Source organism: Crassostrea angulata, chromosome 9, assembly GCF_025612915.1.
Source record: "Crassostrea angulata isolate pt1a10 chromosome 9, ASM2561291v2, whole genome shotgun sequence".
Taxonomy (NCBI): Eukaryota; Metazoa; Mollusca; class Bivalvia; order Ostreida; family Ostreidae; genus Magallana; species Magallana angulata.
Genome location: NC_069119.1, coordinates 28,281,964 through 28,426,142, shown reverse-complemented (window position 1 = coordinate 28,426,142; position 144,179 = coordinate 28,281,964). Strand labels below are relative to the sequence as shown.

Here is a 144,179-nt window from a genome sequence, read left to right as displayed (position 1 = left end):
TTATGTATAATACAATATTTACCAATACTTAATAGGACCTTGCGCTGCAACGTGCCAGGGGAGGGAGTCTTGTTACGTTGTACACAACTGCACCCATTATAAGCAGTGTTATGCATTAATGGAGGAGACTGCAGATGTACATTGATGCTTTGTCCCTTTAGAACCTTTTGGAACGCAGAAATAAACACATGTGACAAGGTTTCACTCGTAGACTGTGCGTCAGGTAGGAAGTATTATTTTGAAACACATCTAACTCATTAGCGCAGATCTAGCTATCTCAAGGACTTTTAGCTCACCTGAACCGACAGTTCAAGCGAGCTTTTCTGATTATTTTTTGTCTGGCATCCGTCCGTCTGCCTGTCTGTAAACTTTTCACATTTTTGGCTTCCTCCCTAGATCCACTGAGCAAGTTTTAATCAAATTTAAAACATAAGAACTCTGTTTGATGGGAAATAACAATCCTAAAAATTAAAGACTAATTTGATCTTAAAGAGAGGATAATATTTATAGTGAGAAAAAGGGGAGGGGTGGGTCTTTAGAATTATCTTTCTCTAGAACAGCCAGAAAAAATGTTGTTAAATTTGGCACAGAGCATCTCTATGAAAAAGAGAATGTAAGTCTTAAAAATCAATTAATTTTAACTAATATTAACTAATATTAACTAATTTACTTCCAGAGATGATAATCTCGAATCTCTAAGAAAAGGGGCGGCGAGTTTAAATTAAAACTTGCTTCTTTACTAGAAGCCCTTGGCCAAATTCAAACATATCTTAGCAGAAAGTGCATTAAATTAGAAGCCATATTCCCTGATCTTATGTAGAATCTAAAGTGTTCTAATCAGAATTTTTTTTTAAAAATTGCTTTGTTAGCACATTTAGAAAAGCATCTCTGCTACTCTGCATTATTTTCTTAAAAAGCAACAGTGTTTTGTATTTACACCACTCGGCAATTTTGTCTTAACAACGCAAATAAAACATTTGCAAGATTTACCATCAATTTTAATTTTGTTGTAAACTTGAATATGATATTTCAAACTTTCAAAACAATTGATTTTGTTAAATAGCAGTAGAAAAATATGGTTAGTGGAGAGTCTAATATTGTGTAAATAATGACATGCATAGAATGATATGCTGCTCAAACTGATTTTAATCATCTTTCTTAAAGTCATTAATAAAAAGGTGATTTTTTTAAAATAAATTTTTCGCACCAGTTTATCATTTTCATGTTTAGGTTTAAATACAATGGTAAACAGGAATTTGCGAAAAGCGTATATATAGGTCATTTTAAAATCTGACGGGTGCTTTATCTTGGAAAAAGTGGTAAATTGTTAATTAAATCAGAATCTCAAGTAATAACGTATGCAAGTTGTTAATTTTAGCATCAAACAACATGTCAGAATTTAATTTAAAAAAACCAAAAAAAAAACCAAAAAAACAAAACATGGAACACTTAACTGCGAGCTTGCTGGTTTTTTTTTAGCAGAGTAGGCAAATCTTTTCATTAGAAAGCCCTGCAGGTTTACGTAATTTTTGTTATCCGAGTTTCGTATAATTGGTAATTGGAATGGTTAAAAAAAAAACGGTCGGATGTGTGTGCAGCTGCTAAAAGGGTACCTTAGTTTTCAAGATAGGAAGTTTTTTGTTTTCCGATCCATTGCACTTGCAAGTATATCAAAGAATGATACATTGCTAGGAATTGAATAAGTTCTTATAAAATCAAAATTATTTAAATCAGAAAGAATGGAATTTTGTCAAAAGCACTTCCTGTCCAATTTTTCATAAAGGATCACATCAAGGGTCCATCAGTTCCATTCTGTAGGCCTTAAATCAGGTCCCATCATGCTGCTTGTTTTCTTGCATGACCACTAGACAAAGTGTGATATTGTTTGTCCGGTCTGAGTATCATAAAGCTGCTAAAACAAACACAAATCAAAAAGGACGATGTCCAAGCCCGCGGACAAGAAAACTTAGACGATCCCACTTTCGTTCATAATCTTACTTTTCTGGAATATAAACTTTTTTGTAAAAGTATATGCAAAAGTGGAAAATGTTTTATTTAGAGGCAAAATACATAATTAGATCTGCACCTGTTTTAAATGTCAAAACTGGTGGACTTATCATAAATTTGTGTAACTATTGTTAATTGGTAGATAATTGACCCTCTTTCTGAAATATTGTAGAAAAATTCAATTGAAGAAATGACCATTATTAATTGTGGAAAACTAGTAACTGCTTAATTTAAAAAAAAATCCTCGCTAGAATATTTGGCCAAGTTCAGACACTTTTTCGTAAAGCATCACCCAATTATGCAAAGCAAAATACTTCACTGTGATTTTGATATTGATTTTGATAAGCTGTTTGCAATATGTCAATCTGCCATTGTTTTCCAGGTGAGCGTTGTAACAGTTAGGTCTCCAGTTAAAACAAATACTAATAAAAATCGACGAAATCATCGGTAGAGCGGTCGCAAACGTTTTTTATTTAAAAAATTCAGATGCTAAAAAACAAGCCACTCGCTTCACTAATACATTGTTATGATTCATAAATAATAATAAGATTGCGCTATGTTTTACTACATAGGCTTTAGTCACATTTTTAAATTCATTTGGAAGTATCGAAAAGAAACATACATGCAGGAACTCTGATAAATTTACATATATAGTACATTTTGCCATTGAAGCCGTGAAACATGATAAGATTATGTGTGTCGGTTTCAGATCCTTGTTTGCATATGGAGAAAGGATCAACGTATTCGAGCCATTTTAATTGCCGAACATACTATAAATGTGACATGAACCACAAGTCGCAACCAATATGCTGTGATAAAGGATATGCATATGATGACCAAACAGCAAAGTGCACACCGAATCCTGATTGTGGTTTGGAGTGTGTAGAAAGAGAAGGGACCCAAACTACTCAAGTTCCCAAAACCACCCAAACATTTACTGAACGTACGAATGTTCTCTTCATTTATACAATAATACAATAATATTAATTTCGTTGTTTTTTGTTTTTTTTTTATTTTTTTTTTCGGTGGGGGGGGGGGGGGGCAGGTACATTTGTATGCATGTAACTAACACTTTAAAAAATTATATCAATCTGAAAGTGCCAATTTTATCACGCAATCTGATTTTAAATGTTTCTATGTTAAATTATTTTTATCTAAGAAACTCAAAATCTAAAAAAGTTAAGCTTCACTTGAAAGCCACTTTTCACCATGTTTGAAAATTATTTGATTTTCTTTATACACACATCCATTTTATTATGTTGTAGCTTGCTATCTTCATCCTATTGATGGACGACCTACTGAATACTTAAATGCAATATCAAGTATAGTACAAAAATGCCCCATTGGGACAGTTTTCCGAGCTGAGTTCTGTGTTTGTGGTCAAGACACGTCATTTTCTAAACAAGGTTTAACATTATATATTTCTTTCAAAAATCAAAATTTCGTTTTGATTTAAATGTAGCTATGAAAACATAATACAGTTCTGTAATTTTTATTATTATAATAAGTTTAAAAAAAACTATGTGTAATAAGATATTAAACTGTATTTACAGTAACCAATGAAGTCTGTTAACTGTTTGATGTGTCCGTTTTTAGAATGCCTAAACACGAAAGTGCGCATGCTATTATAAATGTTTGTTTGTCTTTCAGAGTGCATTCCTCTTGTGAATGTAGATTTTAAAGGAGACCATATCATTAACCTGTCCCAACAAATCTACATACAAGTAAACAATGTCATCAAAGTTTTATTTGAAACATCTGACTCCTCGTACGGTTTTTTCAACGGTCGATTCTCAAGTATTCAAATACCAAGACTTGATTCAGTGGCTCTTCCCAGGCTTCAGATTGAGTTAAGGTTCTTGATGTCCCCTGCGACAACGTCATCAACTTCTAAATACCAAGTGTTGGCATCAAACTGTCACTCAAAAGCTAAACCTTGGGATCTTTTGGATGATACACAAGATCTTACACCGTCGTTGGCCATAATAGCTGATACTGTTAACCAACAGTTGCTCTTTTTAGCTTACAGTGACGATTTGAACGTGAAACCTGTTAAGATCTATTTACCATACGAGGTAAGTGTTTTTCGAAAACGTTACCGAGGGATTCTCATCATTTCTAAATCAGAATTAAAAAGCAACCAAACCTGATATTATATTGCTTTTATCATTTACTGTATTTAAAAAAACAAAACATCGTTTACTTGTCAATATAAATCTATGTATTCAGCTTTAATAATAATAACATGATATTTTCTTCAAAACTCTTTGATCCCAAAACACTGAATTAAACTTCTTGTGAAAATCAATCTATGGAATGACATTTATTTTTACAAATCAAAATCAATCAACTTTAAAAATATTTTACCATGTCTTTAAAGGCAGATATTCCAAACAGTGTAGAACTTGTAATCAATGGAACCAGTCTGATGGGGCGTGTTTTCTCCGAGAAGGCAAACAATAAAAATTTTTCACTTTTTTCAGGTAATTGGTAAAGGAAAAGTAGAAAAACATTTTAATTTTTTAAAATTTTGTATTCATTTTCAGAAATTTAGTTTAATGCTAAACAAACTACTGACCAGATTTACTTGACACAGTCATTTAAACCGTCAGGACTCTTCATCTTTCTAAAAATAGATTTACAAAATTTTGATTTTTAAAACGGTGTCTCTTGATACGTTTTTGTATGCCAAAAAGTGTAAGTATCTTGGCGATGAAATTTAGTGATAAAGTTCTACTCGACTATTACAAAAATTTTTTTTATGTCTTACATTTGTTTGGTTAAACGAGCAAATTTTCATGTCATGTCATTAAAACAAAGAAGGTAGTAGTAATATGCAAAGTAGCATATGTGTGTAACAAACATTATGTCATTTTCATGAAAACATTAAATATTGAATAAATGATGTCAAATACTAAAATATGATTGGCTTATACCAAGTCTATAATCCGTTCTATTATCCTCAGCGCTGAGCAAAAGTTTTCTTTAAAATAAAGACATTCAGTATAATGAACTAAATAGTGCCTGGTTTTGAGGGAACATGTAATTGTTCAAAGTGACAACCTACAAAAACCATAGTCATCTTCTGAGTCGGTTGACAATGATTATCTTGGGGTGTCAATTTCAACTGTTACCCTCCCAAACAGGCGCTATTTATATAATACTGTGAAAGTGAGTACCATTTCTGTCATTATTGGGTAAAAATTAACAAAAAGTTAATTGAGATATTAACAGTTTTCTTCATTAGGACGTATTGCTGCTTCATCTGGTCCGCTTATGGTAGGAATGTGTTCGGACAAAGATGCATTTTATGGATACATAGATAGGGTTTGTACATATTTAAGTTTATTTCGGAGAAAACTCCCCATGTATATCAGTACAATTATAAGTGCATATACATGTAAGTATGATCGATTTAAAAAAAAAATATTGACAACAGCCTATATCTTCTTTTCAAATTGCAAAATTGTTGTAGCATCTATCTAGAATTAAACCGAATTGAATTAAAAAAATTTGCTAAAGGCCCAGTATTTTTTGATAAATGATTGAAGTTACTTCATAAAATGAAAACATTAGTTTTCATTGAGAGGCTTCTTTATTCAAAACATCGTTCTTTATTGTAGCTCGAATCTAAAAATGTTTTATTTTTCCAAATCTTTTATATTGCAGGTAAAAATATTCGACTGTGTGAACTCAGCATGACCTTCGGTTATGTAAACATTACACGTCTTGCAAATAATTCAGCAGCCGTGCACAGCAAAACCTATGATAAATAAAAAATGAGCTTTTCTTAATCAGTTGGATTGTAGTTATATTTCTTTAGAAGTTTGTAAACTTAAGTCTTCATGACCTTTACTTACATGTATGACCTGTGACCTGTCTACGCTGTAATTGCACACATTTAATGTATGTCCTTACGTTACATGTTCGTATGAGAAAGATGAAACTGATGTAAAAATATAATTCAGAGAAGTATTATACACAGATCTAGAGGTCTATTTACCTCTATCTTTTTCGAAATATTTCGTTTAAAGTCACTGCAATTCCTATATCAAAAGAAACCATGTGGTTTAATAATAAGGCAAGAGAATTATGGTTTGAAAAAGTAAAGCATGACGGAAGTATGGACGGAGTTATCACCATAAGGTGTCTGCAATACCTGTCGTATTAAGTCACCGTGGTAAAACTTTTAGGAAAAACGATTTTGTAGAGTAACAACGGTTTGACTGATGACTGATCATTTATTTAATGTCAATTTCAATAGTTCTCATAATAAGTCTCAGTGAAGAGAAATGTCTCAAATTTAGCCGCAATTTTATTATGTTGCTATTTCGAGGAAATAAACAATAACACATATAAGAATTATTATCGCTGATAGTATTAATGAAAAAAGGGGAAAATAGAGAAAGAAAATATTATTTTTTCAAGTCAACTGTACAAAAACAAAAAAGTAAATTCCTCCATCCCGTTACTAGAAAATCTCAAATAAAAAAAACATTTTTTACTTATCAAGTATTCAAAAAACTTTTATCAGATTCATGAGTTCATATTATTGTTTTTGTTGTGTGTCAATAATGTTTTTAAAAGTTAAAAGTTCTAATGATCCCTGTTGGTAATCATAAAGTATTGCTAAAAAAAAACAAAGGATTTTTTAAGAATTGTATAGAGAAACAAGAGGCCCAGGGGCCACATCGCTCACCTGAGCAACAATTGCCTTAATTCTGATCAAATTAGCATTACAGTATCAAAATATCTTGACAACTAAGTACAGTAGATCTTGTTAAAAAAAAATTGAAAATCTGCCAATTTTTATCCACCTCTTTTTTTGGTAAATACCAAGCCCCTTTTGTTGTTGTACCTGTAAGAAGATTTTTCTCTATTCCAATATACCCCCCCCCCCCCTATTTCGTGGCCCCACTTTTCTCTAGGGAATCATGGTTTCATCAAACTTAAATCTGCATAACCTGTGCCCTCACACTTAGTACTGTGTTTTGGACCGAAACCTTTCCCAGAATATTTTTTAAAGATTTTCTCTATATATTCCTATGTAAAAATTCAAACCGCCATCAAGGCCACGACCTACATCTAGGGACTGTGATTTTGAAAACTTGAATTTACACTACCCGAGGATGCCTCTACACAAGATTAAGCTTTTCTGGCCAAATAGTCTTAAAAAGAAGATTTTTAAAGATCTCTATATATAACTATGTAAAAATTCATCCCCCATTGTGGCATCACCCTACCCCTGGACTATAATTTAAACAAACTTGAATCAATAGGATCTGGGGATGCTTCCACTCAAATCTGAGCTTTCCTGGCCTAATAGTTTTGAGAAGAAAATTTTTAAAGCTTTTCTCTCTATATATACAAATTTATGCCCCATTGTGGCCCCACCCTACCAATTTGAGCTTTCTTGGCCAAATAGTTTTTAAAAGAAATGAATTTTATGATTTTCTGTATATATTACTGTCTAAAAATGTATCCCTCAATTTTGGCCCCACCCTACCCCCGGGGACCATGATTTGAACAAACTTGAATTTACCCTATCTGAGGATGCTTCCACTCAAATTTGAGCTTTCCTGGCCTAATAGTTTTTGAGAAGATTTTTAATGATTTTCTCTATATATTCCTATGTAACACTTGATCCCCTAATTGTGGCCCCACCCTACCACTGGGGACCGTGATTTGAACGAACTTCAATCTACACTATATGAGGATGCTTCCACTCAAGTTTGAGCTTTCCTGGCCTAATAGTTTCTGAGAAGAAGATTTTTAAAGATTTTCTCTATATATTCCTATGTAACACTTGATCCCCAATTGTGGCCCCACCCTACCCCTGGGGACCATGATTTGAACAAACTTGAGTCTACACTACCTAAAGATGCTTCCATTTTAAATTGAGCTTTTCTTGCATAATAGTTTTTTTAGAAGAAGATTTTTAAAGATTTTCTCTATATATTCCTATGTAAAACTTGATCACCCAATTGTTGCCCCACCCTACCCCCGGGGACCATGATTAGAACAAACCTGAATCTACACTACCTGGAGATGCCCTTATTTTAATTTGATCTTTTCTGGCCTAATAGTTTTTAAGAAGAAGATTTTTAAAGATTTTCTTTATATATTCCTATGTAAAACATGATCCCCAAATTGTGGCCCAACCCTACCCTCGGGGACCATGATTTGAATAAACTTGAATCTACACTATCTGAGGATGCTTCCACTTAAATTTGAGCTTTCCTGGCTAAATAGTTTTTGAGATGAAGATTTTAAAAGATTCTCTTATCTCTATTCCTATGTAAAACTTGATCCCCCCATTGTAGCCCCATCCTACCCCCAGGGACTATGATTTGAACAAACTTGAATCTACACTACCTGAGGATGCTTCCATTTTAAAATGAGCTTGTCTGGCCTAATAGTTTTTGAAAAGAATATTTTTAAAGATTTTCTCTATATATTCCTATGTAACACTTGATCCCCCTATTGTGGCCCCACCCTACCCCCAGGGACTATGATTTGAACTAACTTGAATCTACACTACCTGAGGATGCTTCCATTTTAAAATGAGCTTGTCTGGCCTAATAGTTTTTGAGAAGATGATTTTTAAAGATTTTCTCTTTATATTCCTATGTAAAATTTGATCCCCTAATTGTTGCCCCACCCTACCCCCGATGACCATGATTTGAATAAAAACTTGAGTCTACACTATCTGAGGATGCTCCCATTTTAATTTGAGCTTTTCTGGCCTGGTAGTTTTTGAGAAGAAGATTTTTAAAGATTTTCTCTATATATTTCTATGTAAAACTTGATCCCCCTATTGTGGCTTCTCCCTACCCTCGGGGACCATGATTTGAATAAACTTGAATCTACACTACCTGAAGATTCCTCCACACAAGTTTAAGCTTTTCAGGCCAAATAGTTTTTGAGAAGAAGATTTTTGAAAAATACCAACAAATTTTCAATAATTCTCAATTATCTCCTTTTTAAAGAGGGCGTGGCCCTTATATTGAACAAACTTGAATCCCCTTCACCTAGTGGTGCTTTTACAAATTCGGTTGAAATCTGCCCAGTGGTTCTTGAGAAGAAGATGAAAATGTGAAAAGTTTACAACAACGACGACGACGACACCGACAACGACAGACAACGGACAAATTGTGATCAGGAAAGCTTTATTGAGTTTTTGGCTCAGGTGAGCTAAAATGGAAAGTTATGGAGTATAATTTGTTAAATATTTCTTTCCTTTTTTTGAACGCCTTAATTAAATATATTTCAATAAATTTTCTTTGACCTTTCTTTTCACTGTTCATCGTGATATTGGAACGTTCAAGTTCATATTGTTTACATTTAAGTATATAAAAAAAACTTCTAAATTTAAACGTCTTTCTTTGCACGAGTAATAGTCATTCCTTTAATATATAGATTATAGAGGGACCAAATCAGTTGTAACATTGCAAATTAGCAATTTAAAGCAAAAAGTACTGCAATTTTAATGTCAGGAATTGCAATTCTGAAATTGTAATCTAATTTAATATTTAAATGTCTAACAAGGGTTATATCATCAACGTCTATTCAGAGCCCCTGAACAAAAACAACATTATCATGTTCCTGCAGAAATTCATTTTTTCTGTGAAGGGATCTCTCTTTGGATGGAATCCAATGAAAAGTTACCTGCAGAATTTATATTAAAGGAGGTTAAGTAGGAAAAACATATTTAAACAAATACAACTTGTATTGCTATCATAATTATTATTTTTTTTATTTTCTTGTCAATTTTAAACACAAATTCATATTTGAGCAATTACTCAGATCCCTGCTCTGGTGATAACAGCTTAAAAGTATTTCACAATTATCCTCACGATATGACATGCATATATTGGCTATTTTGCAACAAAACACCTTCATTATGTATCAAATAGCCAAATTAAAGCAAAATTGGATTAATGAGTGATATTAGTATATATATAACCTTTAAACGTTATTCAAAAAGTAGTTCTCAGCAATCTGACGGGAAATGGAGTTAATGAAATACGGTTCCCTCTTAGTGTTCGTCTCAGCATGTTTTGGCTGCGATCCTTCACCAAAGGTTCAACAAGATGATTTTTGTTACGCAAACTTTGGTACGTTCATAGACTATATTTCTTTTCTTTTTTTATTGTTAAAGTTTGAATCATCATAATTTACTATAGGAAATCATTTAAACGTCGCTGTATAGCATTTAGATAGCAGATGATAACATTCGAATCTAATAGGTCATTTAAATGTTCTTTGCCATATACGGCATGTTTTACAACTTATTCCAAATTTTTTTTTATAGCTACTAATTTTTTTTAATGAGATTAAATGGACAAAATTATTTTTCAACAACTCACATTTAATTTTGTGTGCATTCGGAAAAGTGTTAACAGTTATAAATATCCAAAAGAAACAGTTGCGAAGGAATAATAGCATCACATTTACCGATCAAGAACTATTTACACGTATGCTTTGAGATGTTTGAAACTCTCCTTTATTTTGGAATGTGTTTTCAATCTAGAGTATCCAGCCCATGGACATATTCTAGTAAACATCGACTTTTCATTTGCATTTTCTGTAGTTTTTGAAGCAAAAATAACATCCCGTAATATTGGTGAGCTCAATATTGAGTATGGGTTTGACGTACAGGCCATCTATAAGGTAAGAAATATAATTGGTATAATCAATTTGTAAGAAAGAACTAAATAAAAACCATTCTTTTAATGGCTGGTCTAAACTCAACACTTACATTAAAGTTCTTTTGTTGCCGATTTACATTTGTATTTTACTTGTATTTTACATTATTGGTAAAAATATTTCTGAAAAATGATAATTAAACTATTTCTTAATCTTTAAAAAAATGCCTCCTAAATATTATACAAGTCATATTTACTAAACTTGATTATTTCAAATGGAAAATCTGTAAATTTGTCCGTAATAATTAAAATGTAATTCATTTGCAATATGCCAATCACATGTATGTGTGCAGTAAATAAAATATGAATGATAAATTAAGAATTATATTCTGGATTAATTTTACCTACATTCAGTCTTTGCTTATCTTACTTACATTCAGTCTTTGATTATCTGTTGAGATTGCTTAAAAAACGTTTGCTCACATTTGATCAATTAGCTACTTGCTATAAAGTACAAACGTACAGTCGCATAAGAATACACTTTACTCGAATATCGACGTGTTCATGTGTATCACAATCAATTATCGTTTAATTTATTTTGTGTTTGTTAGAAAATACAAAGTAAACTTTTCATAAATAAAAGTTTGATCAGCGTACATCGTAGCTTCGTAACTGTACTCAATAAAAAGAGCCCTAATTTTGATAATGCTTGTTACATACATGTTAAAATGGTCATTTAACAGGGGACAGCAGATAACATTCCATCGACACTTGTCGGCGATGGATATTTCATGTCCTGCGGACCACAGGAGCTCAAAGTGAACACATTCTACCTAATATTTGGTAAAATTAATACTTTTTTGCGATTTGCAAGTCTCATTCCATTACATCATCCTCGAAATTCTTAACATTGATGACCATCACGAATTGTGCTTTCTAAATGATTTGATTTTAGTGTAAGGCATTTGTGCATATAGAAAAGTGTGGAATGATATGTATAACCAACACATTTAGAAAATACAATTTAGCTTACATTTTCATTTTAGCAAAACATCAAAGTGATGGTGCATTTCAAATTGTCAACTATTATAACATGGCCAATGTTAAAAACACTGATATTGAGCGCATAACGACAAAATATGACTGCGGTTGCATTGTAAGTATACTATTTCGATTAGCTTAATATATGAAATCGATTAATGATTAGTTGATTGATTCGACTGTAATAATACTGGTAATGTTGCGGAAGACGATTATTTTTTAAATGATTTAATGAGACACTAAATGAAATGATTAAGGAATATGTGTCTTTTGTTATAAGAATTGTCCAACTTTTTTTTAATGTTTTTTGAAGCTCTTTTGTTTGAGAATTATTCTGTTATGTCGAATATTGTTTTCTTATGTTTTGTTTGTTTTTTTTTAATTAATTTTGTTTTTTATTTTGATTTGCTTGATATTGTTGCTGGTAGAGGAAGGGGAGTAAAATTAACCCTTGAATAAAACTTTTAACTCATTAAATGATATTTTGCACTACCTTGTAATTTTCAAAAATTGTGATTGTGAAAAGGTGCCTCAAAAAGAAATATTTTTTAAATCACAATTTTTTGTGTCGCTGATTTTCTGCAGATAAACATCGATGATTCTTTATACGGATATGTGCCAGGTGCGCCAAAATTCAAGCCATCAAAGGAAGCGTGTATTGCCCCAGCAAACTATTGTCCAAGAAGTGGGTTCTGTCGAAAGAATTCTGATGGGGCCTGCACATGGGGGAACCATGGTGAATGTTACTAAGGCGAGAAACTCCCAACAAGTCTTTGATCAGCAATAAAATATAACGAAAATCAAATCTGAGTTTTTTGTTTTTGTTTTTTTTTTCTAGTTTGTTTTTATCAATAAGGGGTTAGGGTTTTGGATTTCGTAAGTTTTCGGACAGAACAAAGAATATTTTTTTAAAGTCTTGGTAGAACTTGTAAATGCCATCTTTGATGAAAAAGCAAGTCTTTAGAATACTTTGAAAGAGATAAATAAAGTAGGTTAAATCAGTATGAAAAATATGAAACTGGGAAAAGTTAAAGTAATTTGTTTGTCATTATATATCCTCATTAGATAAGTTAGTTCATTCCTTTAAAAACTATGTGTAGATAGAGGTGAATACAGGTCAATGTTCAAACGGTGAATTTTGGTGTTATTTAAAATATAAAGTTATGGTAGAATCTTCGAAAAAATCCATATCCCTTAACAACACGAAACAGTGTTGTCGAAGATCAAGGTATTTTGGTTACATTTAAGGATAAGAGGATTATGCTCAAGACAAGTTCATGTTGTATCGGACAGACGAACTTGTCACAACAAATCACCCGCATAGCGGGACTGGATAAAAATATAAGGAACATTTAGATTATATTAAAATCAAATCATGTACTGTCTTTTGAAACAACATTAACATTTCACATGTTTTCTATATGAGTATACATGCAAGAAGGAGCTATCTAATCATTTTCACTTTTAAAAGGGCATGTTCATGATTTGGTCAAAAATTATTTTTCCGATTTTATATATTTACAATGCTTTAAAGGGCATTTTAATAGGCAACCGAAATTTGAGTGTCAGTTTTTGAGTTATGAGCGAGTTACAGAGTTTGAAATTCTTAGCTATGTAAACAAAGCATTTGTTCACGTTTTGAACGTTGAAATAAAAAATTTCAGTTTTAAACCTAAAACTAATGTGTTAAACGTTAGGCACTGTTTATCAATGCCTAAAATAAATAAAAAGATAGACAAATAAGCTGGAAAAAGGTTTTTGCTGGTATATTGAAGCTATGTAAACAAAAACAGGGCACGAGCCTGTGTACATTACAAAAAATTGTGAGCCTTGTATCTTGCTTATAACTTAATGACTTACTCTCACATTTAATTGATCATTCGAAATGCACATCTAAAGAATTTTAATAATAAAAACTTAAAATAGAATTTAATCAAAATCGTGACCATTTCCCTTTAAAGCTGAGTCAAATAATTGGGTTTTATGTTCATTTGTCTCTCAAGTACCAGTTAATTTGTCTATCCTGCATTTGTTTATTCTGTATCTCTTTCGTCATATGTTATACTGCCATTTACGGATGATGTTTAAATATATTATTCGTCACAAAAAACCCTGCAATCAATGTTTGATAATATTACTTTATTTGTAAATAATATCATTTTATCTGTTTCTTTCATTTCACTTTATAGTCAGGATACAAATTATCTAGTAGTTAAAAGGAATATATCATCATATAATTAATATAATTATATATTAAAAAAAATATAATTCACTAACCCACCTTTGTCTAATTGATTGTTACAAGTTACCGTATATCTTCATATTTTCGTGTTAATCAAAATTGTAGTGTTTTTTCGTTGTTTGTTTGGGAATAGAAATAATCAACAAATGTTTTCTTTGTCTTATGAATTGCCATCCACAGATAAGAGATACCATTTTTGCATTAACAAATGAAATGTAAATAAAAACGTCATTGCTAGTAGGCCATTTCGTTCATTTGACCAATATCTACATTAAAAACTTGTTCTGATTCTTAATAAATTTTTCCTGCGTTTTTAGCTTGAGCAATATCTTTCACAATGAATTGAAGTTGAGATTCTGAAACCAACCGGATATATAAGGATGAAGTAGTTGTGCTATCTGCTTGTAAAGCCAATAATGTCATATTACGGGGGGGGGGGGGGGGGGCTGTATGGTAGCTGTAACAAACAAATAGAGCGTCCATGCTAAATTGTTTTATTGTAATCGAAAAATCGAATGGCAATCGAATAAGTGAAAACTGTTGTAAATAGCTGTAGAACCTGACATTTTTTTTTTTATAACGGTTGGATTTGATATGTTTTGTTGAAATCTAAAAATTACACATTATGTTTACTGCATGTTTACTGAATGTTTATCATTAGCAAACAAACTCATACTGTAAACGTACTACATTTGGCTTTGTATTCTATCCAGCGCTTTTGGCGGAATGCGAATTCCGCTAAATCAGGTACATCGCTAAATGCCATGCATGTCCGATAAGAAGTCAAGAATACGCTAATTCAAATCTACGCCAACTTGTTCAAAAAACTAATTTCCGCAAAATATCGTACACGCCAGATATAATAAGTTTACAGTAATATACCATATCTGAATGACTGGAACGAGCATTTTGCTGAAATAACAAAGAAAGAGTTATTGCTCGTGATATGTAACCATGTCGTCCTTATCAAAACATATTTACATTTTCCAGTGTCTTTGTCTGTGATAAAACTAGATATCGATTTTGTACTATATAGCCCATAACTTCAAATGGCACAAAATTGAGGCGGCAGCGGGGTTTCCTCATTGATATTTAAATATTAAATCGTAAAATGACATAAGATTATATAAATATAAGTAATTAGGAATCATTCTCTGAATACTATGAGGTGATTATCTCGGTCGGGGCGTGATCAAATTTATTATAAAGCTCTTCGGGCTTTATTGGATTTGATAACGCCTCGACAAAAAATATCACCTCATAATACTCAAAGAATGAGTCCTTATTCCGCAAGTAAATAATTTTGTTTATGTTATATAGTTTCGTAGGTCTAACGATTGTATATCTTGACTGGGTCTTTCGAATTTTCGTTATCTACTACTGTTACATAAATAAAATACTGTAGATTCCTTATTTTACGCGAGTACTTAATTCCGCGATTCAACGGTTTCCATCGAATCGCGATTGATAACATAAAATTGCGAATGCCGAAATTTTACCATAGCTTCATGTAGTTTACATATGTTCGAAAATTAAAAGCGATATTTTAAAATTCGCCAGACAGGCTTCTATCAATTTTACGCGGATATTAATTCCTCGCGTTTAATTAAGAATTTACAGTAGCACGTTGTTATATATATACGGTGTTGCTTGATTTCCCAAACATTTTAATTGCTAAGTTTACAGGTGCAATAAAAAACAACATGTTTTATTACTCTCATTTTAGGAAACGTGTTTTGCCAAAAAATCTGGATATACGATATTCATGTTCTGTTCGTCATACTGGTCAATATTTGCCCAACAGAAAGCCTGCGTGTACTAACCTGAAACTGGCCCTAAAGGTTTTTACAAAAAGGTCAAAAATTGAATTAATAATACATTAACACAACAATTTAAAATTAAGTGTTAGTAATTGAGTAAATTAAATCAATTTAGGCCTTTATCAACAGATGGTCATCAAGTAATTATGAAGAACATGGGACATGTTGCCAATTTTGCAAAAACATGGGCAATCGTTCAGCAAATTTATTTCAAAATTGAAGCAAATTAGGATTTATCATCGAAATTGATATCGCTATATATTTCCGTCCAACTCTCTTTAATAGTTCATTCTCACCAATAGACCGAAGATGATTTTATTCAATTACGCTGTGTTCTTTGTGTTCATCGCAACATGTTTTGGGTGCACTCGTTTTCCAATAGTTGTACAGGTCGACTTCTGTAAATCTGATTTTGGTATGTATATGCATTTCATTGCTGTTCCTTTCTTTTCTTTTTTTTTGTAATTTTGTACAGCGTACTTTCCTATAAGTTTTTAACATTATTTCACCATATTAAGAAAAATATATTGTGCACTTGTTTATTTTACATCTTATTTCACATTTATTTTACATCTTGCATTAATTATTACTTCCTATCTTAGCATACTACATTGAGAGGTTTTTTTGTACTTTTCCCTGCAGTTTTTGAAGCAAATATAACATCAAGTAAAATCAGCGCTGACATTATGAATTATGAGTATGAATTTGACGTAAAGACTGTCTTCAAGGTACGAAAAGATACTGTAATTTTCTTATTTTACGCGAGTACTTAATTCTGCGATTCCGCTGTTTTGCATCAGATCGAGAGAATAGTTAAAGGCTAACACTTTTTTGTTATAATGTCCTATAGGTGAAAACAGTCTGAAAAAGCGAGATTTTAAAATCTGCGAGGGTAGCTTCTTGCGATTTTACGCGTTATTTAATTCCTTGCGTTTAATTAGGAACCTTTGGAATGTTTTCATTTTCAAGAGTCTTTGTCAGTAATTGCACTACACATTTATTCTATAATGCAAAGTATACTTCATTTCACCAATGGTATTTAATCGTGCAATGTACAGTTAAACGTCGTTATCTCGAACGCTGATATATCGAATACAATGGATGTGTAGAAGTGATTTGCAAGTCCCAGTCACTTAATTTTTTATGTGTTGCTAAACATTACATAAATTTGTGTCAAAATGAATCAGTCTTTGAATTTTATCGGGTAATCAAATGCGGTCGACCGTGATTAAAAATCTTTACATAAAAACCCTTGCACTTTTATTGATTTGATCACCCTTGCCGGTATTTAAATTACATCCTGTAACTGAAATAATTATTCTTATAATTTTTATTTACATTTTCCAGTGTCTTTGCCTGTGATAACATTACATATCGATTTTGTACAGTAACCCATAATACAAATGACGCCAAACGAGGCGCCAGCGGGGTTTGCTAATTAACATTTAGATATATAATCGTACGATGGCTATAAATTATATAAATATAAGTAATAAGGAATCATTCTTTGAATATTATGAGATGATAATTTCGGTCGGGGTGTGATCAAATCTATCATAAAGCCCTTCGGGCTTTATTGGATTTGATCACGCCCCGACCAAAATTATCACCCCATAATACTCAAAGAATGATTCCTTATTACTTATTTAGAACGACAATTAAATCACATTTTCATCTTTTAAACGCACAAAATTTTAACTGAAAGTTATTCTTTGTTATATGTAAATGTTTTATGTACAGGGGACGGCCAAAAATATTCCATCGACTCTTATCGGGGATGGATATTTCATGAACTGTGGCCCGGAAAAAGTACGTCTGAATACGGCCTATGTAATTTTCGGTAAGAATTCAATTGTTTTCTTTTAATGATTACTGCTTTTTCATATTTTATGGCAATTATATATGATTTTCAATAAAAAATATCATAACTTCATAGCTTGACTAAGGAGAATGCAAATTTATTTTTTAGATAAAATTCAATGCTAAATGCAAACTATTTAAAAAAATGCACTAAATCGGTTTGTCCTAATCAATTTCACTGAAATCTTCTTTATTTGAAATTGAAAGCCAGAGTTAATACCTCCAGACCTTTTCTTCAGTAGCAATGTATATCATTCTATTTTTAGTAAACCAAAAAAAAAAAAAGAAGATCATTCTAGGACAATTTTCTGAGTATTCTTTATTGAAATGATAGATCAAGTATATGCTCCTATAAATGAAATCTTGCCGAGTTAGTTTTTAAAAAATAATTGTGCACAGACGTTTTAAGTTATATTACTATAAATACCAGTTAACACAAGCAACAGGCGTATCTTTGAATACAATTCATTATTTGTTTCTCTCTTTCTCTGGTTTCAACCTTTTAAAATTTTTTGGACTCGCACATAATATTTAATTTATATATGTCTTATTTAATGGTTTTTTTAAAGTAACGTTTGGGTTTTTATTTTTCATAATCTATATCAGTTTTGAACTTTTTTTTAGAGTCAATTTAATTCAAACGCATTTTAAAGTTTAGATTTAAGTTAAAGGATTTAATTTCCGAGTTGGACAGAAAACGTTCCATAAGAAATATTTAATATCACATACTTAATGTCGCAAGCGTGTGTTTGTAAACAAGATATCAAGGCAAAATAGTGTTTTGTTCTGGGGTTAAGGATATAAAAAAAGATGACAGTAAAATAGGAAAGACCTTCTTTTAAAAAACCACTTTACCGGGTTTTTTTTTTTGGAAAGTTTCCAAGTTCAAACGGGTTATTTTGAGAAGCCACTACATTGTTTCTATTATTTCCTCAATCTTTAAGTAAGTGATTGGAACGATATCGCCTTTGGCAATATTGACTTAAATATTAAAAAATGCTTAACTTATAATGTAAAAAAGAAGTTAAGTTTAAAAATTACTTAATATAATTTCTATCATAAAACACATAGACTATCTCTTTAACGCAAGGTGTTTTATTTTAATCATGTCTTTAGGCTAACAAAAGCTCTTCTGTTCTGTAATATTTACATTTTTACATTTTCCATCGGCTTTGCCCGTGATAACATTGCATATCAATTTTGTACTAAATAACATATAACATTAAAATACGTATACTTGAGGCGCCAGCGAGGTTTGCTTATTTATATTTAAATATTTAATCGCACAATGAATTAAAATTGTGTAAAAATAAGGAATCATTTTCTGAATATCATGAGGTGGAATTTCGGTCGGAGCATGGTCAGGTCAATCATAAAGCCTTTCGGGCTTTATTGGATTTGATCTCGCCCCGACCACAATTACCACCTCATAATACTTAAAGAATGATTCCTTATTCCTTAATTACATTTTCAGCAAAACGTGGGGATGACGGGGCGCTTCGCTTTCTATTTTACATAAATATGCGCTACGTAAAGAGCACTGATTTTGAGCGAATGACGACAAAATACGACTGTGATTGCAAAGTGAGTATATTTTTTTGTTTTCAATTACAAAATTTTTATGAACTTGTTATTTGATATAATCATGTTTGTTTGACTAAAACTATTTAAGTATGATAAAAAGAACTCTAGGTATGAGACCATATTTACATGGTAATAACAAATCACATAATGATTTTAAGGTTCAGTCGTTTGAAGTATTAACATTTATGCAGGCAAAATGAACTGGATTATGAATTTGTTTTGTACTTTATCACAATAGGAAATTGACAACTAAAACTCAGAGTAAACGATTTTCTTGAAAGCTTTATAAATGAATAAAAGATATATAATTTGATTGACAAATTATATTATCATGCTGCTTTATTGTCATTTGCCTTAATAAAATTATCGTACGGATTTTATTTTAAAAAAATTATCATGATTTTTTGTTATCATTAAGTATATCCCTGATGTAAAATGAATTTATAACAGAGGGAGACTGGTACTTTGTTCACGAATGCCGTTGGTAGGGACAGAGTGACAGTGATCATGAAAAAACAACAACCCACAACCCCCACCCCCGCATGCATTATTTTATTCTACTATAATGTACCTATATATTTATTTGTAACATTTTAAACCTCGATTCATTTCATTTCCTCTGTATCAATAAGTAATTTTGATAAATACGTTTGGTTTTGAACATTTATGCAATTATTATGCCATATAGATAAGCAGTTTATACGTACAAGTACCATGAAAATATTAAATCATAAAAATACAAGTACAATGTATTATTATTATTATCCTCCCAAAAACATCCCTCGATTTGGTTCAGTCAATTATACACTGATCTTTATATTTAAAATATCTTTTACTAAAAAGGTGTTGCCAATATAATGTTGTAATGAAAATAAATACTATTTTTAGACCAACAGTTCATACCTGTACACGAATAAAAAAGCAACTTACATTGAAAATTGCAAACAATTGTTTCTAGTGCGCAGGCATGCAGTTACTCTCCAAAATCCTGAAAATCCTAATCCGGGGGGGGGGGGGGATGTATACTTTTCATTTCAATTTCACTGTTTATTTTCTTTTTTTCAATTCAATTTTTACAAGGTCACAGAAAAGTGTGGGGGGGGGGAGGGGCAACTCCATGTTAATTCAATTTTGTGTATGTAAATTAAAGAAAAATCTTTGCTGTGCAATATAGTGGGGGGGGGGGGGGGGGAGGAGGAGGCTGATGCTTCGTGCCTGTTCAGAAATGCTCGTTTACTAAAACAAATTTAAACTTTGATTTTCAAATATATTTGTTTTTAAAGTGTACCAAATTACAAATACTTTAAAAAAGCGAGAGCAATTTATAGAAAACTCATGAATTTTATTTTTTTTTTCAGATTAACATTGTTGACTATTCTGACGTCAGTGTGCAAAGTGTGACGACATCCAAGCCATCAACTAGCGCGTGCGTCACCCCGCAAGGGTTTTGTTCAAGAAGTGGGTTTTGTCAAAAGAATTCCGAGGGTGTATGTACATGGGGTAACCACGGTGAATGCTACTAGAGTGTTTCCTTCTCTACAAATCCCTATTTTGTAATTAAATGTACATGTATTATGAATATGAATTCTGAGATTGCATTTTTTTAGTTGTTTTTTAATGATATGTTCACATGTAACGGAAACATTGTTTTCCGTACGTAAAACAATATTTAAAGTAGAGACATTGTGAAAAAATACAGGTTTTAAAGTCTTTGTTTGGTATATGCAATTGGCAGTGGGATGAAGGAAAGAACAAAAATAATTTAATTAAAGTTTTTCTAATAAAAGTAGGGTACAGAATATTTGTTAGAGCAGAATAAATGTAAATTAAGTTTCTGTTCTTCTACTTAAAATATTTTTACATGCATCAAAATAATTCAGACGGACATATAACTTAAAAACTAAAACCTTCATTTTTTTATGTATAATTTACAATTTAACATAACTTAAAGGTTTATAAACAACAAAGCAGTATTTTAAACAATACATGTATGAGTTCATACTTTATATTTTTATTTGCTGCAAACTAAATTTACCGAGTTTGGACCTATTGTGTTACCGACATGTTTAATTTTCTTTAATTTTTATGAACTCTGGCGTATGAATACATACATGTACAACTGCAAAAAATATCTAAATTGTTCGTACTATTTAACATCTGACTTTTTCAAGGTATTCATAAATAAGTTTCGTAAAAAAACAACGCTTCAAGATACATTACATCGAATTTATCGATTATTTTCAAGAACTAAATCTTGTCAGCGGTGATGATTTGTGCTTAGGTCCCAACACTGTTTCACTTTCGGTTTGCCAGAGTAACTGCATAGGAGAGTTGATTAAAATCAACTCCCCCAAAAAACGCACATGTAATACTGGTTGCCTATTTGTTTTATCATAAGTTTATATTTTAATGAATTTGATTAACCTTAAATTTAGTAATGTCCATTTATTTTAATATTTTTAATTTTTTTTAGGATGGAGGGGGGTAAGAACAGTTACACGTGGTCTTTAATTCAACTTTGATTAGAAATAATTGTGTTATAAATGATGATTAAGCTTTCGCAAATAAGTGTAACATCTGCTTATTTTATTAATGTTGTCTCGATTTGCAAGGTTGTAATCGTTCATCAATTTTTCTAGAAGTTGAATCAAAACAGTTTTATCTAAAACAACAGCACAAATATATAAATGCACTTTCACAATTTTTCAAGCAATCGGTTTGCATCACATAGAGAGACAATGGACTCGATGAAATTTGTTTATATGTTACTGTTTGCCTCCGCATGTTCCGGCTGCACATATATTCCGCGAAGTGAGCAAATGGACTTCTGTAATGCAGATTTTGGTATGTACATAGATGTTTACTAGAATTAATGATAATTTTTTTTTTCGTGTCATTTATATATTGTTCTCCTTTTAATTTACCAGATCCTTCTTAACATTACTGCCTTTGAAAAAAGATTGTTACATTTCTTTGTTACCAAAAATTAAAAAAAAAATGGGTGCTTAAATTATTATAAATTGTGTGTTTCTCTGATTTTTTTTTTTTGTGGTTAACAGAAGGCGGTAGTGGTTTACTTTTAATTTCCTGAACGGTTTTATTTTCTTTTTGTGTATAGCGTTTGAAGCAGAAATTACGTCAAATGATACTGGAATAATCAGTATAAAGTATGGGTTTGACGTTGTTACTGTATACAAGGTAAGACACTATTTAACTAATCGTTACTTAGTTGTTGTCCATTTTTTGTGTTTGACAAGTGTATAAAATACTTTTTAAACCCCCCCCCTCCCCAAAAAAATCCACCTTGTTTTAAACAATTCCCCTGTCAAAATACATGTTTATAAAAAATACGTGTGCTAAACTGTTAACAACGGTACCACTTATGAACAAGTATTTTTAAAAATTAAATTTATCTAAAACTCAAATTCAGTGTATTACAATAGACCGCAAAATTCAAGACTATTTTTACTTTTGAAACGAAAATCGAGTTGGAAAAAATAAAAGAAATAAAATTCCGTTTGTAGGGAATATATACGTCAATATAAAACAATTCTAAGCGAAACTCTTTTTACTTGTCATTTTGTTGATTAATGCATAGCATGTCTTCAAACTTTGTACAAATGTAGTAATGTCAAGTAATTAATATAACGGCATCCTTCTAATTCTAAACAAGTATAACATAGACTATAGACTGGGCATCGAAAATAAGTCGTCGCAAAATGGTCTACACCAGTGGTGTCGGAAGCAAATTAAAAGGGGGATGGGGGGCTAAACCTTATAAAAAATCTTAACAACTAAAAAAACCCAAAAGAATTATGAGAAAAGTAATATATAACTTTGCAAAAAAGTGTGTGTGTGGGGGGGGGGGGGGGGGGGGGAGGATAAGCCACCTCTACCCGACATTATATACAACATTTATTTAATAGGGTGCTGCCGAGAACATTCCTTCTACTCTTCTCGGACATGGTACTCTATTCTCCTGTGGACCTCAGATGTTAGATCTGAACACTAAGTATTTAATCTTCGGTAGGTCAGTTATAATTGACAATAATTTAATTCTGGTTCTAACGCGCTTTCTGATTGGCTAAAAAATTATATTATATCGTATAAAGGATGTTGCCTACGTCATAGTAAGACTTACGTCAAAAACGTATCAAACGCCTGACGTTACGTTTGAATTTTGTACAATTTTACGTTATTTTAAAGGTCAAATGACGTTTTTATCTACATTGAAGAGTAGAAAAATTAAATTATAAGCAATGAATTCAATATTTATTAGTTTTATACGATATAAAATGGTTTGAAACAGTTTACGCTTTTTTATTTTTTTATTTTTTATTATTTTATTTTTTAAGCGTTAACTGCGCCAAACCATTTTATATCGTATAAAACAAATAAATATTGAATTCATTCCTTAAGTGAAGATTTAATTTTAGGTTAAATTTCAACACGTTGTAACATGAATAAGTTAAATTTGTTCTACAGGTTTTTTTAACATGCACCTGTAAAATTGTCATCAATATGTATGTAGGTTTATAATCCCTGGTTTTTAGTGACTTACCTTAAAATTTCCTTATTTTGAAAAAGAAATCAAATTTACTATTAAGGAAAATCAAAGTTGTCAGTGCTACTACAAAATTTCGCTTGCATGCGTTTGTAAGTAAAGAAGCATCCACTACTATAAATGTTGTGTACTAACGTTCTAATAATACAAATTTTTGTTGCCCTTGCAGCCACAATCAATGGTGAAAATATTCAGATCACAACATACAGAAAAATGGCTGACGTGAAACCATCAGATATTGAACGAATAACAACAAATTATGATTGTACCTGCACCGTAAGTAAATCATTTATGGGTATAAAAGTATGTGTCAAAAAGGATTTAAAGAGCAAGATAAAATTTGACAATACACGGATAAAATTTTTTTTTTTTCGAGATATGTATTTGAAATATTCATCTCGAATCGTCATTACTGGACGCCCCTGTAAAGAATTCAATTTTCCGAAATCAAAAAGTAATGATACTTGGAAAATAATGCAAGAAATTTCTTTTTTAAAAGTTGATTTTTTAGAGGTTGATGCAATCACCTGTATTAGAAGTGGTTAATAAATCAGTAACTAGCTAGTGTTTTGTTTCAAAAGAAGTTTGTTAATTTACTACATGAAAAAAATACATGTCTTCAAACCATATATTACAAAAATGCTTCTAAAATGAGTGAACAAGAGGCCCATGGGCCACATCGCTCACCTGAACAGCAGTTCCTTGTAACATTACATTTCGTAGCATATGCTTTTTCTATTTTAAACATTGAACCCCTTTCTGGGGACCCAGTTATGGTCCGAGGTTTATGGTTGGCTTGAACAACATAAATAGTAACATAGGAATGAAAATGTGTAGCACTGCGGTGGGACCGCACGTACACAACCTGAAAAACTGAACGTAGAAGAGTTCCACTTCAAGAGGAATAACTCTCAGACTGTACAGAACATCAAGAAAGATAACTCTTGGTTCCACTTCATTAGAGTTTATACAATTTGAGGATCCTTGCATAGTAATCTCACAAACTAGCATTATAGTTCTCGAGAAAAACTTTTTAAAAACATTTTCAATATATCTTTCTATGTTAAACTTTGAACCCCTCTTGGGGCCACAGTATTAGTCCAGTGCTAAAGTTTTAATTATTTGGAATCTACATTATTTAAGGATGCTTGCAAAGTTATCTCACAAGCTGAAGCATTATAGTTCCCTAGAAAAAGATTTTTCAACATTTTCCCTCTATATTTCTTTGCTAAATTTTGAACACCTCTTGAGGCCCCAGTATTAGATTGAGGTCACGGCTTTATAATTTCGAATCTACACTATTTGAGTGTGCTTACGTAGTTATCTGACAAATTGATGCATTGTAGTTCTCGAAAAGAAGATTTTTAAACATTTTCCATATATACCGGTACTTCTACATTTAACTTTAAACCCATCGTGCGTCCCTAGTAGTAGTCCAGGGGTCACTATTTTAAAACTGTCGAACCTTCATTATCCAAGGTTGTATGCATGATAGTAATCTCACAAATTGAAGCATTGTAGTTCTCGAGAAGAAGATTATTCAAATGTTACCTTTATATTTCTATAATAAACTTTGACCCCATCTTGGGGCCCCAGTATTGGTCCGGGGGTCACGATTTTACCAATTAGGAATCTACATAAGCGAAGGATGCATGCATAGCAATTCCACAAACTAAAACATTGTAGTTCTTGAGAAGAAAATTTGTAAACTTTTCCTTTATGTTTTTTAAAATGTTTAAATTTTGAACCCCTCTTGGTGCCCATCAGTTGTCCGGGAGTTACAATTTTTTGAATCTACATTATTTAAGGATGTACATGTATGCATACTAATATCCCAAATAGTTGGACTATAGTTCTTGAGAAGAAGATTTTAAAACACTTTCTTATATATGTTAAAATCTAAATCCCTACTGGGGCCCCACTTTTTGTTCGGGGGTCACGATTTTTACAATCTTCACTATATATACAAGCTTTTGTGTAAATATTGGCATTTCTGGTGCAGTGGTTCTTGAGAAGAAGATTTTTTAAACATTTTCCTATGTATTTCTATGTTGAACTTTGAACCCCGCCTGGGGACCCAGTTTTGGTCCGAGGGTCACACTTTTTACAATTTAGAATCTTCACTATATATACAAGCTTTTGTGTAAATATTGGCATTTCTGGTGCAGTGGTTCTTGAGAAGAAGATTTTTAAAAATATTTTCCATATGTAGTTCTATGTTAAACTTTGAACCCCGCCTGGGGCCCCAGTTTTGGTCCGAGAGTCACGATTTCTACAATTTAGAATCTTCACTATATATACAAGCTTTTGTGTAAATATTGGCATTTCTGGTGCAGTGGTTCTTGAGGTGAAGATTTTTTAAACATTTTCCTATGTATTTCTATGTTAAACTTTGAACCTCGCCTGGGGCCCCAGTTTTGGTCCGAGGGTCACGATTTTTACAATTTAGAATCTTCACTATATATACAAGCTTTTGTGTAAATATTGGCATTTCTGGTGCAGTGGTTCTTGAGAAGAAGATTTTTAAAGACATGCACCCTATACTTACTGTTTTGCAATTATCTCCCTTTTGAAAAGGGCTGTGTCCTTTATTTTGACAATTTATAATCCCCTTTCCATAAGGATGCTTTGTACCAAATTTGGTTAAATTTGGCCCAGTGGTTTTTGAGAAGAAGTTGAAAATGTGAAAAGTTTACAGACGGACGGACAGACAGACGGACGGACGGACGGACGACGGACAACGGTTGATCAGAAAAGCTCACTTGAACCTTCGGTTAAGGTGAGCTAAAAATGAAATATTTACAGCTTTTATAATTCACAAAAAAACGATCATCACCGTGAAAAAATTAAAAACCAAATCTTAAAAAATTAAGCAATGAACCTAATATTGCGAGTAGGACTTTCCTGTGGAATTCCTCGTCAAGTAAACAGTAACAATTAAACGGCTTTGAACCAGCAATATCTGTGTATTTGTCCAGCAAAAAAAAAATCATAAAAATCAACACAATTAAGTAGTTTCACTTCTTTGATTTAGAATGGTATGGTACATTGTATATACACTGTAAGGATTATTGGCAACACTAAAAGCAAACACTTAACACTAAAAAGTTGAATTGCCTATGCTGCCAATAACTTTTGCATAAATTTTGATACGTTTTTGTTGTGAGCTCGGAAGTTCAATTATATTCGGTTGAAATACTGTTCAATCTAGGAAAAATGTCTCTAACAAACGATTCGTAACAAGCCAGAAAAGAGTAAATGAGTAATTATATGACAAGAAAGAGTGAAAGCTAAAACATTGACGAAAAAATGAAATTATGTTATTTGATTAAATCACCTTTTGTTGTAGTTCAAAATTTGCCATTTTTTCTTCAATAGTTTTTCTCGTTTTAGATCAATATTAACTACGCAGCATTCCATGGGGCGCAAAGTCAGCAACTTCCGGAACCGTCAAAAAACGAGTGTAACGCTCCTGAAGATTTTTGCTCCAGAAGTGGGTATTGTCAAAAGAATTCGGACGGCGTTTGTACTTGGGGAGACACAGGCGATTGTTATTGAAGAAAATGTTTATAGAAGTTAACATTTCTCGATCGCTTATAGAATGACAACTGCAAGAAAAATTTATTTTGGCATTTTTTCCCGAGAAAAATAAAACAAATAAGTAAATCAATCATTTTGCATTAAACACATCAAGCGTCTATATTAATATGTTTTGCAGCAGGTTGCAATAAAGAAGAAGATACTATTTTTGTGTCGTGATATTGTTCAATATCTCTTCACCGAAATCAGGTATCGAGATTTATCATCTATTTACAGATATTAAATATTAAATCTTCACCAATATCAGATATCGATTCTTTACCGATATCAGATACATGTTTTGAGATAAATAGCTTTAAAAAAGAATGAAAAAAAAAAAATATACAATGTACTAGTATTTAGCATTAGAACCAGCGATGTTCTGTAAATGAGCCAAACGTTGCTATAGGTTACGTTTTAGAAACAGTAGTTTTTCATTTTTTTTTGTTTATCAATTCAACAGGTGAATTTTGGTGATCATCGAGCTTTTGTTTTATTTTTTCAAAAGCTTATTCCAGGTCAATTTAGAGGTTAGATTAGTTTTAAGTTTATCTCTTTTCCCTCCGGACTAATGGGACATGATGGTGTTAATGGGGTTTTTCTACAATCATGTTTATATCAATTTTCAACAGGTAGTGTATTAAAAGTTTAGCGCTTACGCTTGTATCACTTAGCTACTAATAAAGATCTTTGTAAAGAGTGCAACATAGTACCAGGACAATGGATATTACTTAATGCGTACTGTAGGGCTTGCCATTACTTGGAAGTGCGTTTCTAATTTTATTTGATAGTTAAGTGAGGCCATGAAATCAGTGCAAAAACACTAACGCAATTTACATGTCTTTAAGGCAATCATTTTGGTGACAATTTCTCTCTAAATCTATGACTATAAAAGATCAATTCAGTTATTCATTGGATCACTGACCCTGTTTACGAAATACTGATATTTATTATCAGAGAGTAGCTGCACAAATTAAAACTTCATTAGTTTTATAGATGATTCTCATTAATACATGTCATTTGTCATCAACAAGCTTGTACCTACCTCGCGCATAGCCTTAGGTAAACAAAGTCATTGAAAAATCTAAACCCAACCAATTGAAATCTGTCAATGACAGGCATTGCAGCAGGTGTAACAACGAAACAGTAACATATGTCAGATGTACCAGTGTTCAACGTAACATCTCTCAAGGTTTGATTGGTACTGCTAAAATCATCAAAACGAGAAAAATAGCAGGTTTTATTTTCCTATAGACACAATGTTATTCTTCTGATGAAATTTTGCATTAAGAAATGAGTTTCCTAACTCAAAATTTGGAAAGACAAGTATTCATTGATGTAACTTATTATATAGACAGTCACGTTGTGTACTAGCGTTCAACGTGGATGGATCTAGAAAGACTAGATAATAAAATTCAAGCACGCAACTTTTTATGTGAGATGGTCTTACTGTTTACATTTCTATTGCATAATAGCTGAACCCGTCTAAGTGTGTATTGTACATAATCAAGCAATACTGTACAAGTACAATATTTTGCATAATTTTGTCTTTATTTAAAACGGAATTTTTTGTCTAGAAAACGGAAATTAGATTTTTAAAAAAAACCCACTATTATGAATGTACATTCGAAAGAAGTCTTGCTTTAACAAAAAACATATTATGGATGAAATCATATCAATGGAATTTGTTTTACCTTGAACTTTGACTAACACATTTTGTCTAATATAGTTGCATTGCACACACTATATCCATTTAGTAATATACAGTTGTTGATTTGGGTCGAGGGCAATAGTTGATCTGTCGGACCGGCTCGCAAACTGTTGCCGAAGGCCGCGGGCAACAGTTTGCGAGCCGGTCTGACAGATTAACTGTTGCCCGAGACACAGACAACAACTGTTTTGTTATACCCCTTCTAATCAATAACACGTTTACGCGGAATAAGGCGTCACCTATCAACAGTCTTTTTTAACAGTCGATTTTAACAGTTTTAATCTAACAGTTCCAGACAAACAGTCAAAATACTGGACTTGTTTTCGTATAGAGTTATATATAATAACTGTTTTACAGGGGTATAACAATTATATTTGAGTGAATAAAGTGAGAGAAAAATAGGATCATATATATTAAAATATATCATATTATATATCATATATTATAATATATCAAGCACTAAATTGATGAAGTCTTAGCCAGACAGTCTAACAAAGAATTAAATAGGGTGAAATCAAGGATTTTTTACAGATGTCTGAATTGATCTTGGCATTCGACATTATTTCAAGGTCATTCAAACTCTGACCTGCAGATAACGGTTTTTTGTAAAGTCTAAGCAAGACTGGGCGTAATAAAGAAATTATGTTTATCCTTAAGCAGTCCTATTGGGATATACATGTACATGTATTGGTAAAGACAAACAAAGTACTGAAGTACTGACGGGAGTTGATTTTATCGATTATCATTTATTTTAAATGCAGCGATATGTGATTTTGCATGGCAAGTAGTAATCGATAAATTTCTGAGAAATGGTATGGACCAAGGCAAGATTGAACTCTAGTCTTGTTCATCCAAATGCTCGGCTGTCTCCGTTTATCTCCGACAAGCAAGAGGGACTCTATGTTTTGTCGCATATTAACTGAGACAGCCGAGCGTCTGGTTGAACGAGACTACATTGAACTCTAGCGGAGGAATACATACGACTTCAAAAAATATCTAAACTGTTTGTGCCATTTAAAATCTCACAAGGTTTAGATAAGTTTTCCTGAAAAACAATGTTTCAGAATACATTGCATCGAATTTATCGATTATTTTGAAGAACAAAGGGTTGTCAGCGGTATTGATTTGTGCTTAGTTCCAAACACTGTTTCACTTTCGTTTTGCTCGGGTAAGTGCATAGGAGAGTTGATTAAAATCAACTCCCAAAATCCAGACTGTAGTTCAGCACCAATTAAAATGGAAATGCGATAAACCAAGTAACGTTTAGGTATTTTGTTTATAATTTTATTTTGATGATTTTTTTTTACCATGACTGGAACAAGTCATTTTCTTTTTAAAATATGAATATGCTAATAGAAGTTTAGTTGGTAAGCCATTACGGATTTAATATACCAGTAAGAACGTCATCATTATGCTCAAGTCTTAATTTTTTTTTTATTTGAACTATTGGACCCAATATAAACTAAATTAATGAGAAGAACTATAACAATCTGTTCTTGATTATAGTGATAGCAATTACGATTACTAGTAACTTATGCCGCGCTTTTGGTCCAATGTAGCTTAATAACAGTCCCCTAGTTCGCCCCATGTACATTGCCCCTCATCATTTCGCTGGCAGTAGGAATTTCTAGAGCACCATTTCTCTGGAACGTTGCACTCGTTTTCTGAAGCAGCAGGGAGGTCCGGAAAAGATTCTTCGGGACGGAAGATTTTGTCGTAATTGAATTTTACCTACAAATCAAACGAATAACTCTTACTGCTAATACTATAGTAGAGTCTGATTACACAGTTATAAATGCTTCTGTTATTTAAACTTGTACTACTGTTTAAAAAGACGTTGATAAATGCCATTCAGAAATCTACAACTGTTACATATACCCATTGCCTTGTTAGCATAATGCATATTAATTTTTACAGGTATATGCAAAAAGAAAGATTACATTGAGCACTCATGTATCTATACATTTTAAAATACCGACATCTAATTATCATTTCTCAGCCGATATAATATTTATGTATCCTTTATAAAGAGATTCTGAAACTGTTCGGTGATTTTCAATATAAGAAACATTATGTCTTTATCCCATCTATATTTTCAAAATCAATTAAATGTGTTGTTTTCTCCCTTATTCCTATATTTTTCTAAGTCCTACTGGCATGCGACCAGTTCTCGCCGAGTACCATTTCTCGCCAGTACATTGTGACGTCATTTTATCAACACATAAAATTATATACGAAAAATGACGTCACCATGTACTGGCGAGAAATGGTACTCGGCGAGAACTGGTCGCACGCCAGTATAGCTAAAAATCAAACATTAATACACGTATAATAACAATTGTACCTAAGGTATTCAAATTACAGCGGCATTATACGTTTTGTAATGTTTGATTCGTTACTTACCTCGCAACTGCAATCGTATTTCGTCGTCATTCTCACGATATCGTCATCGCTTACGTCACTGATTTTTCTGTAAGATGCTAGCTTAATTTTCCCGTCGGTTTCTTTTGCTGATTCGTGTAAAAAGAAATCATTTTAGTTGTTAGATATCTACCTACATTGAGACAAATACTTTTTCTTAAACATTATGACACAGGATTACAACTGAATGTTTCGTTAATTTCGAATCCACCTGGGGTTTTTATAATATTTACTGAATTAGATTTATAAAAATATAAAAATTTTAATCTTTAAATAAAAAGGAAATTCCATATTTTTCGCCTTTTTATATATTCATGATGCACTATGCTATTTAATTGTAATCAATTAAATGTTTGCTGATTTAAAAAAAAGTATTTAGTATAAAGTAAATAGGCAACACTTTAAAATAAAATTAAAAAAAATGTAGATGTAAATATTTAGTGTAGTAAAATAAGAATGTTTACCGTAAATCAGGTAAGTTTCGCCTTCATCCAAGACATCGGGTCCACAGGAGTTGGAGGGGCCTTCTCCAAAGATAGTATCTGTAGCCAGCTTCTCTTTCACATCCCCCTGTTGATCATAATAAAAGTCATTTATTCTAAAAAAAAAATGACCATATGTTTTAATTATATATACTGTTAATTACTAAATAAACGCGAGAAATTAATATCCGCGTAAAATTGCGAGAAACATCCTTCGCGGATTTTAAAATCTCGCCATTATTTTCTGAGAGTTGAAAACTGTAAGATATAAGGAGAAAAGTTCAACGTTTGCGATTTTATATTCTCGCGATTTGATACAAACCGGCGGGATCGCGGAATTAAATACGAGCGTAAAATAAGGAATTTACAGTATCTACTTTAATTACCTGGTTACTTTTATTCATTACATCTATTTCCTTGAAATAAAATAAACGGTATATTTATAGGATACTGAATGATATCCAGCGCAAGCGCGGGAATTGATTTTTGATTCATTTTACAGTAATTACGTATCCGATAAAATTCAATTATAGTTTACGTCATATCAGACGTAATGACATACTAAATGTATAAGCAGTTCCTCTGGAGCATGCATTTTTTTAGTTTATTGGCAATATATCTTAATTCAAAAGTATAAATTTGGTTTTGATGTTCAATTTGATATACTGTTAATTGTGTGTAAATGGTTTGTAAATAGGCAGCACCGATTGGAATGGCATATACAGGGAGGGCTTTAAACTTAGCAAGCTCGCGCTTAAAGAGGCCTAGGATGATTGGTCAACAAATATCCATCAAATCTTCGTTAAAGTTTAAGATTTGAATTCTTCAGCTATAAACAATCATTTAGGAAAGAAAAAAGCATATTCCTTTATGATAACTATATTAAGCTCTCTTTTTAAAGGAGGTCAGTAAAGTCTTAAAACGGCCACGACCATCGAGTCGTCTTGATAAGAATACACTAAACGCTTGAATAGCCCGACTAGCGTAAAGTCATGTCAAAGATGAATCACGTTATTTTTTTAACAAATTGCATTCAACACACTAGTAGTTTCATTATACACGTATATTTACATTTTCAACTGTCATTGTCTGTGATAACATTATGAAGCAATTTTGGAGTTATATCCAAGACACGATGTAGTATCGATATCCAATTTTGATAATATTTTTTTTAAATATTTATCTCATACAATTTTGAACCCTACACCCCGATAACTTCATAAAACATGAGTGACACAAAATGGGCGTGTCTTACATCATAATCGAGACACGGTATTGGTTGCGTCGCATAGTAATACATAGCATGTGCTACATAAATATAGTGGCTTTAAAATAAAGTTGTTTTAAAGTGTACAATTTGGAAATAATATAAATATAAGTAATAAGGAATCATTCTTTGAATATTTATGAGGTGATAATTTCGGTCGGAGCGTGGTCAAATCTATCATAAAGCCCTTTGGGCTTTATTGGATTTTACCACGTACTGACCAAAATTATCACCTCATAATACTCAAAGAATGATTCTTTTTTCCTTAAATAATACTTACTTTATAAACGGTGTGGATGTATATCTCGTATTCGTAGAGCCTGTTGTCCACCAGTCCTTTAGAAGCTTTCACCTCTGCTTCGAATGCTTGAAATGGAAACACAAAAGTCTTTTAAGAATCCCAGAGAACAATGATAAAATGACGAGTTTCAACTGTAATCATTTCAGGAGAAGCAAGTGCATGTGTATTTTAAAAAAAAATTATCAGCTTTATACTGGGTTTTATTGCTTAATAAGGTTGAATATATTTCAGCAAAAATGATTTTGCTAAGCCTTTTATATTTAGCTTAGCCGCATGTATTTTAAACTGATGGCGCTAACCAAGTTGAACAAAAGCTTACTTCTTTTTCGAAAAAAAAAGTGGGAAAAACATGGTTTATTGTAGCTCAGCACTCAACGGATATATCCCGTATACTGTATCAAAAATTACTAACAAAAATGATTTAAAAACAATAAATAATTTTAGTAAGTAAGTATTCAACAAGAAAATATATACCGTAATCAGCATAGCAATAGTCCTCTTGGTCGATTTTGGGAATCCATGTACAGCCGAGCGCTAATGCCACCAGCGTCAGGAACAAGTAAGCTTGTGTGGTCTTCATTCTCTATGCTATTGTTGGACCTTCACTGTGATTCACTGTGCCGATGGACATCGGTCTAGGTCCTTATATACCATGTACATCAACAGCTGTTATCGAGTGAGACTGGCTACGCATCATTTTAATTATGTATCATAATGTAATTAAATTTTTTAGCTATTCGATGAGCTTTATATACTTTACAACGATCGACAAACAAATAATACATTTGTTGATACTTCTCGTTGACATGGACTTCAGCGCGAAGGGGGTTAATGATGTGGGAGGAAGCACCGAACGCCAGGAGAAACCCCACACGTACAAGCGGATGTCCATTATACAGCTACTGTGCATCACGGGGATCGAACTCAGGTCGCGGCGTCGAGAAACATTGTCCACTTCATGCTAAACCAGGTCTCCGTGTAGCTATTCTGCTTTCATTCTTTGGTTAGTCAGGATGGCGATCTCATAAAGAATGCTGGATCGTCCACAAGATTAACCATTAGATGTAATTTTTAATTATTTGATTATTTAGAAAACAATTTTTCCTTTCAAACAAGACTCATATATATTTTATTAACTGGTATTATGGGGATTAGAATTGGAAAAAAAAGTTATGTTATTAGCTGAAAAGGTTTCTAGAAGCATAAATGTAAACTCAGTATTGAATATAGAATAAAATATAGATTCATAAATATAAACGAAAGAGGGAAAGTTTGTAAAATAACAAATTAATTAAAAACCATACGTGTGACAATTACATACTTGTATTAAATTTTGGAAATCAACAAAAAAGATAAAGCATATTCAAAATGACTTTGGCAGAAAAATGATAATGATTCTTCTGATTGGTAGACTTTAGAACATTCTAAATAAACAAATGAATTCACTAGCAAACTTACGTGTGTGTGTGTGTTTTCAGTGTTTTTAGCGATGAAACTTTCAGTTAATAGGTGCAATGTTATTGTGTATTTAAAAGTGTATATCAAACACAAGAATTTAATTAATTGTCAGAGGAGATTTGTAATAAATGGGATTGTATGCATTGAATAGATAATAATCATTGACGTTTATGCCAGTCATTAATAAGGCAGCACCTGATTAGGCGCCGCAGGGTGTTATTGACCGTGTTTGTACCTTGATCTGCAATAATAATAAAACTTTTAATTAAACAATAGTGGGCTCACCGCAACAGGTGTAAGTATTGTCAAACATCAGTGTTTGAGGCTTATTACCGATATGTACATATAATCCCTTTAGTTATTGAATATTTCAATTCGTTGCACCTCAGCATGCCGAAAAGTAAAAGTACACTGCATGCTGCATGGAAAGCATAGTTATACATTGTAAGTCATGCCGTGTCGTGCCATTTCAACTATAACTATCCGTTTTGTTGGATAAGTTCATGATATATTTTCATTTCATATATGAAACTGAATTCTCAGTAAAGGTAAACTAAAGCCGAACTCGTAGAAATCATTGTCCGCGCCATATTTTTCTTTCCTTCTCGCCGCAATCCGTACATCCCCTATATAATAACTCACACACATCTAAACAGTTTTTTTCCCAGTATTTCTTTGTTCAGATGTTAAATGAAGTGTCAATTCTCTTCCTTCCCGAAAAAATGCTACCAATATATGGCAGCTTTCCCCGGGAAAATGGCTACACATGTAGTAGATTTTCCCCATGGCTTTATAATAGGTCTTTCCCCCATTGAAATTAATGAAGCCAACAGAGAGGCTCCGAAAGCTCTCGTTCCTTATTGTGATCGGCTTCGGCCGATCACTGTTGTGTCCATATGAGGCATCCGACAAATGCTTCCACGTGCGCACACATTCCGCTTGCATAAGTAGACACTAAGTTCTTATAAAAACTTGAAGTTTGGTTTAGTATTCATATATAACATTTCACTCAGTTTTATGCAAACATACATAAAATACAGTTAGATCTGTTAATTCAAGAATGCACATTTTGTCTCACGCGTAAGAATTTCGATCAAAAGATTCATTCAGTAATGCAGTTGACTTCGATGAACTAACCTCAATCATAAGAAGATGCTCCATGAACTGACCTCGATCTATTGATGTTGCATTATAAATAAAATAATAAATAATATTATGTTGCATAATAGTAGCTAGGAAGACGGCTTGATTTATAAACAAGGTTACGTTATAATGCGACCTCAATAGCAAGTTATGATGACATTCAATGTTTTTCAGCCATATTAAATTATTGTAATACAGCTCTTTCGTGTTAATGCTCTTTGAAGAGCCCTACTCAGTATTCTGAAGAAGAAGAAGAAGATACATTAACATTTAATAATTACGTTAAAAATATAAAACTAGACAAGGAGTTTACGAACGGCTTTCCCCAAATTTATTTCAAGATTAAATTTGTTGACGGTTTATAATGATGAAATTATGGTGTACAGATTTAAAATATTCTATATTTTGTAAAAATACAGTACTTTTTAAATTATTTTACATCAAACTGATCATGTTGATTACTTCTAGCTATCAATATATTATCATTATTGCCGATCATTCCTTTAAAAGGAATACTTGTCTTCTTTTCCATTGCGGTCAAGTTTATGACGGACAATTCGTGGCAATATGTAAATTACATTCATTTTTCATAATAATTGGATATTTATATCTTTTCAACTCTTATTAAAATTAAAATCGCCTACATTTGACTTTATGTGTTGTCTATGTTGTGATGATTACGAAATTTATTACCCTTTGTATCTCCGATGGGCCAAACATGTGCAGTAAATAAAACTGCACCAATTGAAATTTCCGAAATCTTCCTCTCTACTTCTGGGTTATTATCTAGCAGGCAATTAGGTTCAATGGTAGAATGAGAAACTGTGGCCCTGATAGGGTGGGTAAGGGTTGTCATGAAAACTCATTCAAATTAACTTTTAAAATAGATACATATAAGAAGGGTTTAATGTCAAGCGGATTGATATTTCTTTGCCAAACAGATTATTTAAGAAACCCAGACTAGGTTATTATAATACAATGTTAACAGTTTGTAGGCAAATGCAATTAGCTTTTTACAATTAACCAGAATTAAGTACTATTCTTTGCTAAAAATACGCATGCAATGTCAGAATCATTAGTAGGAAGTCTGGAAAAATGTGAAATGGGACCCCTTATGTTTGTAACCATTCACTAAATGCTAGATAAAGCTTTATTCCTCTTTCCATTTTGCAACGTGATTTGAAAAGATACCTTTTTGTAAATTATGTTAAGCGAACAGAAAATACATTGTATAAAATGGTGAAAAATACTGGTCTGCACGTTTCCTATAGCCTGTACAGGCGGTTCATATAATGGAAGTTATTACTTAAATTTAACTTAGTCAAAAGTATAAACTTAAATAATGACTTCTTATACTGTAGGTAAGTAATATGAACTAATTTGCCAGTGTAAATATATTTATCGGACTGTTTTGTGCCTGTTTAGGGACTTATTCGAAATACCCGGAAGTAAGGTTCCAGCAATCAACTAAAGTGGGGGTGTCATAAGTACTTCAGCGATACAAATATTTTGTGACACTAGTACTGATATGATTTTTGACACGATCGCCTTTCTGTTGATACCAAACAGCCAATCATGTAATTATATTTTGAATCCAAGTTGTAATCAAAGTACCGAAGAACTGACGGGAGTTGATTTTATAGATGTTTATATATTTTAAAATCAATGATATGTTATTTTGCAAGACAAGTACATGTAGTTTCGAATCTGTATTTGAATTACGCACATTTTTATAATGTGAATTTTTGGACTTTTTCGACACAAGAATGTTGATAAAAACCCATATGAATCATGTTAAATAATATTTAAAGATAGAATAACTTTAATCAAACTATGTATCAGTGATAGAAATATTTCTGGAGAATTTATGGATCCAAGCAATATTGAACTCTTGTCTCGTTCAACCAAACGCTCGGCTTTCGCCGTTAATCTCCGACAAGCAAGAGCGACTCTCTGCTTGTCGGAGATTTACGGAGACAGTCGAGCGTCGAGTTGAACGAGACTATAATGAACTCTGGTGTAAGAATACATAAAACTACAAAAAATATCTAAATTGTTCGTACAATTTTAAATCTGACTATTTTCAAGGTATTATAAATTTGTTTCCTTGAAAAAAAAATGCTTTAGCATACATTATTCGAATTTATCAATTATTCTCAAGAACTAATTCTTGTCAGCGGCGATGATTTGTGCTTTGATCCAAACACTGTTTCACTTTCGGTTTGTCAGAGTAACTGCATAGGAGAGTTGATTAAAATCAATCCCCAAAAAGTGATTCGAAATTACACCCCAAATGAATGTACTTTATAATATAGTTACTGACCAGCAAAACCAGAACAGGTGCGGATTTAGAGGGTACATGTATATCGCGGGTTATTTCGTACTTAGATCGTAAATATGTAACAAAGAGATTCTATGTGATGCATAAACCAGTTGATACATAAACCAGTTGATGCATCTGTGCATAATTTCTTATATAATTTGTAAATTATTTTTTCTAAGCCGTTTCCAGGCACTATTCTTCTTTTAAGTTTTTCACCTGTTCAAATCTTAAACCTAGGAATGTTGCGCGGTAAATGATTAAATATTCAATGTCAGTGCTTAAATCACATTTTTAGCACATATTGACAATAATTATAAGTAGTTGGCAGTATAATCAGATAGCATTTGGCAGCTTACAGTTGCATGTCTTATATGTATTCCCAAACTGTATACGTATTGCACTGTATGAAAATAATAAGTTTAATTAATGACAACATTTTGTTATACACACGAACAAACTTAAACTTAATTCATAATTTAAAAAATTAGATTTCTTATTTCATGATAGTTTTCTAATAAAATAGAATTTCTCTCCAGACATCAATCGCCTGATTTAAACCAAACTCATTAATATCAAGATTAGGCCCTGTCTATCACTTTGTGTATCAACCGCCATCGTCGATCGCCACTCATTCCGTATTCTGAAGAATAATGCCCATGATAATAAAATTGTTAAATAGATAATTTGTTTCACAATAAAAAAAAATCTGTTGCACGGACGCGACGGCGAGCTGAATACAATTAGCTGTTGTCCCAAAATGGGGGCAAGTTGTCTTCGGTTGAACTGGGGGCGACTTGTCTTGGGGACGAGTTGTCCTGATTCCTTCTTGATTAATCTGAGTTGCCGAGGGTGTCATCCACCCAATATAATTTCAGTGACATTGATACAGTCACACGGTAAGTTAAAATATTTCATAACGGTACAAAATTAGAAGTATACCGTAGTAACGTAATATTGGATTTAGTTTCAGAATATTATAACTCAATGGACAAGTTTAGGCCTATTTGTCAGTTCTTAATACTGAACCGAAAGTAGTGGCCATTTTTTAACATAAAGATATATCTGCATTTTGCATTCACACAATATTTTTTTTAAATACAAATAAACTGCTTTCTTATAACTAAATGACAGGGTTCACAGACAAACGAGGCACACGCTGTTTTATATGTTCATAAGTCCATATTTGATTTGTTAATGGAAACTTTTATGCGCGGTGCATGGTGGGGGGGGGGGGGGGAGGGGGGGGGCGCATTGATAGGGTCACATGGTAAGTTAAGATATTTCATTACAGTATACAGAGTTTGGCATATTCCATAAGATAATATTGGACCCAGCTCCAAAATACTATATGCCATGCAGCAGCCAATGAACAATGGACATTGCTAGTTCTTATTACTGAAACGAAAGTAGTGGTCATTTGACCTGCATTCTCTTCCAGCGGCTCATGCATTACTGCAATATTTTATTCACAAATAAACTGTTTACTTTTAACCAAATAATCTGTGTCACAAACAAAGGAGACGCACGATGTTTTTATTGTGTTCATAAGTCCTAACGTGCGAGTACCCATTATTGCCGAGCACCCATTATTGCCGATTGTAATGAAAACAGCAAGATTACCGCTATCTATTCGTTGTTTTTAGCTAAAAACCAAAATAAACAAATAATAAAATTTTTAAGACACAATAAGAGTTGGTAAGGAAAAAATCTTACTTCAAAATCTCGGAACTCACTTTAACAAAGGTAAGCCTATGGAAACGTATCACATTTGTATCCGTGCGATGACACATGCCACTGATTGTTTGACTTGTAATCCAATTTGCGGACAGGGCATTTTTTGTTTGCGTCTAATTTCGAAGAATATTTACCTCCGGGTTATGATATTTGTCAAAAATAAGCAAGATAATATTTCTACTACACAATATTTAAGAAAGAAAACCGAGCGTCTGCTTGCCTGTAAGATGCCATTTTGTTTCCAACCTGAAGCGGATCAAAGATTTATCCACACGCACCTGAGGTGTAAATCAGAGGCGTTGCTATTAACTTTCACACTTATTATTTTTTTTACTGGACACACTAAAACTTATTTTTGAAAAGTTTTTTAATAAATAAACAATGCATTTATTTAATTTTTAATCATTTGTCCAGAGACATTTGAAGCACATGTTCCTCCGTTTGTGTGAATGTGGCCGCAGGGACATCGAAAAGAATATTGCTTGTAATATGAATGAATTGCGTTTATGATATAATTTTTTATGTTATATTCTTACATTTTATCTTATATTGTTAGATTTTTTTAAAATTTTGACCTTTTTATTGATTAATTACTGAAAAATAAAGAAAGATATGAGCGCCAATAATTGGTACTCGAACTTCCTGTAAATCGAAGGTCATGGACAGGGTTTAATTTTAGCCAGACGTAAGTCGATATTGATAAATAAAAAATAAAAAATATTCCTCAAATTAGATAAATGAACATTGCAAAGATTTGCCTAGAAATTTTTACATAACAGCTTACATGAAGAGTGTAATAGAGAAAAGGTGTATTTTTCGGCAATAATGGGTAGTGGCACGTTAATTTGAATTGCAAAAAGATGCTATAATGCGCGGATCTTAAGGGGTGGAGTAGGAATGGGGGGGGGGGGGGGCTGGAAAGGGTAGCGGGATGTTTTGCTCCTCTTATCAATTCGCGCAAAGACCATTCATCCCTATATAAACACCCTTCGCCCTGACACATTTTGCGCCAGATTTAATCCGTATTATTTTACATTGTCAATTTATTGCAATGTTTTATTATATAAGGTTAATATTGACTTTATTAAAACAATTTAAAAAAAAAATTACCATATCTATTGTTGCAAATTAACCGATAGATTAATTAATTGAGATTAATTGAGACACTCTCAATGTCAAGTTAAAGAGACACGCTGCAATTATTCCTCGAAACCACCCCCCCCCCCCCCCCCCCACTTAAAAAATGTTTGGATCCACGCATGTTTATGTACCTTGCTAATGTAAAGTATTCAGTTTCTGTTGAGCACTAGAGATACCAAGCTAAAGAAAAAGTAGGTTATGCAAATTAAATGCTTCAGTCCCAAATTCATGAAATTGTGACTTAGATGTCAAAATGCATATCTACTGTTTTATGGTTAGACATGTGTTTATACTTGCCTTTTTCACCTTTATTTTGATGGGGATGGGGGACTCCTTTATAATTTTTGATAGCAAAATAAATGGTACGTACAGATTCCTATAACTTTCTTTACAAATGTCCTTTTTTTTGGTTTCAGATGGCATTATATGAATCCCAAATACCACCTGATGCCCAGCACTATTTGGTGTGTGGCACTGAAGACTGTGAGAAATCTTGCCAGTTTTACTGCAATGATTGTCACCAACAAATGTGTGAACAATGCAGAAATGAACATCAGAAGAATAAAAAAACTGAGAACCACGAAGTGGTCCATTATAAACAACGAAAACGGCAACTTCCTGTGGAGAAATGCAAGATTCATTCCACAAAAGACATTGATCTTCTCTGTGAGGAATGCCAAATTCCCCTTTGTTACAAATGCGCAACTACAAAAGAACATCGCGGTCACGTGTTTACTGATCTAGAAATGGTCTTTGCTGAAAAGGTTACACTATGTCACGAAGAAATTGCAAAAATTCGAAATCATTTGGAGCCTACTTCTCAAAATTTGAAAAAGGAAATTGCTGCAGATGTCAAAGAAATAAAGAAGATTATGGAGGATTTAAGAAAAGCCATGAAAGCTGAAGCTGAGTCTTTGAAAAATTTGGTTGACACAGTCACATCAGATAACATAAAACAAACCAACAAAATAGAACAGTCAATATTAAAAACATTAAATGGACAAAACCAAGAAATTGATGCCTATATGAATTATCTCAATGATTTAGTCAAAACATTTTATGGCTACCTATCTCCTTCAAACATAGAACAATTAACATTTGCTCTCAAGTCAGAAGACCTGATCATACGACCCATACCAAAAACATCCAAACCGGTCCCACCCGTATTTACTGCTGGTCAATACAGCAAGGAAGATGTCGCCAAACTACTGGGTAAAATCACTGTTCCCAATACTGAACCAGAGAACAGGAAGATAAAAACCATTGAGACTGCCTCTATACAATTGAAACATGCAGTTAAACAGAGGAAATATGGCGTTAAACAAACACTGTCTCTGTCTTCCTCTGTCACCAAGGTCAGGGAGTACAAAGTACCAGGTGTTGATCGGGTATATCATATATCACTGGGTAAATCAGACAGACTCTGGGTCAGTGATGATAGTGGTAACCTTATCCAAACAGATGTACAGGGTAATCAGCTACAGAAGATACAAACCAATGGTTTATTTGAAGGCTACCACACAGTCACACAGGAGGGAGATCTAATCTATACAGACAGGGACAACAGATTCATCATCAAGATAACACCAGATAATACAATCACCAAATTCATTAACACAAACAACAAGATACCACTCAGCATACACTCCTCCCACATCAACGGGGACATACTGGTGGGGATGATGAATAATGGAGAGGGTAACGTCACCAGGTACAACAAGACAGGGACAGAACTACAGGACATACAGAGGGACAACAAAGAAGAGGTGCTGTATATCTTTCCACTTTACATCACAGAAAACATCAATGGTGATATCTTGGTATCAGATTTTCGCAAAAATGCTGTAGTTGTGGTGAATAAATTGGGACAACACAGGTTCTCCTACACAGGTCAAGTGCCGGTGTTTAATCCCTATGGAATATGTTCTGATGTTCTTGGTCACATCTTGGTGTGTGGTTTTTACAGTGACACGGTTGATCTTCTGGATCAGGACGGTCAGTTCTTGTCTCTACTACTCACAAAACAACAAGGGTTACAGTATCCCAGTAGTCTGTGCGTGGATGATGAGAACAATCTCATTTTGGGACAAAGAAACACCAACACAGTGACAGTGTACAAGTATCTACAGTGAACATTACATATTCAATAACAACAACTTTGTGATAGTGTTCAACTATTATAATAGGTATCTACAGTGTTTATTGAAATGCACATATACAGAATTCACTAAACATGTGAATGGAGGGTCTTTTAAATAATTTTAATAATATACATGTATTAACACTATTTGTTTCTAGTATATACACACCCCATGAAATTAAAATCTGTTATTTATGATATTAGAATATGGTGTGTTTTGTCGCTATGATATGCTTGCACAATTCCAGTAATTAGGACAATGTTTTTGGAAAGACCGAGTTAGTATCTATCGAAGCAAGCTATTTCAAACGACAAAGCGTTGCACATTCATTTAACAGATTGTTTTGGCGTCATGTTATCGGGCCATTAATGCCCGATTTTTATCGAACTAGCAGTTCCCTGTAAATATGGTTTTCCAAGTCAAGCTTTCACGAAAACAAGCAAGATAAAAAAGATAATGACTATATGCATTGTAAACTGCAGACACAGCATACACGGATATGCAACGGTCAACCTCTTTTAAACTTTGTACACTTTCAAATACAATAGAATGACGTGACAATGGTTTTCATGCGCTTTGGTCCGTCAGAATTTTTCGGTGTCGGTAAATGTCGAGCCCTAATGCAATTCAAAGCATTGCACATGGCGTTCTTACATTCTCCCAAAAATCAAAGTAAAACTTTTATAATGAAGACAACACGTTAAATAATGGGAAATGATCCTTAATGGCATTACTGTAATATGAAAAAAACTGATCTAACGCTACTATTTGGTATTGAATCACTGCTAAATTACATGTAATCCAGTGTTGGTAATTTAATTAAAATCTTGCTATATTTAACCAATGCTCCTTCTATACGAAAATGGCAATGAACGATTTTGCATTACAGCAGACTCGGATAGCGCGAGATATTCCGACCGACTACCGAATGGAGAATAGAAATAAATGTTAACATTCCCTTATTATAAATCCTCAAAATAAATCTGTTCCTGTTCCTGTGAATTTTTCTGAGTGACGATGACGATATCTTGGCAATTTTCCCGTTCATCAATTTCAATTGCACCTCTTTCACATGGATATATGTGCGTTTTATTATAAATTGGCCAAATGTGCTACATAAATAGGTTTGGGAAGAATGTCGTATAGCCCTAAGTTCTATTACACAAACACAATTCCACTACGTATACATTATATTTAGAGCTATACACTAAAGACGGGATGATTCTTGGTGGGGAGAGATTTGATAACGGCATATATTACGAGAAAAGCTCAACAATTTAAAAAAAGTATTCGTCACTAGATGGCATGCCTTGAGATATTGCCCTCCATGTTGGAAAAAGTAGCACGCATGGTTGACCGCAATTGTACTACAGACACAACTCAACACAGATTCGATAAAATAGTTGGATTACATAATGAATAAATAAATAAAGACATACATGATATACAAAATAAACTTCAGGATGATCTGATGGGTTTGTTTTGTTGCCTTTGAAGCCTCTTCAATACAAGTCAAACCTTAAACGAGGTTGGCATATATGTACGTCATATATACAGTGTATGTGTACTTACGAGCCTATATTATTTATTTTGAACCTTTGAAACATGAAATTATTATCCCACTCTTCTGATAAGGTCTATTTATATCTATACCTTTTACACCTTATTGCTGAAATTTAAGAACTCAACTTTTTTCCGCTATAATATTTATTCGCGGATATGAATTTTCCCGTTTTATTAAGAAGCTATGATATTTTATTTTTCATTACACAAATGAAAATATTCCCTTACCTTCCTTCTATTGCTGCAAAGTTTATTTTCATAGTAGCATGCGCAAATGATCTCTCTCTCTCTCTCTCTCTCTCTCTCTCTCTCTCTCTCTCTCTCTCTCTCTCTCTGTTAATAAGAAGCGTCTTATGATTATTTGAATTCCTTAATTTGATGTTATGTCGGTACTTTTCATTGAAGTAACGTTAAAAACGTGACCGAGTCGATGAGAACGTGCGCAGTGTTCATCAATTTAACTGGTTTTTAACAAGAAACATGATTGTTTTTCAGGTATTCTGCAACAACTTTGCCCTATAGATTTCGCATAAAAATATTAGATCGATCACTAAATAGGGATTTAATAGGGGGGGGGGAAATAATGGAATCAGACTAGTTTTCTTTAAATCATTTCCTACAGGTATAACGAACATCCATGATGATGCGATCAGTACAGTACATACCTCTAACTGTCCAGGTATATGAACAGAATATGTGCTATAAACTACATGTGATTTACGCAACAGGTCTATGATATCGAGATATAGAGAGACGGCGGATGATAATTCTTTGCGTTTTTTTGATAATCCTTTATAGTGTTCTATTTTTCATTACTTAACAAATGAACATATTTTCAAACCTTCCCTTTATTGCTGCAAAATTTATATCATAGCATGCGCAATTATATCTCCCTTTGTTAAAAAGTAGCGACTTTTTATAATTTATAAATCATTTATTAAAGTCATATAAAGGACTATGTGCGGGTTTATGCATTTTTTGCCCCCCCCCAATCAAAGTTTTACAAAGAGCTTTAAAAATAAGGTGAAATATAGTTAAAATCATATTAGAAATAAAGGTGTAAAAGGTTATTACCACAGTGACGTCATGTAGAAATGACGTCATAAAGATTGCACTATTTTGAAAAATTAATGTTTTGTAGCAAAATATGGGTGTTTTCCGATGGTTTTTCGACTTGGAAACATCGAGCGCAGGCTTGCTCAAGTACCATTTGTTAGTATAATATGTATAACTATCTGAAGAAAACATATGTTAAAATCGCACTTGAGAAGACCGGCGCTGTATACTTCCAAATGCAAATTATAGAGCAAAAATGAGAATTTTAATTTTTTCATTTGTTTAAAAATTTGCGGGAATTAGGTCATTTTGTGACGTCACAGAAAACGGCGAATGAGCAATGATGACTAAAATCAAGATTAAAGTTATAGACATCCTCTATACAATGATTTGTGAAGATTTTATTTTTATACGATACTTTTTTTTAAATTGGTTGAAATTGGGGCAGATATTTGACCATACCGCACATAGTCCTTTGATTTTGTGTCGGTGTTTTGTTTTTTTTTATCGATAAGTAACGTTTATTAAAGGATTAACCTGCGAAAAACAGACGCAGGTTTTAATGAATTATATATAACTTGTTTTTAACAGGTAAATATTAAGGTGTTCTATAGCAAACTTGCCCTACAACTTTTGCATGATAATATAAGATCGATCAGCTAAAAGAATCTTAAATTAATGGGGAAAAAATATGAGACTAGATTTTTCTCTTTAAAACATTCCTTCTCAGGTATAACGGACAGCAACGAGATGTGTTAGCAATACAGTACATGCCGCCTCCAACTGTACAGGCATCCACAAAGTTCAACAGGATATGTGTCCCGAGCTATTTTAGACAACCTGCGATATCGAAAAGATACCAACTGACTTTTAAAAGACGGACAAAGGAAACATGTTGTACTCTGTGGTTTTTGTCGCTGTTTTCCTCTGTGGTTTATACCTGGCCGTGACTTTCCTCTTCCCGGTAAGAATTTTATTTATTGTTATTCTTGGCCAAACAAAGGCGGACCCTTATTTCCCTCTTATCATCTCAGCAATTATGTATCTAATTTTCTTTTATTAGCAATATTATAGATACAAAACAGCAAAATTATAAACCAGAAATGTTGATTTACTTTCGTAGACATAAGCTTTACAGCTTTTGTGATGTTATAATGTTTTCAAACAAATCCAACATACGTGTTAATCCGTGTGTGACCTATATATCGCTTCATATGATCAAGGTCAACAGTTCATCTGCTTTGTAAACAGCTGACTGTCGATGTTTACCTTTGTACGTACACGTTGCTAAATGTGCCCAAGTTAAAATTTTGGTCAACAAAAAATATGGATTTAACTTTTGAATGACGAAATCTGCTAAATTACTTTCATAGCTCAAAAAACGGTTGTCATTATAAGCTAGGTTTTCTGTGAGATAAATTCGAAATATAATGAGATTTGTGTAAGAATGCATCAATTGCAAACGGCCAGGGATATCCCGCGCGAGTGGACAAGAGATTCGCAGTAATTTAATACAGACGTCGTCCAGGCTTCGTGTGCTTCGACCCTACCACACGTGTGTAATTTTTTTAAGTGTGACCTCGTAGATTCGTACCGTGCTTCTCTGTCCGATTTGATATCTCTCGTAAAAGAATTGAAATCATGTTGAACGAAATCTGATTATGTCGATATATATATATTGATAAGTAAAGTAATAATTCTCTCAAATAAAACTTAAAACCAAACTGTGATCCCTTTGAACATTTATCATAATGTTTACACAAAGTAATATTATCTAAAACTCCGACAACACCAATATCTATTAGAATTTCAGGTCTTTGTTGTTGTTTTTTTCAGAGAAGAAAGCGAAGTACAACAGTACCTGGACCTAATCCAGCAACCAAAGAGTAAGATACTTCAATAGTCATATCCATTCTTTTTTAATTAAAATTCAGAGCATAGTGTAATATTTCTCTTCAAAATACTGTATACAGGGATTATTCGCCCCTGTAGTATTTTCGCCTCTTTCGCCCTTCTTCTCAACGGGTGAATTTAAAACTGGGCGAATTGCATTGGCTCAAACTATCTTTCTTTTAATATAACTTGTGTCTGGGCGAATTCAAGACGGAGCGAAACTGTTTGTGAAGAAGGGTGAAAATAAACCTGTACACAGTACCGTGTACCCGGTTATTTCTGCGATTATCCGATTTTCTTCTCTCGTTTTTTTCGCGATCACGTTGGCGTTGCAAAATACAATACGCTGAAGTCTTCGGTAAGGGTTTTTTAAAAAGATTATATATTAAATACATTAAATATATTAAAAAATATATTAACATTTTCCGTGCCTTTGTTTTTGATAACACTATGAATCGAGTCTGTTATGTCATTTCAATAAATTCAAATAGCGTATTGCTTGGGCGCATGTCGGGTCTGTATAATAAAAGAAATGAAAATCACATATATGTACCAGTAAATATTACAATATTTAATGCTACAGTTGCTGAAAATTATATAAATATTATCAATAAGAAATAATATTTTGAATATTATGAGGTGATAATTTCAGTCAGAAGTGATTAAATCTATAATAAAGTCCTCTGGGCTTTATTAGATTTTACCACGCCCCAACGGAAATTATTTGCTCATAATACTCAAAGAATGATTCATTATTCCTTGAATATTTACATTCTTCAGTACTTTCGTACTGTAAGAATAAAGATAAAACATGCAATTTGTTTGTAACTTGCTTTAGCACAATTGTTCACATGATTCAAACTTATGAGTGAAAATCTATATATCTAACAACTACACAAAAATACCATTCATTGAATACGACAATACAACACACGTTAGTTGATCTACACATTCAATAGTGATTAGGTTATTTATTTAGGTTAGGTTATAACATATTTTTATCACATTATTGTTACCATATTATTTTCCTCAAAAGATTTTCTCAAATTAGTTTGCAAAAGAAACGTTTTTGCTGGATATAAGTAATTGGGTAATTAATTATTAAAATTAAGTCTGGTGCAAAGTAAGCAAAATAACCATTAAGACAGGAACTATGAAATATCAAAATTTCTTCGACAACAGGGGTGGAAATCTAGAAGATATAGCAAAAGCAGGGAGTCTACACGAGTACCTGATCGATCTCCATAAACAATATGGCGACATCACTGCTTTTTGGTTAGGCCAGGAATTCGTCGTTAGCATCTGTTCACCGGAGCTGTTTAAGCAACATTCTGCAGTGTTTGATCGGCCAGGTCAGTGGTAAAATTAAAAAAAATTAATTGGGTGGTTATTTTTTAAATACTATGATTTAAAAAAAAAACAATAAGTAATTTATGCATTGTTGCAACGTATTTTGAAAAAAAAATTACTCACATTGAATTGTTTTTTCAAAGTGCGTTAAATTTGAAATTAAATTAACACACTTAATTCCTTTTTTAAATTGCGTTAAATTTTGGACCAAGTTATCGCACCTTGAATATTTGTTTTTGCAAAGTGCGTTATGAAGGTACAACATTTTTTTTCTTATCAAGACAATTAACGTATTTTGAAGAACAAAATATGTCTAAATCACAAACTCTGGAATTGAATTTCTAATTTGCTGATAGTATGATGATTTGTTAACACTAGTGACTCTCATTTACTCTCTAATTTGAGAAAGGGAGTTGGGGTATGGGATACAGGTCAATTACCAGCAAAATCATGTAATTCCTCCTGAAAAAACCCGTGTGTGTTCTTCTGGAATGGACTCCGAGTTCACAGAGGTAAAGAGATTATCTAGGAATAAGAATACCTTGAAACAAATGTAGTAAAATAGAAGTTTTGATAATCTGTATGTTGGTCCCGCTCTGACAACAACTCACCGATCCATGACCGTTATGTGACGAGTATTCCATTCGATTGTAAACAATCCATTAAAACCTGCAAGGGACTTATTCATGTACATTCGTCATATCTCTCCTACTGCTGAATTCATTTGGTTGCTCATCATGGTATGCCTATACTTATTGTGATATATGCTGTGGCTTAGATTGTATTGTAACATAACTTTAATCGTTCAATAATTCACTCCGTACGTCCGAGCCACAGAAAAGAGCACTACAAGATCTCTCTAAATCTTTCATTGAGGTCGATCGATCACCCAAAAAATCAAAAGAAGGTTCCCTTCATGAAAGTGATCTGATATAACATATATAATATATTATAACATAATTACATGATTTTGCTGGAGCTCTGCGAGACCGTGCACAACCCAACAAGGGCAACAACAGAAGACTTTTAATCAACGCTTGACAACTTAACATGTTCGAAAATATTGTCCTAGTTAGCACATAACATGCTATCTTACACCTGACATGGTATAATTTTGAATTCACAAAGTTTTCTGAGATGAGAAATCATGCGGTGAATTATAATATTCAACATGCACATGTATCAACCCTTGGTTATAACAGAGACAGGATGACCTTCTCTAGTTCCGCGCACGCCCTTTTGCACGCATCGATATTTTAAGTAATGCAGACTGAATAAACAGTGTCATGTGATGCTATTAAAAACGCCCATTTCAAGCTACTTGCCCATGATGGAATTTTCAAAAAGAAAAATTAAACGAAGATTGATTTGTAGTTCTGAGACATACAAATACACTAGAAAATAATATTTAATACTTATGTGGACCGCTGTATTTAATAATTATATGCATCATGCAAATGATAGGATAATATTTTTTTTTACTTTTTTTTATCATTACAGTATCCTTATTCAAATTGTTTGAACCTCTTATTGGAGAGAAATCAATACAATATGCAAACAAAGAAGATGGGAAAAACCGACGCAAGCAGTACAATACTGTCTTCAATCAAAACTACTTGCATCATTATTATGCAAGAATTCAGGAAGTAAAAAAATTAGTTTCTTTTTTATCTTATTATATTGAATAATTAGATACACAATTATATTACAAGGTGTTTTTTTTTTGTTTTCTGGCACATTTAACACCATTGAGTTTGATTTTTAAAATACCAAACTAATGAAAAAAATTTATCAAAACAATGGTATTGGATTGTGGTAAAACCATAATAAATGAAAGATAATTTCCGACAGACTACAGTAATTGTTGAATTACGTAAATATTTTTTTTGTTTTACGAGATAAAAACAATATGTACAATAAAAATATATGGTAAACAGACATGAATTTTGATTATCTAAATCACACCTAGCTTCTGTCTTCTCTTTTGAAGGAGTCGGACGATTTGGTTAAGCAGTGGTCCAGTTTACCCAAAGAAGAACACGTCCCTGTAGCCCGGTATATGGTTGCCTTCGCCTTAAAGCTGGGGTTGGTCAACCTGTTTGACAGCCATGCATTTACAGATGAGGAGATTCTGGAAATCAGACATAACTATGACATAGTATGTGCTTACATAAACCTATGTAAAGTTTTTAATTTTATTTTTTAACGTTGATTCTAAAATCTATAAGCAAGGTTAATTTCGCACTGTCTTTTTTCTGTTTTCTTTTTCTTTTTCTTTTTTTTTTTTGCCTTTTTTCATGTTGTAAATTTTGAATTTACCGGGTGGCAGTAAATACAAAGTTGACATGTTGTAAATTTTGTATTTACTGCCACCCGGTAAATTCAAAATTTACAACATGACACTTTCTCCACTTGCAAACGGTGTCGCCTCTGTCTTGAGATTACCAAGACACGTTTGTGTGATTCATACCCGATCTAATCAAAACAGTAATATGATTAATACATTCTTAATTTGTCTTGTTTTAAATTGGCATTGTAAATTAGAAAGAATGGCCAAAAAACAAACGGGAACGAATATTTCATTGTATACAGTATACCTTTGGATGTTTTCATATACATTATGGTTATATATTATAAATATATTGCTGTAGGCCTGGTCTGAATTGGAAAGGCAGCTAGTAGATATTCCCGAAAAAGGAAGCCCGAGAATTAAAGCGTTTGAAGATGGTATGATGAAATATTACTGTTACCTTTTCCACAAACAAATAATAATTTGAGATGGTTTACTACATTTTGAAATAGTATCTCATGAAAGCAGGAAAAGAAATAAAATAAAAATAAAGTCAAATAGGGGAAGAGATATACAAATTTGGAGACAAAGATATGGTTTCTAAACTTTCAATTTATATAATAAAATTAAAACGCAATGTAATTACGATTTCGTGATCTGCAGTTAAAGCCCGATACTTTAACCATTGCGCTATGATGATTAAATATTCAACCAAATCGATTTGATTTAAACGATCTAACGAAACATTTGCTGTTTTGTTTTATAAAAACATGAATTTTGATGTTGTGAACTACATGTGCTAGATGTTGTTAACAGATTTTGAAATGTTGTAATACTGGTACAAAGAATCTGAACTGTTTCACCGGAAGTTTCAATAGGTATATTTTATACATCTGAAACATAACTTATGTCATACCTTTTTATCGATTACAACATGTGTATACCTTATACCAAACCTTCTTTAAACGATAGTATCGTGTACATATATGGACTACCGGAATTAATAATGATATGATTATGCATCTATTTTTTTATATCAGCTAAAAGAAAGCTCTATGCGTTGGTAGACAAGGTGTTATCCAACCGTAAACAGCTACGAAAAGACACGGATGATGCTTTGTTAATTGACGTCCTCCTAGATAGTACAGACGACAAGGAACTGATAGCAAACGACGCGTTAAGTTTCGTAATAGGAGGCTTCCATACCACAGGGAATAGTAAGATACTTAGACAACAAAATATATTATACCGTGTTAATGACAACTTTTCAACGTTTCATACAATTTCATTTTGCATGTTTTTTTTTAATATTCTTACATGTAATTCGCTTAGGCCCTTTTGTAATCCTTTTAGTACTTTACTGGCATTTCTACACACAACATTAAGGAGAGGACAAAAATAGGAGATGCCTGCTGTCTGATCCTATTTCATTTTTAAATAAAATATTGTTTCAACTAAAACACACTAAAACTTGTCCTTTAAAGGTCTTATTCATTGAAATTTGTATAGTGCATTTTGTTACACATATTCATATTAATTTACTGGTATTGGTTGAAGGCGGATATCTAGATATACAGGTGTATAAGCGAACGGCCTTTTTGTGTATGCTTATATGTTTCCAAAAATAATATTGAAACACCCATAGGGTAGTACGAATGTTTCGTTAGTATTTTTTTCCAATAATACCGTATATCAGGTTTTCTCCGCATCATGTTTTTCTGCGAATCAGAGCGTAGAACAGCATATAAAATTTATGCGAATCAAATTTTCACTTTATCAAAGTCATAGTGAAAATATAATTCACGATTGTTTAAAGCTGTGAGGTAAGAGGGAAAAGTATCTAAATTGTCGCACTTGTAATGAAAAATTCGGACAATGAAACCATTGACACGATTTCCCTGATGTGAAAAAATTACTCTTAATTATTTTCAGAGACGCAATCAGTCATGAATTAATAGATCATGTACCGTTACACATACCAGTAGCTCGGGTATAATTAGACATCTGTCTACGCAAGGAAAGCGACCGTTTTAATTAGCTTGTCAATGGATTATTAAATAAACAACGAAGCTTACAAATCTATTATCTGGCGCTTGTCCTCCGATCCCGCAATTTGTACCTCTAACAAAACTAACTGAACACAGTTCACCGTACTTTTACTTACCTGTTTACTTTATCAAGAAAGAGAAAACTCTATTACATAAAACAAAACTTTTTATCAAATTTACGATGATTTATTTTTCGCGATTCGGAAATCGTCGCGAACAAAGCAGAAATTGGATACACGCGGACAAAACCTGATACACGGTATTATTATTAACTAATAACAGCCCAGTATTTCTACAGATCGTTTCTCCTATAGAGAGACGATCTAAGTAATTTTGACGACTGCTCCGTGTAACCCCAACGGTTTTTAAAATAATGTTTAAATGTGTATTGATCAAAGGAATCATATGCAGAGGACAGAATTTTGTTTGGACTTTTAATACTCTTCATAATATTCTTAATACTATCTTTGAATCATATTCTTTATATTTTAAGGACAATTTAATACGAATATTACTACTATTACACGTTATAAATTTTATGTAAGAACACGCAGTGAAAATATGCTAGGGATGTTCTAGGAACAGCCGCATTGATCTCTAAAAAATAAAAAAAATTGAGGCAATACACATCGTTTTGACTGGAACTAACACGTGAAATTGGCATGGTTTTAAAACTTTTTACGGTCTGAAGTTGTACTTTCATTATCAGTGCGAGACAAATAGGTATTTCTGATCTGATAATTTACTGATGACGTTCGTGGTATATTGGAGAATAATGTCCGCGGCATCTCTTTGATCTCGGCAATAACTGTGGTAGAAAGAAGACGGCAATAACTGTGGTAGAAAGAAGAAATAAAGCTCTTGTTATCGTGAATGTTGCAGGATAACCTCCTCGGTCTCGAAATATTGTTTGAAATAAAAAAGCCTCGGCTAATGCCTCGGCTTTTATATTTAAAAACAACATTTTTTGACGTCGAAGGATATTCTGCAACATTCACGATAACAAGAGCTTTATTTCTTTATATCAGTATATTTATTTATTACAGTGTTAACATGGGCTGTGTATTTCCTGGCGGAGCATCAAGATGTCCAGGATAAAGTATACAGAGAAATAAGTCAGGTGCTTGGTAACAATGATGTAGAACCAGAGACATCTAAGGATCTAGTGTATGTTTGATATATGACACTACAGTAAAACTCGGTTATAGCGAAGTCTTAGGGACTATATCCGTATAACGAATTCCTAATAATAACTACAGCAAATTCACTTTATACATTTTTTTCTTTCACCAGATGAGATAATTTTTGATAAGTGGGGCTTAAAATGAAAATACATTACTTTGATACTTTTAATAATCGGATTGTGAATTGGTAAATTTATATGAAAATATATTTGTTCAGACTATTACTCAAAATGGTAGTGCAAAAGTTTAAAACTGTAAAAAAAAAAAATTCGTTATAAAGGTGTTAAATTTCGTTATTAATTACCTCTACGGGACTGAAAATCAGTTCGCTTTATCCGTAAATTCGTTATATCCGAATTTGTTATAACCGTAGAATTTTGCAAAGATTTGTTAAGAATTTTCCCGGGCACTTGAAAAAACTTCGCTATATCCGAGAATTCGCTATACCCGTGTTTGTGCTAAACGAGTTTTACTGTATATGAATCAAGAGAAAATCTCTTAAATAAAGTTAATTTATATATGCATGTCTGTTACAGTGTAAAAAAAGGGGGGGGGGGTTGCCATTGAATAACAGGAACAGATTTATATTTGATCTACACTCTGTTTTTCTTTTAGAGGGCAAAGTCGTGGTGGTAATTTTTTTTAAAACCATATTAGTCTTCTTGAAGAGAAGAGCTCAAAACTTCCTTGTAAATTTTAACTTTATTAAAGTGAAAACAAATGATTTTTTCTAAATAAATAATAGTTTATAGCTAACAAATTCATTTTTACACTTTTAGTAAAACTCGGTTGTAGCAAAGTTCTAGGTACCAGTGGATTTACTTCGTTACATCCGTTATTCGTTATATCCGTATAACGAACTCGTAATAATGACTATAGCAAATTCACTATATACATCGTTTCTTTCCCCAGACTGCTGTTTTTGCTAATTGAAACTATGAATGAAGATACATTCTTTTGATACCTTAAATGATTGGATTGTAATTTAAAAAAATATATTAGAAAATAAATCCATCCAAACTATTATGTTAAAAAGTAATGACAACTTTTTTGAAAGTAAAGAAATAGAAGTGTTAAATTTCGTTAATATTCACACCTCTACGGGACTCAAAATCAGTTCGCTATAGCCGTAAATTCGCCAGATCCAAATTCGTTATAACCGTAAAATTTTGCAAAGATTGTTTAAGACTTTTGGCGGTGACTCAAAAAACTTTTTTATATCCGATATTTCGCTATATTCGTGTTTGTTTACATTTGGCTGTACTTCAACAATTTTAACTTGGATTTTTGCACTGTGTTGTATCATTCGAGATACTTGTGTGTGTTGGTGTTCGGTGCCAATGAGTGAATGTTTAAAATATCATTATTGTTACAACAGCTGATTTTGTTACAGATATCTACACCAGGTAATTGATGAGACATTACGATGTTCTGTGCTAGCCCCTTGGGCCGCAAGATATCAAGATTTCGACTCAGAACTTGGAGGACATAAAATTCCTAAGAATGTAAGTCACTTGGTATTTCCTAAAAGAAAATGATTAGAAAAAGGAAATTTGATAGGTATACATGTAGAATTTTGCTGATTTTCAATTTTGATAATTCCTCTTCTCATTGAATGAATAAAGAGAGCTTTTTTAAATAAAACTGTGTTCGCCTATAAAAATATAAATAACCGCTTGTTTTCTAATTTTTATTAGACCCCTGTTATCCATGCTCTTGGTGTAAGTCTGCAAAATGAAAAATATTTTCCACAACCTCACAGGTGAGTGAAACAATTAAGAATGTTATACATCAAGGAATCGTCATTTTGATTGATGTTAAAATAAGATGTTTATCGATCATTTGTCCCTTTTTAAGACACTGTTAAACAGGTTTGTGAGAGAGAACCAATATATTTAGAGTATATATACAGTCTACATAATAGTTATAATGGAGTGAAAAGTTTTTTAATAGTATTTGTACTTTCAGGTTTGACCCGGATCGTTTCAGTCCAGAAAATTCTAAATCCAGACCATCATATGCATTCCAGCCTTTTGGATTTGCTGGCAAGAGGATATGTCCTGGATACAAATTTGCATATGTTGAAGCAATAATTGGACTGGTCACTGTTCTTAGGAAATTCAATGTCAAAATGGTAGAGGGTCAAACGGTGACCCAAACCTTTGGCCTTGTAACTCACCCAACGGAGGAAATTTGGATTACTTTGCAAGAAAGATGAATTGTGTTTACACATGACATCACCTAATGGTTTCATCTATCTCATTCGGACTTAGGAGCGACATCAAAATAGAAAAATTAAATTGTTTTATTAACCTTTCATTTTATTTGGTGAAAGGGGGATTTTTTATTATGTAGATTGAAATGTTTTTGGTTTTTTATTGTGATAAAAAGATGATTATTTGAAATGTGTTTCAAAAAAGTGTTTAAAAGCCTGATTGAAATTACATGTATTATCGGTCAGCACAAGCTTACTCATAGAACGTGAAAAAATTCTTAATCATTTATGCACGCAGATACATTAAAATTATATTTTCATACAAAACAATATCAGCTCTTACCTGAAAAGTTTGATAGAATTGAAATACAAAAATCTAAAACTTTGACTTTAACTAGCTTTCTCTTAAAAAGATTTGTTCATAATTTCATCCTACTTAACAAGACATTAATAATAATTTTTTTTGTTAAACTAATATTTGCGAGGTTTCATTTTACTGTTTATTCTTGATTGTCACAAGCCAGGCAAAATTAGATAGATATCATGAGACATTTTGACGTATCGCCAGATTGGCGTGTGCGATGCATTCTGTTCAATGTTAACTACAAACCTGGTATGATGACTAATGGCGATTTTTCATCTTGTGATATGATTCCGTTTGATAAAGAATGATAATGTACATGTTTTTCTTCTAAGCAGGGATCATCTTTTAGGATCATTCCATTAAACATAACATAAATCATGACATAAAGACGACATGACACACGAAATAACACATGGTATTGAAGCGGGCAGCTCATTACTGTATTTTTGGTTAGAGTTATTCCCCTTTGATTTATTGATTTTTGATGATTTAATTAATATTCCTAATAATAACCAATTAGTGTGATGATTATTTGTTGTACAATAATAAATATCCTTTATAGATAAGTTGTTTGGCATATGTATTTTTTAGGTTAGGTCTAGTTAGTTTGTTTATTTTCGATTTCCCGTTTTTAGATACCACAAATTATTCTAGGCCGGCACATATATAGGGACAGTGTCAATTGCGTTACGAAAAACGACTGTTTGGGGTTAAACTTGAACAGGTACGGCTAGATTGAGTGTGCGGACATCCCTGCTCTATCTAATCTTCGTGTTATCTAACCTACGATACAGAGTGTGCGGTCATCCCTGCTGTGTATCGCATTATTACAAGTGTGCGGTCATCCCTGCTTGTATTGGTGGTGGTTGCGGCGGAGCACTAGTGTGTGGTCATCCCTGCTGGTGTTCTGGCCTTTCTAGCGCAAGTGTGCGGCACTCCCTGCTTGCGTTAGGTTGCGTTGTTGGCGCAAGTGTGCGGTCATCCCTGCTTGCGTTAACGTTGGTACCTGTTAAGTTGCGTAGGTGTGTGGTCATCCCTGCCTGCGTAACGTTGAGTCCCTATATATGTGCAGGAGCGGTGATTAAAGTCTGCACTTGTAAATATTGGCAGCAATCAGGGCTATCCGATTCTATCTCGGGTACGGGCCCGCGGGGATCACAGGCAGTGACCCCCTTGCACGTTACATAAAATTTGGTGGCAGCGGTGGGATACCCTGCAATTGCTGCGAAAAGAATGGAAGACGTCGACAAAGAAATATCGTTCTTGGAGGAGAAGATTGCCGAGATGCGTGAGCGCAGCGACATCCTGAAGACCTCAACGCCAAGACCCGCTGCAAGCAGAGATTCTGGGGTAGACACTTTGCGCAGAGCTTCGGATACTTCTCAGAAGAAAGGAGAGCTGTCTTTGCGCACTGGTCACACGACAGCTCTACATCTTGAAGATGCTGCTGCTGCGTATGAGACGGGGGCTTATTCCGGACTTCGCTCTAACAAGAGAACAGAAGCGCACCCGCGCAGCAACGACCAGTTCTCTGATTCCTATGAGCTCTACGAAGAGTCAGAGAGGAAAGTAGAAAGCAGCATCGGACATAGGCCATTTGCTAGCGGTGCCGCGCACAAGCCAGATCTGAATTGGCAGGCCGACTCGATCTTACCCGGCGTGACGCGCAGACGATCTCGGGTGAGATTTGAAAGCCCTGCAAGAGGAAATGAGACAGACAATGCCATTGCCAAGCAATCTATCAAGCCAGCTACATATGATGGAAGCGGCCCTTGGCTTGATTACCATGCGCATTTTGAAGCCTGCGCCGACATCAACGGCTGGAGTTATGCCACTAAAGGTTTATACCTGGCAGTTTCCTTACGTGGCAATGCGCAGGGAGTCTTGGGTAATATGCCAAGAGGTACAAAACCTGATTTTGATTCCCTCGTTCAAGCTTTGGAGGATCGATTTGCGCCGCCGAGCCAAACCGAGCTTTATAGAGTGCAGATGCGAGAAAGACGTCAAAGAGCCGGTGAGACTCTTCCCGAGCTAGGCCAAGCCATTCAGCGGCTCGCCTATTTGGCATACCCTACTGCCTCTGCGGAGATTAGGGAAACGTTGGCTAAAGACCAATTCGTAGACGCACTGGTAGACTCAGAGATGCGCATTCGCTTAAAACAGTCCCGCCCCAGACACCTGAATGATGCAATTCAACTGGCCGTGGAGCTAGAGGCATACAATAAAGCTGAGAGAAAAGGCTATGCTCGTCCCGCTGCCCCAGAACCAGGTAACGATGCGTTGGCAAGAACATTAGATGCTCTTAACGCCAAGATAGACTCTCTACAGTTGGAGGTGAAGTCATTTAAGAGCAGCCGAGCTGAAGACGATGCGCAGTTAAGACCCAGAGTACAGCAGCAGAAACTTTGTTACTACTGCCGAAAGCCTGGACATATTCAAAGAGACTGTAGAGCCAACCGACAGAACAGGCCGGAGAGCAATGGCTATGCACGCAATATAAATGTAGATCCTTCATATACAGAGGTTGTGGAAATGATCAAACGCCTGAGTGATAAAGTCGACTCTCTTCAGACAAACGTCAAACGTCTTAACAAGCGTCAAATGACAGATAATGGGCGAAAAGTTGACAAACTGCAAGGAGTATGCTATTATTGTCGAAAACCAGGGCACTTGCGGAGAAATTGCATGGTCAGACAGCGAGCTAAATGCTTTGCCAATTCAAAACAGCCCAAACAATCAGATGGAACTGTTGGAGACGAAAAGGGGCAACATCTGACTAAAGGGAAGACCAATGCATGCTACCGCGTAGTTGCAATGTCAAGTTGCAATGACAGAAAAGTGTTGATAGAAGGCCGAATTGGGAGTTCTGGGGAGAAGTTTGCTACAGACAGCATTAGTTCGATGGTTGGGCGAACCTTTAAGGACCCAAGTCATGGTTATGATTTTGATGAGGGAGAAGAGCGCAAGAACCCGTGCAGACGTTGCGGCAGTTGTAAGAAAAAGCAGACGAAAGAGGAGAATGCGCCGTGTTCCTGGGAAAATGTTGATGAGACCCCAAGGTGTATATGCAAATGACAATTGCATGCAGGTAATGGCAATATTACCTGGTAAAGCAGCGTTGAAAAGTTCTAACTTTAAAGAAAATCAGCTGCAGAAGTTCCACAGACGGAAAGCGTCAGAAGACGGAATTGTAGGCTAACGCCTGATTGTAAATAAAATCTAGCATTGTTTTTATTCATTGATGAAACTTGGACCCAGGAAAGAAGGGCAGAGATTTTTTGTTTTAAATCCAATTTTGGGGGGTATTTTTTTTTCTTGGATACTACTTCACCTTTTTGTGAAGTTGGGGGTTTAAGTTTTGCGAGGACGCAAAATTCTGAGGTGGGGGTAGTGAAGCGGGCAGCTCATTACTGTATTTTTGGTTAGAGTTATTCCCCTTTGATTTATTGATTTTTGATGATTTAATTAATATTCCTAATAATAACCAATTAGTGTGATGATTATTTGTTGTACAATAATAAATATCCTTTATAGATAAGTTGTTTGGCATATGTATTTTTTAGGTTAGGTCTAGTTAGTTTGTTTATTTTCGATTTCCCGTTTTTAGATACCACAAATTATTCTAGGCCGGCACATATATAGGGACAGTGTCAATTGCGTTACGAAAAACGACTGTTTGGGGTTAAACTTGAACAGGTACGGCTAGATTGAGTGTGCGGACATCCCTGCTCTATCTAATCTTCGTGTTATCTAACCTACGATACAGAGTGTGCGGTCATCCCTGCTGTGTATCGCATTATTACAAGTGTGCGGTCATCCCTGCTTGTATTGGTGGTGGTTGCGGCGGAGCACTAGTGTGTGGTCATCCCTGCTGGTGTTCTGGCCTTTCTAGCGCAAGTGTGCGGCACTCCCTGCTTGCGTTAGGTTGCGTTGTTGGCGCAAGTGTGCGGTCATCCCTGCTTGCGTTAACGTTGGTACCTGTTAAGTTGCGTAGGTGTGTGGTCATCCCTGCCTGCGTAACGTTGAGTCCCTATATATGTGCAGGAGCGGTGATTAAAGTCTGCACTTGTAAATATTGGCAGCAATCAGGGCTATCCGATTCTATCTCGGGTACGGGCCCGCGGGGATCACAGGCAGTGACCCCCTTGCACGTTACAGTATAATCTGTTTTAAGTATTGAATGCTTCTTTTTGGATGCCGTCGTTTCTGTAACACACAAATTGAATACCGCGCGTTAGTGCCTTATGATGATATGTCTGCACCGCTTGGTGCGTTACAGGACCGACGACATCCTAAACTAAGAATTCAATGATTATATTTATATTGAATTTCATTCTAATGTCTATTTGTATAAAATTAATATGTATTGTCGCTGTAAAGCCATAATTTTATACGCTCTCAGTCAGGAATATGCAACAGACAGGGATATGGTACCCTAACAACAAAACTTTATGATAACCGCGATGACTTCAATTTTTCTATAGTCAACTTTCCTTACTTACGAGGGTTTGTTAGAAAAGTTCGCGGACAAGTTCGATTGTGAGCGGACTATTTGCATGATACCATATTTTATCTTGACGTATTCTCTAAGAAATATGTAAAGATTTGTTTATTTCAAATGCACCTTGAAATATACCGATTAATTATTTTGCTAAGATATGCCTCACGGAGATTTTTTTGTGCACGCAGAAAAATCTCCGATACAGCCCGGATCTTGCACCTGTGGATTACGCTTTATTTCCTTATCTGAAGTCAACACTGCGTGGGCAGAGATTTTCGGACCTAAATGATTAACAAAATGACACAAAAGACTTAATACAAAATTTGACAAATAAGAGTGTGAACATGCGTTTTATAAATGGGTCAATGGCATGAAAAGTGTGTGAACGAAAAGGTGTTTACTTTGAAAAAGAGTGAGAGGTTCAATTTGCCTTTCAGTAGTTTGACGTCACATGACGTAGTGGAAATATAAAATGGCGCTCCGAAAATCCAATTTATGTAAAATGAAAATCGCTGTATCTTTTGAAAACAACTTAAAAATCATATCAATTTTTCCATCCCTTTTTTCAATTGGTAGTCATTTAATAAACTTACGTCATTCTACAAAGTACACAGTAATTATGGTGTTTTTGTCTCTCAGTTGATTCGATACGGAAGGGCATGCTCTTCGTGTGAACAGTTTCTAAGACGAGGCAAGCTACTGACAAACAAGTTGATAAAACAGGACTATCAACAGTCTCGTTTGAAGTCATCTCTCCTAAGTTTTATGATCGATACAACGACCTTGTCAGCAAATACAATCTTCCACTGGGTCGCATGCTGACTGACTTTTTCACGATAATTGTTAAACCCAAATCACCTAATTGTCTACGTTCTTTTCCGGGGTTTTTTTCCCGATTACGACAAATAACACACGGCGAGTGTGACCGATCAGAAAAGGATGTTCACTCCTCCTAGGCACCTTGTCCTACCTCTTTCTATTTGGAGGTCCGTGTTGCTCTGCTTTGAATTTGTATTTCGTTTTATGGATTTTTGACGGGTTGTCATTTTTTCATGCATAGAACAACCATATTAACATGTTATTTAATTCGCTTCTGCAACTAAAAAATAGTTCCAGAAACTTTCAGAGAATCATCTTTTTATTAAGGAGAAGATGTATTAAAGATTATTTTTCAAAGATTCATATCAAACTGGGTATATAAATCGAAAGTTTCATTAAATCTTACAAAAATAGATATACTCAAAACATGTGAGACGTTTATGTTTGTGCTCATAGGGCATGAATTAGCAAAATGTATTCATAAAAAAATTAAACGTCGCAGATTTCAATTGCAAACATAAGGGGGAAAATACACGGAATGTAAATGCATATATATTGGTATAAAAAAATTCAGATATATTACTCCTAATTTTATATCAATACATGTATCTCTACAAAACATTAATTTTCCATTTTTTTTTCAACAACTAAACTATTTGTCACATGTCATCAAGCAAAAGGTACAAAAAATAAACTTAACCACATTACTTTGATAAGGGACCACCTTTTTTAGTGAAGAGAAAAGGAAAGTGATTAATCTGGACGGTAAACAAAGAGACATCATTATCTGTAGTGAAAATACAAGATAGATAGTTTCAAGAACAATTATGATATATATACGATGTGTACATTGAGGTTGCACCTTCATTTGTATGGATGTATGTAAGGAGGTATAAACGTGTAGCGGTGTACATACAATGTATGACTGCACATAAAGATTCCGGACTGTGGCTACAGACGATACCCATTGACAGTTTATGAATACATCTATGCGTAGTGTTTGACTTAAAAACTGAACAGTTTCATAACTTCTTCAAATTTCTCTAACACGGACTGTCTTATTCCTTCCCAGAATTCCAATTCACGCTGGCACGTAAGTTGTATCCCAATCTAATTAGTCAGCCCGTGCAAGCTGACTAAATATTCAGCGGAATATTTTATTTTCAAACTCAGAACTAGTCTAAAACAGAAGAAATAATGTCTTTAGGCTTTTGCTACATCAAAGTATTTTTTGTTTTTATTTCATGATATAAAAAGTGTTGGAACTGTAGAAATTCAGTATCCAAACTTTTCAAAAGCTTTGAATACCTTACCACTTAAAAATCATTTAGATTTAAATTGACACATGTCAATGAGGAGACATGATGAAGAGATTGCAAATGTGCTTACAAAATATTGGTCAATACATGCATATTCAAAAAGTACAAAATATTAACTAAACAAAGTTAGCTTTTTAAAAAGCCAAGAAAGTCAGCCAGTAGAATATTTTAATTTTAAGGTCAAAAGTAAATGCATAAGCTATTTTGCAAAATACAATAAATATAGTCTCCAGTACAATCCTAACATGCGGGTTTACAATTACTTAGCGCACTTATTATATGACAATATGTGAAGAGACAAGCGTGCAGCAGTGTACTCTTTATAAAGTAATCTACAGAAACTATGCATTTTGTCTTAAATTGTACCTTTACTAAGATTGCTCTCTGCATACATGGTCCCTCGTCGCGAATCACTGCCAATATATATTCGTTTCAATCTCTTAAGAGGACACTATCTATAGTGTTAATTGAAATACACACATATACATCATTCAATTAACCATGTGAATGTATGGTCTTAATAATTTTAATAGGATTAATTTCATAGCTGAAGAATTTACAATTAAATATACATGCATTAACACTATTCGTTTCTAGTAGATACACACCCCAAGAAATTAAAATCTGTTTTCCATGAAATTAAGATATGGTGTGCTTTGTCGCTATGAAATGCATTTACAATACTTGTAATTAAGAGAATATTTTTGGAGAGGCCAAGTTAGTATCCATTGAAGAAAGCTTTTTCAAAAGACAAGCGTGTGCAAATAGAAAATTTGGACCAGCTGCACATTCATTTCACGGATTGTTTTGGCGTTATGTTATCTGACCATTAATGCCCGATTTTTATCGAACCAGCAATTCCCTGTAAATATGTTTTTTACCCATGTCACGCTCTCACGAGAACAAGCAAGATAAAAATACGACTATGTACATTGCAAAGTGCAAATACAGCGTACACGGATATGCGACGGCCAACCTTTTTTTTTAACTCTGTACACTTTAAAATACAATAGAATGACGGTAAATGATTTTTTCTTGCACACTGATCCGTCAGGAGGATCTGGTGGCTTATTTGTTGCCTTTCAAGCCCCTTCAAAACAAATCTAATCTTAAGGATGATGTTTACTCAAAATGAATAAAAATTCCACTGATGATAACGAAAAACTAACTACAGTGTATTGTGTGTTATAGATCTTACACGGTAGTTTAATTCTTCACTTTCAAAAACGTAGGTCAATAACCTTCTTTTTGAGCTAATGTCTTTTGAATATGTTTTGGAAATTTAAGAAAAATTCCTAATACTTTTCCACTAAGATTGAGATTTCTGAATTGAGAAAATTATATAGATTGCTAAACTCTTTAACAAATGAAAACAGTTTATGAACGGCAGTGACATTAAATAGATACAGAGCATTACGTTTTCATTCACAAAGATATAAACATTTATTATTATCGTATTTTCAAAAAAATTTCATTAGAAAACAAAATCTGAAAAATTTAGTTCGAATTTCCTCTGTTGTGCTATAAGTTGAACTTTGTTTTAGCGCAGGAGGATAAAACGTACGCTCAACTAGGACCCCAGGTCACCTGCTTATTCACAACTACCAAATCTGTGCACTCCGCTACAAAATGTAGTACATTACAACCGCAAAGTGAAAGTAGAATAACTAGTACCACTACTTAGCCTTTAGAAATGATATACAACAGGCAAAAATGTATTTTTTTTAAAAGAATAACCCTTAAAGTATTGGAAATACACTATAGAGAATAAAAATTTCAACATTGACTGTTATTTGAAAGATATATGATATACGTTATATAGACATAAGGTGACCTGTGGTCCTCCTAAGGATAAGTTAAATGTAACACAAAATCCTCCTCATTAAAATATCAAAGTACTTCACCTTCTTACTCTGTATACGTAGGTGTAGCCTGTAGAAAGATGTAGCCCCCCCCCCCCCCAGCCACCAACCCATAGACTTTTTACTGATACTTTAATATAATGGTAAAATGATTTGATAATGAATTACATTAGATGACCTCTGGTTTCCGTAATGGATGCATGCCAAAACAGGTTTGTATAAAAAATATCTGACGTTTTCGAGCCCGTTAGTGATGAGAACTGTGTGATATTTTTTTTTTCATACAGAGCTGTTTTCGGCATACATCGTACTTAAAACACTGCTATTGAATTTCATTGTTGATTTACCGGAGACAGTCTGATTTTGAAGGATATCAGTACTGTAACCACGAGTAACGGTCTTATTCTAAGAAGCTCACTAAAATTAGTCTGCTGCATCAAAGGAATGACATCAAATTTGTGTTCTAACTAAAGTTCCCCTGTCTACAGGTGTTGCATGAGGGTTGGAGTTCACCACTCCCCGCTCCACCTACCACTTCCCTGGACTGGATTTTTACTCTTCAAATTAAAAAAAAATATATATTTGAATTGCAAAAATAAACATAGTAAATGCGGACCTACTGTGAAATGCATCTGAGAAAAAAATGAAGACGAGCAATTCGTCACCCCTTTAACCCCCCCCCCCTAACTTCCTCTGACGACAAAAAATAAGGAATAAATGTGATCGAAATGTGTACCGTTTTTGCTTATTTATAGAATCAAAGTCTGAACTTTTTTGTTCAGTAGATTAGAGTATAATTTTTCACACACCACACCTGTTGTCCCCTTATAAGTTATGCAATCTCTGGTCTCTTCAATGATGTACAATATATGGCGAACTCTGGTTTACGTATATGTATTTATTATCATCTTTATGTGACACCTGTTCCCTCAATTATGTTCTTCCTAATAAACAATATAAATATAGTGCATGATTTTCGTCTTTTAAAAAGACATAAGACAACCTCTGGTATCCGTATTGATTTTCTAAATATTACATTGATTTAGAAGCTAAGGTGACCTCTGGTCTCTTAATAGACATTGGTTTCTTTACAGTGGATGAATTCTGCATGGTAATTCTCCATCTTGTAAAAGAAGGTGGCATCTGGTCTTTGTATTGATGAACAATTTACTACAATAATTTAGGTCTAACGGTGACCTCTCATCTCCTTATTGATAATTCATAAAATTTTATCCCTAGTCTCTCTACCGTGGATTACTTTGGTCTCTCTACAGTGGATTACTTTTGTATCTCCACCTTATAAAATGAAATAAGGTGACCTCTGATCTCAATTAACAAAATTATTACGACACATATCCAAGACCTAAAACGAACTCTGGTTTACCTACAATAGATGATATTTTATGATTCTTCATCTTGTAAAATAACATTAACGGATCTCTGATCACCGTATTAATTTACAGAATTAATAATTACTACATCAATTTAGATCATAAGGTGACCTATGGTCTCCTTTTTGGATATTTCACCTAAGGTGACCATTGGGTCCCCTACAGTAGATGACTTTTTTGAATCTCCATCTTGTAAAATGACATTAAGTGACCTCTGGTCTTCGTTATTAGTTAACAAAAATATCACGACATAGATCGAATACCAAAGGTGACCTTTGGTTTTCCTACAGTGGATGGCTTGTTGGGAATCTCCATCTTTTAAAATGACATTATCTGATCTCTGGTTAACTATTAATCTTTGAATTAAATCTAAACCTTTTTGAAGCTAAGGTGACTTCTAAATTCCTTTTAGATAGTCCTCTTATAATTACCACTTGGTTTCTCTACAGTAAATGACTTCAGGTAAATGTCTATTTTGGAAAAGAAGGTGACATCTGGTGTTCGTATTTATCATCAAATTATTACATTGATTTAGGACATATCGGGACCTATCATCTTGAAATTCCATTCAAGCTGACCCATGATCTAACAAATGGATGACATTTAGTGAGTATACATCTTGTTTAATGACATTTGGGGACCTCTGGTCTCCTATTGATAAACAAAATTATTGCTACATTGTTGTAGGACATAAGGGGACCTCAGGGCTCCTCATGGATATTTTACTAAATGTGACCTCTGCTCTCCCTACAGTAAATGACTTATTTGAATCTACATCTTGTAATATGACATTAGGTGACCCCTGATTTCCGTTATTAATGGACAAAATTATAACGACAGACATCGCTTTCCAAAGGTGACCTTTAGTGGATGGCTTCTAGGGATATCCATCTTGTTATGACATAAGCTGACCGTTTCTATATTAAAATTATTTTATTGATGAAGGACCTGAGGTGACCTCTGGTCTCCTTGTGCATATTTTCACTTCAGGTGACCCCTGATCTCCCTACCATGGCCGAGTACCTATCATGTAAATGACATAAGGTGACCTCTGGTCTCCCTTTAGATAAGGAAAATGATCAATAGGGGACATGAACTGACCTCTGGTCTCCTTATGGGTGTTTCTGTAAATGACATACGTTGACATCTGGACTTCATGTCATTTTAAGAAAATTAAAATGTCTTTAGACCTAGGTTGACGTCTGGTAACCTTTTAGATATTCACTTAGGGTGATCCCTGGTCTTCCCACCGTAGATGGTTTTGGTAAATCTTTACCTTGTATATTGATATTTTGTTTAAACTCAGGTCTCAATATTGAATCAAAGAATTGCAACGTCAATCTAAAACTATTGGTGACCTCTGGTCCCCATATCCATTTTTTACTTAAGGTGACCCCTGGTCACCCTACCGTGATTAACCTTAGTGAATCTCCATCTTGTAAAATCATCTGAGGTAACACCAGGTAGTCAAAGAATGGATAAAGACTGATTAATCTCCATCTGCAAGATGCATCTGCCGACCTCCAGTTTCCGTATTGATTTACAAAATCACTACGACATTTGTGTAGGAAATACATGTAAGGAGGTGACTTCTCTTTCTCTCATGATATTTCAATTACTACAGTGGATGACCGGTAGCTCTCAATCCTGTAAAATGACATAAGGGGACCCCTGGTCACCCTACAATGGATGACCAATGACTCTTAATAGTGTAAAATGACATAAGGTGACCCGTGGTCACCCTTCAGTGGATGACTGGTGACTCTCTATATTGTAAAATGACATTAGGGGACCCCTAGTCACCCTACAGTGGATGACCGTTCACTCTCCATCGTGTAAAATGACATAAGGTGACCCCTGGACACCCTTCAGTGGATGACTGGTGACTCTCTATCCTGTAAAACGACATAAGGTGACCCCTGGTCATCCTACAGTAAATGACCAGTGACTCTCTATATTGTAAAATGACATATGGGGACCCCTGGTCTCCCTACAAAGGATGACCGGTGACTCTGCATCGTGTTAAATGATATGCGGAGACCCCTTGTCACCCTGCAGTGGATGACCGTTGACTCTCCATTGTGTAAAATGACATAAGGTGACCCCTGGTCATCCTACAGTGAATGACCGGTGACTGTCCATCGTGTAAAATGATATACGGGGACCCCTGGTCGTCACCCTACAGAGGATGACCGGTGACTCTCCAAAATGATATAAGGTGACCTATGAGCACCTTACTGTAGATTACTGGTGACTCACCATCATGTTATATGACATAAGGTGAGAGTCACCGGTCATCTACTCTAGGGTGACCATGGGTCACCTTATGTCACTTTACAGGATAGTGAGTCATTAATTAGTCATCCACTGAAGGGTGTCCACGGGTCACCTTATGTCATTTTGCACAATGGAAAGTTACCGGTTTCCACAATAGGGTGACCAGGGGTAACCTTAAGTCATTTTACACTATGGGGAGTTAGCGGTCTTCTCCAGTAGGGTGACCAGGGGTCACCTTAAGAGAAATATCATGAGCCTCTTTACCTGTATTTCCCAAACAAATGTCGTTATGATTATGTGAACCTTATGTTATATTACACGATGGAGAGTGACACGTCATCCATTGTAGGGTGACTAGGGGTCCCCGTATGTCATTTCAAAATATAGAGTCACCGGTCATTTACTGTAGAGTGACCAGAGGTAACCTTATGTCATTTTACAGAATGGGGAGTCACCAGTTATCCATTGAAGGGTACCCACGGGTCACCTTATGTTATTTTGCACAATGAAGAGTTACCATATATCATTTTACACAATGGAGAGTCACTCACCGGTCAACCACTGTAGGGCGACCAGGGGTCCCCGTATGTCATTTTACACAATGAATAATTGAAATATGCCTAGGGGGACCAGAGGTTACCTAAGTTATTTTATCACTGTTGTATTAATTTTTTATATCATTACGGAGATCTCGGCTCACCTTATGTCATATAACAGTATGGAGAGTCACCAGTTATCCACTGCAGGGTGCCCACAGGTCACCTTATTTCATTTTACACAATGGAGAGTCACCGGTCAACAACTGTAGGGTGACCTGGGGTCCCCGTATGTCATTTTACACAATGAATAATTGAAATATGCCTAGGGGGACCAGAGGTAACCTAAGTTTTATTAACACTGTTTTATTAATTCTTTATATCAATACGGAGACCTCAGGTCACCTTATGTCATATAACAGTCTGGATAGTCACCAGTTATCCACTGCAGGGTGCCCACAGGTCACCTTATGTCATTTTACGCAATGGAGAGTCACCGGTCAACCACTGTAGGGTGACCAGGGGTCCCCGTATGTCATTTTACACAATGATGTAATACAGTGATCCTACGGTGAATAACTTTAGTGAATCTTAATCTTGTGAAATGATCTAAGGTAACACCAGGTAGTCAAAGAATGGATGAAGACTGATTAATCTCCATCTGCAAAAAGCATCAGCCGACTTCCAGTTTCCATATATATTGATTTACAAAATTATCACGACATTTGCGTAGGAAACACGTGTAAGGAGGTGACTTCTCTTTCTCTCATGATATTCCACTTAAGGTGACCCCTGGACACCCTACAGTGGATGACCGGTCACTTTCCATCGTGTAAAATGACATAAGTTTTACAAAATTATAACGACATTTGTGTGGGAAATACATGTAAGGATGTGACTTCTCTTTCTCTCATGATATTTCTGTTAAGGTGACCCCTGGTCACCCTACAGTAAATGACCAGAAACTCCCAATAGTGTAAAATGACATAAGTGGACCCCTGGTCACCCTACAGTGGATAAACGGTAACTCTCCATTGTGCAAAATAACATAAGGTGACCCGTGGGCACCCTACAATGGACGACTGGTGACTCTCCTGTAAAATGACATAAGGTGACCCCTGGTCACCCTACAGTAAATGACCGGTGACTCTCTATATTTTAAAATGACATACATGTAAGGAGGTGACTTCTCTTTCCCTCTTGATATTTCTTTTAAGGTGACCCTGGTCACCCTACTGTGGAAGACCGGTAACTCCCCATAGTGTAAAATGACAACTCTCCATTGTGCAAAATGACATAAGGTGACCCGTGGACACCCTTCAGTGGATGACTAATGACTCACCATCCTGTAAAGTGACATAAGGTGACCCCTGGTCACCCTATAGTAGATGACCGGTGACTCTCACCTAATGTCATATAACATGATGGAGAGTCACCAGTAATCCACAGTAGGGTGCTCACAGGTCACCTTATATCATTTTGGAGAGTCACCGGTCATCCACTGTAGAATGAGCAGGGGTCACCTTATCATTTTACACGATGGAGAGTCACCGGCCAACTACTGTAGGTGACCAGGGGTCCCCGTATGTCATTTAACACAATGGAGTGTCAACGGTCATCCACTGTAGGGTGACCAGGGGTCACCTTATATCCTTTAACACGTTGGAGAGTCACCGGTCATCCACTGCAGAGTTACCAGGGGTCCCCGTTTGTCATTTTACACGGTTGAGAGTCACCGGTAATTCACTGTAGGGTGACCAGGGGTCATCTTATATCATTTTACACAATGAAGAGTCACCGGTCATCCTCTGTAGGGTGACCAGGAGTAACCTTATATCAGTTTACACGATGAAGAGTCACCGTTCAGCCTTTGTAAGGTGACCAGGGGTCCACGTATGTCATTTTACATGATGGAGAGTCACCGGCCATTCACTGTAGGATGACCAGGGGTCACCTTATATTATTTTACACGATAGAGAGTCATCGGTTATCCTATACAGGGTGGCCAGGAGTCACTTCATGTCATTTTACATTTTGGAGAGTCACCGGTAGTCCACTGCAGGGTGACCAGTGGTCACCTTATGTCATTTTACACAATGGAGAGTCAACGGTCGTCCACTGCAGGGTGACCAGGGGTCTCCGTATGTCATTTAACACGATGCAGAGTCACCGGTCATCCTTTGTAGGGTGACCAGGGGTCCCCGTATGTCATTTTGCATGATGGAGAGTCACCAGTCATCCACTGAAGGGTGCCCACGGGTCACCTTATGTAATTTCACACAATTGAGAGTCACCGGTCATCCACTGCAGGGAGACCAGATGTCACCTTATGTCATTTTACACGATGGAGAAACACTGGTCATCCACTGTAGGGTGTAGAGGGGTCACCTTATGTCATTTTACACGATAGAGAGTCACCGGTCATCCTCTGTAGGGTGACCAGTTGTCACCTTATATCATTTTACGCCATGGAGAGTCATCGGTCATCCTCTTGAGGATGATCAGTGACTCTCCATTGTGTAAATTGACATACGGGGACCCCTGTTCACCCTACAGTGGTTGACCGTTGACTCTCCATTGTGTATAATGTTATAAGATGACATGTGGGCACCCTGCAGTGGATTACTGGTGACTCTCCATCCTATTATATGACATAAGGTGACCCGAGGTCTCCGTATTGATATAAAGAATTAATACAACAGCGATAAAAAAAAAACGTAGGTTACCTCTGGTCCCCCTAGGCATATTTCAATTATTTATTGTGTAAAACGACATACGGGGACCCCTGGTCACCCTACAGCGGGTGACCGGTGAGTGACTCTCCATGGTGTAAAATGATATAAGGTGACCTGTGGGCACCCTGCAGTGGATAACTGGTGACTCTCCATCCTGTTATATGACATAAGATGACCCGATCGAGATCTCCGTATTGAGATAAAGAATTAATACAAGAGTGAATAAAATCACCTAGGTTACCTCTGGTCCCCCTAGGCATATTTCAATTAAAGGGGGATGGTCACGATTTTGGTCAAATTCTATTTTTCTATATTTATTTTTTTAGAATGCTTTAGACATGCATTACCAATGATCAAATGAAATTTGAGAGTCATTCGTGGAGTTGAAAGCAAGATACAGAGCTGAGAATTCTTTGTAATGTTAACAACGCCCGTGCCCTGTTTTTGTTTACATAGGTTCAATATACGAGTAAAAAAAATTGTAAACCTGATTTGTCTATCTTTTAATTTATATTTTAAGCATAAATAAACAGTTTCATTTCATTGATTTAGGACCTTAGGTGACGTTGGCTCTCCTTATTGAAGTTCCACTTATGGTTAAGGTAGTCTCCTACAGTGGCGAACTTTTAGTGATTATCCATCTTTAAAAATGGCATTTGGTGAACTTGGTCTTCCAATATATTACCAAAATTATAACAACACTTGATTCAGGACCTAAGGTGATCTATATTGATATTGTATTTATAATGATCCCTTGTTTCTCTACAGTGAATGGCTTCTGGTGAATCTGTATCCTTAAAAATCTATAAAGGTGACCTTAGGCACGTAGCATCGTTTTTGAAAGTGTGTGGGGGGGGGGGGGGGGGGGGCGGCAGACTCATCCAAAAAATATTGAAAATCGTGACAAGCAAAAAAAAAATTCCCCAGTCTTCAAAATCCTAATCCGTGGGGGACTGGGGGGGAGCCCCCCCCCCCCCCCGATGCTACGTGCTTGGGCCTCTAATTTCCCTATAGATTAATAGAATTCATAGGTCCTAATATAATATGACCTCCAGGCATATTATGAATATTTCACTTAAAGTGACACCTGCTCTATTGATTACCAAAATTATTTTTCTCTCTTCATATTTAGGACCTAAGGTAACCTCTGGTCTCAAACGAACATTCCACTAAATTTAACCCCCTGTCTCTCTAAAATGACTGACTTCAAGTAAATATTAATCTTGTAAATTGTCATAAGATAACCGGATGATATCTCCCCATTGATATTACACATTAGGTGACCACTGGTCTCCCTACAGTGGATCACTTCTGATGAATCTCAATATTGTAAAACTGACACTAGGCAGATGTTAGGTAACTTTTGTAACCGTATTGATTAACAAAATGATTACGACATTGTTTTAGGACGTAAGGTGACCTGTGGTCTCCCTATGGATATAGAAAAAAAGAAAGTAGATTTACATTCTTATCTTCACTTGTAAAAGAGTTCCATAAGTGCTCATTAATACACTCATTTTGGAGAACTATTTTCGGGGACCCAAGGTCCTAGTTGAGCGTACGTTTTATCCTTCAGCTGTTTTAGCCTTATTCCCTATTATAGTAAAAATATCGAGTTTAATGTCAATAATAATTCATTTCATAAATACTTTTCGTGTTTAGAACTTAGACCCTGAGTAAACAACGTCCTTAAACGACACTGGACTCCATGTAGATATACAGTTTATGTTTACTTATGAGCCTATATATTTTGAACCTTTGAAATATGAATTTATCATACTCTTCTGATAAGGTCTATTTATAACTATACCTTCTACACCTCCTAACTGTAATTTAAGAATTGAACTTCTTTTTTCCGCTATAATATTTATTCGCGAATATGAGTTCTTTCCTTTATGCTATGGTATTTTAGATTTTACAAAAAAATGAAAATAGTTCTATACCTTCCTTTTATTGCTGCAAAGCTTTTATACTAGCATGCGCAAATTATAACTCTCTCTCTCTCTCTCTCTCTCTCTCTCTCTCTCTCTCTCTCTCTCTTAATAAGAAGCGATTTTTCATTATTTGAATTCCTTTATTTGATGTTATGTCGGTACTTTTGATTATTAAGGTAACGTTTTAAACATGACCGAGCCGATAAAAACGTACGCAAATTTGATGATTATGATTTTAACTTGGTTGTAACATGAAAAAAAATGAACTTATTATATGTGTTCTAGGCAACTTTGCCCCACAGTTTTTGCATGAGAATATCAGATTAATTACTCAATAGGGGCCTAATAGGAGGAAAATTGGAATCAGACTATTTTTCTTTAAAAAAATTTCATACAGATATAACAGAAAGCAATGAGGCATGTGATCAATGCAGTTCATACCTGTAACTGTCCAGGTATTCACAAACTTCAACACAAGATGTGCTATGAACTACATGACAGTACATTACTCAACAGGTCACTCTTAGATATCGGGATATAGAGAGACGAGGGAAATACGTTGTTTTTTTGTGTGCATATCTATTTAATTTGCATATCTGTAATCTTCATTTTTTTTAAATACCATGCACATTAAGAATGCTGGCAAAATATAATATGCGTACAGGCATCCACAAAGTTTAATAGGATATGTGTCTCGAGCTATTAACACAACCTGCGGTATCAAAATATATATAGATACCAATTGTCTTTTAAAAGACGGACAATAGAAACATGTTGTACTTTGTGGTTTTTGTTGCTGTTTTCGGGTGTGGCTTATACCTGGTCGCGACTTTCCTCTTTCCGGTAATATTTTTTCATTATTGTTATATTATATTGTTATTGTTATAACAAAGGACATCCCAGTTTTCCTCTTATCACCTCAGCAATTATGTATCTATTCTTTTATTAGCAATATCATTAATATAAAATCGCAAAATTATAAACCAGAAATGTTGACATAAACATTACGGCTTTTGTGATGTAATAATATTGTCAAACAAATCCAATATACGCGTTACTCAGCATGTGACCAACAGTGCTAACAACGTTATTGTTGGCAATCCAATCGTGTTAATTAGTTCGTGTAACGTGGGTGATTATTCGTGTAATGTGCGGGATCGTGCATGTATCAGGAAAATTTATTGGCGTTTTTTGCAGTGCGTGATCGTTCGTGATCGTGCGGTTTTTCGTTTTGTACCCTTTTTTTACGAAACGCAAGGATTTATTCTTTAAAAAACGACAAGTATTATTAAAACAATACAAAATTGTGAATTTAACACATTTTTATAGAAGAACATTGACAGTTATTAACATTCATGTATATGTCAGCGCTAATCTGTTAATTAATATTCTCTCTTTCGTAGTTAGATACATTTAGTAAGTAATTCGACAACTTATTCAATCCTTTGTTCGGTCGTGTTACGTTTGCATAATTTTGTAATCAGCTTATATCAAGCATCCACTGTATCGTGACACATAAATGTAATCATATTAACAAGAGCGACACGTTAAATAAATGCGGTCAAGCTTACCCTTTTCCCGTTTAAAACTAAACAATTACTCCCCACGTTTTTCTTTCAAATGAGAATACGATACGCAAGCATTCCTCTCTGGTACATTGTATAAACATTCGTTAGAAATAAAAATTATTTATACGCTTTAAAATTTAGAATAAACAGAGTTAAATCAATTATGTGGTGTAAATTATGAGTGTGAAATCGAAATTCTATGGAAGAAGGTAACAATTTAACCTGCATCTCGCATAGTTAAATCGTATATAAGAGAATCGGATTACATAAACATTAACTCGTATAAAAATAACTTCGTGTAGTTTATTCATAATCTTCATTTTTTTACAGTCACCTAATTTTCTTTAATTCATGATAGAAGTTAATATTCGTTGTAGAGACAAATTAAAAAAAATTGTTTATGAATCCTATGTAAAATTGTTTACTCGTAAAATATAAAACAGTGCATGGCTTCAGCATAAAAATAAAAGTAATACGTTTCCAGAATTCTAATCTTAAAGATTAATTTTGATTTTGCGTGTTTAATGGTGTAGAATTGTTCGATTGCATATCTTATCGTTATTGTTCGTATATCGTGAAAATATAGTAAGTTAGTGATTGTCCGTGTTTCGTGCAGAATCGTTCGTGTATCGTGCGTGATCGTTCATGTATCAGAATCGTGCGTGTCGTTTGTAACGTTGCTACCACTGTATGTATCGCTTCATATGATCAAGGTCAACAGTTTATCTGCTGAGTAAACAGCTGACAAAGTTGACAGCCATATCAATGTTTACTGTTTCACATAGCTAAATGTGGTCAACAACAAATGTTGATTAAAATTTTGAATGATGAAATTTGCTTTACTTTCATAACTAAAAAACGGCTGTCATTATAAAATAGGTGTTCTTTGAGATGAAGTTTAAATATACTGAGATTTGTGTATTAATGCATCCATAACAAACGGACGGGGAGATCCCGCGCGAGTGGACAAGATATTCGCAGTAGTTTAATACACACGCTGTCCAGGCTTCGTGTGCTTTGACTCCATCACACGTGTGTAATTAGGTCTTTCCACCTTTCAGATGAAAGACCTCTTGTTTTCTTTATGTTTTTATTCTTCTTCTTTTTTTCTATATACCTCGGGGTCACTTTTTTGCTATAAGGGTTATCCAAACAATTTAAACTTTATGTAATTGCTCATTAAAAGTTAGGGTACCAGTTGACCCCTTGTCAAAAAACTCTTAGAACTAACAATTATTGCCCTTGAGAAGGAAATGCTCGTTATCGCTACTCCTCTGAAATCATCAGAGATAGAGACTTGGAACTTTTATAAATGTCTTAAGTACAAATAGAGGGTTCTTCAATCTATTCATACCGAAAGGATCCGAGGCCCCCTTCTAGCAGTTATTGCCCCTGAAAGTATTGAAACTTCGATAAAATCACTTCCAGCGTTTTAACTATCTATCATAGAGACCTTGGACGACTTGGGATGGAAGCGCCTACCTTGGCTGAACAAAATGGCATAAAGGTCAAAGGTCAAGGTCATTTGGAAATCTTTTAATTAATGAGTTTTTAGATCTCTTTTGTCAAGAGTTGTAGAGAAAACTTTTTAATGGATGTAGTAGAACATTATAAGACATTTTGAAACATAACCACTCAGCCCCTACCTTGAAACAATTACAGAGTTATTGCCCTTTAAGAAGGAAATGCTTGTTATCGCTTCTCCTCTGAAACCATCAGAGGTAGAGACTTGAAACGTTTACCAATGTCTTTAGTACACTTAGAGGGTTTTTCAAACTATTCATACCGAAAGGATCTGAGCCCCCCTTCTAGCAGTTATTGCCCCTGAAAGTATTGAAATTTGATAAAATCACTTTGAACTTTTTTACTATCTATCATAGAGAGTTCGGACCACTTGGGATCGAAGCGTCTACCTTGGCCAAACAAAATTACGTAAAGGTCAAAGGTCAAATTCATTTGGAAGTCTGTTAATGAATTTTCATATCTTTTGAAATACCTAATTGTAGTACGGGTTGCTGGATTGCGTAATGTAAGGTATTCAATTTGGTCAGCCGGGTATCACATCAAATCTTGTGGTTACTCAAGTAGAACTTGTTTTTACAATCGACCCGTTCATTTTGTACAATGACAACTAGCCTCTAGAACACTCTCTTCTATTGTTAGGTTTTCTGTCTATATGCTTGTGTAAAGAATATTCACTTGACTCAGTTTTGTTCAGAGTAAGTGAAAAAAAATCAGAAAAGTAAATCAGTTGATGTTTACGATATGCAACATAGAATTCTTAAAGAAATGGCTTGAAATAAAAAAAAAAATCTTTAAAAATTATTTATGGTCTTGCTGTTTTCCTATTTTATAGTACAACATATATCATAGGTATGATAATTTTTGGTAAACCTTATTGAGCAATCTAGCAATTCCTTAAAAATATTAAGGTGGAAAGACCTCTAATTGTTTGATAACAATTAAAGTACTAGTTTTTATTGAACTTTTACCGCGTAGATTCGTGCGGTGCTTCACTTTCCGATTTAATATCTCTCTTAGAAAAAAATTGAAAGCATGTTGAACAGAATCTGATTATGTTGATAAGTAAAGTAATCATTCTCTCAATAAAACTTAAAACCAAACTATCATCCGTTTGAACATTTATTATCATGTTTACACAATGGTAATAATATCTGAAACTCCGAAAACGAAAAATTATATTAGCATTTTTTATCTCAATTGTTGTTGGGTTTTTTCAGAGAAGAAAGCGAAGTACAACAATACCTGGACCTAATCCAGCAACCAAAGAGTAAGTTATGTTAATAGTCATGTCCATTCTTCTTTAATTGAAATTCAAAACATAATATAATATTTTTCTTCAAAATACTGTATTTGAGCACTTATTCTCCCCTGTTTTATTTTCGCCCATTTCGCCCTCCTTCACTACGGGTGAATTTAAAACTGGGCGAATTGCATTGGCTCAAATTATATCTCTATATATATAATATAAGTTGTGTCTGGGCGAATTCAAAACGGGGCGAAACTGTTTGTAAGCTAAGTGAAGAAGGACGAAAATAACCCAGGGAAAAATAACTGTATAAACATACATGTACAGTAACGTATACCCGGTTATTTCTACGATTATCCGATTTTCTTCTCTCTTTTTTTACGATCACGTTGGTTTTGCAAAACAAAATACACTGAACTCTTCGGTCAGGGGTTTGGTGGGGTTTTTTTTATAGATTTTTTAGATCACAAATATTAACATATTCCATGTATTTATTTGTGATAACACTACGAATCGATTCTGTAACTTACAGTTCAGTAAGTTCAAATACCGTATTGCTGGGACGCAAGCAGTGTCCATATAAATAAAGAAATGAAAATCACATATTTATACCCGTAAATATTCCAATATCTAATCCTACAGTTGCTGAAAATTATATAAATATTATAAAAAAGGAACCATATATTGAATATAGTGAGGTGATCATTTCAGTCAGACGTGATTAAATCTATCATAGAGTCCTTTGGGCTTTATAAGATTTTACCCCGCCCCAACGAAAATCATTCCTCATAATACTCAAAGAATGGTTCATTTACCTTGAATATTTTTATTTTCCAGTATGTAATCGTGGGTGAGATAAATAACTATTCAATTATGTAGTGTATAGATTAAAATATATGTATTTCGTAGATTATTCTTTGATATATTATAGAACACAGTACAATTGCTGAAAATTACATAAATATAAGTAATAAGAAATCATTCTTTGAATATTATTAAGCGATCAAATACGGTTGTACGAGATAAACTTTTATAACAAATGTTTTCATGGAGGATTATATAAACATTTTTAAAAATCCCTTGTCTGCTAATCTGGCACTGATAAATTTCCAAACTTTCTAAAAAAATTTAACAATCTGTTATATTATTTACAACACAATTTCGGACTGTAAGATTAAAGATAAAACATACAATTTGTTTCTAACCCGTTTAGCAAAATTGTTAAAATGATACAAACATAGGAGTGAAAATCTATATAACAACTACACAAAAATACCATTCATTGATTACAAAAGAGCAACACACCTTTGTTGATCTACACATTCAATAGTTAATTAGGTTATAGCATATTCTTATCACATTATTGTTGTCATACATTATTGATGTCATACTTTTTCCACAAAGGATTTTCTCAAATCAGTTTGCAAAAGAAACGTTTTAGCTTGATATAAGCTATTGGTTAATGAATTAAGTATTGTGCAAAATAAAACAAAATAATCATTAAGAGAGGAACTATGAAACATCAAAATAGGGGTGGAAATTTAGGAGACATAGCAAAAGCAGGGAGTCTACACCAGTACCTGAATGATCTCCACAAACAATATGGCGACATCACTGCGTTCTGGATGGGCCAGGAATTCGTCGTTAGCATCTGTTCACCGGAGCTGTTTAAGCAACATTCTGCAGTGTTTGATCGGCCAGGTCAGTGGTTAAAATAAACAACATATTAGTGCGTTGTTATTATTTAATTATTGGGATTTTAAAAATATACAATAAGTAATATATGCATCGTGGCAATGCACTTTGAAAAAAAATTATGCACTTTGAATGTTTATTTCAAAGTGCGGTAAATAAGGGAAGAATTCAACACACTTAATTTCTTCCTTTTTTAAATTGCGTCAAATTAGAGACCAATTCAATACACTTAATTTTATTTTTATTCTATTTGCTTTTTTTTTCAAAGTGCGTTAATGTCTACGATATTGAAGCAGCTTGAAAAAAAACCGCGTTGAACTGGTCCCAATGTTAACGCAATTTTTTCTTCAAAGTGCGTTGAAACGATGCTCACTGATTCTAATTTTCAGTAACGGTTTAAATTAATTTAATATTTTAGTAGGATGTTATTTAATATGGATCTCTTTAAGGAATAAGAATTGTTTTTCGATTTCTGTGCTTGACCATGTACCGACAGTAATTGATTTCTGCATAAACGACTACTTATATTAACAGTGTGTTTCATTAGTGGACTTATTTTTAGATATGTACGTCCAATGGAAATTCTTGACACCTCTAGATTTTTTACATCCTGCAAACCCCGCTTGTGCCTAAAATTGCGTTTGTCCTTTAAGCGCGGATTCATTTTTGTTTCTAGGGATGGTCCGAGGGTTAATTTCTCTCCATGAGAGGGGGGGGGGGTCCAATAAATAATTACGACACTTTTCTGCGTAAATTTATGAAATTCGAAATTTCCAAGATTACTCAATCTAGATCCGGGCATTGATATTTAAAGTAATGCAGACTAATATTACAACACGGCACAAAACAACGCCATGTAATCCTGTTGAACACACTCATTTTAAGCTATTTGCCTACGATAGAATTTTCAAAAAGATAATTAATGAAACAAAAATGGATTTGTATTTCTAGCACATACGAAGACAGTGGTAAATGATGTTAATACTTATGTTGACCGCTATATTTAATGATTATATGCATTATGCAAATAATGCAGTAATATTTTGGTTTTTTTTTTCCTTTACAGTATCCCTATTTAAATTGATTGAACCTCTTATTGGAGAAAAATCCATACAATATGCAAACAAAGAAGATGGGAAGAACCGACGAAAGCAGTACAATACCGTCTTCAATCAAAACTACTTACATCATTATTATGCAAGAATTCAGGAAGTAAAAAAATTAGTTTCTTTCATTTTTCTTCTTTATCTTAAGTTGAAAATTAGCTAGAGAAATGTATAACAAGGTTTATTTTTTTGTTTTCTGGCACATTAAATATTATTGAGTTTGTCTTTTTTTTAAATTTTAAATTAATAAGGTTTTTTTAACACAATTATAAAGGATGGTGGCAAAACACTTTAAATAATTACGCACTTTGAAAAAAAAATCGAAGTGAGTTGAATATTAGATTCTGGATCACACATAACTTCTGTTTTTCACTTTTGGAGGAGTCGGACGATTTGGTTAAGCAGTGGTCCACTTTACCCAAAGAAGAACACGTCCCTGTAGCCCGGTATATGGTTGCCTTTGCCTTAAAGCTGGGCTTGGTCAACCTGTTTGACAGCCATGCGTTTACAGATGAGGAGATCCTAGAAATCAGACATAATTATGACATAGTATGTGCTTACATTAACCTATGCAAACGTTTTATTTTGAAATTTGAAATTCACGACAAAATGTATACAATATTAAATTCGCACTGTCTTATTTCCGTCTTTTTTTTTTTAGGAACTAATATTTTCCTGTTTACAGTATACCTTTGGATATGTGCTTATATGTAAATGTTTTTATATTATATCTTTTTGTAGGCATGGGCTGAAATTGAAAGGCGGCTAGTAGATATTCCCGAAAAAGGAAGTCCAAGAATTAAAGCCTTTGAAGACGGTATGATGAAATATTACTGGTCCCTTTTGACAAAAACAATAGAATTTAAGGTGGTTAACTACAATTCTAAAAAGTATCTCATAAATGCAAAACATAATTTTTGAAAAATAGTCAAATAGGAGAGGAGATATAAAAATTTGGAGACAAAGATATGGTTTACAAAATTTCAATTTAATAAATAAAAACAAAAACGAAAGGTAGATACGATATCGGATACTGCATTTCGAGTCTTTAACCACTGCGCCATGATGAATTACAACCAAATCGATTTGATACTAAAGATCTAACGAAACATATTGATAGCTATTTTATTCAATTAAAAAGATTTTGTTAACAGATTTTGAAATGTTGTAATACTGGTACAAAGAATCTGATCTGTTGCATCAAACGTTACAATAAGTATGATTTAGACATCTAAAAATTACCTTTTTATCGATAACAACATGCGTATACCTAAAACCAATTCTATTTAAACGAGTGCATCATGTAAGGACTACCTACATAATAATGATATGAGTAAACACCTTTTTTTTACCTTAGCTAAAAGAAAGCTCTATGCGTTGGTAGACAAGGTGTTATCCAACCGTAAACAGCTACGAAAAGACACGGATGATGCTTTGTTAATTGACGTCCTCCTAGATAGTACAGACGACAAGGAACTGATAGCAAGCGACGCGTTAACGTTCGTTATAGGAAGCTTCCATACAACAGGGAATAGTAAGATACTTGGATTACCAAATGTATTATACTGTGCATCTTGGTGCTCTAGAACTTTTCAACTTTTCATACAATTTTATTTTGCATGCTTTTTTTATATCCTTATATTTAATTGGCTAAGGCCCTTTTGTAATCCTTTTTATGTTATTTACTTGCATTTGTACACACAACATTAAGGAATAGACAAAAATAGGCCATGCCTGCTGTCTGATCCTATTTAATTTTTAATAAGATATTGTTTAAAGTTAAACACGCTAAAAAATTTTGTCCTTTAAATGGATTGTTAATTGAAATTTGTATTGTGAATTTTGTCTACACATACATGTATTCATATTCATCCACTGGTATTGGTTGAATGCGGAGATCTGGATATAAAAAAAGCACAAACTTTTTGTGTATGCTTCAATGATTCCAAAAATAACAGGCATTCTGAGAGAATTGCATAAGCAATACACGTCTCCTACCGGTTTGTGGAAATTGTGAAAACTATGCACTGTTATGCAGAATATCGAACCCGAACAGTAAAAAAATTGAATATAAAAAATTAATTTTCTCGAAAATATGTCAACAAGACGCTACAAAAGTGAAAACTTGATCTGTAGTTTGACATTTTGAAGCTGCTCAGCAAATTTCATATTATTCCTCAAACGCATAAAAGTGTGGAAAACTGAAGTGGGACAGACAGACGGACGGACAGACAGACAGACGGGCCGACGGACGGACGGACGGACAGACGGACAGACAGACAGACAGACAGACAGACAGACGGACTGACGGACGCAGAGGAAAGCTATAGTTCCCTCCGGTGAAAACCGGTAGGGGACTAAAAACGAAACACCAATAGGGTAGAACGAATGTTTCGATATTATTTTTTTTATTATTACAGTTATTGCCAAGATCAAATGAAAACCGCGAACATTATTTTCCAATATACCACGAACGTCATCAGTAATTTATCAGATCGGAATTACCTATTTCTCTTGCTCTGATCATGAAAGTGCAACTTCAAACCGTAAAAGATTTAAAAACCATGTCAATTTAATGTGTTAGTTCCAGTCACAATGATGTGTATTGCCTCAAATGTTTATTTTTTTAGAGATCAATGCGGCTGTTTCTAGGACCTCCCTAGCTCATTTTCACTGCGTGTTTTTACATAAAATATATAGCGTGTAGAAGAAGTAATAAGCATAATAATCTGCCTTAAATTATTAGGAATATGATTTAAAAAATAGTTTAGAAATAAGTGAAGAGTTTTAAAAATCCAAAGAAAAATTCTGTCGTCTGCATGTGATTTCCTTGATCAATACACATGTAAACATAACTAACACAACCGTTGGGGTTACACGGAACAAAATTCGTCAAAATGATCTGTAACGCCTCTACATAGGAAAGACGACCTTTAGATATTCTGGGCTGTTAGTACAATAGAAATAAAGTTTTTGTTATCGTGAATATTGCAGAATAAGCTCCTCGGCTTTTATATGTCAAAACAACATTTCTCAACATCGGAGGTTATTCTAGATCTGCAACATTCACAAAAACTCGTACTTTATTTCTTAAATATATTACATAAATATCGGTATGCTATTTATTTATTCCAGTGTTAACATGGGCTGTGTATTTCCTGGCGGAGCATCAAGATGTCCAGGATAAAGTATACAGGGAAATAAGTCAGGTGCCTGGTAACAATGATGTAGAACCAGAGACATCTAAGGATCTAGTGTATGTTTAGTAACTATATGACTACATGAATCAAGAGAAAATCTCTAAAAGAAAGTAAATGCATACATGCATGTCTGCCTCAATAAAAAAGTTTTTTTGCCATTGAATAACAGGAACGGCATTATTTTTTATTTAAACTCTGTTTTCCTTTTAGAGGGCAAAATTGTGGTCATTTTTGTAGACCACATGCATCTTCTTAAAGAGAAGGGTTTAAAACTTTCTTTTAAATTTTAAATTTATCATAGTGAAAATAAATACATTTTTTCTAAATCGATAAAAGTTTATAGCTAACCAATTCATTTTTACAAATACAGTGAAGCTCGGTTACAGCGAAGTCCTAGGTACCAGTGGATTTGCTTCGTTATATCCTTAATTCGTTATATCCGTATAACGAAATCGTAATAATAACTATAGCGAATTCACTATATACATGTTTTCTTTCACCAGACTGCAGTTTTTGCTTATTAAGCTTAGAATGAAAAAACATTCTTTTGATACCTTTAATGATTGGATTGTAAATTAAAAAAAAAATAGAAAAATAAATCCATCCAAACTATTATGTTAAAAAGTAGTGAAAACTTTTTAACTGTAAAGAAATTCGCTATAGTAGTGTTAAATTTCGTTATTATTCACCTCTACGGGACTCAAAATCATTTCGCTATATCCGTAAATTCTTTATATCCGAATTTGTTATAACCGTAAAATTTTGCAAAGATTATATTGCCGGGGATTAAAAAAAACTTGTATCCGACATTTCGCTATATCCTTGTTCGTAAACAACCAATGTTAACTTGGTTTTTGCAGTGTGTTGTATCATTAAAGATACTTGTGTATGTTGGTGTTCTGCGCCAATGAATGAATGTTCCTGATATTATTATTGCTACAACAGTTGATGTTGTTACAGATATCTACACCAGGTAATTGATGAGACATTACGATGTTCAGTGCTAGCCCCCTGGGTCGCAAGATATCAAGATTTCGACTCAGAACTTGGAGGATATAAAATTCCTAAGAATGTAAGTCACTGGGTATTTCCTTAAAGAATATGATTAGGAAAGGGAAATTTGATAGGTATATATGTAGAATTTTGCTCGTTGTCGATATTTGACAATTCCTCTTCTCATTAAATAAATAAAGAGACTTTTTAAATATAACTGTGTTCGCTGATAAACGATATGCTTAATAACCATTTGTTTTCTGATTTTTATTAGACCCCTGTTATCCATGCTCTTGGTGTAAGTCTGCAAAATGAAAAATACTTTCCTCAACCACACAGGTGAGTGAAGGAATGAGGAATTTTAGACATCAAGGAATCGTCATTTTGATTGATGTCGATGTAAAATGTATACCGGTAATTTGTCCCTTTTTAAAGACATTGTTAAACATGATTGTTAGAGAGAATCAATATATTTAACAATCAACATATTTAAAGGATATATTCAGTCTCCATAAAAATATACCAGTTATCATGGAGTGAAAAAGGTTTTTAAGTAGTATTTGTCTTTTCAGGTTTGACCCGGATCGTTTCAGTCCTGAAAATTCAAAATCCAGACCAACATTTGCATTCCAGCCTTTTGGATTTGCTGGCAAGAGGATATGTCCTGGATACAAATTTGCATATGTTGAAGCAATAATTGGACTGGTCACTATTCTTAGGAAATTCAAGGTCGAAATGGTAGAGGGTCAAACGGTGACCCAGACCTTTGGCTTTGTTACTCACCCAACGGAGGAAATTTGGATTACTTTGCAAGAAAGATAAAATGTGCTTACATATCATATCACCTAATGGTTTCATCTGTATCATCAGGACTTAAAGACCTCATCAAAATAAAAAAAAATAATAAAGATGTCTAATTAATCTTTTATTTTATCTCGTGAAAGGGTGATATTTTCATTATGTGTATATAATTATTTTTGTTGTTTTTGTGATAAAAAATGATAATTGGAAATGTGTTCAGTTTTATTCACTAAATTTATTTTTAAGTTTCCAATTTTTCTTTGCAAAATTTCACGCTCTTCTTTCCTCTCCTTCTAAATTACGTCTTCTGCTTCGTTTTTTCTTCTGTTTGTTCTGCAGATAGAAAGATTTTTATATTTTTGATACTCAGCCATTAAACTTTATATTATTCGTATTATGTATATTTTTTGCAAATTGGTATTCTCAATGTAGCAGCACCAGCTCATTTTCAGAATGTGAAAAAAATCTAATCCTGTATGTACGCAGAAACACTGAGGTTATATTTTCATACAGAAATATATCAGCTCCTACCTGAAAAGTTAGATTTTTAATGCAAAATCTAAAACTTCGACCTGTTTTTTTCTTAGTTTTCTATTAAATAGATTTGTTTTTACTTTTATCATGTTTAACCAGATATCAATTATACTTTAACTTTGTTGCGATATTTCATTTTACTGTTTTTTTTAGATTGTTATATGTCAGGCAAAATAAGATAGAATTCATGAGACGTTTTTTGGACGTATCGCAAGATTGGCGTGTGTAATGCATGCTTTTTAGCTCACCTGAGCCAAAGGATCAAGTGAGCTTTTCTGATCACAATTTGTCCGTTGTCTGTCGTCGTTGTCGTTGTCGTCGTCGTCGTCGTAAACTTTTCACATTTTCATCTTCTTCTCAAGAACCACTGGGCAGATTTCAACCAAATTTAGCACAAAGCACCACTAGATGAAGGGGATTCAAGTTTGTTCAAATGAAGGGCCACGCCCTTTTTAAAGGGGAGATAATTGAGAATTAATGGAAATTTGTTGGTATTTTTAAAAAATCTTCTTCTCAAAAACTATTAGGCCGGTAAAGCTAAAACTTGTGTGGAGGCATCATCAGGTAGTGTAGATTCAAGTTTGTTCAAATCCTGGTCCCCGGGGGTAGGGTGGTGCAAAAATTGGGGGATCAAGTTTTACATAGGAATATATAGAGAAAATCTTTAAAAAATTTCTTCTCAAAAACTATTAGGCCAGAAAAACTCAAATTTGAGTGGATGCATCCTCATGTAATGTAGATTCAAGTTTGTTAAAATGATGGTCCCCGGGGGTAGGGCGGGGCCACAATTGGGGGATCAAGTTTTAAATAGGAATATATAGATAAAAATCTTTAAAAATCTTCTTCTCAAAAACTATTTGGCCAGGAAAGCTCAACTTTGAGTGGAGGCATCATCAGGTAGTGTAGATTCAAGTTTGTTCAAATGATGGTCCCCGGGGGTAGGGTGGGGCCACAATTGGGGGATCAAGTTTTACATAGGAATATATAGAGAAAATCTTTAAAAATCTTCTTCTCAAAAACTATTAGGCCAGAAAAACTCAAATTAAAATGGAAGCATCCTCAGGAAGTGTAGATTCAAGTTTGTTCAAATGATGGTCCCCGGGGGTAGGGTGGGGCCACAATTGGGGGATCAAGTTTTACATAGGAATATATAGAGAAAATCTTTAAAAATCTTCTTCTCAAAAACTGTTTGGCCAGAAAAGCTCAAATTAAAATGGAAGCATCCTCAGGAAGTGTAGATTCATGTTTGTTCAAATCCTGGTCCCCGGGGGTAGGGTGGGGCCCAGTTGGGGGATCAAGTTTTACATAGGAATATATAGAGAAAATCTTTTAAACAATTTCTTTTAAAAACTATTAGGCCAGAAAAGCTCAAATTAAAATGGAAGCATCCTCAGGAAGTGTTGATTCAAGTTTGTTCAAATGATGGTCCCCGGGGGTAGGGTGGGGACCACAATTGGGGGATCAAGTTTTACAATCCTGAAAAATATTCTGGGAAAGTTTTCGGTCCAAAACTCAGTACTTAGTGTGAAAGCACAGGCTATGAGATTAAAGGTAGATTTAAGTTTGATGAAACCATGATTCCCTCGAGAATAGTGGGGCCACGAAATGGGGAGGGAGGGGGTTATAGGAATACAGAAAAATCTTCTTACAGGTACAACAACAAAAGGGGCTTTACTAAAAAATAAGAGGTGGATAAAAATTGGCAGATTTTCAATTTTTTTTTAACAAGATCTACTGTACTCAGTTGTCAAGATATTTTGATACTGTAATGCTAATTTGATCAGAATCAAGGCAATGGTTGCTCAGGTGAGCGTTGTGGCCCCTGGGCCTTTTGTTTTATGTTAACTACAGACCTGGTATGATGACTGATGGCTATGTTTCATTCTGTGATACGGTTCTGTTTGATAAAGAATGGTGATTTCAGTGTTTTTCCTCATTGAGTTTTAAACTGTGAAATTTAAAATTGGCCAAATCATAAAGATATTTTAGGTTTGACTGCATTAACAGAAAATTCTCCGCCATATATCCAATAATTTTTTTCTATGATACACGGGTACCTCTATTTACATTAAAGCCCACGTGCTCTCTAGGAACAACACCCAAAATATACATCTATCACTTCTTCAATTCCATCTAAGGAACTGACACATGATCGCTTGAAAATTAAAAGCACGGGACGCTTTAAAGGGGCATGCTCAGGATTTTAGTCAAATTTTATTTTTTCGTATTTCAATGATTACAATGCTTCAGTAAAGCATATTTAATAGGCAACCAAAATTTGAGTGTCATTCGTTGAGATATTAGTGAGTTTCAGAGCTTGCAATTCTTTGCTACGTAAACAAAGCATTTGTTTCACTGAGAGATTTGCAAAAATTAGAAAAATCTGTTTATCCCAATTATTAAGAGATTGCCTATTGAATCCCACTACCGAAAGTTAATCTAGATAAAAAAAATCAAACAAATTAACCACAATTATCGGCACAACGAAGATTTGCACAGAATGATTGACATAATCATCGCAAAGTTGAAATCTAATCGTAAAGAAAGAACGTCAAACACCGGGGATCCATGAATAAAGATTAAGATAAAATCACGTACAGAGTGTCTAAAAGTAAACAAAGCATCGCTGACATGGAAATCCAGACATTACTAACATCAAATGATGTTAGCCTTTTCTATGAATACAAATCTAAGAACGCTGAATTTGGGAGATGGCACTCTAAAATTACGGATACTTTACCTAGTTTGTTTCCTCAGAAGATGGACAAAAACAAAAACAACATTTTGGTTCTCTTTCAATAGTTACTATTCAGATAGTTAAAGATTGATTCAAAATAGTTGTTCCATGTGCTTTGTCCGTTCCCTCATACAGTTTCAGTATCGAATTATTGATGTCAATCCAAACCAAATCAGGCTAATAGCCATGGTAGCAGTAACAAAGACTGGGAACCCGGTTTATACTAATGATTTTGATAGAAGACTTTTTAGTGTAAACAAAGTGAAAACTGTGAAGATACACAAATCAATCAAAATACACCATTGTAAATCTCGCAGTGTCTGTAGGCCTCCTTCTTGAGATGAATAGTGTTGATGAACAACAAACAAAAGTATTGCAGTAATCTTGCTACTCAGAAAAACGAAGTTTTCAGTTAATTGAGATATGAATACCTCTCTTTTTACTATAGGTTGTGGTTGTTGCAATAGTGAGAACAAAAACCTAGATATATGTGTGTATCTGAATGGGGACCCCGTGCGGGAGTGGTTGTCAATCATGCCAGAAAGTATCAGTTTACCTACACTGGTCTTTCCTACTAAGGAATCATTTTATCCCTCTGGAAATGGATGGCCAGAGTTATATAATGGTAGCAGATGTGGCAACAGCCATATCCACATCATGGATGAGGACGGACAGTTGTGATTAACAGTTATCATGATCCATACGGTATAGGTGTGAATACAAGATGTACAACCTCTTTTGGCTGAAAATAGCACGGATAAAGTGAAGACAATCCAGTTCTAACTATAACAAGTAAACAAACTGTTCCTTATTTCTTGAAATTGACAGCACAGTGACCAGCTGATTATATTTGAATACAGACTGAGAATAAAGCAAAAAGTGTGGACTTTGTTTATACTGATAACTTTGATAGAAGTGTGAAAAAGGTGAAATTGATACATTGTATTTCAGGAGCATCATTATTTTGCATTGGCAAATTCTTTTTTTTTTTTGTTAAATTGAAATAATTTTACAAAAATCTTATGTATCTTATTTTTAAACGTAAATATAAGTTATCAACAGCAATGTTGAAAGTTCAGCGGGATATGAATTTGGTTGGTACGCGATCAAATTTTCTGAGAAGCCCATCAGGCTTCACATGGTTTGATAACGTGACCAATCAAGGTCATATCCCTGTGGTCCTTTTAAATTGTTGTTTATTCCTAACTGATATCCTCTTCTACTAAAAAAAGATTAAATTACATCCATTGGTCAACTCGCGACTTAAATTCGTTTTAACATATTCAAGAATCCGTATCAAATTCAAAAATAGTTTTGATAGGTCCTAAATGGGCTTCCCTAGGAATATGAATGATATAAACACCTTCATTTTCCGGTTTTTTATATGACATCATCACCATATGCATTTGCAAAGGGTTTTTTTCAGTGAAATAATTTGAAATGTTTACATGCTTACTGTCACTGTGAGTTTATCTTTATATATTGTTGATTAAAAAAGCGCATTTTATATTTTTGTTAATAAACAAATTTGTTGACATCAACAAAATATGCAGCGCATAATACGACAACCATTCTATTGGTGAACATTACGAGACTGGTTAGTTGATAAATTATATAAAAAGAAAAAAAAAATATTGATGCCAAAGATATTATCTAATGGTGTGACTTTCAATAAGCTTTTTTTGTGGGTAAAAATTTTGTTTGTTTTTTTTTTTTTTTTTTTTCATTTTCTCAATTTCAATTTTGTACATTTTTTTAATTCAAGCCTTTATTGATATTCATTTTTTTTGTCATATAGAAGAATGAATTTTGTTTTGTTTTCTTTTTGTTTGTGTGTTTTTGTGTATGTTTGTTTCCTTTTCTTCGTTTTTAGGGGGGGGGGGTGTAGAGTGTGGTTATTTTTTGTTTTCTTGGTTTAATTTATTTTGTTTGTTTGGTTTGGTTTGTCAGGGGTTTTGTTTTGTTTTTGTTTTTTTGTTTTTTTTTTGCTGATAGGAGAGTTATTTGTTTCTTAATTTTTTTTATTTTGGTTATTCTATGGGGATATATTATTGAAACATTACAGGCAAAGCTTAACAAAATAACTTTATTTAGTTTGTTTGACACTAGGGGTGGAAATTTACCAGATATAACTAAAGCAGGAAGTCTATTTGAGTATATGACCAATCTCCACAAACAATATGGCGACATCACTGCGTTCTGGATGGGCCAGGAATTCGTCGTTAACATCTGTTCACCTGAGTTGTTCAAGCAACATTCCAATGTTTTTGATCGACCAAGTCAGTGAACCAAATTGTTTTGGGTGCTTTATTTTATTATTAGATACTACCAATATTATAACTTTAATATTCATTCAACAAAATATGCTTATAAGTTCTAAGCATCGTCATGTGTATCCAAAGATCTAAATATCACTTAATAAAAGCTCTTTTAGTACATTTGATGATTTCTATTATAATCGTTATCATCATTGTCGTATTTCATCTGTTTTGTTAGTAAGGCTAATAGTGTATCAATTAGAAATATCGAACAACAAACCTGCACGACTCTTCTCCTTTATTTTCACAGCGTCCCCAATCAAATTGTTTGAGCGTCTTCTTGGAGAAAAATCCCTTCTGTTTGCGAACAAAGAAGATGGGAAAAACCGACGGAAACTGTACAATACAGTCTTCAATCAAAATTCCTTACATCATTATTATGCAGCATCCATGAGGTAAATATGTCGGAAGAGAAAATAAAGCGTTCTTTTTTTTATACTGAAAATGAAAACCATTTTACTGAATTTTTGGCATGTAAATATACATGTATTTGCTGCTGTTTGCTGATATCTATTGTTTTAAAAGATACACACATTTATTTTTTCCTGTTTATATTAGGGGTGGGTTATGTATGTGGGCTTTTTATTTGAATTTCAAAAATTCTTTTTGTCTAGTAAATATAAATTGCAATCAATTATGGTCCTTTTGAAAACAAAACGCCGCATAAAATAAAGTTATACAGATGTATGCTTCGCTTTAATAAAAATTCTTGTTTCGCCCTTTCTTTAAAGGAGTCGGACAAATTGGTTGCTAAATGGTCAAGTTTACCCGGAGAAGAGCATGTGCCTGTAGCCCGTTATATGACAGACTTCTCTTTCAAGCTAGCACTATTCAGCCGGTTTGGAAGCCATGCTTTTACCGATGAGGATATTCTTGGAAATCAGGCATTATTATGACATAGTATGTGCGTATCTAAACCTACGAAAAACTTCCTATTGCTAAGAAGGCTGGAAGGTCAACAAGCTAATCAACAGATCATTCTTCAATTTTTTAGATATGATTTGTTCAGATTTAAGCTATCCCTTTTCGAAAGAAAAAATTTAAGTATAAACCTATTTTTCTAAATTACTTAAAGATATGGATTTATTGCATGTTTTTTTTTTTTAAATGACATATAAATAAATTTTGATGAACAAAATCAAACTTTTGAATACATAATCTTGAAAACTCCCTCCAGTATTCGAATCTGGAACCTTTGGGTCGATAGATCGAAACTACATCCTTTGTGCCACAGAGATCAACACCAAATATCGGTAATACATGATTGTATAAAATATTTCACAATATGTTAAAATCGCCATGTTGTGACGTACTGTCATAAAAGTAGAAGTCGTCGGGTAACGAAGATCCTTAATTGGGATATCTTTAGATGCAGGTCTTCTTTTAATTGAGATAAAGATGGTCTAAAATGGTCATGGCCACCCAGCCCTTAAACAGTCAATAGTTACTGATTTTAGACGATGATGCTAACATGTAGGTCAGAATCAAAACTGATGCGACGATTATTGATATTAATGCTTATTTTTTAGACATGGGGTGAATAAGAAAGACAATTAGTAGATATTCCTGAAAAAGGAAGTCTAAGAATCAAGGCCTTTCAAGACGGTAGCATACAATGAATATTGCCTCTTTATCAAAAAGAGTTTGACCATTGTACATGTATCAACTATTGACCGATTTTAATATATTAAAACAATCTCTTTTAAGCTAAAAAGAAGCTTTATGTGCTGATAGACCGGGCGGTATCCAATCGTAAACAGCTTCGTAATGACACGGATGATGTTTTGTTGGTAGACGTTCTACTGGACAGTACAGACGATAGGGAGCTGATAGCAAATGATGCAATAACATTCTTTATCGGAGGCTTTCTTAACATAGAGAATTGTAAGATAGAGCGATAAACGTCTGTGGATTCTCTTATTTCCCAAGATTGGTTTTTGGGTTGTTGTTTTTCTTTTTCATTTATAATAACTATACTCAAAATTTTATTGAATTTTAGTGTTAACATGGGCTGTGTATTTCCTAGCCACACATCAAGATGTCCAGGATAAAGTATACAGAAAGGTGAGGCAGGTGCTTGGTGATGATGATGTTGAACCAAGTTCAATGAAGGATTTAGTGTGAGTTGAATGTATATGCATAAAAACACAAAAAAACATTACGAGTTTAGCCTCTATTATAAAATATTGCTATGCATCATTTGCCAAATCATATTTTTATTGAATTGTTTAATTTCACGATAACAGAGTCATTCGATGTTCATCATCACATTGCAACACACAAGTCATTGGGATGTGGTGTGCTGATCAGGTATACTTGAAATATTGAGCTCAGGGTTTGCTGCAACAGTTGGTGTATATTTCAGATATAGGGCTTGCTGTAAAAGGTGGTGTTTATTTTACATATAGGGTTTGCTGTAACAGTTGGTTTTATTTCAGATATATACACCAGGTAATTGATGAGACATTGCGGTGGTCTAGGCTTACCCCGTGGGTCGTAAGATACCAGGATTTTGATTCAGAACTTGGGGGACATAAAATTCCTAAAAACGTATGACACTGTGTACTCTCATTGAACAAAATTTTTTCGAATAAGTTATGAGAATTGTATATGCATTTAAAGAACCTTTCGGAAAAATGAATTTTCAATGTGTATTTTCTCATTAGTGAAGGATTCTGATACGATAACCAATGTGTCTCACTTCTGTAAACGACACAGCACTGTTTGTTTACTTTTTGTGTAGACCCCTGTTTTCCAAGCCCTGGGTGTATGTCTGCACAATGAAAAATATTTATACAACCAGACAAGTGAGTTAAGCAATTTATCTTAAATGGTATGTATCAAAGTTATATTTTTATCTTGTGTGTTGTCAACGGTTTTGTAATGATACACAGACAATATATTGAAGAAAAAAATAATCTACAGCACATTTTGTAGATTTCTTATTAACACGGGTAAAATCGTGGGAAAAACACTCGAGGATGTTAAAACCTTACTTTTATTATTCAGACATTTTTGAACTATTTTAAATTCTAACAAAAATTGGTTCTCGCGATTTTAAATATATGCGATTTAATACAAGACCTCAGAATCGCGGAATTAAGTACCCGCGTTGTTGCAAAGCATTGTCGATAATTGATACTTTTATATATAAACTTCTGCGACGTTTTATAACGTTACTCACTTGATCGATGAAAATATACGACTGGAAAATGTTGTCACGTGAATGTTAAAAAAGCTATACATATAATTCAATGTATTGTCAGGCAAACAGGTATCACTTTTGTACTAAGGCCAATCAGTTATTTTCATCTTTCCTCAAAATAAATACAAACCAAGATGATTCTCTGCTGAAATATTTTCTTAAAAATAATGATAATGCAGATCTCTAACTAACTAATAACACATTATTAACTAATTACAAATTACCAACTAATTGTTATATCAACACGAAATGTAATAAATACCAGTTGTAATTTTCAATACACGGTATGTGTTTTCATCACCCGTATTTATGACCTATATCGTAAAGATTGATAAGACAATCGCGGGTGATTAATCACAACAGGATTTAACTGAGGTTGTAAAAACGCCTTTTCAATCACATAAACATCGTTTTATTGTCTTTAGAGTTAATCTATACGATAATGAACTTGTAATACATTGCTTCTTCAAATTCTCCCTCGGAAGAAATTTCGGCGAAGTTACCGGTCGAAAATCAATTATTTCAACCAAAGTCGCTCTCTTGTTTAGACATTGTTGACACTCAAATACAAAATTAATATAAAAAAAAAAAAAAACAGAAGGAAAATGCACTTAATCAGAAGGAACACAATTTATTTTTTAAATTATACATATCATAAAATCAGATATATATACTTTCATATCTTCATTAACTAAAATAATGTCTGTATTAAATGAATAGACTCGAGATAGGCATTTTATCAAATCACATTGAATCAATCACCATTGCGACCCAAACGATTGCTCAGAGATTATACCGAATTACCAATTGAATGACGTTGTAAATTTCTCGCAGGCAAACAATAACCTGCTTATTTACGAAGTCTATGTTTATCATACGAATTTGCCAGTCTATGAGATATTGAATAAAGAACCCGCTTTATAAGCATTTTCGTACTTAGCTCATTTGGTTTCATATGGCAAAGTGGTTTTAGAGAAGAAGTTCCAAATGTAAAAAGTTTACAGAGGAACGGACAGACGGACGACAGACAACGGGTGATCAGAAAATCTCACTTGAGCTTTCAGCTCAGATGAGCTAAAAAGCCAATCTTTTAATTTGTCCTAATGATGTAATAAGTAGAGAAAACACATATAAAACATAATGTTATCTTTATTCCAATTAAGGTTTGACCCGGATCGTTTCAGTCCAGAAAATTCTAAATCCAGACCATCATATGCATTCCAGCCTTTTGGATTTGCTGGCAAGAGGATATGTCCTGGATACAAATTTGCATATATTGAAGCAATTATTGGACTGGTCACTATTCTGAAGAAGTTTAAGGTCATATTGGTCGAAGGACAAGAAGTGACCCAGACCTTTGGCTTGGTAACTCATCCGTCTAAGGAAATATGGATTACTTTGCAAAAGAGATAAATTGTCTCTACTAAGTGGTTCGTTTGGACATGACAATTTGTAATTTTCTTATCAGGTAACAACTTTCCTATTGTATATAATCATTTATAATCAATAAGGTTGGCAGTGTTAAGACATTTGATGACCTTTTAATTACATTTTTTTAATTTATCCATCTTTATTTATTTGGTAACTGAATATTTACTCAAAATACTTCTTGGATAAACTTAAGCTTAAATCACTCTTACTCTTTGAAATAAAACAGCTTGTTTAATCACTACTAATCAAAGTCATTACTAATTATCGATGTATTTGATTGTCTTTTGTGGGGAACGAGAAGTATTTGCTTTGATTTTTTCCTTTGAAATGCATTCAGAAATTCAAGAAATAGTGCCGTACATTTTTAGACAATGTGTACAATATTTTATGATTACTATTTTTGCGAAAGTAGATTGATGCAGCGTATCATTTTACATACAAAACTGTATGAACTTGATTATAAAGATGAAGAAAAAAAAATCAGGATATATGCACGGCCAACTTCAGAATCAAACTGTACAGAGTGCACAATGATATTAAATAAACTGAATTGTATTCAACCTTTACTATTAACGTTAGCAATGAGGTAAGCCACCCTTTCTTGCACGCTATCGTATGCAATATTTGATTATTGGAGGAATGAGGTATCTTAGGATATATAGTACACAACACTGTTATAATTTTTAGGGTTATTTATTATTATTAGTTTTTTTTTTTTGGGGGGGGGGGGGGGTTGATTGCTGTTTTTATGACTTTTTAACAGTCTATGCATAAAATCATGCTAAAGAGTAAGTTTATAACTTTTTTCAGCGCTAAAATCATGTGATTATACCCCCTTTTTAAACTTTGTATGTACACTTTAATTATTCATCTTAAAAAAACGATTTACGAGGGTTTATTAATTTTATTAAAAAATGTATACCTTAAATATTCATCCCCCAACTGTTCTGAGTTTTGCAACATTTAACATCCTCAAATCGACTTGTTATCAGTGGCAACTTCCAAACGACACAACCATTTCATTATATTAGTAATTTAGTAATTATTTGACTTAAATACTGAAAACAAGAGGAAAGTGTTCTGATAAAATTTCATGTTTTCCTGCAATCTCAGACCTCAGATAATTTGTTTAAGAAGGTTGAACGGTTTTTTTGCAACAACATTTTAAGCGAAATGAAGATTATGTGAATATAGATACCCCTTTAACATATTGTTAATATAAAGATAAAGAAAATGACAATGATTTATTCTAGTAAAATTTTCCCCTTTTATTTAACATTCAACAATTGCAATTATTATCCATTATCTTGTATCCAAGCGTTGGGCCGTATCCGTTCTAAGAAATACCAGTATCAACATGCAAACTATATAAACATAAAATTCATAAATACCATGATAGAGCAATTTTTGAAAAAATTTTAATGTTAATAGAATAATGACAGTATTTTTCTTTATAGACCAATCCACACTTATCAAAAGTTGTTTCCCTTTGCAAGGTCAACCCAAATGTCAAAAGAAGGGAAAAACAAACCCCTTCTTAATGCTACCAAACGTGTGTTAATTTATTCTTATAATATTGTAGATTGCCCAAATCCTCAATAATCAAAATACAATACAATATAATCTTGATTCACAAAAGGTATGGTTTAACTTGAATACCATGACTTTGATCAATAATTGCTTAACGCTTACTTGAAAAAAAAATCTTTAAATGTGTCCGGTGATTCTTTTGATTTGACCCCACCGTTATCAAAATTTTTCAAATAACCCAGCCCAGTCCTAAACTCAAATCCTTATAGAAAAAGTGCATGAATTTGAGGTAAAAACTCAGAATTTAGGCTGAGTATTGACTTGAGGAAAGTTGGTGACAGCGGGGCCATAAAGTATAACCGGGAAGGTCGGTAAAGGATTTGAAAATCATATCATCATTCACTAGAAAAATGAAGACGATACACAGGGACGTGAAAATTGTACGGCAGTTAAGACAATTGATGGAAATGTCTTTATCTGTGATAACAGACAGGTGTACCCAATGCAGTACTGTATGGAATAGACAGATGTGCAGGCAAAGTAAGGAATACAAACCATTCACCAAAACCTACAAAAAAACACAAATAAGAACCCACTGTAATGATACTGTCAATAACTATATTGCTGCATTAAAGTTAAGTACTTATAGATGTCATAATCATAAATATCAAATTTTATATTGATTAAGCCATAAAGAACATGCCATAGTTATTATTATTTGTAAACTATAAACAAATTCATTTACTTCCTTTAAGATAATCTTTATTTATATTGTCAAAATTAAATAAGATCTACGTTTTCACCATTTTAGAATATTTCATTAGTTAATTAGGATCCGGATTTACCTGAATTTTTTTTTTACCCGTGATTCAAAATAACTTTAATTATTGTCTAATCATTTGCATTTCAAAAATTTTGACCAAACAAATTATCGGTATCAATCAGTATAAGCTATGCATATACCACCTTCAATTCAAAATATAAGCTTTTTGGGGACTTCCCAAGGGAAACCTGGACGCCCAAAATGTCCATAGCAAGCTGTCTTTTGGTATATTGGTGCTCGTAAGTTTAGATCTCTGTAAAAATACAGATCTAGTTTAATAAAAGAAAAAAAATGGCTTTTGAAAAGATAGAACTTTTAGTAACGAATTGTAACGTTAAATTTAATGTAATTTCGTTGCCTTACTTGACAAGCTTTCCAGGTCTTAAATCAAAGTTTTTGTCAATAATTTCAAGGAGTTGTTTTCCTGAAAATTTTGATGTATTATAGCTAAACACCGTGACGGAAATTGGTTTGGATATCCCAATCGCATAAGATAACTGAAATAGAATAAAATAGTTATTTAAGAGCGAAGTACACCTATTTTCTTTTCAAGACCACGTTATAGTTCAAAACTAGAAAAATTAGTATTTTTATCACAATTTTTACCTTTTCCAGTGTATTTTTCTGTTATTACAATGAGAATCAATTCTGAAGTGTACAGTCCGAAAAAAATCACATTATGAATATTCTTGGGGCGGAAGTGGGGTTTGCTTACTTATATTCAAATATCTAATCGTAGAATTGCTGAAAATTTTATAAATATAAGTAATCAGGAAATATTCTTTGAATATAAAGAGATGATAGTTTTGGTCGAACTTTATTGGATTTGAGCGAGCCCCGACTGGTATTACCACCACATTATACTCAAAAAATGATTCCTTCTAACTTAAATCGAGTAATTTAGTTCTAATCTACAGTGATTAGACAACATGTGTCATCACCACCTACCTGAACCAGCACACGTTTGCACAGACCAGCTTTGACAAGAGACTTGGCCACCCATCTGGCAGCATATCCAGCAGAACGGTCAACTTTAGAGAAATCCTTTCCTGAAAAAGCTCCGCCCCCATGGGCACCCCACCCTCCATACGTGTCAACAATGATCTTCCTACCAGTCAGGCCTGCGTCACCCTTTGTTGGTTAAAAATTAATAAATGAACTGAAACATATCAAAAACCAATATAATATAAGATACTATAAGATAGTATTTAGGCATACCTGAGGTCCACCAATGATGAATTTCCCCGAAGGCTGAATATGGTACTCTGTTTCATTGTCTAAGTATTTTCCTGGAATAACAACCTTTACCACCTTTTCCATTAAGTCCTGTCTCAATTGTTCAAGGGTCACATTTTTGTCGTGTTGAGCAGATATTACAACTGAACGAACTCGGAGAGGGATGCACGCTCCCCTGTCATACTTGTACTCCATTGTAACCTGTCAAATGATGAATGAAATATTCATCACAATATAAAAATATGAATCGATATTTTGGAGTCGATTAAATTGTGACATAGCGTAAATTTTTCTATTTGTTTAATATATCATGAAAAATTGAGAGTTGGATCTTAGATCAGATTTCAGCACATTTACTTCACAGATTTAAACAATCATGAATTATATTTCACTTTAACTTTGAAGTAGTGAAAATAAGATTCGCATAAATTTTACATACTGTTCTAGGTTCTGGTCAGTGGGTAAAAAATATGACACGGATAGGATATAATAAACGTTATCTTAATGAGCGGTTCTTTTAATATTTTGTCATCGGCAGTCAATTTATATATCAAATAGGGACTTCATAAAATGTTTAATTTCCTTACTTGTGTCTTTGTATCTGGCCTGACCCATTTTAATTCTTCTGATCTCCTAAGCTCTGCAATTTTTGCATTCAATTGATGTGCCAAGACAAGAGTCAAAGGCATACATTCTTCTGTCTCATCCGTAGCATATCCAAACATAAGTCCCTAATGAAGAAACCCGTAAATTTCAGTTGAATATATCTCAAATTCATATCCAAGATCAATGGAAGATAACTTTCATATTACTCTAAAACCTTTAATAAAGATCAGGGTCTTTCGTATGGGATAGGTCACATTTTAAATTTGCACTGAATTATTGGTAACAAGTTCTTGTTTTGCAAATAATCCAAATCGTACTGTAAAGGGTTTAAATGTCATGTAACGCACCTGGTCACCGGCTCCAATATCGTCCTCGTCTCTGTCAATATGCACACCCTGTGCAATGTCAGGACTTTGCTGTTCCAGAGCAACCAGTACATTACATGTGTTGTAGTCAAATCCTTTAAACAAAACCAATATACATATACATGTTGTTACTTTACTTGACTTTTTAGTTGTTTTTTTTTACATTTTTGGTATCACGAAAATGTCAGTTTATTATCCTTTAACATCATCTTATCATCTACCTTTTCCACAGCCATCAAAACATTGCAAGTCTTGTATTCAATTCATTCGATACAAGACTAAACGATCATACATGTATGATAAGTGTTCATGAATTTTAACCTTGTTTCACCTTTGGTTTCAATTCTTTAGTAAAGGATATTTCTTACCTTTGCTAGAATCATCATATCCGATCTGCTTTATGGTGCTACGTATCACATCCTGATAGTCTACAACAGCTTTTGATGTTATTTCTCCAAACACCAGTATCATTCCAGTTTTTGTCGCGGTCTCACATGCCACTTTAGCGTTTGGATCTTGCTTCAGATGGGCGTCCAATATTGCATCACTTACTTGGTCACAAATTTTGTCTATAGTTAGAAAAATTGAAAATTTCCTTTAATGTTGTCATACAAATAAAGCGCATATTTTTAATCGTACCGAGAATCTTGAGATAGACATTTTTCTTAACATACATCACTACTTTAGAATTGCTTTATCTTGTTCAATTATCCATAATATGTCATTATCTTTATCACTTCACTAAGGTTTTAGAACTATGAATTTCAGTCATGTAAAAGTATCCTAGAGACCGCCGATTATTTAACATAGAAACTTGAGCAAGACACGACCTTGGGTTTATAATTGTTGGATGTGAGGTAATGTAAACATTAACTGCATATTACATAATAGAAGTTTTCAATGCTAAGGCTTGTTATTACTTGTTATTCACGTTAATTAAGAAATTAAGGAGTAAACAGTTACTTATGTAAGTAAGTAGCGTTAATATTTGCACATTTATTGTGCTCTTAATTACACCTAGACAACATGAAGTTGTATATATCTTGTTCTAAAAGCAGTACAGCATATATAAAAAGGGATCAAGACTAATCAATACTTGCTGACAAATCTGGATAACAATATATACACAAAACCAAGAAATAAAGCTAAAACCCTAAATAAATGTTAAGTATGCAGAATCAAATATATGCAATGCTTGTAAACAATGAAAAGTTGCTATTACGCATTTAAATAAAGTGTTTTACTGACTGCATGATCTTTACCTGGATGCCCCTCTCCCACGGATTCTGATGTAAACAAAAAGTTTCCAATATCATCAAAGCAGCATTCTTCAGCAAAGGGATCGTTTTTCTCTAAAAAGAAGTCGTTTCCACCAGATCTTCCGTCTGTATACGTTGTCATTTTTCTAGTTGTTTACAATTTTCTGCCGACTGGGACTGTTTTGAGGCATACTTTATAAAGTGGCTTGGAATGAATTGGCATTCGGCGCTAAAGATGTTTCTCAAGTCATTTTTTGTTTCAGTTAAATATGTTATTATTTTCCTCAATATATTTACGATTTATTTTGTCTGGATAACGTAATGGGGATTTTTTTTCTGATGGATAGATAACTTTATCTAAACATAAACGATCGGTGGTATGGTAAAATATTTTTTATCGATTTATTTATCCCACTAATATACACTCTATATCATATAACTATGTATGTTATCATACCACCGCTCCCCTATGCAATAAAGTTTGGAAGGCATAAAAGAATCACATTGTCCGTCTGTCCGTCCGTTCGTCTGTCCATCCGTCTGTGCAATCGTGTCCGGTTTATATTTGTTATGGAGAAACATTGGAAGTTCTTACTTCACACAATAATTGCCTTTTACCTGAGTGTGTGTATTGATCTTGAAGTTTGGTCAATTTTTGCAAGTTCAGGGTCACTGGAAAGAAAAGTGCAAAATTCGTGGCCGGTCTATATCTTTCTATGCAGAAACATTGGAAGTCCTTGCTTCAAACAAAGATAGCTTTTCACGCGAGGGTGTGTCATGATATTGACCCAAGGCCATTTAAGAACGTTCAAGGTCAGAGGAAGGAAAGATGCAAAATTTGTGTCCGGTCTTTTAAAAATCTCTTTTAAGGAGAATCAGTGAAAGTCTTTTATTTGCATAATGATTGCTTTTTACCTGAGGGTGTGCCATGATTTTAAACCAAGGTTATTTGAGCAAATTCAACGTCTCAGAAAGAAAAGTTAATTATTTGTCTCCAATCTATACATACCTTATTGAGAAACATTTGACTTTCCACAAAGATTGTTTCTGAACTTGGGATGTATCATGATTTTAACTTAAGTCATATAAGCAACTTCAAGGAATCGGATAAAAAAAACATAAAAAGTTTATTCAGTCTATACCTTTCTTATAGTGATACATTGGACGTTCTTTTTTCACAAGAACTTGACCCGATTTCGGTTTTTCGAGTTAAAGGTCATTATTTTAAAAAATGCATATTCCTGTCAAGGCCATATTTTGTAATGGAAAATGACTAGAAGCTACAGTTTGATATAAAGAGTGCATGTGACTTACAAATATGTCCTGGTCTTGAGCATTGGTCATTTTTTTTTTTTGCAGATTCAGGGTCACTGGAAAGAAAAGTGAAAAATCTATCTTTTGGAGAAACATTGAAAGTTCATACTTCAAACAAAGATAGCTTAACACCTGAGGGTTTATCAAGATATTGACCCAAGGTCATTTGGGAAAGTTCAAGGTCAGTGAAATGAAAAGTGCAAAATTTATGTCCAGTCTATTACAAAAAATTTTTGATGGAGAATCATTGAAAATCCTCACCTTGCAAAGAAATTGCTTTTGACCTGAGGTTGTGCCACTTTGTAGAGTATGCCTTAAAACAGTTAAAGTCAGCAGATCGCATACAGACGAAGGATCTGATGAAATCGACTTCTATTTGGAGAAAAACAATTTCTTTACATGGATTTGAAATCTCCTGTTTACATCACCATTCGTTGGAAAGAGAAATCCCAGTAAGTTTCGTAAAACCAGTAAATCATTTTTTTTTTCGAATCGTCATGCGTAATAGTAACATTCAAGGGCACTTGTTATTGTTTACAAGAGTTGCGTAGCTTTGATTACACGTAGTTAAAATTCATAAAGTGTTCTTAATTTAATTCTTTGATGCGTGTTTACATTATTATCCAGTTTTGTCTGTAAGAATTAATTTTATATATATATATAATTCTTCATATATGATTTATTGCTTTTAGAACAGGAAACATACTGTATACAACGTAGATGTTTTCTATATGTATATGTACACATATTGATGCTACCAACTAGTGTAAGTAATATATTATGGACATTTTCTCTATAGTGTATGGTAAACGACAAATCAAATCAGTTATGACGTCATGATGTATCTAGTACAAGAAAGATATTCTGAAATCATTTACTTTGTTGAAAATAATTCAAAATATATTAAATGGAGAGCGTGCTATGTGATACACACTTTAATATTAACTCATTTAGGGCATCATTTAAATTGATAGCTGAAGTGTTTTAACTTGAGACGGAATTTTAAGTTGGAATAGGAGGTTAAATAAAAGGCAGAAACAGTTACTTATTAGAACTTCAATTAAGAGAATATCCAAAAATAATTAACAAAGGTTATAAATCCTAAGAAAGATTAATACTTACAAGATAGGATTTTTTCTAAAACTAAAACATAGATCATTTACTTTTTTCTCTCTGACAGCTGCAAGATCATAATTTAAACAAACAATTTTTTATCAAATTAATATTACCGTGAGAATCATCTTTTCTATTGTGAGATTGACTAATTATTAATACAATGTCAGACTGTTTTTCATTTTGATAACTATCTTTAGATTTGACAAAAGAAAATATGTTATGCCCTCAAAAATGCAACTAAAATTAAAATCATCCAGGTAATTATTATCTAGATTTTGAACACTTATGATACATGTTAATTAGGTTCTAGACAAAAGTAACTTAAAGGTTACAGAGAAAGAGGCATGATAACATTTCGAACACCATGGTGGGATTCATCTTTTTCTCTTTACCATAAAGAGAGCTTAATTTTAATTTCAAATTTTGATTATAATTAGATGTGAAAAGATGTGAAAAGATTCAGGTACTTAAAGACACATCTTTTGTTATGATACTCATATGAAAAACTCCGAGTATTTTCAAACTGTATAGTGTTAACAATGACAAGTTGTTATTAAATGTTGCTTGCCTCTGCGTATTATCAACATAGACGATCGTGAACGAGACATTCATAAAGATATTTTTTAGGCCTGATGTTATATGATGATGATCTTTGACATGAACATATGTATAGGTGCTGCTTTCACATTAACTCATTTAAAATATCATTTAAATTGATGGCTTAAGTCGTTTCATTTAATATTTTATGGTGTTACTGAATCGGGAGAAGACATCGTGTGTGCAAAAACAGTAAGTTATTATGAACTCAAGATAATATTAAAATAATGTACATTTTTAAGCAAAGTCAAGATTTTGTTAATTATCTCAGAGTGTCTTTTAGTGCTAGATCTACAATGATGTTATAATTGATTTGATACATCGTTATCCCATACTTTATTACTTCAAGGCAAGAATAGAGAAAATGTTCATGATATTCTGTTTGGAATAATTTTAAAAGTAATTCGGGTACTTAAATAATATTAGTTAAAATGAGATGTCAAGAACAAGGAAAATACTTTTTAGGACACTGCTAGCATTTTATATACATGTATTTATTATATGTTAAACAAGAGAAATAATGTACATTTTGCGGCAATGCAGTCGATTTTGAAATTACGATTTGAAACGAAATTTTGTTAACGTGTTTACCTTTAAAATCCATTTTATCTTTGTTTATTTCTAAAGCAGCAATGAAAGAAATCATATTTCTTAAATTTCATAAATTTGTAGACCTTTCACTTAATAGGTTTTGACCTTTGAGGAGAAGAACTCTAAGTTGTACAAACGTGTTTCTAATCCTTTTCATAATTATTTTATACATTAAAATATGTTCAATTCAGATCTTTAATCGTGGACATGGTTACTACATGTTATAAAACACCAACAAACCCAGGTATTAGATATGTATTGTTTTATTCTACAATTAATACAAAGTAGAAATCAAAAATCACAAACTATTACTATCATTTACTGAATATCTCCCGAGTCTTTTTTGGATACATGTACCAGAACTTGTGTTTATTTTACTCTTGTATGGGAAAATAAAGATGTGAAGTAAAAAACCAGACTCTCAAGACAGTCATTTTTCCTCCTAGCCATTGATTGCGTTAGACTAATGGTCGTTAGAAAATATTAAGATAGAGTCACTTTTATTTACCTCCTCTGAAAAAATGATCAAATGGGACAGAAACATGCCGCTTTCAGGAAAAATGCTGGTTCAAAACGCTACGCTTTCAGGCCTCTGCGATGTTTAGGCGACATTACATAAAATGTTCTATCACATCTTGCAATTAATATCACGACCATTCAATCTTCTGATTGCACAACGGGTATTCGCATATGTCAAAACGTCACAATACAACGTCATTCAATATTCGTACAATCAAATGTTTCTAGTGAAATCCGTCAGATAAACGCACATGCACAAGCAACACAAAACCAAATAAATAAATATTCAATCAAACAATTATCTATCAAATACTAGTGAAGCTAATACTAGCTGTAAATAATCATTAAACACGTGTACATTGTACACAATACTTTTACTCAGCACTTAAATGATAAGCTTCTTTGGGACTTCCCATGAGAATTCTGGACGACCGAAATGTCCGTAGCATGCTGTCTTTTCGTAGATCGGATGCCTCAAATTCAATTCCCTGTTGAATAACAACGATTTTTCCATAATGAGGTCCTTCAAAGGGCGGTATTAGTAAAATTAGATGAAGAGCAATAAATAAAGTTATTGCAAATGTTCAAATTTTAGAAATTAAATATTTGGATTGTTTCTTTCTTAAATGATAAATACGTTTATGACCAAACATATCCTAATTGATATGTTAAAATAGATCTAATGAGTAATGTGTGGATCGTCCAACACCCTTAAACTCCAATAAGAGTTATTTGATAACTTACTTGACAATTTTTCCTGGCCTCAAATCAAAATTGTTGTTGATGATTTCCAGGAGTCTTTCCTCTGGATATTCTGATGTGTTATAACTAAACACTGTGATGGAAATCGGCTCAGAAATCCCAATGGCATAGGATAACTTTCAAATTGAAAAAAATAGCATCTTCAACTATACAATAAAAAATTAATGTTATCCAACATGAACTTTCCCAAAAACATCAGTCATTGATGAGATAACATAAATATGTTTTAAGTTCTATTGTAACAATGATATGTACGAAATCGAATGGCTACATTTGAAGCAGTCAGACTACACCTGACATCACCACCTACCTGAACCAACACACGTTTGCACAGACCAGCTTTGACAAGAGACTTCGCCACCCATCTGGCAGCGTACCCAGCGGAACGGTCCACTTTGGAGAAGTCCTTTCCGGAGAACGCCCCTCCCCCGTGGGCGCCCCAACCTCCATACGTGTCAACAATTATCTTTCTACCCGTTACACCTGCATCTCCCTTTGTTTGAACATTTTATAAACGAATTTTTGTTAACAACAAGATAAAACAATATAATAGAAGTTTCATATAAATGCGATTTTCCATGATAAAACATTATAGTCACTGTGGTAGTTTCATATAAACGCGAGTTTCCGTGACATTTTTTTTATCAAATGAACATCTATGAACTGCCATTGACTTAAAAGATGAGGAAAAACAAGAATACCTGTGGTCCACCGATCACAAATTTCCCTGATGGCTGCATATGGTACTTCGTCTTATTGTCTAAGTATTTTTGGGGAATCACAAACTTTACAACCTTTTCCATTAAATCTTTTTTTAGTTGATCCAAAGTCACATTTTCATCATGTTGAGCAGAGATCACAACTGAATGAACTCGTAGAGGAACACAAGTTCCTTGGTCATATTTGTACTCTATTGTAACCTAAAGGTTGACAGTTTAAAAACATGTGATGTTATTTTAATGTTCTTCGGAAGTGACTGCATGCAGAAGAATGTCATTCAGTCTTATTTCACTAACATTCAGTTACATTTAAGTAACTTTTCGGTAACCTTTAAATCACATTTTAGTAACAATCCAGTCACTATTCATTCTATAGCTACTGAATGGCAGAGATGAATTGTGTGGTACAAATTTGAAGTACATGATGATTCATTAATAAATGGACTTTAAGTTTCTCGGGTGTTTACCTGTGTCTTTGTATCTGGTCTTGCCCATTTTAACTCTCCTGATCTCCTAAGCTGCTCAATTCTTTCATTCAGTTTATGTGCCAAGACAAGAGTCAAGGGCATACATTCTTCTGTCTCATCTGTAGCATATCCAAACATAAGTCCCTGTGAATATTAAGATATTCATTGTAGAGTTGTACATATACATCGATGATCATTGGCTTTAAAAAAAAATATGCAGTTTATTTAAAGTTATATAAACCTTATTTAGGAAATAAGAAACAAATGCCTTCAATTCAGTGATAAAACATTGAGGCGGTATGGAACACCTCCATATTGTGACGTATTATTTATCGAAATAAACTATAGAATCAGGTGCAATGTTATTTTCTTTCCAAATATTGTCATCTAACAGCGTAGCGCAGTAGGTTAGAGCATTCAATACGAACCTGTAGGTTATGAATTGGAAGCCAGCCGGAGATTTAAAACTTTTTACTTAAACAAAAAGTTTTTATAGTATTTTTTGGGTCTATTATTGTAGAATTTGAAATTTCTAAACCAGTAAAAGTATTTTGATAATAATGTACTTATATCCACACTAATACCGACCACTTTAAAAGATTTCACATTTTTGAGAATACATATATATGTGTCGTGATGTAAGGCATTTAAATGATTTGTTTTTTAAACCCCAGAACATTCTAGATTTAGACATTAACAATAACAAATATTTATATACCTGGTCACCGGCTCCAATATCGTCCTCCTCTCTGTCAATATGCACACCCTGTGCAATGTCAGGACTTTGCTGTTCCAGAGCAACCAATACATTGCATGTTTTGTAGTCAAAGCCTTTAAACAAAATAAAATAGCCAGAATAGCTAATTTTACTACTATCATTTTATTGTGCAGCTTAAAGCCATATGGGTTTTTTTATATATAAAACTTTGTTTTACTGCAAGAAAATGCCATTAATCTTGATAATTCTGAATAATTCATACATTTATGAAAAATAACACCCAAAAAATTATTTTATAGATTTTATTTTAAGATATTTTTGTCTGATTGGCGTCATAGATCAAATCATTTTAATCGAGACAACAATGGTGCAATTTTTCTTCAATCGAAGACTTTTATTTGATTTTCTACGAAAATATCACAAGTAAAAGTTCATGACCCATAATCGGTTGTTTGAGTTTGTTTTTTAATTTGTTTGTTTTTGTTGAGGGGGTTTGGGTGGGGTCATTTTTTGCAGTAAAAAACAATCACAATAGAAATATCTGACACGGAGATTGCAGCTCTTAATGCTTTAAGGCCATCTCATCGTATACCTTTTCCACAGCAATCAGAACATAGTCAGTCTTGTATTCAAATCGTTCGATTAAACCCAAATAATAATATAATTATGTACAATCAGTCTCCGTGAATTTTAACGTTGCTTCACTTTTGCTTTGAATGCTCTTATTAAGGATATGATTTTACCTTTGCTCGAATCATCGTATCCAATTCTCTTTATGGTGCTACGTATCACATCCTGGTAGTCAACAACAGCTTTCGATGTTATTTCTCCAAACACCAGTATCATTCCAGTTTTTGTTGCAGTCTCACATGCCACTTTAGCGTGTGGGTCTTGTTTCAGGTGGGCGTCCAATATGGCATCACTTACTTGGTCGCAGATTTTGTCTGCAATTTAAGACTTCACTGAAAAGAACCCTTTTTTTTTTTTTCTTTTTTTTTTGTATGCATAGAAAAATTTATGATTGCTTAATTTTGTAGGTATTTCTTTTACCTGGATGCCCTTGTCCGACGGATTCTGATGTGAACAAGAAGTTACCTACGTCGTCCTTGTGTAAATTCTCTGCAACGGGACATTTTTCTACTACACCGGTCATCTTTGCAAATAATGCACTAAATAGTGCTTATATTTCGACGCAATTTATAGAAAAATAAAGCACCCAGGTCATGTGACTCTTGTGAAGCATATAATTGGCTAATCGTTTAATCATTCTAGATTGATCAGTAAAACATTAAAAATTGAAGAAATACGCTGATACATGTATTTTTGCATCCTATTTACATATTCTACATTTTGGATTCTGAACATAATGAACTATTATGCAAGGATTTTATGCGGTGGATTTCCATGTACTTTCAGATCAACCTTTGTGTGTGTGTCTATTTTAGAGCTATGCGTTCTATTTAAATTTCTATGCTAAAAACTTAGTGCGTAGAAAGCAGGGTAAATTACTGTAGTAAACATCGTATGACATAATGATTTAATGCACTTTGGTCTATTTTCTGTTTTGACCCATTTTTCATACAGAAGAATTACAAAGGAAGTATAATTACTAAACAAATGAAAAAACAGAAACTATAACTACTTTAGAGTGAAACAATATAGAGGCATGCATCAAGGATTAAATTGAACTATTGTGTACATCAGAATGTGAAGAGAAATTAACGTTAAACAACTGCAAAATCAGCAAAGTTCTCTTTTATCGTAGGTTTAATTGGAAAAAAGCAATGACTCTACTAAAGTCATCAACTAGTGAACTGAAACATTAACTCTATTAAGAGAAAAAATAACATAGAGGCATGCAACTAGGACTACATTGCGCTATTGTTTACATCAGATTGTGAAAAGACATTAACGTTAAATAACGTATTTTTGTATTTAAAACATGTACACTTGCAAATTTTGATGACAAATTTTGTGTTTATGCTAAATAAATGAACCTGCCATGACTTGCATAATAGGGTTGTTAAAGTTTTTTTTTTTCAATAAGCCGGTTCGTGAAAAGGGTATGCAAAAAGCAGGTTTGTGAAAAGGATATGCAACACGCCCCATTGTGTTTAAAGGTATTGCTCAATAACACTATTGATTGGTTAGGTTTGGGAACATAAATTGATCGATGCCAAAGTTCTCTAGATTATACGAGAACGTAGTTTTAAAAGTTTTTTTTTTTAAGCAATGATCATTAACATGTTTACTGACCAAAGATATATGTTAATTTAAGAGTTATTGCAATGTTTGCGGTTTGAAATACGTATATTTCTTTGCAGTGCATAGGGCTATCATCCTGTCAAATTAACTTTTAGTTGTACATGTACCAGTGACACTTACCTCACAGACCATGCAGTGAGTTAACGTTTGTGTGAAAGCGAGTGTGACAGACAAAGCATATTTTTATCAATTAGCGTTTTGTCAAGCTATTTATGCGTTTTATTGTGTCGTTTTTTTTTCACTAATGTTCATGAACTCTTATGATCATAAGATTCAATGTTTCCAAAGTCCAAAATACTTATATAATATATTTAATTTGTCCACTTACATTAAAACATAAATTTCTACACATTTTAAAAGGAGAAGGATTAAAACAGTCGCACGTTATTACTTCCTTGCAATATGAATATTTTTGCGTCTAATAATCGGAGCAAATCCTTCTATTGTTGTGTTGTCCTTTTTCTAGGTTATCATTTGTAAAACGACATCATTAATATTTTCTTATTTTGCCCTTTTACAGAAAACTAAAAAAAAAACCTGAAAAAAGAGTAATGCGCAAAAAAAATGAATTACGTAATAAACCGAACAATGATAAGCTATCTCCCTTAAGTTCATTATTGCATAACAGCATTTAAAGCAGGTCAAACACCATGTTCATCCAAAATAGTTGACATAGTCTTTTAACTCTATCACGTGAGATAGAGTTATACACACGCACATTAAGATTGACGTTTACACATCTTTGAAGAAATGCACTAAATAAACCTTTTTTAAGAAGGATGAGTGGGCAGCAAATTATATGCACCCATCAGATTTATCTTGTTCAAATTTAGGAGAATGATATGCCTTTATAATTTATTTAATAAGTAAAGAAAAATTCCAAATATTTATGCTTTAAAAATTGAATATTTTCCTATGCTTTTATAGTGATACAGAGCTTTTTTCAAGGGGATTCGATACAATCTTAAAATAGCCATGGCCCATGATTATGGAGCAGTCTTAGACTTATATGGTTGTCAAAACGTGTACACTGTCGTATTGTCTTTTGAATGAAAACTATAAAAATGATATGCTTTTAAAATGTGTTTCTATTCAAGTATGCATTGAATGCTTTTTTTGGATGCCGTTGGTCCTTATTAATTTTGTCTACACATCTTTGGTGTGTTGTAGGACCGACGACATCCAGAAATAAGCATTTAATGCAGCTTATATCTAAAATTCATATTGATGTTTCTTTGTATGAATTTTTAGTGTATCATTGCTTTTAAGCCATTATATATGCTCTTAGTCAGCGATATGTAATTATACATGAAACAGCCTTATTAACATGCTATTTAGTTTGCTTCCGTGACTAAAAACATACTGCCAGAAACGTTTTTGTGAAAATCGTTTTTATTAGGGAGTACAAATGTAGATATGATTTACTTATGCGTCGTGAATAGGTTGTTAAGAGGTTTTTTTTTTTTACAGAAAAATGAACGTTGCAGATTTCCAATGCAAACAAAAGGGAAATTAGCATTGAATGTAAATATATTACATTGAGAGTTACAAATTTTAAGCGTAATTTAATGATTTTTTTTTTAATTTGATGAATGATTGAAATTTTGATTTGAGTCTAAATAACAATTATTCATGAATAAGTTTCTTTTCAGAAGGTTGGATATTTTAAAACTATATGAATTTCTCTGAAACAGAGCTCTATTAATGATAATGGAACATATTCAAATTTTAAATTCTTTGGATTTTTTCTTCACTAAGTAAATAAATATATAGTTTATGACCCAAAATATATTATTCATTGAAAGTTTTATTGTAAATCTTAATTATGAGTGAGTGAATTCTTTTTTGCCACCTAGCCTTCCTAGTAACAAAAAAAAGGCTAGTACAAATATACTTTGGGTGTGTTTAATATCATTAGAATATTTAAGGTAGACCCACCAGCTTTCGTGTCTGTTTCTCTTTTTATGCAGCGTAATAAATTTCTGATTATATGAAAAATTTCCAAAATGCGAAATTTTGTGATTTTTGTTTTGGAAAATAGTATAAATAATAAATGTAATATATTTTGTATATTTTTGCAGAAAATCAATAAGACTTTTTTTCATTAAACGACTATCATTAGAATGATTAGATTTTCTTAAATTATAACCTTATACCCCGGTATAATACATTTTGGTTCACAATTTAATAAATTATGAGATTATGCTTCATTGTGTTAAAATTTAGCTGTTGAATTTTTGGACATTGTGAGCTTAAGATCACTGTAGGAAAATAAACATGCAAAGGTATAAATATTTTGGCCTCTGTAGTAAGTTTATAAGTTGTTTTAACTGTTTAAATAAAACAAGTTTGGTTTGACATACATTTCTAAAACGCTGGGTCTAACATAAGTACGGTCATTGTCTCAATAACTAAGACATGTTATATACAAGTATCTGCTGTTTGCATTTGTTAATTAAAGTGTATTTATTTTATCTAGCTTTGTTATAATGTCAATAAATCACCCCTTTTGAGCACTTGTTTCTTAGATTTCTACAAAAAGAAACACACAGAAAGTTACACTGCATGTCTGTTGATATGTGTTTTATACGTTTAATAAACATTTATTAATAAATACATGTATTTATAATTCTTCAGAAATTAGATTTAGACAAAAACTTAATCATATCAAAAATTTAAGATTATATATTTTCCAGTTTCTAATGATAAAATTATATATAATATCAATATTTTAAATGTTTAGTGTCGTAAAATCAAATGCATATCAAGTTTATACTCGCCAGTCCAAGTTTTAAACTCATACAGATAACACTTGTTTGCTTTGATTCATTTTCTAGAGTATACCAGATATGCAGCTGACGCTAGGGATTTACTCTTCAGTTTCAGTTTCGATTTCGTAAAGTATACGTGCTACACAGTAATCTTGCTTATTGACAAGGTTACGTAATTTATCACGTGTCTCCTTGTAGTTTTGTCAATCTTTAAATCTCTTGTATTTTAAACTTTAAAAAAATCAATCTTCTGTATTTTAATTTTTTTTTTTAATTATAAAACTCTCTCTCTCTCTCTCTCTCTCTCTCTCTCCCCCCCCCCCCCCCCGAGAGTCCTATTCAAATTCAATGATAGTTATTCATCTTTTAAAACACTTTCGCACAATTTGAGGTTTTTTTTCTATCTTTTCTTCTTTTTGAAGAACTTCAATGTGTATCTTAGGCATAGATGCATTTTTCGAGCAACAAATAGAAACAGATACTGGTATTATATCAAAAATATAAAATGAAATCTAGGGATTTTTTTTTTTAATTTACAGATAAGTCCTCGTGAAAACGGCGTTCATCAAGAATTTTGTTGTTTATGATGCGGTAATTTGCAATGAATGAATTCATATATGTAACGAAAAACACAAAACAGTGACAAATTTGAGCTCAAATCATGTTTAAGTAGTTTATTATGGGCACGTGCATGGATTAAAATCAAACCAACAATTTAAACAACTTAGTTTTTAAATGTGCTAAGTAATTATATTGCACTGTAAGTAATATTATCTACATGTATATTAACTTTTCACATGCGGGACATTTTATTTATTTCCAAAGGGGGATGTTGGAAAAAAGAAATCCCCTTAAAAGCATAAAATATGAAAAATATTCACATAGTTTCTTCAGTAGTCAGGCACGTAGCATCAGGGGGGGGCCAGGGGGGCCTGCCCCCCCCCCCCCCCACTTTTTCTCACAGCAACTAAATTTTTAAAATTTACATATAAAAAATTGAATTATCAAGTAGCTGCCCCCCCCCCCCACTTTGTTGGAGGATGGAAAAAATTGATATGAAAATAAGGAAATTATGATTGAAATTTAAGTTATATACTATGCCAAAAAATTCAGATATCAGGAAAACCCATTAGACCACTTAAATTCTTTAATTGCCAATCCACAAGATTGTTCTGTACTTAACGTGCGTCATGACATATCACAACATTAATTTGTTTTGCTGAATAATAAAAAAAATATAAAATGTGATAATTAGAGGGCTGCCAAAGATGGACATGAATAACAATGGGGTCAGATGAGACAGCAGTTACTATTAATGTGAGCAGAGAAACTTTTTTCTCTAAATTTACTGAATGTCCCGAACTTTCAGGGTTATTTCGATTCAATAAATTAAGTCACTGTTTCAAATATTGATTTCCACTTTCTTCTCCTTAATGACGATAAATTACCGTGGGAGCCAGTGAACTGTACAAAATTTGAAACTTGTATCAATCTTGCAAATCATATTGTAATTATTGCATGCAATGACCCTATGTCAAAAAAAAATTAACATATATCGATCGTCATTAATTAACGAGAAGAATATTAACAATATTTATAAAGATACTACTTATTATGTATGTATACTGTTTGAAACTTGTTTGAAAATTTTGACCGAAGCGCTAATTATTCTATACGTACTACTACTAATTATAGTGTATTATACTATGTAACGTTACTTTTAATTTATAAACATGTATATATGTACGTGTATCAACAGAACTGTGAGTCCCTGAATTAACGTAAATTTTGCACACTTTGCATTGTAACAATAAATTTCAAAGAATAAAAATTTCAAACTTTCTTAAATACCTCATTTATTTACAAATTAAAGCTTCATGCATATCTCCATCGTTTTCACGGAGTCTGAATTGCTAATACAGGGTTTCAAAATGACGGGCGCTGGTTAGACTAAGACCAAAATAACAATCGCATCCTCTCGGGCCTTTCCCATAAACTGTAAAACAACCCAAGGGGTTGCGAAAGTAAAACGTCGGGAAAGCGTCGCAATGCATTGTGGGAACGATTAAGAAAGAAAAAGATAAACAAAATGGCTGCCCTCACACGGGAAGGCAAGTCAATTTTGATCTTAGCTAATTTAAAACAGCTTACAATAGTAATATTGACAAGGAATTGTTACAATGTATTGTTTTGTTAATATCTAGAAACATCCGTTGTTATCAGGCGTGAATACTTTCTTGACTAATGCATTATGTTTTGTGTCGGCTTACCATTTTACCACATGATTTTATTTAAAATCTGACATTTTAAATCGACGTATTTAACACGACACAAACTTCCAGATAACGAATTATAGAGAAATCTCATTTTCTTGTTTGTTAAAATTGATTAAGTTGCATTTGCTGTAATCAAATTCAAAATTGATCATGATCAATTTAGTCACCCTTGAAAATTAAAGCATTTACTATTGCAAAAACTTGTTTGATTGATTTGATAAAACTTAACCTGCATTTTCAATTTGTTAATATTGCAATAATTTTTTTCATAAAACAGCCATTGAGGAAGAAGTGCGAAACATTCAAAATAAGAAAAAGGCCTTAGAAACCAAAGGCGTTGAGTTGGATGAAGAGGAGGCAGAAAGGGTCGGTTTGGGGGCAACAGGCCATTATGACCAGGACATTTATAGCAACAGTGGAAAGACGTCCCTTCTTGGATATGACACATCCATTGCAGCAAGCGAGGAGAGAGATGTAAGTATTGGAGAATCGGTTTTTTAACTTACTAAATCATAAAGAAAACATTAGAGACGCCTAACTAAAATTTCTGTTTTGGTAAGAGACATGGTATATACCATATTGTTTATTCATTGTTTATTGTTAAAATGAAACATTTCATTTTGAAAGAGAATACAGTCAGCCTGATATATATATATATATATATATATATATATATATATATATATATATATATATATATATATATATATATATATATATATATATATATATATATATATAAAATTTACTCAAATCTAACATGTTCAAGCATATATTTTCGAAGCTTTTTTTATATGATTGAAGTATTTTTCTAATCATGTACTTAATTTTAGGATGAGGACGACTCGAGCACAGTCTTTCAACCGAAGATGTCGTCTTACACAGCCCCACTCAATTTCCTAAACGACACACTGAATGACAAGGTAAGAAAGGAATTGTTGATTGGTAAAAATAAAAAAAAAGTTACATTTTATGCTTTATTAAAAATTAGAAATGATTTTCAATCGACTCTCTATTGAGAATCTTCACAATGACTTTTTCCTGAGCAACAATAATATTGAATGGGTTTTATCAATCGAAAATCCATCGTAAAATCATATCATGGGATGACTCCCACAATCGACTACCCTGGGCAAGGCAATTAGAATCAAATGAAAATGCATCATTTGACTGCACATAGTGTTGTTGAATGTCGACTGATTTTTAATTTTACTTGCAAATCGGAATCTAGGACCCCTTTGCCAGCTGTTACATGTACTTCACAACTCTGGGAACTGCTCAGTCGCAGCTTGTAGAATATGTGGTTTAAAAAATTAACTTTCTCCCACAGGATTTTGATCCCATGCAAGAGCACAGACCACAAAGAGTTCGAGACAGAGAAGGAACATACAGAGCTCAACTGAAGAACAGGATCATCTCCCCTGAGCGTTACGACCCGTTCGCTAATGGTCAGTATTTGTCCAACTAAACTTTGTTTGTAAATGTCTTGTGTATGATCATCTTCAAGCATTAAGTACATGGATTACTCTTACACTCTGAAGAACAAGATAAACTAGAGATTGGGTTTTTGATTAATGAATGACTTACTGGAATTGAGTAGAAAATAAATAATTTGCTACATATTAGTGTACAGTATGGATTTGTAATTTATTTAATGCTTGAAGACGAAGACGGGTATATATACTGTTTTGGTAGTATATTTACCTGGATATTTTTTTTATCGATGATTCATGTTGATTGTCAGTCTTGTTATAGTTGCCCATATGACGTTACAGAGACATTGGTTTTATTGTCATTGATGTATATACCTCAGTCCTGTGCAGTATGATAGGTTTTAAATCGAATGGTACATTTTACGGATTTTCCTTACTGTGTTATGTAGGAAAGTAGAATTATGACCAAATATTTTTTAACAACAGATAGCCAGACTTGTAACATGCAACACATTTGATAGAAGTTCAAACCTTTTGTTTCAAGATAGCAATTTCTCACCAGGTCACCAAAATCAGCAATTAAAGTTAAAAATTTTTTGGCAGTTATTAGATAAGATTACAATGATTTTAAAGGCTGAATCAAAAGGCTGTTATGTCTTTTGTAAATATTTTTCTTTGTATAGTTAAGACACTGTCTGCAGATTGTGTGGAAAGGGAAATAGTTTGGTTTTGTAGGACATTTATTTGATATATGTGAAGTTTAAACATGTCTCATCTAGAAATTTGTTGGAGTACAGAGCGAAATTGTTGAATTTTAATTTTACTTCATTGTGGATCAAAGACATGTTTATTCTGGAAATGAAAAAAAATGTATTGTAAAACTTTTGTCATTACCATTTTTCCCTTCAACAAAACTCGAGACTAATAGCAGTTATCTTTCCTTTGACAGCTCTTCAGGAGAAATGAGCAGATATTGTTGACGAGAATTAGAGAGGTTATCTAAAGAAACACTCTGCAGTCAGAGTGAATAAAGAAAAAAAATTAATTGACAAAAAATGAACAATTTGCTTCAAAATATAATGAGCCTCTGCATTGATATTTGAAAAATGCAAAATCCATGTTTTATTTTAAATATTGCACAATATTTTTACTTTATATTTTTTTTTATATGAAGTTGGAGCATTTTTTACATATATTAGGCTTGTATGTTGATAGACTAATATTAATGGACGACTAATTTTAGGCCATGCTTTTCTCCGTTGACTGGAGGCACCATGTGACCCTAGCCGTAGCGTACGTATGAAAAAGATGTGATGCTATACATTGTATTGTGTAGAACTAAATGATGTGTGCATACATTGGTCTACAGATGTGAAATGATTAATTTCATGTCATGTACATCTCCCAAGAATCCAGATGACCAATATGTGCACACATGAAATGTTTCCATGGCAGTTTGACAAAAGGCAGAAAAATTCATATCTAAGACAAACTGAGAATGTGTGAGCTCTAGGAAGGAAATATCATTTTAAAGTTTTGGGGGGGGGGAGGGGAGAAGGTGATCAAATGTATTTGACTGCATGAGTTGAAATCTTTGCTCTTGAAAAAATTACTTAAGCTCAACTGATAGTCAGCTTTTGTCAAACTCCATGAGAAGAAAACGTGTCTTGATGAATAGCTCATATGAACTTTACTTATTATTGTTCATGTCACGGCTTCGCTGTGACATTCTGCTTTCTACTTGCAGGCGGAAAAACCCCTGATGTCAACGACAGAACATTTGCCAATGTCATGAGAAGCTCTGCTTTGGACAGAGAAAAGGTATCTTTATTTTACAGAAGAAAAAACTATTGTATGCGGAGTAGAATTAATGGAAATTAGAATATTGACCAAAACAAACGCTCATTGCAATTTTCTTTACGTTTATAAATTGAGAACTGATATTCTATGTAAAAAAATTATTGTATGAGGAAAAGAGTTAATGGAAACTAATCTACATGTATTTACTAAAAATGGCATTCATTTTAGTTTCCTGATTATAAATATATATCCATAATTGATTCTTTATGAAGCAATTTGTTGTATGTATGAATCTAACATTTGAAAAAAAAAAAATTATGACTACTTGAATGTTTTTAATCAGAACTGATATTTTATGGAGTAAATTGTTTTTAAGAAACAAGTTGTTGAGAAAATAAAGAATGCTAACAAATGCTAAAATCTCTCTTTACCTAGGATGCGTATGAGAAACAAATAAAAGAGAAAGCGAAAGCTGGGGAACTGCGTGTGGTGAATGGCGGCGATGCCCAGAAAGCGGCTGCTGCAGCCGCTGCAGAAAAAAAGAAACGCCGTTGGGATCAAGCCGCAGAAGACTCTGGGGGGAAGAAAGCCAAAACGTCCTGGGAGTCTGCTGAGACCCCCTCCAACACACGCTGGGATGAAACTCCAGGCCGAAAAACGGGGGCTGAAACACCTGGCGCCACTCCTGGTCAGAGTACAAGGATGTGGGATGCCACACCTGGTCACCTGACCCCTGGAGCCACCACCCCAGGGAGGGATGCTGGTACTCCCGGGCATCAAGCTTCTAGCGCCAGGAGGAACAGATGGGATGAGACTCCCAGAACCGAAAGAGGTAAGGCCAAGTATTCCAAGGAATGTGTTACTATTAGTATACATTATTAATAGTATGGAATCATTAGAAGTCGTGGTGGCTCAATTTTCATGGTATTCGTGGGTAGCCATCCCCACGAATTTATATCATTGACCAAAAGCAAATTTAGAACGAGTTATCTTTTTTTACTGAAACTGAAAACCGACGCATCCACAAAATTACATCCCCACAAATAAGCAAAAAAAATCCACAATCCATTAAAATTGTTGAAGTTAAATGATTCCACAGTATGCTAAGTTTAGTTTGTGAATGATTATTGTTGATTTTATAACATGTAGTTATTTTCTTCTTTTAACATATTAATAGATGTTTTACAATTTTACAATGTTTTTACATTGTACATGCAATTTGATTTTACAATGCTGTTACATTGTACATGTTTGTAATTTGATTTTGCAATGTTATTACATTGAAAGCTACATGTAATATGATTTTACAATGTTATTACATTTTTTACAGAGACTCCCGGACATGGCAGTGGGTGGGCGGAGACCCCTAAAACTGACCGGGGAGGAGACCTGATACAGGACACCCCCACCCCTGGGGCCAGCAAGAGAAGGTCCAGATGGGATGAAACCCCTGGGGCACAGACCCCCTCAATGACCCCCAGTGCAATGACTCCTAGCATGACCCCAGGTAAGCCAATGTCTGAATCTCTCTGTTTTAGAATTGAAGGACTTTTTCTTGACTAAGCATTTTTTGTCTGTATATGTGAATTGTATTGATTTTCTTCAAAGTAATTTTAGGGTAAAATTGTGAAATCTTGTTTGCTTTAGTGTTTTAAAACAAATTTATTTTTAAAAGAGTTTTTAAGTTTGTGAAATTATTGTTCATTATAAATACAAAAATGTGAAATCTCATATTAAAGTATCTTGGCTCATTAAGAAACAAACTTTGCCTCTGTGATTACATTCAAATCTTTTGCCAGGTAATCAGACACCTGGAGGATCAACTCCAAGTGGTTTCACCCCCGGAGGTTCCACCCCCAGTGGGTTTACCCCAGGCGGCATCACCCCAAGTGGGACAACACCTACTGGAGCCAAAGCTATGGCGATGGCCACACCCACCCCAGGTCACCTGATGTCCATGACCCCGGAGCAGCTACAGGCATACACCTGGCAGAGGGAGATAGACGAGAGGAACCGCCCCCTCTCCGACGACGAGTTGGACTCGCTGTTCCCGCCAGGATACAAGGTCAGTTTTTAGGTGGCATTTTTCTTTGGCAATGATGTACTGATGTAGAGTTAAAGGACTTCTTATGGACTGATAGAGAAAGACACATGTTCATGTACAAAAGCTTGTGTGGTACAAATAAAAAGAAAGTGTTATGCCTTTGGAAAACTTCAATTAGAGTTATTGTACAACTTTAAGAAATATTGACTTTTATTTGTCTAAGAAATGTTGACAAACAATTGGTGTGAACGTGGATCAACTGAAAATTACAAGAATTAATTCACATTAACATTACCTTCGTTCATTGAAATCCAGGTTCTCCAACCCCCTGCAGGGTACATCCCCATTCGTACACCAGCCCGTAAGCTGATCGCGACCCCCACCCCCATGGCTGGGACTCCGGCCGGGTTCAGGATGCAGACCCCCGACACAAAGACCCAGATTGTGGACATGCAGCCCAAGGGGAACCTGCCCATGATGAAGCCAGACGACATGCAGTACTTTGACAAGCTCCTGGTAAGTACCTAGTGTAGAGAGTACTTAAAAGGGGCTGGATGGTCGTGATAATTATAAGACTAATATATTGATCTTTTAAGAAGAAGAAGCTTGTATAAAAATGTTAAGAAATATTCTTAAGAAGAAGAAAAGAAGAGTCTTTATGAAAATGTCAGAAAATATTCAAATTTTAAAGCTAGAATACCGTAATGTCTCGTGTATAATACGCACTCGTGTATAATACGCACCCCCAAAGTTGACCAAAAAATGGCGAAAAAACAGCAGGTCCTATGTATAACACGCACCCAAAAAATGGCGAAATCAACGGCCGCCATTTTCCCCCAAACTATCGATGTTTCATGTTAATTTTATAATCCATGCGCAATTTCTTTAATTTTGAGATCGGAACATAGCACAGACGATGAAAATCGACGGCCGCCATTTTCCCAAATAACTATCGATGTTTAATGATAATTTTTTAAACCCAAGCGTAATTACTGTAATTTTGTGATCGGAACATGGCCTAAGCGATATAAGAGTCAAAGTTCTTACAATTTTAATTAAAAAGGACGGCATGATTTACATGGGCGGTATCAAATATCATTTGACACTTCGTAAAGAGTTTCTTACAACATCGGAGAAGTAGAAGATCATCATACGTAGAGAAGAACGGCAACCGAGCTTAGTGCTTAAAAGTAATAATGTTTGCAGACATAAACCAGAAATGATTTAATTGATTATTTATAGTCAAACCCTTTGATTGTTGTTTGAATAAACATTGTGAAGAAACGTACTTAAGTCGTATATCTTCATTATCAAGTCGTACAAATGATCGATGTAATTTTAGCAGTGTCTATGTTAAAGGAATAACTTTTAACTGCATAACAGGACACAAATAATTAAGTTTAATAAAATCAGAATAATTGCCTATCTACATGCACTTGAAAACACCCTGTGAAGTCCGACACGATAGAGGTGCATGCTTCTGGCATCGGAAATTGTTAAACAAACATTGACCACGCGCCGAGTCAACAGGTGGCTGCTTACGTAATGGCGAATACACTGGCGATATTTAAACTTGTTTGATGCAAGAAATAGTGTTAAGAGAGGATAAATATTTCAATACATGGGGGAAAAAAACTAAGAATAATGTATTTCTGATGCAGTAAATTTAGTATACACTCATTCAATTTGCATAACACGCTATATCGGCAGTCACTACTCCCGTGGTATCAAGAATCACGGCTTGAAAAAATGGGGTACAATTTTTGTCCTGTATATAACACGCACCCCCCACTTTTGATCAAATTTTGGCTGAAAAAGAGACATTACGGTAATGAAAAGTAATGTGAAAATTGACTTTATGGTCAAATTTAACTGGTACAGAGGTGAAAGAGTAAATGGAATAAAGAAAAATGGTTGCTGTCACACCTCTTGGACAAACATTATGTTCATATGGAAAGATGGAAATATTTTATAAATCTCTCTCTCTCTCTCTCTCTCTCTCTCTCTCTCTCTCTCTCTCTCTCTCTCATAAGTGTACAGTTGTTTAAGCAAGAGGTAAACTTTGTGTTCCTTAGGTTGAAGTGGATGAAGAGACGTTATCACCAGAGGAACAGAAAGAGAGAAAAATCATGAAACTTCTTCTTAAGATCAAGAATGGAACTCCTCCAATGAGAAAGGTAGGACTGTGAAAATACAGAGTTCAAATAATTCACTTTATAGCCAAGTATGTGTAAGTTGATAATTTACTACTAGAGTTTGCTCTGCTTCCAATTTGAATATGACAAGACGAAGTTTGGAAAATAAATATGCATATTTTTCAGCTTATATATTTTGCTTTCAATAAGGAAAGTAGACTTTAAGAAAGATAAGTTAGACTTCAATAAAGACAGAGTTTACAGAAATTACTTTTGTCATACATGTACATAGCAAAGAAGGACAGTTTTGAAAATTGAAGAAGTTTATTAATGCCTCCTAAACTGAGATGTAAAAAATTTTGTAGGTTGCAAAGTTTACAAATATTTCTCTACATATTCATTGGCTGCAACACTGTTGTCATTTAGATTTTTGTTCAAAAGTTTCAAACTGCAAACTTCTTTTTTCCATAGGCTGCCCTCCGACAGATCACAGACAAGGCACGCGAGTTTGGGGCGGGGCCGCTGTTCAATCAGATCCTGCCCCTCTTGATGTCCCCGACCCTGGAGGACCAGGAGCGTCACCTTCTGGTCAAGGTCATTGACCGCATCCTGTACAAACTGGACGACCTGGTGCGGCCCTACGTCCACAAGATCCTGGTCGTCATCGAGCCGCTGCTGATCGACGAGGACTACTACGCCAGAGTGGAGGGCAGGGAAATCATCTCTAACTTGGCAAAGGTAGGCACTTGTTTATTTACTAAGTGTACCTGATATTTTACTTGTACATTCAACATTATTATGAAATAAAATCATATGGACACAAGATCATGAACTGGAATCGAAGTGAATAAAGAAATTTATTTTCTGAATTTTTGTATTTAATTGTGTCAAAAAATTCAAACATTCCTCCCTTTGTGTGGTGTTTTTAGATACATGTGTACAAACTTACAGTCTAACTTTCATTGAATTATTTACTTTATTTTATAAGTCTTGACTCATTAATAAGTCTTTTCATCATCATAATAGATGAAATGTTGTTGCTGCTCTATGCTTAAACTATAGATTATGAAACAGTTCGATATTCCAACTAAAAGCATCTTCAAGATGAATTGATCTCATAAATTTAAATCAAATGGTAAAATTTAAGTATAAAAAAAATATAATTATTTTTTGTTTTTCAGGCTGCAGGTTTGGCCACCATGATCTCTACAATGAGACCTGACATTGACAACTTGGACGAGTACGTCCGTAACACAACCGCCAGGGCCTTCGCTGTCGTAGCCTCGGCCTTGGGGATCCCCTCCCTGCTGCCCTTCTTGAAGGCCGTGTGTAAGAGCAAGAAGTCATGGCAGGCCAGACACACAGGAATCAAGATCGTCCAGCAGATCGCTATCCTCATGGGGTGTGCCATCCTCCCCCACCTAAAGAATTTGGTAGAGATTATTGAACATGGTGAGTTGGAAAAACCATTCAAAGTTTTGGACAGTTTATAATGTAAGAGATATCATACAGGAAAAAGAATTTTTGAATGAGAGAGAAATCAAAAATCAAATCCAACATTTTTTTTTCTAAATATGTGAATAAAGAGAAAACAGTCACACATCAATATTTTTTTTATTGATTGATTAAGAAGAAATATGAAAAACAAAACAAAAATTTTTGAGGTGTTTTCAAACAGTTAAATGTTTACTCTGTTGCATTGCTCTGGAAAAAAGAACTAGTAGTTAATTTCTGCATACAGTTCAATTTGTACGGTTTAGTTGCTGTGGAGACTAATGAACTGTATTGTACTATATATTTTGTACCCTCCCCTAGGACTGGTGGATGAGCAGCAGAAGGTACGTACCATCACTGCCCTGGCCCTGGCCGCGCTGGCTGAAGCTGCCACCCCGTACGGTATCGAGTCCTTCGACAGCGTGCTCAAACCACTGTGGAAGGGTATCCGACAACACAGAGGAAAGGTAAGGCTGATAGTGTTAGTGTTTAATTATTATTTGTGTTAGTTTGATACTACAGCCGGACTTCATTATCCTGAAATAGATGAGACTGTAAAAACTTCTAGATATCTGAGTAATCGAAATATCGAGGGTAAAATAGAATAAAATAAGTGGTTTGGACTTATAAATCACTTCAACATATCCATTTGCATTTGAGATATCAGTGTTCGAGATGTCGTAGGTCAACTGTAATATATTCTATCTGGTTACTTTAATGATGGTCTAATTTTTGTTTGCTATCGGATACATTTTAAATTCGCACACCTGTGCATATTTTAAATGCAAGTTCCAAGAAACAGAAAATACAAAAATGATTTGGTTTTGTACATGTTATGTTGTATATCTCAGGGTCTGGCTGCCTTCCTGAAGGCCATCGGTTATCTGATCCCTCTGATGGATGCCGAGTACGCTAACTACTACACTAGGGAAGTGATGCTCATCCTGAAGAGAGAGTTCCAGTCTCCTGACGAAGAAATGAAGAAAATCGTACTGAAGGTAAGGGAGAGACACAAAAAGAAAGCAGTGCTATCATATACAATTGTGAACATGCTTCATTGTATTTTTGAAAAAAATTTACCACTCTGAAGAAGCGGTCTTGATTTGTGTGTATCACTTTTTGTATACGCAAGAGTAACCATCATTTTCATTTTAGAAGCCTTGAGATTCATATGATTTTAATAAATAATTAATAGATTTGTTGATTTGAAATCAGTACATGTATTAAATTTGTGGTAATCTCCATGTACTGTTGGTATAAGGTGTTATTATATAAAGTCATGTACATATTTGTAATTTGTGTGTCATCTTTTGTTAAAATAGGTGGTGAAGCAGTGCTGTGCTACCGATGGTGTGGAACCCCAGTACATTAAGGATGAGATCCTGCCCACATTCTTCAAACATTTCTGGAACCAGAGGATGGCTCTGGACAGAAGGAACTACAGACAGGTCAGTCCAATCACATGATTTGGTTTGACAACATCTTTATTTTATTTAGGAGCCATCTCTTTCATGTATAAAAATACCCGTATCTTATAAGGGAATAAGTGTAAAATTGTTGTTTTAGAAAATAAGAGAAAAGATAGAAGATTGAGTAATCTTGTTCCTTAAACACAATTTAAAAGAGGTCGTTTGGGGAGGAAAAACCTTGGGCTATTAAATTTGTAAGGATTTAAATTGTGGCAATTTGAAAATATTTGATGCAGTAACTTAGAGAAAAATGTCATTCAAATGCTAGTACACAATGATTTTATCATGTGTATGGTAAATACTAAGGGTGTTTTTTTGTGAGGATTCGAATATAGATGTAATAGCTACTAAATTTTGATTCAGTAATTTCCGGAGAAAAATGTTATTTTTATACATGTACTAGACAGTTGAACATTGTATCATGGATAAATTAGGTAAATCAATATCATGTATTTCAAACTGACGCTTGTTTATTTTTCAGTTAGTGGACACCACTGTGGAGATAGCCAACAAGGTTGGAGCAGCGGAAATCATCCAGCGGATTGTGGATGATCTGAAGGATGAGGCAGAACAGTACCGGAAGATGGTAATGGAAACCATTGAGAAGATCATGGGGAACCTCGGAGCGGCCGACATTGACTCGCGACTGGAGGAACAACTGATTGACGGCATCTTGTACGCCTTTCAGGAACAGACCACAGAGGTAACTGGTTAAAAAAATCTCCTTTTATAGGAGACTTATTCCAACAAGGGTTATCTCTCTTGATCTATTTGCTATAATGATCGAGGAAATTAATTGTTCATTGAAGTGCAATATCAATGTCATTTAAATGAAATCCATGAAAATTGATGCCAAGGAATATCTATGAAACAACAATATATAATATTGTGTCTGTTGTTGATTTGCAGGATGTGGTGATGTTGAACGGTTTCGGTACAGTGGTGAATGCCCTGGGCAAGCGGGTGAAGCCGTACCTGCCACAGATTTGTGGTACAATTCTGTGGCGTCTCAACAACAAGTCGGCCAAAGTCCGACAGCAGGCCGCCGATCTCATCTCCAGGATCGCCGTCGTCATGAAGACCTGTCAGGAGGTTAGTCATCAGATCGTTTGTTTGATCAGGGACATACAATGTATGTATAAATAGGATAGGGCAACTTTTACATTCCCCATTGTACTTTCCAAAACAAGATCAGGGACATGTATACTAACGAGATAGGGCAACTTCTTCATAGCTATGTTTACTTCCCAAAATATCACAAGAGCCTAACTCTATAAGTAAGAACAACGTTCAGTCTCAGTGAAATATGTTGATTTTGATCTTGTTAATAGGGATTGCTTTTGGTTGAATTTCAAATTATATGTTGCAAAATGATATAGATATAAAGAATACAAACATCAATTTTTATGTTATCTTGGAAATAGGGCTCAAGTGGGCTTTTGAGTTTTAAAAACCTAATCATATTTATAACCAGATAATTAAGGGATATCATAAAGTACAAGCAACATTGTAGGGTTATTTTATGATTGCTTTTTGATGGTAATGAATTGTTACATATTTAATAGCATAATTGATATTTGAAGTTTAAATTGACCTTTAAAATTTGGTATAACAAGACTTGTGATATCCCTTAGTTAGTACATATGTCCCTAGTTTGATGAACTGTAGGAGGTAAATATTTGTTTCAGTTTAAAATCATGTTCAGTCTAGGAAAGCCCTAACATAAGTTAATAAGATTACAGGCATGTGTATAATAGATAGAATTATTATATGCCCATAAATTTTTCCTTCTTGATACTGTCAATTTTACAGAATGTGATCCGATTTTCCAGATCACCACACTGTGGTTTTCCGATTCTGTATCACGTTTCTCTGAAACTGATGATGTAGAACACATTAAATAACATCTGTATTTAACGCATTTAAAAGGCGTTTGTTTCAAAATAGCATTGTTATATAAGTAAACATCATACACTTCATTTTAAAAGCAAAGTTTTGTAATTAAAACTTAAAAAAAAAAAGGGTATATAAAAAATTTACCATTATAACAGTAACTTGATCTAAAGAGCTGGATCAAGTCTCGTTGCCAGACACCGATCGGCGTCTCATTTGATCTGATGATTCGTGCCTCTCGACGTGATCCGACACTTTGGATCAAGTTACTGTTATAAAATTATATATTTATCACACTTTACAGGTTATTCATAATTTTACTTTAAATTTGTTTTCCTACAGGAGCGGCTGATGGGTCACTTGGGAGTGGTGCTGTACGAGTACCTGGGAGAGGAGTACCCCGAGGTACTGGGCAGTATCCTGGGGGCCCTGAAGGGCATTGTCAATGTGATCGGAATGACCAAGATGACTCCACCAATCAAAGATCTCCTCCCCCGTCTCACCCCCATCCTCAAAAATAGGTCTGTTCAGTGTGATAATAAATACTATCATCAAATAAATTCGTCAGTGCCTTTTCACAATGTAATATGAAATGCACATTGTTATAAACCTGATGTAAAATTTGATGAAGGCCTCTTAAAACAAATCACCAGAGATTCATTTGATTTGACTTGATGTGAGTTTGGTGGGGAAATTACAACATGCAGAAATTGAGTCAGAAACTATGCCCGACGTTATTTACAATTACTTGAAGTAACAATTGCTAAAAATGAATGAAGCAAAAAAAAAAAGATTTACACACATTTATATACCCAATTTTTAAAAATTTTGGTTGATGTGGATGCACAGTACATCTGTTATGCATGCTTAATTGATTATGTCTCTGTTTTTTCGTTGACAGGCACGAGAAGGTACAGGAGAACTGTATAGACCTGGTGGGTCGGATCGCTGACCGCGGGGCCGAGTACGTGTCTGCTCGCGAATGGATGAGGATCTGCTTTGAGTTACTAGAGCTGCTGAAGGCTCACAAGAAGGCCATCCGTAGGGCAACCGTCAACACATTCGGCTACATTGCCAAAGCTATTGGGTGAGTTCTGTTTAAATTACAGACTGGCTATTTAACATACATGTAGACTTGTAAAATCGCTTTTCTATGATACAAATTCATAAAACAACATTCCAAACTAGGTAACCTCAGAGTGACCTATTAACCAAAATATGAATATACATAAAAATGATAGCCAATCAGATCTAAGCTTCTTAGATCAAGTCTTGAAATAGTTTAATAGCTTTATCTCCTACGACTCTAATGCTCAGTTGTTCATTTTATGCCAAGATGTATTTTTATAGGCCAAAATTGTGTATAAAATCTCTTCAACCAAAATCAGTCAAACTTCAACACAAACTTAGCATCAATTCATGTACTTTGCCATGACTTTATTTACTACCCAAGACACCTCAGGCATCTAGGTTTATAAGTGTTCAAACAACCAGCCAAGATTTCAGCAGCGATGAGTTCATTGGCTTATCGCAAGGTCACTCAGGTGACACTACAGAAAATGTTGTTAGATATTGTTGAATTAACATATCGTGTTATTATATTATTTAATGTGGTGTAATTTGTTTTCCAGTCCACACGATGTGTTGGCCACTCTCCTCAATAATCTCAAGGTTCAAGAGAGACAGAACCGAGTGTGTACTACAGTTGCCATAGCGATCGTAGCGGAGACCTGCTCCCCCTTCACCGTGCTCCCTGCACTGATGAACGAGTACCGAGTGCCCGAACTCAACGTTCAGAACGGTGTGTTAAAATCCCTCTCATTCATGTTCGAGTACATCGGAGAAATGGGCAAAGACTACATCTACGCGGTTGCTCCACTTCTTGAAGATGCTTTGATGGACAGGTAATTTTATCATTCTATACTGGTACCCCACAACTCTATACTAGTACCGTGGATACCTTATATGCATGGATGTCAACTTTCATCGATTTCCTAGTTGAGTTGATCTATGAAATTAAATGTTCATTGAAGTGCCATTTTCGATAGCTTGTTGTATTGATATAGTCATTGTCTTCCAATTTACGTTTCCTTGAAACTGTAATATTAATTAAATCTATGGAATTTGATGCCCACAAATATTGTTAGAACCACTCTAATCACATCTTTTAGTTACTTGTACTTGATTTCAATTCTTGGATTTCTCATATATTAAATCTTATGCTTACACATATTCCACTCAATTATTGAACTAAGAATGACCGAATCAGAATCTTATGAAAACATCGAGGTATTAAATATAAAAAAAAGTCTCTTTCTTTTGTTTATGTTGATTCAGTGGACAGAAAATTTCATTTTTCTTTAGTGATGGGCCGATTATCGCCGACAATCGAAAGTCGGTCGCTAAATGTCTCCCGATGTCGATGATCAATTAAGATTTTCATAATTTATTATTTAAATTTTTTTTGTATAAAAACGTAAGTTACGAAAATTCTTCGTACGACTTGACTTTTTTCAAACATCAAAACTGAAATAGGTTTAAACAAAATGTCGGCGCGATGTGCAAGTCTCACGTACGAGGCAAATGCCACAAATCAAGATCCCAACAATAACATGACTCAGGAAATATTTCCATATCCAAATACAAACTTTAAATCCACGGTGTGGAGGTATTTTGGATTGTTGACTTGCTCATTTTCTTGAATAAAAACCTTGAAATGTACTGGTGAAACATTGAAGTGGTATGTCATGTGACTCGGCCAGTAGTAAACTTTCTAGTCACGATGTTTAAATTTCAAATTGTTTTGGTTTAATGTTTTTAAAATAGGATTTGAACTCTGAATTTCAAATTAATTTGTTATATTTTAAATTGTTTATGTTTATTGTTTGAAGTTTGAACTTGTTCCTAACTTCCTAGTCACTATAAATGGTACTACAATTCCTAGTTTTCTTTTATTCTAACCAGGTGCAGTAAATATACATGTAATAATATATAAATTTTATTAACATATTTGATTTATTTGAAAAAATATTTAATAATTTTAAACAACTGAAACAAGTATATATTACTGTATTTACAGCGCAAGACGCAAGTTTTTGTTCAGAGTTTCATTAAATTAAACATAATTTGAAAATTTTCGATTATTTAATCGATTATACCCTTTTGATTATTTCCGATAATCGATTATGAAAATTTTCCGATTTCCCATCACTATTTTTCTTTTTTTGTTCATTTGTAGAGATCTCGTGCACAGACAGACTTCAATGTCAGCAATACAGCACATAGCCCTCGGGGTTTACGGCTTCGGCTGTGAGGATGCTCTCACTCATCTGTTGAACTATGTGTGGCCAAACATTTTTGAGACGTCCCCTCACGTTGTTCAGGCGTTCATGGGCTCCATTGAAGGCATGAGGGTGGGAATCGGTCCAAGCAAGATTTTACAATATGCCCTACAGGTGAGGACTATAAAAACAACTCTTTTTGGGGTGGGTGAAAGGATATGAGGGGGGTGGGGGCTTGAGTTTTCTCTCGAATGAGGAGACCCTTGCAGTCATGGGCATGTCCACAATCATATGATAATCTTGCAAATAGTAAATTGTTCTCATTCCGTTGACATTCAGATCTCATTCCTTTGACATATAGATAAATATGATAAATGTCAGTATTTTACTCTATGATATGAATATTAATTGTAATGTACACAAAGAATTCATTTTATTTTATTGAGTTCTGGGGTAGGGGGGAGTCATTTAAAGTAATAGTTAGATCATATTACCAGTAAGTAAATTTTTAGTAATTAAGAAGGGGCCGAGTAAGCAAATGTTTTAATGATGTAACAGGTGTATTTAAAATCAACCAACACTAGAGTGGGTCTGTATTTGATAAGGACACACCTTAATTTTGCACTCTTCAACGGTGTCTTACTTCAGGATTTAAAATTTCTCAAAATACATGCTGAATAGTAATTTTCCTATTCATCAGCACTTTCTTTTAATATTTTTCAGGGTCTGTTCCACCCAGCCCGTAAGGTGCGAGACGTTTACTGGAAAGTTTACAACACGGTGTACATCGGAGCCCAGGACGGAATGATTCCCGCCTATCCCAGGGTTCCTAACGACCAGAAGAACAACTACGTCCGCTACGAACTGGATTATATCTTATAAAGGGAGATTACTAGCAGCATTTGTGCGACTTTGCTGTCCTCGTTCTATTTTGTGAAAGAGAAAAAAATATAACACTTAGACATGATGTCTGGAGACAAAAACAGCAGCTTGTTAAAAGTAGATGTGTGTTAAACACTCTATTGATCGTGGACAATGAGGGATTTAGATTTATTAAAGTTGATTTAATGTAGTATGAATATCATTCAACTTTTAAAAAAAAGGATCCGCGTCCACTGTGTTTCATTTTGTACATCTTCATTTTCTTCGTCAGTCTATCGTGAAAACAAAAAATTGGCTCATTATGTTTGAAATGACATGATAATTGGTGATTCCAAACAAAAAAGGGGAAAGTGTCTTATAATTGTGATCTTCATAGGTTTATTTTTTTCATTCCACAGACATATAATAGAGATTTGCTAATACATTGACGAGTGATGTATTATTATTCACAAAACTGAAATACCTTAAGGTCATCCACTTCTTCACCCTTTCATCTTTCAGACCTAAATATTTATTATCTTCGACAGTGGTAATTATCTGAAGTTGATTAAAAGAGCCCCGTTTTCTTTCATGTAACGTGGAGAAAGTTGTGAATTGATTATGTGTCAGTCATTGTAACATGCAATTTTGTCGACATGAAAATAAACGCTAAATCATCAAACATTGGTCTCTTGGTCTTTATTTATAATGAATTTATTGTGCTATGCTAGTATCTCATGAAAATCTAAGATTACCAAATATATAAAAAAAAATCATAAAGTTGCTGTTGTTATGATTGTAAGCAACATAATATGCAGACTTGTGATAACTGAACAATTCTGATTGAATTGAAATTAAAAATCTCTCTCTCTCTCTCTCTCTCTCTCTCTCTCTCTCTCTCTCTCTCTCTCTCTCTGAGAAGGGATATTTATGTTTGCCAGATGAGGTCTGAGGCAAATTTTCGGTAATGTATTTTGTAAATTTAAGAAATTTTATTTTTTCGGAAGGGGGGGGGGAGGGGGGAGGTCCGGATTCGCACATGCCTCGTAACCCCCTCGAAAATTTTTCCGCTCTCTGCGCATGAACTGTACAGCTTTTTAGAATTTTCGATTAGCTTAACATAATTATATGCTATGCTGTTTGAGCATTCGTCCACATTGTTTTAGAAATACAAAAAGAAAGTGTCAACTTCAGAATCTAATCTCAGATTCAACGCACTCTATGGCAGTATACATGTATATGTCTAAAGATGTTTTTTAATTTTTTTCCATAACACATTGATATAATTGTTAATGTTAAATGCTACGTATGATTTTATGTGAATGATAATTAAACACGGAACTGGATCAACGCAACTTTATTACACATATAAGGTGGATTTAGGAAGGGACGTGTAACCTTTCGTGAAAACGTGATCCAATTAGTCACATACAATCGTTTGCCTTGCTACACAGAGGCAAAAGCCCGTTTTAACATTAATTTCAATGTTACCATAACCTATTAATTACATTGAAATTAATGTTAAAACGGGCTTGGCACCTTTGCCTTGCTACTACATAAATCAATGAATACCGCAAGCGTAAAAATGTAGTTCTGTGACATGGTTTAAACACCCGATACATGTAGTAATTTGATCGTGCGCTGGTTCAACTTGGTTATGACATATATAGCTCTAAGTACATGTATACATTTCTTATTTATTCCTGTAAAACTCACGTGCAGTTCTTGCACACATATACTAAGTACACGTGCCTGTTGTCAGATACTATATGCTTTAAGATTTATATAATTAAAAGCATACTTTAATAACCTGATTAGGTTTTAACTAATATATTGATTTATGTATTTTAAAGTTGTTGTTGTTGTTTTTTTTACATTGAACACTCATTATTTACTTTGTCGAGGAAATGAAGATTTCCTGGATTTATGCAACAAATTTTAAGATATTTCAATTTTGATGACGTAATTGCAATATTTGAGATTTCATTAATTCGGTATAATTATTATATTCCCTTTTGTGTAATATTTTGGAAGCAATTTAAACAATAAATATTTATTATAACAGAAATTAAGTGCAGTATTTTAATCTTAAGGAAACGAGCAACGATCAAGACTTGCATTAATTCCTCTCTTGTAAACACGTACATGACTCCAATATGATAAGTTTGGAACCTACAAAAACCAGATAATTTATTTAATTAATAGAAATTAATGCAACAATAGAAAAAGTTAATACAAGCTGGTTTAGGCCGAGGGTTGGCGATTATAAAATCGATATCAATATTCAAGAAAATGTTACGGATATAAAAAAAACAATACGTCAACCAGATGTTTGCAAGGCTCTTAGCAATGTACATGTCTAGTTTAATATTTTTTTAACATTTTATCTGAAGCCTACAAGAACATGCATATCGTCAACATTTTTAGCTGAAAATGTTCTTATATATAGGTTTGTTACTGACTGTTTACAGAAATTTGTGGGGTCGGTAAAGTCTATAGAAGGCAAGGCGGAGCATTTTCAACATTCTCTGATTTTTTACGTTTGTGCAAACATGGATGCTATTGTAGGATCATAATATTACGTCACGGGCAAAGGGGGTGACTCTAAATATTTTGGGGCTTAAAATTTAAAGGTATAGTCGAACGTTTGTGTAAAAAATCAGCTCAAATAACGTTACGTCCGCCATGTTGCCGTATAAATTTTGACGCTCGCCGTGTAAAGAAATTTATAGGGCAATCACGTGCACGACGCGATTTATCCAATGACGTCGGGACATTCTAGTGCGATGCAAAACAAAATACATTGCATCATCATGCATTATCACAGCTTGCATCGGTGTTTTTCAGAGTTTTATTACTTTTCGCTGCTCCGTGACGTCCGGCGACGACATCTTTTGAAATCATACATTTAAGGAGGCCGACTTTAGTTTGCATTGCGCATGTTTTTGCGCATTCTAATATAATACAGTTGTTTTATACTTCTTATGATTTTTTTTCGATATCATTTATAAAATTGAACACAATAAACAAAATACAGATAAAAATATATAGATTTTTAAAGGAAATTTTTATTTTTAACACGATTTTTACGTTGTGCGGTAGGGGAGCATTGCCATTGCGCTTTTATGACGTTATGATCAAATGAAGCTTTGTAGGAGTACGTTATAAGAAATAACATAAAAGAAAAAGTAAAAACTGTACGATGTTGAAATTTTATATACAGAATGATGCTATCCTCGAGGAAATTTTCCTCATTTTTGGAATGAATCCATTATACCAATCATCATTCGTGATGATCCAAATATATAGCAAAATTTGGTGAATTTTAATATTTTGAGATGGACCCCACAAAAAACCAGACGGTAGAATTTTGTGTTTTTTACATATAAGGTAGGAAATGATATTACTTATCATATTTAACAATTTGAGAAAAAAATCTATTGTAGTATTTTTTTAAACTGCTTTGATGTGCGGAAAATGACAGTTTCCTATATATTCCTATAGTGAATGTACCTGTATTTTGAGATGGTCCCTAAAAAGAACCTGACGGTAGATTTTCATGAACCTTCGCATATAAACTAGAGTTGGTTTCAATTACATATGGTTAAAAAATAAAGAGTTATGCTATTGTAGTTTTTCCGCAAAAAACCCCAAATCGGCCTCCTTAATACAGACTACCTGTCTTAAATGAAAAAATATCATGTCAATACCCAATTTGATGTTTAAATAATTATTTGGATTAAGCCAAATTTTTAGAAATATGACTTTCGATATTATATGGTTTATTGTTTGCACAACATAATACACTGTATTTGACCATGTGCCGTGATCTCCATTTTGCAGTTTTAAATTTTGAATTAATAAAACCTAGACTTGACGCAATGAATTCAATTTTTTGAGCTCAGATTAATGGAAATTATTGTTAAGTTATGTCTATCAAGTTTTGTGATAATATGACGTTAAGTATAGAAGCTATCATGTAATATTAGATAACCTTAACTTTCTTAGAATTACTACATTTATCAATTACCAACGTACTGGTGTAATTTTTATTGTATAAGTACAAACTGTGACGTATTTGCAATAATATTGTATTTGTTTCTACACGTAGGAAGAGGGCGAATTAAGTTTTTATAACTTGTGCCCAATCCCATTGTAATATATAATGCAATAAAATATGTTCAAATCAATCAAATCAGAAGCTACGACAAAAGTCTTTGTATTCTTTTATTGACCTTCGTAATATGTATGTTAATTTATATGCAATCATTTTGACAAATTGCTGATTGTTTAAAATAGTTTCGACTTTGGCCTCTGGACAATTCTTGGGCCTCACAAGAGGTTCAAAGTTTGATGAAGGTTAATTTATATCCAATATATAATCAGTTGTTTAGAATCTTTTTGAGATTTATATCCCGTAGATAATTACACAATTGTTTAGGATCTTTTAGAGAACTGCAATGCTCAACATCTGATATGACTTGTCTATTAAATCATACTGTTAGAAATAAGACTAGTGATAAATAATAAACATAAGATCATCCGGGGGGGGGGGGGTGGATGGATTTTTATTTATACAGGATCTACATGTATTAAACTACATTGTCCAGATAGTTAGTACTAGTATTATGACTCCATTCAGCCGATTTTATCATACCTATCGTTCTCTAGGTGAGCATCGTGGCCCATGGGCCTCTTGTTTAAATTTCATCTATTGTTAACACTGTCCAGAAAAAAAGAGAAGTAGGTAAACAATTCATTCAAATATCATTTTTTCATAAGTTAATTTAAGATGAATTGCTTCACCAAAAGTTTATTTTAAGGATCTTTAGAGTATCATTTCTGAAGCAAGACTGCGTTGTTCAAAGAAGGATACATGCCTTTAATTTTTTTTTATACGAATTTGTTTGTATTTTTTTACGAAAAAGAAGAAACGAAAAGGTGGAGAAAAACATTGATTAGCGTCAACTCACAAGCTGAAATATATATTTATCTTTAATCACATTTAGCAATGCTCAACAGGCGACAAATGGACGTCTTACATTTGTGGGGTTTTTTTTTAGCATAAAAACCCAGGAATTAGCTGCACGTGATATAAGGTAAACTTGATCACTCCCAGAGTGAGAGAGATAGAGAGAGGCTGTGTTTAGAACTTATACCAATATAATTATATAGCATCACCGTAGGAGATCACAGCTAATATCCGACCGTAAATAATCTTGGACAGTACGGTAAATTCAACTTTACGGGTAAGCAGTTATATGTCGCATTCCTATTTTCATGATTTGATGTTATTATATTTTGTCTATTACACATTAATGCTTACATCGTTTATCATAACGACGGAATTAAATTAGAATAATGTTAATTGAAACACATAATTTAATCGTCTGATCTTAACTCTGCATGTCGATCATTCATTCAATTATTTTTTTTTTCAATTTTCGAATTATCTTTATAAAACTATGTATATTAAAAGTTTATTTCATTTTTCAATTCAAATCATTTTCTCGAGTACTTTACATAAAATGTACAAACAAATGTGCGAAATGTAGCTGCATGTAAACCACAAGTTCAATTACATAACTCAACCATTTTATTGGCCGAGGGGTGGGGGTTGCTTTTTCATCCATTCGGGTCATCTCGGTTAGAGTGTCGTATAATGATTCAGATCATTTGTTATGGGCCTCTTTGACTTTAAAAGTAGTACATCTCTCTCTCTCTCTCTCTCTCTCTCTCTCTCTCTCTCTCTCTCTCTCTCTCTCTCTCTCTCTCTCTCTCTCTCTCTCCACAGCAAGCCAAACTACATTATGCCTTATCCTGTGTCAATACCCTATATAATGGTGTGATACCCCTCTAAAACCATTGTCAACCTCCGCTGTGCGTCGGTTGACAATGGTTTTCTCGGGGTGTCAATTTCAACTTTTACCGTCCTAAACAGGTACTATTTACATATTGTGTATAATAGAAATAGGATTGGGCAACAGACACTTTGCCTATCCGAGCCTTCTCTCAGGTGGTATGTTATTTATTTAAACAATATTTTACTCAATATATATTGAATGAGATTAAGCAGCAGCCACAGCCTATTTATTGCCTTTTCCATATATCCAGGTTATGAAATATTAAATATAATACAACTCAGAGTACAGAAAGAATATAAACAAAATAAAGAGAGAATTTTTTTTTTCTAATACCGGTCCCGAAAGGAAATTAAGACAGACACTGCATACTGTATACAGGGTTATTTTTGCCCCGTGTAATTTTCGCCTTTGATTTACACTTGCAAACGGTTTCGCCCCGTTTTTAATTCGCCCAGATGCAGTTGTGTTAACAGGGATACTATTTATTATATAGAGTTTGCCTAGTCTTAAATTTGCCCTTGGACAACGAGGGCGAAAGGGGCGAAAATAAAACGGGGCGAATATTTCCCTGTATAAGGTATATATTTTTTGTATGTACTGCTTTAAATATTTGAAAATTGATACTAAGTCCATGATAAGGACTACCGAATAATATTAATTAAATGTACATATTGTAGAATTACTTCATTTGTGTCAAAAGAGTCGATTTTTGCCAGATGAAGGTTATACTTAAAAAAGCACGATAATGTGTAAAGATGAATTTTTCCCCTTTATTAAAAGCCAAATAGATAAATTAGATAAACGCTTGCTTTTATTAAGCACATGATTTGTACCTATCCGTAATTACTACATGAACAACGAAACTCAAATGCTAGTTTCTACTTAAGAACCATTTTAACAAGGCCTTAGAATTTCTGTACGACATAACTATTTACTGCTTTCGCCAAAACAAGTTAAAAATGACGTCACTGGATTCAGGTGAAATATACACGGTTGAGTAGTCTTAGCTCAAAAGCCAGACAAATCTTGTTGATTTCAAAGAGCAATCATTATGACTGAGTGGCCTATAATAAAGCAAACAGGCCTACGTCACAATTGCTGTTTGACATCAACTACCCAAAGTCCAAGCTCTTGTTAAAATGATTCTAAATTTGATTAGTCTATCATTTGATAAACTTATTTTTGTTTCTCTGGAACAGATGTGTCCAATTTTAACTGATTTTTTGTGCATAAATCATGTTTTCTACATTTCACTCACACTGCTATAAATTAATGGAGTTGATGACAGCGAGTTAATTTTATAATTGATAAGGATAAAATCCATTAAAGTAAAGATAACCCTGCATACAGTATATTTAAAGTGGCATTGTCACGATTTAGGGTCAACATTTACTGTTTACAATGCAACAGTAAGGGATCTCTTAAGGTGCGGTCACACGATGCGATTTTCCATCAGATTTTTCCATCCGATTTTCTCATACGATTCGTCTTTCGACTTTAAAAATCGTACCGTGTGATCACCTAAGTCGAAAGAAAAGTCTGAAGTCGATTGAAAATCTTAAGTGCGTCCGATTTTCAATCGACTCTCTGGTGAGAATCGTGACGTCACAATCATTTTTCCTGTACAACAAAAATACTGAATAGGTTTTACATGTATAAATCGAAAATCGATTGTAAAATCGAATCGTGTGACCATCTCAACAATCGACTCCAATCGACTTACCTGAGCAAGTCGATTGAAAATCGGATGAAAAATCGCATCGTGTGACCGCACCATAATAGTTAGCCAATATCTGAGTGTCAGGCGTCGAGTTTTAATAAAGATGCAGAGCGTACAATTCTTTGTTATGTAAACAAAGCTCATGTTATATTTTTTGTTTACATTTTAAAAGTTCCAGGTTTAGACTTAAAATGATTGTTACAAACGCTAGCAACGATCTATTTATGTTGAAAACGAATTAAATCGAAGGAAAAAAACAGCTTGAAAAAGAATTTAACCGATACATGTACATTGAAATAATGTAAACAAAAACATGACACGAGCCTTGTTTACACACAAAGAAATGTGAGCTCTGTATCTTCCTTAGAACTCTTCGACTGACACTCAAATTTTGATTTTTCATTAAAAATGCATTAATAATGCTCCGTAAACAATAAAAACAGCAAAATAAAACCTGACAAAAATCGCGACCATACGCCCCTTTAAGCTGGCCTCTGTGTAAAGTCATTGTAGATCCTCAGTCCTACTATATAGTATTTCATTTGTCGAAAACGGAAAAAACTTTTAAGATTCGTGACTTTTTCATTAGAAATGACACTTCAAAACACTTTTTTCCCTCGTGTCTACATTAAAAACGGTTTTATGTAAATGCCAAAAGTTGTATCTCACGCATTGTCGCCAATTTTCATATTATTTCATATTTCGATACGCTATGTTTAATAAAGATGCAAGACAACCATATACGATTGCTATGGGGATAGAGTGGCATGATGCTAGTTACAGTAACATGATACTCTTGCGGAACAAAGCGTCCGCTAATTCGAGTATCTCGCTAAATGTTGTTTCACTTCCTCATATGACAGAATGCTTAAAGTGCGCATTGCTAGAAAGGGAGTTCTGAAGGTCTAAGGTTCAATCCCCGGTTTGTGCGGAAATGCATTTCCATTTTTCATACAGATATCGGAATGTTGTTTTATAAATACTCTATAGTGTTTTCTTTGGGTTTTTTCAGTGACAATGGACATAAGACCACTGTTTTGGATCCTTTTACTTGGGATGATCCAGCTATCAGTCATGCACCCCCTGCCACATGGAAACCGGGCTTCCACCCTTTCCATCCCCACCCGCCGTGTTGCACAGTTCCGTAATGCTTTAGAGCGGGAGGTCATGAAACTTTTAATCAAGTTTAAGTATAATCCAGGTTCCTCGTTGCCAAGGTATTACAAATGGCGCCCTCTGCTTGGATGACGTTCTCTGTGCAAAACGTTCATCGCATTTGGGATTATTATTATTATTTTTTTTTTTTTGAAAAAATAAATTGAAATAAATAGCTCTGACTCCGTTGTTGAATTGATTAATAGCTGGGTTTTGGGTAACTTCGACTTATTTTCCCAGCGTCGGGTTTTGAAACAGTTTTATTTTCAACTACTCTATGTCCTTGTGAAAAATTGGGCCCCATCTTATACCTTACCTTCAGAGTGAAAATAAACTGGTGACTTCGAGAGAATAATGACGTATCTCTGCTATTTTAAGACCCATCGACTAGAAATTCAGCATGAGTGTATCTCAGACATAACTTTTCTAAAACCTACATCCATATTGCGAATGTTTTAAAAATTTATTGATTTATTCGGCTTTTCAAGCGAACCGGTAGATTTTATCTGGGTCAGAGTTCGACCCCTTTCTTTATTTATGGTTACATTGAAATAAATGTTAAAACGGGCTTGGCCCTGTGATGTCAATGATCTAATTTTTGAGATATTCTGTCTGAAATTAATTTTATGTATTTTACAGATTTATCCAAATCGCGCGCCAGACAGTGATATTAGATTATGCACAAAATAATCCAACCATTATAAAATATGTAAAATGATCTGAAAAAAAACAACACGTAGAAACTTAATTTTTGACATTAAATTGCTACAGAAAGTTTTTAAAAGTAAAAAAGTCTGAATTTCCTCTGTTTCAATATAAATCTATCTATGTCGTAGCATATCTTGCTCAAATAAACAAAACGTTGATGTCATTATCAATATTTGTTTCTTACGTTGATATATTGTGTTTTTCAAATAACTGTTGACTATAGGATTGAGCTTAGAATCCCCGTCCCATAAGATCGATGTTTACTAAGTTTTAGTCAAATTTGGCCCATTTGTTCTAGAAAAGAAGTGATGAATGTGAAAAGTTTACAGATAGTCAGACAGGTGGTCAGAAAAGCTCACTTGATCGTTCGGTTCAGGTGAGCTAAAAAAGAATTACTTGTAATCTGTTGAGGCCGCAGTGGACACTCTAAGAGGCCTGTTCAGCCCTTTGATTAACAGAATGGTCCAATGGTCTAAAAGGATATATGTTGTCTGAGTGTTCGTCTGTTACAATTTTCTTTAAGTTTAGTGACCAATTAAGGGCCCTAAAGGGGCAACATGATGATTGTACATTCAATAAACATATACAAGAGAGAAAAAGTTGGATGACTGAAAGAGGTAGGACAGACATGAACATTTAATTGCATATAATATATATATATATATATATATATATATATATATATATATATATATATATATATATATATATATATATATATATATATATATATATATGTGTATGTCTATACTTAATACTAGGGATTGCAATTGCTAACCGATTAATAGGTCGGAACGGTGGTAACCGGTTACAAATTTTGTAATTGGTTTATCGGATTAAAAAAAAATCGGACACAGTTTTATAAAAATTCAACACCAAGAACTATGAGCGTTCCTTTTAAACATTTTCAAACATCAGTAAGAACTTTAATTTGGGGATAATTGGTTTCCTCTCAGCTTAATTCAATTCAATTCAATTCAATTTATTTCACTCAAACCGTCAACATGACGGTACATATATAAATAAATATTTACAAATGTAGGTATAGAGTCAGAGGTACATGTACAGTACAAATTAGAGAAAAAAATATGAGAAAAAAGTACAAATGTTCAAGGAGGACAGACTGATTCAAAAATTTCATTTATAAATAAACAAAGTTTTTTAAGTTTTAAAGTAGACAATAATTCACAAAATTTAAAAGTGTTTGGTCTTTCACAAAATCAAGGT

At 33.8% G+C, this 144,179-nt stretch overlaps 9 protein-coding genes and 1 pseudogene across 12 annotated transcripts; 7 read left to right on the top strand and 3 right to left on the bottom strand.

The window, feature by feature from the left end:
• Positions 1-9,987: 9,987 nt before the first annotated feature.
• Positions 9,988-12,501, top strand: LOC128164150 (uncharacterized). Its single transcript, XM_052827890.1, has 5 exons — positions 9,988-10,124; positions 10,601-10,680; positions 11,399-11,498; positions 11,702-11,811; positions 12,282-12,501. Exons 1-5 carry the CDS (start codon positions 10,019-10,021, stop codon positions 12,444-12,446), a joined length of 561 nt encoding a protein of 186 aa, XP_052683850.1. The 5' UTR covers positions 9,988-10,018; the 3' UTR covers positions 12,447-12,501.
• A 3,547-nt stretch (positions 12,502-16,048) lies between these two features.
• On the top strand, positions 16,049-20,805 carry LOC128164333 (uncharacterized). Its single transcript, XM_052828123.1, has 5 exons — positions 16,049-16,173; positions 16,401-16,486; positions 17,499-17,598; positions 19,093-19,202; positions 20,561-20,805. Exons 1-5 carry the CDS (start codon positions 16,068-16,070, stop codon positions 20,723-20,725), a joined length of 567 nt encoding a protein of 188 aa, XP_052684083.1. The 5' UTR covers positions 16,049-16,067; the 3' UTR covers positions 20,726-20,805.
• Positions 20,806-21,851: 1,046 nt separating this feature from the next.
• On the top strand, positions 21,852-27,513 carry LOC128163525 (uncharacterized). Its single transcript, XM_052827144.1, has 5 exons — positions 21,852-22,046; positions 22,321-22,400; positions 23,129-23,228; positions 23,936-24,042; positions 27,160-27,513. The coding sequence occupies exons 1-5, from the start codon at positions 21,890-21,892 to the stop codon at positions 27,322-27,324; spliced, it is 609 nt and encodes a 202-aa protein (XP_052683104.1). The 5' UTR covers positions 21,852-21,889; the 3' UTR covers positions 27,325-27,513.
• Positions 27,514-30,324: 2,811 nt separating this feature from the next.
• On the bottom strand, positions 30,325-34,156 carry LOC128163513 (uncharacterized). Its single transcript, XM_052827129.1, has 5 exons — positions 34,002-34,156; positions 33,507-33,592; positions 31,942-32,047; positions 31,460-31,566; positions 30,325-30,787 (listed from the first exon to the last, which is right to left on the bottom strand). Exons 1-5 carry the CDS (start codon positions 34,105-34,107, stop codon positions 30,617-30,619), a joined length of 576 nt encoding a protein of 191 aa, XP_052683089.1. The 5' UTR covers positions 34,108-34,156; the 3' UTR covers positions 30,325-30,616.
• A 5,088-nt stretch (positions 34,157-39,244) lies between these two features.
• Positions 39,245-43,647, top strand: LOC128163452 (uncharacterized). The gene is made up of 2 exons (XM_052827058.1): positions 39,245-39,347; positions 41,742-43,647. The coding sequence occupies exon 2, from the start codon at positions 41,742-41,744 to the stop codon at positions 43,455-43,457; it is 1,716 nt and encodes a 571-aa protein (XP_052683018.1). The 5' UTR covers positions 39,245-39,347; the 3' UTR covers positions 43,458-43,647.
• A 3,129-nt stretch (positions 43,648-46,776) lies between these two features.
• LOC128163978 (cytochrome P450 20A1-like) lies at positions 46,777-87,093 on the top strand. Of its 3 annotated transcripts, none has more exons than XM_052827685.1 (11): positions 46,777-47,049; positions 79,113-79,162; positions 80,673-80,842; positions 81,903-82,048; positions 82,324-82,491; positions 82,684-82,759; positions 83,300-83,476; positions 85,078-85,198; positions 86,103-86,214; positions 86,410-86,474; positions 86,708-87,093. In XM_052827685.1, exons 1-11 carry the CDS (start codon positions 46,978-46,980, stop codon positions 86,955-86,957), a joined length of 1,407 nt encoding a protein of 468 aa, XP_052683645.1. In that variant the 5' UTR covers positions 46,777-46,977; the 3' UTR covers positions 86,958-87,093. The 3 variants fall into 3 exon arrangements, with proteins under 3 accessions (XP_052683645.1, XP_052683644.1, XP_052683646.1); XM_052827684.1 differs by lacking the exons at positions 79,113-79,162; positions 80,673-80,842; positions 81,903-82,048; ... (5 more) ...; positions 86,410-86,474; positions 86,708-87,093 and adding exons at positions 47,922-47,971; positions 49,161-49,330; positions 50,829-50,974; ... (5 more) ...; positions 56,548-56,612; positions 56,819-57,255 and having other exon boundaries at positions 46,810-47,049; XM_052827686.1 differs by lacking the exon at positions 46,777-47,049 and adding an exon at positions 75,467-75,646.
• Positions 87,094-89,264: 2,171 nt separating this feature from the next.
• On the top strand, positions 89,265-98,405 carry LOC128162251 (cytochrome P450 20A1-like; annotated as a pseudogene).
• Positions 98,406-98,557: 152 nt separating this feature from the next.
• LOC128162544 (S-adenosylmethionine synthase-like) lies at positions 98,558-103,140 on the bottom strand. Of its 2 annotated transcripts, none has more exons than XM_052825779.1 (9): positions 102,984-103,140; positions 102,090-102,290; positions 101,704-101,816; positions 101,338-101,481; positions 100,733-100,951; positions 100,463-100,645; positions 99,878-100,011; positions 99,658-99,767; positions 98,558-99,259 (listed from the first exon to the last, which is right to left on the bottom strand). In XM_052825779.1, exons 1-8 carry the CDS (start codon positions 103,120-103,122, stop codon positions 99,665-99,667), a joined length of 1,236 nt encoding a protein of 411 aa, XP_052681739.1. In that variant the 5' UTR covers positions 103,123-103,140; the 3' UTR covers positions 98,558-99,259; positions 99,658-99,664. The 2 variants fall into 2 exon arrangements, with proteins under 2 accessions (XP_052681739.1, XP_052681740.1); XM_052825780.1 differs by lacking the exon at positions 102,984-103,140 and adding an exon at positions 102,396-102,822.
• A 4,044-nt stretch (positions 103,141-107,184) lies between these two features.
• Positions 107,185-110,973, bottom strand: LOC128162545 (S-adenosylmethionine synthase-like). Its single transcript, XM_052825781.1, has 8 exons — positions 110,834-110,973; positions 110,527-110,727; positions 109,784-109,896; positions 109,066-109,209; positions 108,581-108,799; positions 108,190-108,372; positions 107,862-107,995; positions 107,185-107,605 (listed from the first exon to the last, which is right to left on the bottom strand). The coding sequence occupies exons 1-8, from the start codon at positions 110,934-110,936 to the stop codon at positions 107,503-107,505; spliced, it is 1,200 nt and encodes a 399-aa protein (XP_052681741.1). The 5' UTR covers positions 110,937-110,973; the 3' UTR covers positions 107,185-107,502.
• Positions 110,974-116,773: 5,800 nt separating this feature from the next.
• On the top strand, positions 116,774-134,187 carry LOC128162546 (splicing factor 3B subunit 1-like). The gene is made up of 22 exons (XM_052825782.1): positions 116,774-116,930; positions 117,373-117,569; positions 117,929-118,018; positions 118,426-118,543; positions 120,276-120,349; positions 120,764-121,160; positions 121,659-121,835; positions 122,128-122,393; positions 122,688-122,888; positions 124,448-124,549; positions 124,979-125,245; positions 125,689-125,959; positions 126,323-126,468; positions 126,853-126,999; positions 127,324-127,449; positions 127,952-128,173; positions 128,380-128,562; positions 129,706-129,884; positions 130,265-130,450; positions 130,995-131,267; positions 132,602-132,818; positions 133,368-134,187. Exons 1-22 carry the CDS (start codon positions 116,909-116,911, stop codon positions 133,524-133,526), a joined length of 4,020 nt encoding a protein of 1,339 aa, XP_052681742.1. The 5' UTR covers positions 116,774-116,908; the 3' UTR covers positions 133,527-134,187.
• Positions 134,188-144,179: the final 9,992 nt, after the last annotated feature.

What these genes read in the sequence shown, in the direction of transcription:
- LOC128163525 (XM_052827144.1), top strand. Translation starts at nt 21,890, where the DNA reads ATGCACTTTCACAATTTTTCAAGCAATCGGTTTGCATCACATAGAGAG. An exon ending in ACGTTGTTACTGTATACAAG is followed by an intron (nt 22,401 to 23,128) that starts GTAAGACACTAT and finishes TTTATTTAATAG; the next exon opens with GGTGCTGCCGAGAACATTCC. An exon ending in ATTATGATTGTACCTGCACC is followed by an intron (nt 24,043 to 27,159) that starts GTAAGTAAATCA and finishes TTCTCGTTTTAG; the next exon opens with ATCAATATTAACTACGCAGC.
- LOC128163452 (XM_052827058.1), top strand. Translation starts at nt 41,742, where the DNA reads ATGGCATTATATGAATCCCAAATACCACCTGATGCCCAGCACTATTTG.
- LOC128162544 (XM_052825779.1), bottom strand. Translation starts at nt 103,122, where the DNA reads ATGACAACGTATACAGACGGAAGATCTGGTGGAAACGACTTCTTTTTA. An exon ending in ATATTGGAGCCGGTGACCAG is followed by an intron (nt 101,482 to 101,703) that starts GTGCGTTACATG and finishes TTTCTTCATTAG; the next exon opens with GGACTTATGTTTGGATATGC. An exon ending in TCATCATTGGTGGACCTCAG is followed by an intron (nt 100,646 to 100,732) that starts GTATGCCTAAAT and finishes TAACCAACAAAG; the next exon opens with GGTGACGCAGGCCTGACTGG.
- LOC128162545 (XM_052825781.1), bottom strand. Translation starts at nt 110,936, where the DNA reads ATGACCGGTGTAGTAGAAAAATGTCCCGTTGCAGAGAATTTACACAAG. An exon ending in ATACGATGATTCGAGCAAAG is followed by an intron (nt 109,897 to 110,526) that starts GTAAAATCATAT and finishes TTTTGTTTAAAG; the next exon opens with GCTTTGACTACAAAACATGC. An exon ending in ATATTGGAGCCGGTGACCAG is followed by an intron (nt 109,210 to 109,783) that starts GTATATAAATAT and finishes TAATATTCACAG; the next exon opens with GGACTTATGTTTGGATATGC.
- LOC128163978 (XM_052827685.1), top strand. Translation starts at nt 46,978, where the DNA reads ATGTTGTACTCTGTGGTTTTTGTCGCTGTTTTCCTCTGTGGTTTATAC. An exon ending in ATTATGCAAGAATTCAGGAA is followed by an intron (nt 82,049 to 82,323) that starts GTAAAAAAATTA and finishes TCACTTTTGGAG; the next exon opens with GAGTCGGACGATTTGGTTAA. An exon ending in TACTTTCCTCAACCACACAG is followed by an intron (nt 86,475 to 86,707) that starts GTGAGTGAAGGA and finishes TTGTCTTTTCAG; the next exon opens with GTTTGACCCGGATCGTTTCA.
- LOC128164150 (XM_052827890.1), top strand. Translation starts at nt 10,019, where the DNA reads ATGGAGTTAATGAAATACGGTTCCCTCTTAGTGTTCGTCTCAGCATGT. An exon ending in ACGTACAGGCCATCTATAAG is followed by an intron (nt 10,681 to 11,398) that starts GTAAGAAATATA and finishes GTCATTTAACAG; the next exon opens with GGGACAGCAGATAACATTCC. An exon ending in CACATTCTACCTAATATTTG is followed by an intron (nt 11,499 to 11,701) that starts GTAAAATTAATA and finishes TTTTCATTTTAG; the next exon opens with CAAAACATCAAAGTGATGGT.
- LOC128162546 (XM_052825782.1), top strand. Translation starts at nt 116,909, where the DNA reads ATGGCTGCCCTCACACGGGAAG. An exon ending in ACGACACACTGAATGACAAG is followed by an intron (nt 118,019 to 118,425) that starts GTAAGAAAGGAA and finishes TTTCTCCCACAG; the next exon opens with GATTTTGATCCCATGCAAGA. An exon ending in ACAGAAGGAACTACAGACAG is followed by an intron (nt 127,450 to 127,951) that starts GTCAGTCCAATC and finishes TTTATTTTTCAG; the next exon opens with TTAGTGGACACCACTGTGGA.
- LOC128164333 (XM_052828123.1), top strand. Translation starts at nt 16,068, where the DNA reads ATGATTTTATTCAATTACGCTGTGTTCTTTGTGTTCATCGCAACATGT. An exon ending in ACGTAAAGACTGTCTTCAAG is followed by an intron (nt 16,487 to 17,498) that starts GTACGAAAAGAT and finishes TTTTATGTACAG; the next exon opens with GGGACGGCCAAAAATATTCC. An exon ending in AATACGACTGTGATTGCAAA is followed by an intron (nt 19,203 to 20,560) that starts GTGAGTATATTT and finishes TTTTTTTTTCAG; the next exon opens with ATTAACATTGTTGACTATTC.
- LOC128163513 (XM_052827129.1), bottom strand. Translation starts at nt 34,107, where the DNA reads ATGAAGACCACACAAGCTTACTTGTTCCTGACGCTGGTGGCATTAGCG. An exon ending in CTATTGCTATGCTGATTACG is followed by an intron (nt 33,593 to 34,001) that starts GTATATATTTTC and finishes TTCCATTTCAAG; the next exon opens with CATTCGAAGCAGAGGTGAAA. An exon ending in ACATCCACACCGTTTATAAA is followed by an intron (nt 32,048 to 33,506) that starts GTAAGTATTATT and finishes TATGATCAACAG; the next exon opens with GGGGATGTGAAAGAGAAGCT.